Genomic DNA, 135,878 nt, shown 5'->3' with positions numbered 1-135,878 from the left:
GTTATATTTACTCTATAGTTGGGTCATATTGACTCAATTTCAAGTTAATACGGTTTACTTAATTTTAGCTTATTGAACGAAACTATCGCTGTTGGGTGGTTTTTGCTCTTTGTATTTTGACAACAATTGAAGGAGCGAATGAAAGGAAGTACTCAAAATTAAGTAAAAAGAAGTCAAATAATAGGTAGTTTTTATTTTCCGTGATACACGCTCTTTGAACATAACTCATGGTCTGAGTTGCGAATACTCAAATTCATAAACTGGAACACTATGTCAAAATTTGAGTATGGATTTGAGTAAAATAAACTCGTTGCCATGAGTTCTCTCGCATTTATTCATACATTAGAGTAAGCGTTGAGTTTTTAAACATTTGAGTGAAAAAAATACTTCTTGCAGTTCAGTGCGTTTTCATTCTCGGAATATTCTTATCGAAATAAAGAATGCAAGAATACGTCGTTTTCCATTGCCGTTTCTAGATCCGGATTTGAAAACATGAATCAACGTCAATCATAGATGTTTTGTGGTTTCAATTGCGGCCCTTACACGAGACAATATTATTGTCAATACAAGGAGTATTGACAATACTGTTGATCGTGTAATGGAAACTTCATTGGATTGACAAAAATATTGTCAAAAAATCAAAACTGCTCATCAATCCGACAATACTTTCTCTCCAGAGAAGAAACTGTCAAATATGTGCAATGAACTCTTCTCTCAATGTTTCAATGTTCAGTTGCAATATTTGAAGGTTCAAACGCTTGATTTGTTCGAAAAATGCGGACTCAATTGGATTGTTACCAAGTCAATTGGATTGACGGTATTGACAATACTTTGGATTGACAATAATATTGGCACGTGTAAGGGCCGCTAATTATGCTTAGTGAAAAGCGCAACATAAGGATATCAAAACAATTCAATTTGTACTCCAAACCGTTCAAAAGAAAACGGCTTTGAATCACTACTTTGCGCATTCAAAAGCAAGAAGAATAACTTTGTATATGAAAATTAACGAAGAAAAGTTTCTTCATTTTGAGAGCAAGGAACTCAAATTTTGAGTTGAACTTACTCAAATTTTGAACAAAATATTTTTTTCTTATTTTGAGTAAAAATTACTCAAGTTTTGACAGTTTCGTCCCTTAAAGCAGCCCTTACACGAGACAATATTATTGTCAATACAAGGAGTATTGACAATACTTTTGATCGTATAATGGAAACTTCATTGGATTGACGATAATATTGTCAAAAAATCAAAACTGCTCATCAATCCGACAATACTTTCTCTCCAGAGAGAAACTGTTAAATATGTGTAATGGCCTCTTCTCTCAATATTTTAATATTCATTTGCAATATTTAAAGCACCAAACACTTGAATTTCTCGAAAAACTCGGACTCTAATTATCAAACCAATTGGATTGATGGTATTGACAATACTTTGGATTGACAATAATATTGTCACGTGTAAGGGCAGCTAATCTGCCCATCAATCTGACAATACTTTCTCTCCAGAGAGAAACCGACGACACGACCAGACACTCCGAATAAAAAACGGAATAAAAAGTGTTCGTGAGCGATTTACCGCCAGTTACCACAAATATAGCAACCCCTTGAAAATGGCAATAATAATCTTCTTGCGCAACACTGTTTGAGTTGCTAAAAACTAGTTACCAAGGAGCCCCATAGTAAATAAACAAACAATAGTGTCGAATAAAATCAAAACCGATTTTCCCTAGTGATTTCAAACTTCTACAAGACCAAATGTATGTTAGTGATTGATTTTAAATGAAATTATCCTGAGTCTCAACTAGATCTTGCTGGATTACTCTGCGGAGGACGATTCAACAAGGCAGAATATGTATTGGATCAGTTTCACTTTGGCATTTCATTATGACGGATCGTTTCAGAACACCAAATATGACACCTGGACCACGCAATTGGGTAATAAGTATCACGCCATAATAAAACATGTCTAGCAGAAATATGGCTGTTTGAGGACTGCAATGTGGTCAAGAATTCCAGAAATATGTACGCCGGACTAAAATACATTAGAGTGACCAAAATACCTCAGCTACCCTACATGGTCAACTGTTGAACTTGACTCTGGTGCAGGATAGCTCTGTAATTCGAAATAAATAAAAATATTTAATACGATCGGAAAGATTACTTTCAAACTACTTGCAGTATCGTAAAATTCTCAACTCTTCTGGAAGATCGTTCAACTCGCATTTGCATAGACAGCTAATTACGTCCCCTTCAATTATATTTAGATATTCAATTTATTTGATGAAAGCAGGTGGAATAGTTACTTACCTTACCTTACCTAACAGCTATAGGCCTGGGGTGTCCTTTGCTGTATCAAGCATACGTTTCCACATAACTCGGTCCATGGCTGCTCGTCGCCAGCCACTCAAGGCACGGATGCTTCTGAGATCACCCTCCACTTGATCGATCCACCTTGCTCGCTCCGCTCCTCTTCTTCTTGTAACAGTCGGATTAGATTCAAGAACCATTTTCACTGGGCTGTCGTCCGACATCCTTATGACATGCCCAGCCCATCGTAGACGTCCGATTTTAGCTGTTCGTACGATAGGTGGTTCTCCTAGCAGCTGTTGCAATTCGTAATTAATACGCCGTCTCCACGTTCCGTCTTCCATCTGCACTACGCCATAGATGGTCCTCAGTACCTTTCTTTCGAAAACACTGAGGGCGCGTTGGTACTCTGCCAACATAGTCCAGGTCTCGTAGCCATAGAGAACAACCGGTCTAATTAGCGTTTTGTAGATGGTCAATTTCGTGCGGTGGTGTACTTTTCTCGATCGGAGGGTTTTTCTGAGTCCAAAGTACGCACGATTCCCTGCCAAAATACGCCTATGAATTTCTCTGCTGGTGTCATTATCGGCGGTCACCAGTGAGCCCAAATACACGAACTCGTCAACCACCTCGATATTGTCACCGTCTATCAATATTCGTGGTGGAAGGGGTAGTGTTTCTTCTCTAGAGCATCTTACTCTCATGTATTTTGTTTTCGACGCATTTATGGCCAGTCCGATACGCCTAGCTTCGGCTTTCAGTCCGATGTAGGTTTCCGTCATCTTTTCAAGGTTACGTGTCACAATATCAATATTGTCAGCGAAGGCAAAAAGTTGTACGGACTTTCGGAAGATCGTGCCACTCGTGTCGATCCTCGCTCTTCGAATCACACCTTCCAGGGCAATATTGGACAAGATACAGGAAAGTCCATCACCTTGACGTAGCCCTCTCCGAGATTCGAAGGGACTCGAGAGCGTCCCAGATACTCGGACGTAGCACCACAGACTAACAGACATGACAGTATGAGTAAATTCTTATAAAAATAATTTTTCGTGATGCACTAGTTCCACCTATATTGTACTGCGCGAAATATTTACTATCTGTACACCCCTTGTGTTATGTAAAAGTTATTTTACTAGTTGGTTTCCCCTCGTTTGTCAACATCGATTAGCTGCTTGCAGGGATGCCTGATTTCATCAAAATAGTTGAAAATGAATCGTCACAATAAATTATTGGATTACGTTGATAATATATTTAACTTTTTCGCTATGTTGAAAGCTAACCATTTATTTGACTCAACGTTGTTCATGTAGACTATTTTTCATTGTGTTGGTAGTTTTCACCCAAAATTAAGTGGCGGCAGACCAGAAGCAAGTAAATATTGTAACAAAACGGGATCGATTTTGTATTGCGTTGGAGGATGAGAAGTAGGCACAATTATGTATATAGTTTTGGCAATATGTATTAAATCTGTATCCTGCATAAAATTCGCATGGACGTATACAAATCAATACATTACAGGTAATTCTGTATGAATGGCAACTCTGTTGGTAAATGTAAAAAATAAACACAGTCTAGATGACAGACAGGATGTTTTTGATAGGGTAACGTGGCGCCATCATGACAGATGTGATGCGTGGGTACGTTGTATTCACGACACTTCTGGAGTACTTGTCTTATCGCGAATATGTGATCCGTAGTGGCGCGGGCTCCAGTAAATCCCGCTTGGTACGGCCCTACGAATTCCTTAGCTATTGGTGATAGACGACGGCAAAAAATTTGGGAGAGTACCTTGTAGGCGGCGTTCAGCAATGTGATTGCGCGGTAATTGCAACAGTCTAGCTTATGGTCCTTTTTGTAGACGGGACATACCACTCCATCCGTCCATTCCTGCGGTAGATTCTCCTCCTCCCAAATCTTTGTTGTTCCTCAGCTTGCCGATCCCCTCACTTATCTCCGACAGATCAGGGGCTGGGAATCTGTCGTCGACTGAACGTGCACCCAGATTGAGATACCGTATCTTGTGCTTCGACATTCAGATGCTCGTCATAGTACTGCTTCCACCTGTCGATCACCTCACGTTCGTTCGTGAGAAGGTTACCACTGTTATCTCTGCACATTTCGGCCTGTGGCGTGTAGCCTCTACGTGAGCGGTTCACCTTCTCATAGAACCTCCGTGTGTCATTTGCGCGGTACAGCCAAATACAAATAATAATACCCCTAAGTCCCATACATTCGGAGCGCTAATGTTTGGTTCACAGAATGATCAATTTAGCCTAGCATGTTTTACTTTTTCGTCATGACAGCTTAGAAAAGTTGAAAAAGAAAATCTCTGGCAACACTACGACATCGAAGCATGCTAGTAATTATCATGAAAACAATGCGTCGCTATCGAATAGCGGATGAAAACATTTATGAATGAAATGACTTATATTTCAAAACGAAAACTTCGGTGATTTGAGGTATTTTATTTATTCCATTACCAAGTTTCATATTGTTTTTTTTTAATGGAAGAACCATATTCATAACTGACGCCAGTGTGATATTCTTCTGGACCACAAGTGATCGACAAATATCCAACAAGTTGTTGTAGCATATCTGGAATTGTGTATTTATTGACGTTTTAATATGTTAAATAATAAACGATTGAATCAGAGATCAGAGTGCGCTCGCATTCCTCGGTAATATCAATGTTGAAACATTTGCTCTGTTGAACTGCCGTTGTTGTAGTCATATGCGAGGGAACGGCTACCTTTTTTAGTAGCTTCCTCGAACGTCCTCAAATATTGTGCATCATTCTTTCTAATCACACATAGATCAATGTTAGAACCGGATCCTAAATCGTTGAAAATTCCGGCAGAAATTGCCTCACGAACCAACTTTTTGCTCTCCTCTTCATCCATATCTGGTTTCCAGCGAGACTCGAACACGGACTGCAAGTCTGCCCGATCCCATTGTAGCATAAGGCAGCTTATCTGTCGATCCGTGAGGATAAATACAATAAATATACGATCCCGTATGATCCACACCCCCTAAAACCAAAGCAGCGCTAATATGACCTTGATAGCGAAACAAAAACTGTTTCAACATCGTATTAGCAATAACTACCGAGACTGTTCATCCAGTATTTAACCGGTGTAATTCTAAATTTGACGATATCATATGAGTGGTTATTTCCGTGTCAGCAGCTGTTCCGGCACCACAGTAGTTCATGTTTTTAGTCAAGTAGTGAATATTTTCGCAGTTTTTATCCTCCACGATTGGTCTCTCAGTAGCACGAGTTTTAATAGCTTTCGGCGGAACAAATCGTTGGTGCATTGTTGAGCATTTCTATAAAACATCAAGGTTAGAAATTCAAGTCTTGCGTTTCCTCTGACGACACTAACCTGCGACAGTTTTCAAAACTGAATCCGGGTGCTTCCAGATGTCGATAGTCATATCGGTTCTTAGTCAAACAATGGTAATCACAAAAACCAGCTTCAATTACATTCAAATTCTTTCGGATTTTCCACGATCTCGAAAAATTAAACATCTTTGTTTATGAGCATAATAAACAGTCACTATGGTGAATCATTTTCCAGTCATCAGAGTTGCCAGTTTTATATAAAATTCAATAAGGTACACCGTCACTCTGACAGTGTATCATGACAGTGTACCGCACGATGCAAAATGTGTCCTTGAAAATTTGTCGGAGTACTCCGTATTATAATTTGTATTTGGTACAGCTGTTCTATCGCTTCGCGATCTTGGTCTTCCTGGTAGCACTTTTTCTTCCGGAAAACCGTGTTCTGATCGTTCCGCGCCTGTCTGTATCGTTCCTCGGTCGCTCTAGAGCGGTGTTGTAGCATCCTCGCCCTTGCTGCATTCTTTTCTTCGACCAACTGCTGACATTCGCCTTCAAACCAGTCATTTCCTCGATTCGATAACCTCGTACCTAGAACGGTTGCAGCAGTGCTACTCACGGCGGACCTTATGTTCCTCCAGCAGCCTTCAAGAGTCGCCGCGCCAAGCATGCTACGTAGCTGCTCGAAATTTAGTCCCGGCGTTTCTGTGCGACGAGTATTTGGCACCGTCGATAGTTTTGAGCGCATACAAACCGCGACAAGGTAGTGGTCAGAATCAATGTTGGCACTGCGGTAAGTGAGGACATTGTTGACGTCGGAGAAAAATCGCCCGTCGATGAGAACGTGGTTGATTTGATTTTCCGTATGTTAATCAGGTGATCTCCAGGTGTCTTTGTGGATATCTTTGCGGGGGAAGAAAGAGCTTCGAACTACCATTCCTCGGGAGGCTGCAAAGTTTACGCATCGTTGACCGTTGTGGTTTGTTACCGCGTGCAGGCTCTCCAGCCCGATCACGGGTCTTTACATTGTCTCCCGGCCTACCTGAGCATTCATGTCGCCGATGACGAGTTTTACATCCCGCCGTGGGCAGCTGTCGTAGGTTTGTTCCAGCTGCGCGTAGAATGCTTCCATCTCGTCATCGGGTCTCGTCTCATGTGGGCAGTGCACGTTGATGACACGACGTAAAATACACTGGTGGCGTAGTAAGACAGGTTTGGTTGTGTTGGTAATTTTCTCACGAAATTAAGTATGGCGCGCCGGGATTCAAGCATGTAAACATAAACAAATGACCATTTCAGATCGGGATTTCACTTCTAAGTTACTTCAGTTGTCGCTCAGCCTAGCGAATCTTTGGCACTAATTGAAAATCTGGACATTTTTTCTTCAAGGGCTTGCAAGGTAACGTCGAAATATAGAAAATTTTACACACATCCGATTCTGTTCATTTCGTTGGAGGAAGGATTTGGCGGATCGCACTGTGGTATCTATTACAGTTATTATAAATAATGGAGTGATTGTGCTGTGGGTGGCATTTCAAATGCAGGTGATGAAAACGATTGAAACATCCCGGAACAAAACACCGCATTTCACTGCTAATATTTTCGCAAACAGAACCAACTCTAAATATTTTCATAAAAGCAACTCCCGAAACGTCATTTGTTTATGTTTTTTCTTCTTCACGTCTCTCTGTTATTCCAAAATAAAATGACAACCGCACTAACACATAGAAAAAAGTGATCACCAGGTATTTTACATCGTGCGTTGATGATGCTGTAATTGAAGAAACGGCCCTTGATCTCCAATACGCACATTCTATCAATGATTGGCTGCCACCCAATCACGCGCTGGTGCATCTTGCTCAACACTACGAAGTGTTCTCATATGATCGAAATGATATCTTTTGACAATCAAGTTGTCATATAGAATGTTCCCATTAGAAGTAAGATAAATAATATTGCTTTTCTCTCCTAAAATTCAATCAATAATTGATGTCTCGCATTTATCGGTCTCCGAACGCCAATATTCGTTGATAAAATCAAAATTATAATGATTGTTTATTGTCACTCTCAAAGTGACGTTCATAAATGAGTGCGTTCAATGCCATTATCCGTGTTGCTAGTTGCGATTTTTGACAACTCGACATGATATCGTACATGATATCCCGGATATCATGCTAAAATGGTGTTACACGTTGACATCAAATTCTATGGGATATCAAGTGATATCGCACATGATATCGGATATCAAGTATATCCCAATATCACTTGATATCAGCGTCAATGTGAACATACTATTACGTTGTTGAGGAGTGGAACTGATTGTTTTGTTTTTTTCTCTTTCTAGTTAATTTTGAATGTTATTTATTCGATTAAAAGGTAGGAAAACAACAAATCGATTGGCTTAAAAAGCTCCCAGATTTTGTATTAGTGACATAAAATTGTGCTAACTAAGTTCTTCAAATTCTGCGTGTAAGAAAATGACATGACGGACACGGATAGGAAACCGGATCGTGTGAATCAGAATGACGGTGAGATGTTGACGTTCCGGTGACGGTGACGGAAGAAGCCGGACCATCTGAATCGTACTTAAAATCAGTCTCCTGCTATGACGTCATGAAACTGTGGCCAGCATCATTTTGCAAAAACCAAAACAATGAAGAAGAATGGCTAACAAAAAATTGGATATTACAAACTATTTGTTTATTCAGTAGCCTTTACCCGACGACACGACCTGCCACTCGTCTATCAAAACTGTATCGTAAATTTAACTACCCCTCAGTAACTGGAAATGTCAAATCGGAAACGCTAGTGAATTTTTTTAAACTGGCAGCACAAGTTGATATATTTATTGATTTTGAATAACAGTCACCATAACCTTGGTTACTGCATACCGAAGGCAAGATGAATGTAAACAAAATAAATTTCAGATCGGGTATTATATTACGGAACATTTTAATGAATTTACATGACGGAATGTAAAAATTGAGGAATATGAGTTATGTCTTTTATAAAGCCAAGTTCAAAATTCAGGTCTTGACTTGAAACCGTTGTGTGAGAAGGAAGACATGGAAATGATCGACAACGAGCTGAGCGAGGCAAGTGCTCTGCGGTACCTGCATAACGTACGGTAAAATGATTTCTTTGTGGAATTCCACTAGTAATCCTCGAATAGTGGCCAACAAGGTGAAATACTGTTTCCACTGTCGCGCAATCAACCGACACAAAATAATTTTGACACCGGCATATTACACCGAATCCTACTGCCCAGAAAAGCTAGCAGTTGAAGTGTACGGATGAATCGCTGGAAGCAGATCATTGTCCTCGTTCGTTGGTTTCATCCATAGTTTCGATTAAATTCCGAAAATCGAGTTCATTTAAATGCATTTCTGCTCAATTTGGACAAAGTTTAACACTAATAGAACTATTCCACCGCTTTCAAAACATGTTTATTTGTTTTGGGGTTCCTTGGTAACTAGTCCCTAGCAACTTAAACAGTGTTGCTCGAGAAGATTATTTTTATCATTTACAAGGGGTCGCTAGATTTGTGGTAACTGACGGTGAATCGTTAGCGAACAGTTTTAATGCTGATTTTTCTTCGGAGTGCCTGGTCGTGTCGTCGCTTTACCGCACTTCCCCGCAAATTATCGATCAGAATATCATCACTACGATAAGGAAATTAAGTTTTTACTCGATTTGAAATGCTCGAATGTTTGTTTACCATACTCTGAGCGCTCTGATTGCCCACCAAATGCTTCAGATGTTGGCTGCGATAGCACTTGCTGTAGCGCCCTATCCTTGCGAACGGGCTGGTTAAAATCTGTACTCTGTATTTAATCTGTATGCGCTAGTGAAAATATGTATAATACAGATAAATCTGTATAAACGGCATCTTTGATCGAGTCCAAAATTCGGTATAAATCGGTATTAGGTTTTTTACCGTCACTGCTAACCTCAATCGGATGAACACTTTTTGACAGTCCAGCAGTACTGTTTGTTAACAGAAATTTCTTTTGTTTGTTTATTGACAAATTGGATTAGACCATTTACGGTCCGTATCGCCTAAATAAAGTTTTAAAACATTTGTTCACGATTGAATACGGTTCGTTTTTGATATTTATTAAATAAAAGTGACTAGTTGCAAAGTGTAAAGATGATTGTTTTAGATGTGCTCTTCGATTTTTGTTCAAGCTTGTTTGTAAACAGTACCGCTGAACTGTCAAGGATGAATACTTGTTCATTCATGTCGTCACTGTCGTCACCAGAGATGCCAGATATTGTGTGGGTGCAAACGAGTTTATAATAACTAATGTATAGTATGCCATGACAAATTGCGGTAGACATCATTGCACCAGGTCAAGCGAGCTGTAACAGAATTGCTTTGGACATTTCACCACGAACAACCTTACAGGTAAGAAGTGTACCGCTCTGGGTGATTCCGTTTCCGATTAATAGTTATAAAATGCACAATGGCGATCCTGCCAGGAGTTGCAATTCAAATAGCATAGTTATTCAAAACGGAAACGGAATCACCTAAAGCAACAGAAAATTATTCAAATATTTGGCACAAAGGTTTTCATTTTCAAATGAAAAAAAAAAGAAGCGTCGGTGGAGATTACGTAACGTTGAAAATAACTGGAACAAGCGGATCATTATGGTCGCGCATCATAAGCGGACCAGGAAGGTCGCGCATCATAAGCGGACCAAGAAGGTCGCGCATCAAAGCGGACCAGGAAGGTCGCGCATCATAAGCGGACCAGGAAGGTCGCGCATCATAAGCGGACCAAGAAGGTCGCGCATCAAAGCGGACCAGGAAGGTCGCGCATCAAAGCGGACCAAGAAGGTCGCGCATTAAAATACATTTAAAAAAATGTTGACGATTTTTTTTAATTGAAAAAGGTGGATTCATAAAATCGCGCATCACATAGCGGATCTGGAAGGTCACGCAAATATTTAAATATAAACGAGCGAACCGAAAACGTCGCGCATAAACGGAGCATGCAACGTGGCCGTGCAAATGAAAAAAAAAAGAAAATTAATGAGCGGATTTTCAATAATCGCGCATCGTAAAGCGGATCGTTAGATCGCGTACATTTCAGTTATAAGTTATCTCACGCATATATTTTTGTGTATAATTCCAGACCACAAAAAGGCGTTAAACTAAAGTAATATGGCAAACGACGGAAAATATGTCCGATTGGGCAACTCAAAATATATACCAATATTCGGCTACAATCGTACTATCTGGTACGCAGATTTTCTCGTTCAATTGTGAAACGAAAATGGCCGAAGAGAAAATGAAATGAATGAAAAAGCGGATCACTATGGTCGCGCATTATAAGCGGACCAGGAAGGTCGCGCAATTTTAATAAAAATGGCGGATTCTCGAAATCGCGCATCACAGAGCGGACCAGGAAGGTCGCGCAAATATTTAAATTTAAATAAGCGGACCGGAAACGTCGCGCACAAAAGGAAGCAGGCAACGTGGCCGTGCAAATAAAAAAAAGCGGATTTGAATAATCGTGCATTGCAAAGCGGATTTTGAGATCGCGCACATTTGCTTCGTAAGTAATCTTACGCGCATATTTTTGCGTGCAATTCCAGACCACAAAAAAAAGTGTTAAAAGCAAGATATATGGAGAATAACGGAAAATATGTCCGATGGGTCAGCGGTACGAGCAATGCAGAGAATCAGACGACATTTGACGCATCTGTTGATCAGACTGACGAGGAGTCAACGATTTCAGTAACGCCGTGCAATTTGAGCATGTTATGCTTCAGGTAGTGAAATCGAACTCGAAAACATGTTGACAATGATTTAGAAAATGTACAAACAAATAATGTAGGAGTTTCGCTTCGCCATCATGATACACCACACACAAAAAAAAAATTGTATTTTACAGGTGTACTCATAAAGACCTGGAAAATTTCATTTGTAATGGCTTAATTTTTTTTTCCATAAGTACGTTTATTTAATAGGCAATATGCTTAAGTTTTTCTTCGCCTTGGCATCCACAATATATAGTACTTTAAACGTAATACATTTCGAATATCATATTAGTATGTTTTTATCAAGCGATTTACTATTACTGGGACATTGGATAGTCTACCTTGGGTACGCAAGAAACTTATTAGTTGAGATCTGACATCACGATACTCCACGCATGTCCAAACGACATGATCAATATCGCGATAACCTTCGCCATAAGCACAATGATTAGTCTAGGAAAGTCCAATTCGAAGGAGATGTGTAGTGATTGGACATGAGTCTGGATATCACACGAATGAAGTCCCTACTCACATTCAGTCCCCTGAACCATGCCTTTGTCGATATTTTAGGAATAATTGAGTGCATCCACCGACCCAGATAATCTAACTCTGCTATATAAACAGATGCTGCTAACTCTGCTATATAAACAGATGCAGGTTCTTGAAGCCTAAATGAGGCCGAAACATTATTGTTGAACATACCAAACCCTGTCGCTTTTTCAATTCGCGATCCGTCCGTGTAAAACATTTTCTCAGAGTCAATAGGACTGAACTTACTTGAACATGTTTTTGGGATTTCCATCGAGCGTAGGTGTTCCGGAATTCCACGCTGCATGGATGTGTCGAAAAATTAAGTTGAGTCAGGGACATTTAGGAGGCTGTGACGGATAGGAATATATCTTGAAGAGTCGATTTCCTGTAACATATGGATAAAATATACTGTCATGAATCTTGTTTGAGATTGAAACTCAACTAGCCTTTCGAAGTTATTAATAACTAAGGGATTCAGTACCTCACATGCTATTAGCAGTCGCGATGAAAGCTCCTAAAAACGATCTTTCAATGGAAGAACTCCTGCCAGAACTTCAAGACTCATTGTATGTGTCGAATGCATCCAGCCTAAGGCAATTCGCAAACAACGGTACTGAATTCGCTCAAGTTTGATAATATGAGAGTTTGCAGGGGAACGAAAACAAACGCATCCACAATCCATCACTGAAAGTATCGTTGTTTGATACAATTTTATTAGATCTTGCGGATGAGCACCCCACCAAAATCCTGTTTTATTTTTCGAAGAAAATTTACTTTTTGTTGGCATTTTGTTATCACATACCTAATGTGTCCTCCCCACGTGCATTTGGAATCAAACCACACTCCGAGGTATTTGAAAGTCAAAACCTGTTGGATAATTCTTCCCATCATATGAAGCTGAAGCTGCGCGGGATCATGCTTTCTTGAAAATACGACCAGCTCCGTTTTTTCCGCAGAGAATTCGATACCCAGATGAACAGCCCAAACGGACAAGTGATCTAAGGTATCTTGCAATGGTTTTTGCAGTTGTCTTAGTGTACATGGGGTTAGCTGTCAATGTCATTTACGTAACAATTATAGAGGAGCGGACAGAAGCAAAATCAAATATCCATCTGTTCGAGTATTCCTCACTCTCATGTCCTACGTAACGATTCCTCATTCGACTGGTCGTATTGACAAACCTTCGACAAAATGTCTCTAATAGCTGCATTTCTTGGCTCGAAGTATGTTCTTGTACTTGGTTTCTAAAACAAGAATTTTTCAAAGTTCTGAAGAGTTCCTCATCCTCGTTTTAAAAACGTTTTGAAAGCATTTTTTTTCGCGTGTTTAGCACCTGAGCACTCTTTGTCCCACCAAGGGCTTGGAGGCCTTCTGTTAGACGATGGACCAAGAAATCGTTTGGTTTGGGCTTGTTCTGCGGCCTCCAAATAATGGCTTAATATTTTACTAGTTTGATTGTAGTGCATGAATTTTACTAGTTTGATTGTAGTGTGCATTCGGCTAGCGGGTTAGACTGTATGAATACAGATGTGTTCTTCTGTTGCTCAGTCGATCAATGGACGTACTTTGTAATCCGATTATTCTCAGTTCAAGTCACAGCGGTCGCAATCATAACCTTCTTTTTATTTCAATGAATTTCATGTCATGGAATTTTAGCTATAATATTGAATGTTCTTGCACGTAAAATTGCTCCATTTATGTGCATTTGATAAAATATAAAATCACAGGATTTTTTCGAAGTGTGCAGTGTTAATTCTACATCGTGGATCCGAGCGATATACCACTCGATACACCCAGGGATGCCAAAGGTTAAAAAAAAATCTGAGCATTGCGAAAAATCTGAAAACTTGAGTGAAACTGTATGATTACACTGAAACGTTATTCCTTCTCTGACATAAGTTCTCGTATATCGACCTATAAGATTATTTTATTTGTTTTTATTTTGATTTATTAGAAGTAAAGCTAAGAGAACTAGTATTTCATTTTTTTTTTGAGAAGAGGGTGGATGTGTGGGTGCAAACGAGTTTATAATAACTAATGTATAGTATGCCATGACAAATTGCGGTAGACATCATTGCACCAGGTCAAGCGCGCTGTAACAGAATTGCTTTGGACATTTCACCACGAACAACCTTACAGGTAAGAAGTGTACCGCTCTGGGTGATTCCGTTTCCGATTAATAGTTATAAAATGCACAAATACGTCGTTATTCAGAATAAGGGCGATTGATAGACGGTGACGATATCGAGGTGGTTGACGAGTTCGTGTATTTGGGCTCACTAGTGACCGCCGATAATGACACCAGCAGAGAAATTCATAGAAGTATTTTGGCAGGGAATCGTGCGTACTTTGGACTCAGAAAAACCCTCCGATCGAGAAAAGTACGCAACCGCACGAAATTGATCATCTACAAAACGCTCATTAGACCGGTTGTTCTCTATGGCCACGAGACCTGGACTATGCTGGCAGAGGATATTTTCATAGAAAATCTGTATTGATTAGTATAAAATATCTGTATTTATCTGTATTCGCTAATAAAATGTAATTTTTACAGTACAATTATGTTAAAAGGTGTTATTCCAATAGATTATGGGTATAGATAGAGTGGTAGATTAAATTTCATATCTTATATTATATTCATCGACGAAATTTTATAGTTTTTTTTCTTATCAACAACAATTGAATTATGGTGCCATATACTTGTCTAATTTGAAAATGTTCACTTCATAAGTCAGGTAATACAACTGTCAGTCTGGCAATAATGTTTCATGATGCCAAGATTTGTCTAACTTTTAAGTTCAATTTAGTTACAATTTTTAATATAAATGGATTTCAGTGTTCTTCATTAAATATCTGCACAAAAAATATATATATAAAAAAGTGATTTGTACGTTGATTCCTGAACGTTTATCTCGTCATTGCAATCAAATACTAATAGATAGCTCAAATACTAATAGATAGTTTAATTTTTTCCTTAATACTTTTGGTGAAATCTGTATAAATCTGTATTAAATTTAAGAAATCTGTACTCTGTATTAAATCTGTATGCGCATGTAAAAATCTGTATAATACAGATAAATCTGTATAAATGGCATCTCTGGTCGTCACGATAAAAAACCTAATAGTTGGCAGCGCTGATTACGACATCCTTAGCTGCAGCGATGCCAACCCTACGGATTTATCCGTATATCTACGGATTTTTGTGTTTTCTACGGATCTACGGATAGACCATTCAAAATCTACGGATTTAATATAATTTCTTCAAAAAATTATTGAGTTTTCATTTTTTATTATTTCTCTAGATATCTAAGAAAAATAATTGAATATTGTCACATCGTTGTTCCTCATGTCTAATTATCAAACATCCATCGTCACCGATTACTCATTTTTAGAAGTTTGTCTTTATCGCTTAGAATTTCAAACTGTTAATTTGTCGTACCTTTTGATTTATTTTTCTCGTATTTGGTAATTACTAATTTTCATTCTAAGAATTTAGACGCATTTAGCGAATTGTTTTGTCGTTATTGGGAAGGATGATATGTCAGCCGAAAGAGTTTCGCTCGAAAAGTTCGTCTCAATGGACATACGTATACGAGCATACTTGCGAGCATAAGTAGATTTGAAGCCAAATCTACGGATTTGATTTCAGGAAAAAGTGGCATCACTGCGTAGCTGTGTGGCTAAAGCCGGTGGTGGTGGCCCATCTTGCTTAAATTGCATTTTTCTTGCTAATGTACCGGTAGAAACCTTAATGATAACAGCCTAAATTGCTCATAAATTTTCAATCATGAGTCAACGTGACGAAATCGTTAAAGTTATTGGAGCAGTAATGTTACCGCAATTGGGTGGATGGGTTAACGGGTACCTGACTCGTCAAGAAATCAAAGGTTGGTATCAGAAACTAAATTTTCCGTCATGTCGTCCACCAAATTGGATTTTTGGTCCGGTGTGGACTTCTTTGTATGCCGGAATGGGTTTTGCGTCGTATCTTGTGTGGAGAGACGGTAATGGCTTTGATGGTGTCGCACGAGGACCATTGATATTGTATGGGGTACAGTTGGCATTGAACTGGGGATGGACACCAATTTTTTTCAAACTACATAACTTAAAATGGGTATAAGCTCTTGTTTAATAGTTTAATATATAACAATATAATCCGTTTATTATTACAGAGTTTGGTAGAGCTAGGTGCACTAAGCTCTGCAGTTGCGATAACAGGATTTGCATTTTTCAATGTGAACAAAGTTGCTGGTTATTTATTCATTCCGTATTTCGCATGGTGTTCATTTGCGACATGGTTGAATTACAAATTTTTTGAATTAAATCCAGAATCCACTGCCACCATCGAGGAGATAAAGGAGAACAAGAAAAAATGATTTTATCATTAGAACGTGTAAATTTTATCAGATACAAAACACATTTTTATGATAACGTGCTATGATCTGTCAACATTCACCTCGAAGAGGAATTGTAGTGTGACTCATAGAGTATTAATTTGATCACGTGACGAAAACATGAACATTTCAATTTTCTCTTACGACAAACCAACGGGTTACGAATACTTCGGAATTTTCACTAAAAGTGGATGTTGACAGAATGTCTGTAGTATGTTATATAAAAACCACTAAATATATCCATATAGATTTATTAGGTTTAACGATATTCTAATAGGGTAAAGGCCAATAGGGATCCATTATTAACGTGAAAAACGAAATAAAATTAATTCGAGGTGATTCCTATGATTTTTTGTTAATGCTTGTTAATTTTTACGTTTTGTTTTCCTCACATAGAAATGCCGTCACTATAGAATCTGACTCATGAACTAACATCCGGGTCTGAAACTTAGATTCAAATACATTCTTAACTTAGATTCAGAACTCTCCCATAGAAAATTTTGGATTTTCATCCAGATCCAACTTCCCATTTACCAAGATCGATGTAAACTGATTGACCTCGATATCAAGGATGGCTCTGATCGTTTTAAATCATCGAGCATTATGGGTTAGCATGTAGCTGTGGGGATTCGCTCTGAAGTAACAAACGGTCGCTCATTCTGTTTTGCGATCCGACTCTATACGGGCAGTGGATAATTGGGATAAAATCATTTTACTATTCCCGCCTATTCTATCTATGTGCATATAACTTTTGTATAAGTTGTGTCTGAAAATCACAGTGAATGCTCCACACGAGGGTTTTGAAATATTGCAACCTAGTATGAGAATCATCTAGTCGCTAACCTTTGATTCTCAGACAGGTCATCGAGAGAAATTCGCTCTCGCACTGGTGTATATTCTATGTTAAATGAACCATGCCGTTTTTTTGTTGCTGTGATGATATCCGTCACTCTTTGATGGCACTAATTGAATCGTGTGAAGAGTTGCTAGTGAGCGTTCTATGATACGATAAAAGCCATCCTTGCCGACTTGAATAAAATTGGTCCTGAGTACGATATGTATATATTATGTAGCATTCATCACTTTATTGATGCTTGCAATCTTTCTAAAAAAAACTACCTGCGCTGCCAATCCTTCTTTTGCACAGGAATCGCGTTCGTACACATTCTAGTGAAAACAGGAATGGCTTGTTCGCATTCGTTCCAAAGTAGGTGTTCGTCGAACAGTCGATACGGACGTAAGCAAGCATGATGATACAATATCAGCGAAAAAACAATTCAAATAACAAATGATATTAAACATTTTTGATTTCAACTCAAGTCTGTACCAGAAAACAAAGTCTTGGCATTACATTCCTTTTGTAGAATTTGGTCTGTCTGTTTCAACATACTTCGCAGCCGATTCTTAGTGTACAGAATCATTGCATGGCTAGTACTATGGATCCTACTGACACTAAGAATCTTTCCGGGGCTCGAACATACGACAACTGGCTTGTAAGACCAGCGTCCTATGCATTGAACTGCCAACCTGGGACATGTCTGTACCAGAACTGATAGTTTAAAATTGGATGGGCGTTGTTTTTATGCATGTACGATGTTGAAAAGTGTGATATTCGAACGTAAACGGGAATACGATTTGGATATACTTTCGAACGTATCGCATACGGCCGTAAACAATGATGAGGGTGATTAATTTCGCGGAACAAAGTAGGGCAGTTAATCCAATTCAAAACATCTGTTATTTATAAAGCACCTGAAACTTCTCGTCGAACTTGTAGTGTATCGAGACCAATTAGTAATACGCGACTTATATAGCTAGGTAATTGGTGAGGATTGTTCCAGGATTGAAGTACAGTAAAAATATAAAAAAAACCCGAGATGGCTACCCTGCGGAATTCTGGACGTAGCGATAAACTCATTGGAAACGTGTTCGATGATTCTCACTGCTGAACGACGATTCATAAGATATGATTGCAACCATCGAAGGATTTTAGAACCGAATCCAAGTCTTTCCAATTTAGCAATTGTTATATCGTGGTTAATTATATCAAAGGCAGAGGAAAGATCAGTGTAAAGTCTGTTTTTAAAACTTGTTCTGGAGTGCTTAAACATGAAGCCATACATTAGGCATAAATTGTATTGACAATATATTGCTTGCAGTGGTTGAAAATCGGTGCCTTCGTGCAAGCGATTGCCGTCCGAATAGAATCCTCGTCAATAATAATGATATTTAATGAATTATTAAATCCAGGAACGTTAAACGCAGCGAGTGTAATTTGTTGCTGGCTTAAGGCTTCCTTTCTAAAGCCACGAGAAAATTTTTTTCCGAAAAAAGCTGGCAGATTTTTCTACGATACAGTAGTCTCCAAATTTCTTTATAGAAAATAACGCAGATTCTTTCCTTTGTTCGTACACCCTTCAGATTGGATCTCAATTCCCGTTGTACATTTTTCAAGTAGTTGACAACCTGGTTTTTTCTGTATAATTGATTGATCTGCACCCGTAGTGATTGAGCAGGGCATATCTTCCAAATTTAGAATACCGTTTGAAAAAATCATTTTTAGGCCGTGGACCGTCTCGCGAAAAAAATTTACTTTTAGTTAAAATTTGACAGTTGAGCAGTTATTTTTGGTCGAGCAGTCAAGTTTAACTAATACTTCGGCTAATTCAAAATGTAACGGATTGAATGTTATTTGGGTTCACTTTTAACTGAAAATAAAATGATATCAAGTGGTATAATAATTGCACAACAACGAACATAAGAAGAACTTCGAAATAAATTTACTTTGTTTGTCAAATTTGTATGGAAAATTTATCATTACTGCCCTTAGATTATTAACAATGCTGTGATAGATATCTGTTCTAAAATGACAGGCTGTCGTATAATTTGAAATTGTCAAGAATAAAACTCGAGCTTGATGGTCTCAACGTGAAGATGTGAAATCTGTTTTATATTTTTCTGTAAATGTATTGGTGTTGTGTTTATTCACTGTGATGTTTCAAATCAGAAACAAACAAACAAAATAAATGATTTCGAAAACGATATGAATTTTTGACACAAACTTCCAGGAGAATTTCTAGTTGATAGTAAGATAGAGTACTTCTAAATGAAGCTGTGCAAAATATTGACAATTTCTGAAATGTAATTCGACGCTATGACATTTCGTCTGTCACGACATTTCGACGCTATGACATTTTTTTCGTGTCACACACACTCACACAAAAAAATAGGCTATTCGCAACGCTGTGATGGATATCTGTTATAAAATGGCAGGCTGTCGTATAATTTAAAACTGTCAAAATAAAACTCGAGCTTGATGATCACAACGCGAAGATTTAAAACCCATTCTACATTTGTCTGTCAAACAGAATAAATGATTTCGAAAACGATATAAAGTTTTGTCACGAATTTCTAGAGAAAATTTCTTGATGATAGTGAGCTCCAGTACTTTTAAATGATACTGTATTATTCAGTGCAAAACATTTCCTGCTTATATGTACAATTTCTGATATCTCATTCAACGCTTCGACATTTCGCTTGTCAGATCTCGCTAGCCACACTCACGTAAGAAAATTTATAACAGTGTTCTATTCGTGTTTCAAAATTTCATTTACTTGAAATATATTCGTCGAGCAGTTTTAAATCTGTTTCAAATTTGTGCTTGAAAAATAGATCTCAGTGTTGTGATTGACATGGTTTAGTCGTAGATCTAAAATAGATCAACCCATACGTTATCAAACAGCGTTGCGAACAACCTTAAAACAGTATTCTGTTCGTGTTTCAAGTATTCATTAATGTAAAACAAATTCGTCGACATTCGTAACCGAATGTTCGAAGTGAGCACACGCGTTTTTTTAACAATCGACATCGGTAAGACGAAGGTGCCTATCACAGCAGAGGCTGTAGTATAGGCATTAAATAAAAGTGATAAAAAGTAGCATCCCCGCAAGTGAGTTCTGTCTGTGCACCGGTTTTGTATCGGTATCAACAGTAGACGCTATTGTGCTATCCTCGGGCAGCAGTTATTTCTATTGTTTGCTACCCGCATCGCAGCAGCCAAATCCTGAGTCAAGGTCACGCTGAAGCACAACGAAGGAGTGAAGGAGCAACTCACCTAACAGCTTACCGTGACATACTGTTAAGTATTTTCTCAAACTTTTTCTTTCAACTTTTACTATTCATATATTTTCTTTTCATTTTATTTCTTTCTTTCTCATTTCAAGTGCGGGAGACTTCTTTACTCCCGCACTTTAAATATGAATATTGATGACAGTGGGGGTGTCTCGGAGGAGGGCGAAGCTGAACGAATGAACGAAGAACATTTAGAGGCTGAGTTTGCTTCCGAGATGCCATCTACCCCTCCTATACCATCTCCCCCTCCGATACCATCTCCCTCTCCGATGCCATCTCCCTCTCCGATGCCTCCATCTCCCTCTAAGATTTTGCCTGCCCGCCAAAAAGTTTACCAAGACGATGGCTCGGGGGGTCCGTGGGTGGTATACTTCCGGCCCAAATTAAAGTCTCTCAGAGTTTTAAATATTGCTCGGGACCTGGAAAAACATTACTCGGCAATAAAAACAATAGATAAGGTTTCGCCAAACAAGTTACGCGTTGTTGTGTCCGACCTGAAGCAAGCAAACGCGATTGCTACCAGCGAGTTGTTCACGAAGGAGTACCGCGTGTACGTCCCGTCTCATGTGGTGGAGATCGACGGTGTGGTCCGTGACGAAAGTCTGACAATCGAAGATCTGATGAAGGACGGGGTAGGCCGTTTCAAAAACCCCGACCTTCATCCAGTGAAAATTTTGGAGTGCAAGCAATTGCACTCCAAATCGATAGATGGTAAATTTTACCAATCGGACTCATTTCGCGTGACTTTTGCCGGATCTGCACTTCCAAATTACTTGGTAGTGAGTGGAGTTCGTCTACCTGTTCGGCTGTATGTACCGCGGGTAATGCATTGTACAAGCTGCAAACAGTTAGGTCATACGGCAACCTATTGTTGCAACAAACTGCGATGCGGCAAATGCGGAGAGGCCCATGAGGACGATCTCTGCAGAAGAGCAGTGGAAAAGTGTTGCTACTGCGGGGAGAATCCTCATGATCTTTCGGTGTGCCCTACGTACATACAGCGTGCGGAGAAATTGAAGCGATCCGTGAAAGAACGTTCCAAACGTTCTTATGCGGAAATCTTAAAAAGAACCACTCCATCGACCCCTGAGAACCCGTTTGCAATCTTGCCAGTTGAAGAGGATACCTCTGACGACCCAGGCGAAGGACCTTCCTACACACAGGTTGAAGGAAGCAGGAAAAGACAAAATCTGGCTTCTCCCAAGCTTCCTCGTAAAGGCCTCAGACTGTCCTCTTCGTCACAAAAGAACCAAACGGAAACAAAAAGTGCTGACTCAAAACCGAAGCAAACACCTCCTGGGTTCAAAAAACTTAGGGATGATAAGGAGTACCCAGCACTTCCTGGGGCATCAAAAAACCCGAATGACCCCAAAGCACAACCAGAAAATCCAACAAACGCTGGATTATTGAAATTTTCTGATATCGTGGACTGGATATTAACAGCCTTCAATATTACTGATCCTCTGAAAAGCTTCCTAACTGCTCTACTGCCAACAGTAAGGACATTTTTAAAACAGTTGACTGAACAATGGCCCCTCCTTGCAGCGATCGTATCTTTTGATGGATAATTTACCACTGAGAATCGAAGATATGATCATTGTGCTTCAGTGGAATTGCAGAAGTATCATCCCAAAACTTGATTCTTTCAAACACTTAATACATACTCATAATTGCGATGTATTCTCCTTGAGTGAAACTTGGCTTACTTCTAACATCAACCTCGACTTCCATAATTTTAACATAATCCGCCTGGACCGAGAAGACTCTTATGGAGGGGTACTTTTAGGGATTAGAAAGTGCTATTCATTTTATCGTATTAACCTCCCCTCGACACCGGGAATTGAAGTTGTTGCTTGCCAAATTAATATTAAAGGCAAAGATCTATGTATAGCTTCTATCTACATTCCTCCCAGAGTCTCGATAGGGCATCGTCGGCTTGCAGACATCATAGAACTTCTTCCTTCACCGCGGCTGGTTTTAGGGGACTTTAACTCGCATGGTACAGGATGGGGCTGCTTATATGATGATAATCGTTCTTCGTTAATCCAAGATCTGTGTGACAACTTCAATTTGACAATTCTAAACACGGGAGAAATGACACGGAACCCTAGACCTCCAGCACAACCAAGTGCGCTGGATTTATCCCTTTGCTCGACTTCGCTACAGTTAGATTGCAAGTGGAAGGTAATCTGTGATCCTCACGGTAGCGATCACTTGCCGATCATAGTTTCTATCACCAACCGTGGAAGACCATCGGAAACAATCAATGTTTCGTACGATTTCACACGAAACATTGATTGGAAACGTTACGCGAGCTCGATATCTGAGAAACTAGAAACATCACAGGAGCTTCCTCCGGAGGAAGAGTATACATTTTTGGCTGGCTTGATTCTTGACACCGCAATTCAAGCTCAGACGAAACGAGTACCTAGCGCGCAAACTAGTATGCGTTCTCCCAACCCATGGTGGGACAAAGAGTGCTCAGAGCTGAAAACGAAAAAAGCTTCAGCCTTCATCTCGTTTAGAAGGAACGGAACTCCAGATAATTATCGGAAATACGCGGCGTTAGAATTTCAAATGAAAAGTCTGATTAAAGCTAAGAAACGCGGTTACTGGCGAAGGTTTGTTGACGGATTAACGAGAGAAACAGCAATGAGCACTCTTTGGAATACGGCCCGTCGCATGCGCAATCGAAATCACGCGAACGAAAGCGAGGAATATTCTAACCGCTGGATATTTGATTTCGCTAAGAAAGTATGTCCTGATTCTGTTCCGGAACAGAAGATATCCCGCGTCGCGACATTGAATACAAACGAAACACCGTTTTCGATGGTAGAGTTCTCACTTGCGCTCTTGTCGTGTAACAATAGAGCCCCGGGGTTAGACAGAATTAAATTCAACTTGTTGAAAAATCTGCCCGACTCTGCCAAAAGGCGCTTGCTGAATTTATTCAACAAGTTCCTCGAGGGTAATATTGTCCCACACGAATGGAGAGAAGTGAGAGTTATTACTATTCAAAAACCTGGAAAACCAGCCTCCGATCACAATTCGTATCGGCCGATTGCTATGCTTTCCTGTATCCGGAAATTGTTGGAGAAAATGATTCTCTTCCGTCTAGACAATTGGGTCGAAACAAATGGATTGCTTTCAGGTACACAATTTGGGTTCCGCAGGGGCAAAGGAACGAACGATTGTCTAGCGTTGCTCTCAACAGAAATTCAAATGGCATTTGCTCGTAAAGAACAAATGGCATCAGTTTTCCTCGACATCAAGGGGGCATTCGATTCAGTTTCCATTAACGTTCTATCTGAGAAGTTGCATCAGCATGGTCTTTCACCAGTTTTGAACAACTTTTTATATAATCTATTGTCCGAGAAACACATGCATTTTGAGCATGGTGATTTGACGACAAAGCGATTCAGTTACATGGGTCTTCCTCAGGGCTCATGCTTAAGCCCCCTTTTATACAACTTTTACGTAAATAACATTGATGAATGTATCAACACATCTTGCACGCTAAGACAACTTGCCGACGACAGTGTTGTGTCTATTATAGGACCCAAAGCTGCCGATCTCCAAGGACCATTGCAAGATACCCTCGACAACTTGTCGACATGGGCTTTTCAAATGGGTATCGAGTTCTCTACGGAGAAAACTGAGCTGGTTGTATTTTCAAGGAAGCGAGAACCTGCGCAATTACAGCTTCAACTAGGGGGTGAAACCATAGCTCAGGTTTTCACATTTAAATATCTCGGGGTCTGGTTCGATTCCAAAGGTACCTGGGGATGTCACATTAGGTATTTGAAACGAAAATGCCTACAGAGAATCAATTTCCTTCGTACAATAACCGGAACTTGGTGGGGCTCTCACCCAGGAGACCTGATCAGGTTGTACAAAACGACGATATTGTCAGTAATGGAATATGGATGTTTCTGTTTCCGCTCCGCTACGAATATTCATTTCATTAAACTGGAAAGAATTCAGTATCGTTGTTTACGTATTGCCTTGGGTTGCATGCAATCAACCCATACGATGAGTCTTGAAGTGCTGGCGGGCGTCTTACCGTTGAAAAACAGGTTCTGGGATCTCTCATATCGACTGCTAATCCGATGCGACATTTTGAATCCGATGGTGATAGAAAACTTTGAAAAGCTCGTCGAGCTTAATTCACAAACCCGTTTTATGTCCTTGTATTTTGACTACATGGCTCAGAATATAAATCCTTCTTCGTTTGTTCCCAATCGTGTTCATTTTGTGGATACTTCTAATTCTACTGTGTTTTTCGACACATCCATGAAAGAGGAAATTCGTGGAATCCCGGATCCTGTACGCCCTCAAGAGATCCCAAAAATTTTTAATAATAAATTTAAAGAAGTCGACTGTAATAAAATGTTTTACACTGACGGATCATATCTAGACGGGTCCACTGGCTTCGGTATATTCAATGTAAATTTCACCGCTTCCTATAAACTCAGTGATCCAGCTTCAGTTTACGTCGCAGAACTAGCTGCAATTCAGTATACCCTTGAGATCATTGACACTCTGCCCACAGATCACTACTTCATTGTATCGGACAGTCTCAGTTCCATTGAGGCTCTCCGTTCAGTGAAGCCTGGAAAGCACTCACCGTATTTCCTGGGGAAAATACGGGAACAATTGAGTGCTTTATCTGCAAAATCATACCAGATTACCTTGGTTTGGGTCCCCTCACATTGTTCCATACGGGGCAATGAGAGGGCGGACTCGTTAGCCAAGGTGGGCGCACTAGAAGGTGATATCTATGAAAGACCAATCTGCTTCAATGAATTTTTCAGTTGCTGTCGTCAGAAAACTCTAGCCAGCTGGCAGAATACATGGAATAGTGGAACTCTGGGACGATGGTTACACTCAATAGTCCCACAGGTATCGACGAAAGCTTGGTTCCGGGGGTTAGACGTGAGCCGAGACTTTATTCGTGTAATGTCAAGGCTCATGTCTAATCATTATATGTTCAGCGCGCATCTTCGTCGTGTGGGGCTCGCTGAGAGTGGTGTCTGCGTTTGCGGTGAGGGTTATCATGACATCGAACATGTTGTTTGGACATGTGTCGAGTATTGTGATGCCAGGTCCCAACTCATAGGTTCCCTTCGGGCCCGAGGTATACCACCCTTCGTACCAGTCCGCGACGTCTTGGCAACTCGAAATCTTCCTTATATGACTCTCATCTATAACTTCTTGAAAACTATCAATGCTCAAATTTAGTGCTCTCCCTATCTCTTTCTCGTCTACAGCTCTACCGCACTCTTCTTTACGTTGCTGGAAGTATGGCCTGTGTAAACGATGCTTCGGAGCATGCACCTGCCTTGAACTGACTGAGTTGCTGGAAGCTACCCAAAAACGTCACATCAACGTCAGAACACACCAACGAAGCATCCCAATCCAGAATAATCTCTTCATTGCTACAAGCTGAAAAACATGAAGATTCATCGAACGCAAAATGTGTCTAAAAGATGTATGCCACAAACCAATGATGTATTCAAATTTCAATTCAATACTGTGTAGGTCCCACCCTCCCTATGTCCCCTTACTAACTGGGGAGTATGCCGCCCCGTAATACGGCATCCCTTTCTCTCCCCCTAACAACAAGACAATCGGCCACGTTAAGCTAAAGCAAATGAGCCTAATAAAAATTTTATTTGAAAAAAAAAAAAAAAAAAAATTCGTCGAGCAGTTTCGAATTTGTGCTCGAAAAATAGAACTAGATCTCAGCATTGCGCTTGACATGGTTTAGCCGTAGATCTTAAATAGATCAGTCCAAATGAAATAAAACAGTGTTTCGAACAACCTTACACGTTCATCAACAATGACATTACTTTTTAGTACTGACACTTTTAATTAGGCTCTCTGACAGCTCACTTACAACCACAAATGCAAATGAGATTGGTTTGTTTTTATCAGGAAAAGCATGCATTAAACACGATTCAGACGATCAATCAACTTCGTTCGACGTCCAGATTAATTTATTATTTTTTTAGCCGAATATTGCTCACGTATCCGACGTTAAAATGTTCCGTGAACTTGACGTAGTGTCCTTTCCTATGAATTGCTTACAATTAATGTTGTTGTTCCGTAATCGTTCCCTGCAGGTGATAGTCACTTGATGCTGCGTGTGAATCGCTTTTACATATTGTTTTCATCAGAAAACGTGTTGGCCACCCATTTTTCAGCAGGGCCGCCGATCAATTTTCTTCGGGCATAGAAACCTCAATGATCGTATGAGGGCCACTTTAGACTGAATGTATAAAAAGAAATCACACAGAAGAGTTTACTTTTGACATAGGACTACGTATTTCCTTACTATGTTCCCGGTCAACGGCATCATACATTGCGTAAGCCACAGGACGTTTCGGATAGAAAATGGGATGAACATTTTCCTTCAGTTCCAGCTTGATTTTTGTTTTACAGCATAAAACCAACATCATTGAAAACCATAGGAAACATGGTTTTGAGTGTGCTAGTTGATGTTGGAGAGCTAAACACATGACAGCAAAAAGTGTCCATGAGTACGGACCAAAGGTTGAAATTGTCGACTATATCAGTGCCAAGTAAATGAAGTTGTGTTTCGGTGACACGGATTAGTTCACGTCGAGTGCACTTTCCAATAGTGACATCAGATTCGAATTTACCGTCGAGCTTCAAGATGCTACCAGATGCTGTTCTTGCCTTCACTGTCGCAGGAGATAACCCAAGTAACAATTCGAATGCCTTATGGTTTTGATTATAATTTATAGGAGTTTTGTAATTGATTTTTCAATCACTACCTGTTTTATGACAACTATAATAAGTGTCTCTTTTAACCAGTAATATCATGGTTTTCAAAGCTTCTATAAAACCCTTTACCTACACTAACAACAGAACTAAAAATAAAACAATTTGTACTAGGATAAAACCATGCAAACACTCTTAATATTGCTTTCAAACATTTTCTTTAAAACATTATTGTCAGTTAAATTCTTTCATAAATCTAGTTTTGTGTGTGTGCGTGTTCATTGGATGACAATTTCACTGAAAGCAAATTTGAGGGTTCTAAAGTACATTTATGACACATTAGTTGTAGGCTATTTGATTTATTGCTTCTTAGGTTAAGTTTAATTTGCATTAAAGGAAATTTCATGGCCGCCATTATGATGTTCTATACCGTAGCATTTATTGACATCAAATAAACTTCGAAATGCAAAAACGAAGAAATATGATGGACTTTCATAATTCGGTTTCAGAATGTATGCATGAGTTTTAACGCCACGAAATAGTTTTATACAAAAATGACGATGAATCACAAAAAATAATTTTCATAAATCATGAAGACTTTCGCAAAAACCGCATTTATTTCAAGGCTTCGCAAAAACCGCATTTATTTTATAATTCTTATTTTTATCCTTACATTCACGATAAAAATAAAAGCGCATGAAGTTTTTACGTTCGGAAACAGCCTCAAACTCGTAAAAAAATCTAATATATTCTTACTGATTGCATTCAAAGTAGACATGACACACACATAGTCAAGAAAAATATTATCAAAACGTCAGTTTGTTCATAGCGGAATTCATTCCATCCAAAAAATTTAATGTTGATCGTAAAGCTGGTTTCAAAATTTTCATTAATTTGGAGTTTTAAAGCAGGTTTATACTGATTCTTCATTTTGATTTATAAACCTTATGAAGAATGGTCCACTTGGCAGGAACATGCTCTTATATAGGTTTTCAGTAGGTTTTCGTGGAGTTTAAAGTTTTATTGCAAGATTTATTATGTAGCATTGAAGACAGCTTCAAGTATTTATTAATATTAAAAATGTTACTTGGGAAGGCAGGGCTGCCAAGTTTCTTCTAAATGTCCCTGCTGATTACTGTGATGTCAGAAGCGGCTCCGAGTTGTAGTCGAACGTCTATTCCGGACACGGCAACGGAAACAAATCGGCGTCGTTGCTGCACACTACAAACATCATCTATTACTACCTTCGCTGATACATCACGTTTCTTACGCGTGCTTCTGGGTTTCCTGTATTTGGAACTTTTGAAGTACCCTTCACGATGTCCAATCCTGACTGTAGTGTAACGAACCCCAAAGCCAACACGGGTAACCACGTGATGTCCTCAACAACGTGTACCACCAGTAACGCCATTGGACCCAGTGAATTTCCCCAATCTGAATAATCTACTGGATCGAAACCACCCGTCGCCTGCTTCCAAATCTACTGATGACTGTAAACTGTACTCTGTTATTCACTTCTGTGGAGTTAATAAAAATTTTCGTCGACTTGAGCTCTGCGCTCTGTGGTTGCAAGACAAAAAGTGAGCAGATTCAAGTGCTCGATACCTCATCGTATCACTAGCCGTAGAACCGAAAACCAACTGTTGGTAACATCAGTATCATTGCAGCATACTATCCCAAGCAAACCACCGGTCTAGATGGTAGCTCTGCAATGTTGAAACGGGATCTGACCATACTCACATGAGGACAGTTGAAATATATCATTGGAGGCTCCCCGGTCGTCTACAGTGCGCTATCGTCTGACCACTATCCGGTGGTGTTGGTGATAGGCTCTTCGACCGAGACAACACCAGCATCACAACTTAAGAATTATCATTGGGTCGACTGGGAGCAGTTCCAACACATCGTCGACGACCACATCGATGTCGACTCAGCGCTTTCATCAGTTCAACATGCGACAGGGACAGAACAGAATTCTGATGGAAAGTAGAGTGAGTACCTCTCCAAACAGATAGTGTAACCAAAAATGTCATCCGTCTCCGAAAGTTTTTTCGGGGACGATATCAAAGAACAGGTAGAAGCAAAGTCTTGGTATCACATTCCTTTTGTGGAGTTTGGCCTTTCTGTTTCAACAGACTTCGCAGCCGATTCTTAGTGTACAGAAACATTGCATGACTAGTACTATGGCTCCTACTGACACTAAGAATCCTTCAAGGTCGGGACTCGAACATACGACAATTTTCTTGTAAAACCAGCGACCTATTCATTGAACCGCCAACCCGACCCAAGGAACAGGTGGTCCTTATAAAAAGATCACCTTTAATCATCTAACTAGGGTAATCCAGGGGAGTAAGGCTAGAGTCACTGCCGAAAAGCTATTAGCTTATGTGAAATAATAAAAAAATATGATAACAACGAAGGGGAACATTAGGCAAAATCAACCCTTCTAATGGCTCTAAATGTTATCTAAAGAACAATAGAGATTGCTTCTTTACAAATTGGAAATATAAATCATCAGTTTAGTGTAAATCTGAAATAATTTGATTAGCTTTGTGCACGAAATTCGCACCAAACGAGCGCAAACAAAGCTAGAATTTAGCTGCTTTGCGTTCGAGAAAAAATGTTCGAAAAGTGTTTAATATCGTAGGGAATTCCACAATTTGGCCCTTCTAAATGCCAGAAATGAAATCACGTAAACAGACTTAACTTAACTTAAAAATGACTCAGTTTGGAATCAACCGGCACTGTGAGCAGTTCGAGTCATTCTGCAGCTGGTCGTTTGCATTGAAGGAAAAGAAATTAATATGGAACATCATACAAAATCAGCTAAGTTAAGGGCTCTAAATGTTAACTATTAAACATTAAAATCGTCAGTTTAGGGCAAATCACTTTTTGCAGTGCGAAATTCACACCAAACGAGCTCAAATAAAACCAACATTTGGCTGCTTCGCATTCAATAAAAATGCTCCACGATTACATCATTCAGCTGCTGGTCGTTTGCGTGCGAGTAAAATTCTTCGCCAAGTGAACGGCAACAGAAAAAATACATTGAATCGGCCCCAAAAATAACAATCCGAAATGAAGTGATTGATCTCAAAATTCTATATGTTATTATTTTTGTAGCCGTTAGAACGCTTTTTTTTGGAAAAATGTTCAAACGAAATCATGTAAAAAAAAACCCTTCACAAAAATTATTTTATTATTGAATTGATCCGCACTGTGTGCAGTTTTGCTGCAGGACCGACGAAAAAAGTGAAGCTTTCTGCAACAGAAAAAAAATAACGATTTTGATTTTTTGATCTACTATGTTCATCGTTCGTTCCGTTCGTAGTGCGTCTTTCGCTTTAAATAAGTGCGGAAAATTCATCAAAGTATGAACACAACAGAGTGAGTACTTATACAAATCGACAGTTCTAAGGACCATAAATGATACTGTTATAATCCGCAATTACGGTCAAATCATTTAGTTCCTAACCATTTTCAGTGTCTCCACATAGATTCAAGCAACGAGTTAATTGGTTTTTCTTATTTCCTTATAGTATATGTATATTGTACATACACACAAAAACACATACATACATACATACAGGCACACACACATACTCACATGCATACATACCTACATGTATTCCACACGCAAGTATTACACCATTGAGCTACTATTTCTACTCTAATAGATCCTAACTAAAATTAGTGTAACAATAGTCATCTCATTAGTAGAGTCACCATGTTATTTTAGCAATCACTCGACTTTCAATATATTAATTGTGATAAAATCGAATACAAAGTCTTTGCCTCGTCTTCAAGAAGCAATAACGCATAGCAGTAGTTCGGAAGTGGTTCAATACTGCTGTTTTAGCGAAGCAAAATGCTCCAAATTTCATGTTACTTCTGAAATTAATCTATCAAATAGAAATAACAGATCTCACTATAACTAATGGTTCTCGTATATGAAATGACTAATGGATTTGAGATGAAGGGGGGTACCGTTACCCAATTTCTATCTCTTCTAATGGTCGATCGTTAGTCCTGAGCTGAAACGGTGGCCTTTACTACCATTCTTGCATGCACTTACTCTTACATTTCACTCACACATCATCTCACCCATCAGGTCCCAAGCGATACACCCTCACAATACAAACTGGATTAACATCGTTTGACAGCTATCAGTGGTTTGCTCATTGGTTAAGTCATTATTATTTCGTTCTATTCTAAAATATTCTATCTCATTCCACAGTAATCCATTGTACACAAACCACCAATAAACGTCAAATATGGACTCGATTTACCGCTCATTTATTGTCATCGTGTGAAACCCAATTGGGATACGTTCACTCCACTTAATTTCCACTTCACGTTGGTAATAAGGGCCGGTAGTATGAAAATAAAACATACAGGGTCCGGCACTCGAAGTGTAACCAATTAAAAAGGCCATAAATTCAGCTTGGATAATTACTTTTCCTCAATTCAAAGTACAAAATGTGAAAAAATAATACAAAATTCAGAATCAATTCACTTTTGCTCGATATGACCACTTTTTGCCTTGACTATGGCCAGACCCTGTCAGCTTGGAGCGAAATCAATCTTCAGTTCAACAACGCCATCGCACGGCATCACATTCAAGATATCTTGTCAATTGTATGGGTGCGCAGCCCTGCTATTTTGGCGCGCACGATTCTGACATTTCTCTCCCCTACTTCTATGTATGAGATTCGATGCGGCCTCACCTGAGGGCGACATGCTCGCAAAAAAGGATGTTGCCAATGATTTGTTCGGGAAATGTGAGAGCTGGCTATCTTGTTAATATGATGTCTTTGCTATGGCCTTGAGACGGTTAAAAAACGAATCGCAAGTTGCCGAATGTGACTTGCAGGTATTTAGGCCCACTCGCGGACAATAACTTTTTTCAGCGCCTCGAGACTGGTGTATCTTTTAGTTCGGACTTTGCTCTCCAAAATGGTCCAAAGAGAATAATCCATTGGATTCGCATCTGGTGAATTCGAGAGCCATTGTGTGGACGTGATGAAGTTCGGAACGTTGTTTTTCAGCCATTCTTGGTTCACTCGAGCTTTGTGAGACGGTGCCGAGTCCTGCTGAAACGTCCATGGTCTGCCACCGAAATGTTTGTCTGCCCACGGCTTCAAAGCAACCTTCAGAATACTTTCCCGATAATATGTCGCATTTACCTTGACGCCAGGCTCGATGAAAACGATTGGAGAGCGCCCATCTGCGGTTACAGCGGCCCAAACCATTATCTGTTGCGGGTGCTGCCTCCTGGTGGCCAATCGATGACTCAAATTCTCGTATGAACGGTCGGTCAAGTAAACCCTATCGTTTCGAGAGTTTACGAATTGCTCAATTGGAAAAATTTTCTCGTAAGAAAATACAATGTTCGGAAATTGACCGCTTTCGGCCAAACGAAGCAACTCCTCCGCTCTCTCAAGTCAAGATTTTTTTTTCGCGTTCACTTTTGGCAAAATGCTTTCTTGCGCTTGTAAACAATACAACTCCGAACTGTCATTTAGCAAATTTCTAGAGAGCTGATGCCCGTGCGTCAGCTGCGCGAGCGGTCTGAAGTTGGTTACACTTCGAGTGCCGGACCCTGTAAAAAAGAGCTCAGTTAAGCCCTACCGACCTGACCAACCCCGGATGTTGGAGCGTAATTCAATCATCATCTTATTCATTTAATTCGTTCCATATCTTATTCATTTAATTCAATTATGGAACTAATGTTGAGCGTGCATTGTTACACTGCTTCTATCAGTGCGTCCCTCGTTTGGGCAATCAAATACAGTGAGAGTGATGAACGTGCATTCTTCATTCGAGTTGTTGTTCTTACCGCGTTAGAACGCGTTATTTTCTTTGTTCACTAAATAAAGTTACAATCGTATGTTTCTCGCGTGTTCACTTCGTATTCACTATCCCGAAATTCCGATACGCTGTTTTTCACTGCCGATGCTAACCTGAAAAGCCATCAGGTTATGGGCCCAGTCGCGGAACGGAATAGGAAGTGCGAAAAGTATTTCGGCCAAGTGAGCCTACGTGGTTTTTGGTGCCAGTGATTTTCCACTCCATACAAAGATTGTATTGTGAGAGTGAGGTTACGTTATCGCGAAAGAACGAACAAAGTGAACGTTTGAATTGTTAGAAACAATGAGTGATGCCAAGTTTATGATCCCGAAATGGAATGGGACAAATTGGCAAACATGGTGTGTACGAGTGGAAATGCTGCTCAGCCGAGAGGATTTATGGCACGTCATCGAGAACGAGCCCCCAGAGGAAGATGCAGTTGATCCTGATATTTTCGCCGAGTGGAAAGCTGCCGACCGGAAGGCTCGTGCTACGTTAGTGTTGCTGTTGGAGGACAGTCAATTACCACTGGTGAAAGGAAGTATATCGTGCACTCCGATGCTACCATCAGAAAACTTCCAGATCAGTACGTGTAAGTTTGCTAAAGAAACTTTGCGCGTTCAATTTGCTGGAAAGCGGTGATCTAGAACAGCATTTGATGGTTATATATGAAACATTCGATCGCCTCAGCGCTGCTGGTATGGATCTGGACAAAGATACAAAAATTTGCATGCTGCTTCGTAGTTTGCCACCGTCATTTGACACTATCGTTTCTGCACTCGATTCAAGATCAGACGACGACATATCTCTAGATATTGTAAAGGCAAAGCTAATGGACGAATTTTAACGTCGAATCGAGCGAGGAGATGTGAAGATAAAATCCGAGAAGCCGATGCGAACAGCGGAATATAAAACAAAAAATGGTAAAGAGACCAGAGTTTACCATCACTGCAAGAAGCCCGGTCGTTTGCGCCGTAACTGTCGGAAATTGCTTGCAGCCAAAAAGGAGGATGACTGTAACTCGAAAAGTGAACCGAAAACGAAGGGGCCAAAGCTGCATTTACTGTTGGAGAAAAGTGTTCGTCTTGGGTAATCGATAGTGGAGCAAGTGCCCACATGACCAACGACAAGTCGTTTTTTAAGCAATTACGTGAATTTCCCGGTGGCTGGATCCCAGTGGCTGATGGCAAGAAAGTGCAGATTCAAGGAGAAGGAAATGGTATGTTGATTGGTTTTAATGCTGATAATAAAACTGTCCGGATTACTATGACAGATATGAAATATGTACCAGGGCTCTCTACTAGTTTGATTTCTGTTGGCAAACTGGTGCAGAAACAACTGTCAGTCTGCATTCGTAACCGAATGTTCGAAGTGAGCACACGCGTTTTGTTAACAATCGACATCGGTAAGACGAAGGTGTCTATCACAGCAGAGGCTGTAGTATAGGCATTAAATAAAAGTGATAAAAAGTAGCATCCCCGCAAGTGAGTTCTGTCTGTGCACCGGTTTTGTATCGGTATCGACAGTAGACGCTATTGTGCTATCCTCGGGCAGCAGTTATTTCTATTGTTTGCTACCCGCATCGCAGCAGCCAAATCCTGAGTCAAGGTCACGCTGAAGCACAACGAAGGAGTGAAGGAGCAACTCACCTAACAGCTTACCGTGACATACTGTTAAGTATTTTCTCAAACTTTTTCTTTCAACTTTTACTATTCATATATTTTCTTTTCATTTTATTTCTTTCTTTCTCATTTCAAGTGCGGGAGACTTCTTTACTCCCGCACTTTAAATATGAATATTGATGACAGTGGGGGTGTCTCGAAGGAGGGCGAAGCTGAACGAATGAACGAAGAACATTTAGAGGCTGAGTTTGCTTCCGAGATGCCATCTACCCCTCCTATACCATCTCCCCCTCCGACACCATCTCCCCCTCCGATACCATCTCCCTCTCCGATGCCATCTCCCTCTCCGATGCCTCCATCTCCCTCTAAGATATTGCCTGCTCGCCAAAAAGTTTACCAAGACGATGGCTCGGGGGGTCCGTGGGTGGTATACTTCCGGCCCAAATTAAAGTCTCTCAGAGTTTTAAATATTGCTCGGGACCTGGAAAAACATTACTCGGCAATAAAAACAATAGATAAGGTTTCGCCAAACAAGTTACGCGTTGTTGTGTCCGACCTGAAGCAAGCAAACGGGATTGCTACCAACGAGTTGTTCACGAAGGAGTACCGCGTGTACGTCCCGTCTCATGTGGTGGAGATCGACGGTGTGGTCCGTGACGAAAGTCTGACAATCGAAGATCTGATGAAGGACGGGGTAGGCCGTTTCAAAAACCCCGACCTTCAACCAGTGAAAATTTTGGAGTGCAAGCAATTGCACTCTAAATCGATAGATGGTAAATTTTACCAATCGGACTCATTTCGCGTGACTTTTGCCGGATCTGCACTTCCAAATTATTTGGTAGTGAGTGGAGTTCGTCTACCTGTTCGGCTGTATGTACCGCGGGTAATGCATTGTACAAGCTGCAAACAGCTAGGTCATACGGCAACCTATTGTTGCAACAAACTGCGATGCGGCAAATGCGGAGAGGCCCATGAGGACGATCTCTGCAGAAGAGCAGTGGAAAAGTGTTGCTACTGCGGGGAGAATCCTCATGATCTTTCGGTGTGCCCTGCGTACATACAGCGTGCGGAGAAATTGAAGCGATCCGTGAAAGAACGTTCCAAACGTTCTTATGCGGAAATCTTAAAAAGAACCACTCCATCGACCCCTGAGAACCCGTTTGCAATCTTGCCAGTTGAAGAGGATACCTCTGACGACCCAGGCGAAGGACCTTCCTACACACAGGTTGAAGGAAGCAGGAAAAGACAAAATCTGGCTTCTCCCAAGCTTCCTCGTAAAGGCCTCAGACTGTCCTCTTCGTCACAAAAGAACCAAACGGAAACAAAAAGTGCTGACTCAAAACCGAAGCAAACACCTCCTGGGTTCAAAAAACTTAGGGATGATAAGGAGTACCCAGCACTTCCTGGGGCATCAAAAAACCCGAATGACCCCAAAGCACAACCAGAAAATCCAACAAACGCTGGATTATTGAAATTTTCTGATATCGTGGACTGGATATTAACAGCCTTCAATATTACTGATCCTCTGAAAAGCTTCCTAACTGCTCTACTGCCAACAGTAAGGACATTTTTAAAACAGTTGACAGAACAATGGCCCCTCCTTGCAGCGATCGTATCTTTTGATGGATAATTTACCACTGAGAATCGAAGATGTGATCATTGTGCTTCAGTGGAATTGCAGAAGTATCATCCCAAAACTTGATTCTTTCAAACACTTAATACATACTCATAATTGCGATGTATTCTCCTTGAGTGAAACTTGGCTTACTTTTAACATCAACCTAGACTTCCATAATTTTAACATAATCCGCCTGGACCGAGAAGACTCTTATGGAGGGGTACTTTTAGGGATTAAAAAGTGCTATTCATTTTATCGTATTAACCTCCCCTCGACACCGGGAATTGAAGTTGTTGCTTGCCAAATTAATATTAAAGGCAAAGATCTATGTATAGCTTCTATCTACATTCCTCCCAGAGTCTCGATAGGGCATCGTCGGCTTGCAGACATCATAGAACTTCTTCCTTCACCGCGGCTGGTTTTAGGGGACTTTAACTCGCATGGTACAGGATGGGGCTGCTTATATGATGATAATCGTTCTTCGTTAATCCAAGATCTGTGTGACAACTTCAATTTGACAATTCTAAACACGGGAGAAATGACACGGAACCCTAGACCGCCAGCACAACCAAGTGCGCTGGATTTATCCCTTTGCTCGACTTCGCTACAGTTAGATTGCAAGTGGAAGGTAATCTGTGATCCTCACGGTAGCGATCACTTGCCGATCATAGTTTCTATCACCAACCGTGGAAGACCATCGGAAACAATCAATGTTTCGTACGATTTCACACGAAACATTGATTGGAAACGTTACGCGAGCTCGATATCTGAGAAACTAGAAACATCACAGGAGCTTCCTCCGGAGGAAGAGTATACATTTTTGGCTGGCTTGATTCTTGACGCCGCAATTCAAGCTCAGACGAAACGAGTACCTAGCGCGCAAACTAGTATGCGTTCTCCCAACCCATGGTGGGACAAAGAGTGCTCAGAGCTGAAAACGAAAAAAGCTTCAGCCTTCATCTCGTTTAGAAGGAACGGAACTCCAGATAATTATCGGAAATACGCGGCGTTAGAATTTCAAATGAAAAGTCTGATTAAAGCTAAGAAACGCGGTTACTGGCGAAGGTTTGTTGACGGATTAACGAGAGAAACAGCAATGAGCACTCTTTGGAATACGGCCCGTCGCATGCGCAATCGAAATCACGCGAACGAAAGCGAGGAATATTCTAACCGCTGGATATTTGATTTCGCTAAGAAAGTATGTCCTGATTCTGTTCCGGAACAGAAGATATCCCGCGTCGCGACATTGAATTCAAACGAAACACCGTTTTCGATGGTAGAGTTCTCACTTGCGCTCTTGTCGTGTAACAATAGAGCCCCGGGGTTAGACAGAATTAAATTCAACTTGTTGAAAAATCTGCCCGACTCTGCCAAAAGGCGCTTGTTGAATTTATTCAACAAGTTCCTCGAGGGTAATATTGTCCCACACGAATGGAGGGAAGTGAGAGTTATTACTATTCAAAAACCTGGAAAACCAGCCTCCGATCACAATTCGTATCGGCCGATTTCTATGCTTTCCTGTATTCGGAAATTGTTGAAGAAAATGATTCTCTTCCGTCTAGACAATTGGGTCGAAACAAATGGATTGCTTTCAGGTACACAATTTGGGTTCCGCAGGGGCAAAGGAACGAACGATTGTCTAGCGTTGCTCTCAACAGAAATTAAAATGGCATTTGCTCGTAAAGAACAAATGGCATCAGTTTTCCTCGACATCAAGGGGGCATTCGATTCAGTTTCCATTAACGTTCTATCTGAGAAGTTGCATCAGCATGGTCTTTCACCAGTTTTGAACAACTTTTTATATAATCTATTGTCCGAGAAACACATGCATTTTGAGCATGGAGATTTGACGACAAAGCGATTCAGTTACATGGGTCTTCCTCAGGGCTCATGCTTAAGCCCCCTTTTATACAACTTTTACGTAAATAACATTGATGAATGTATCAACGCATCTTGCACGCTAAGACAACTTGCCGACGACAGTGTTGTGTCTATTATAGGACCCAAAGCTGCCGATCTCCAAGGACCATTGCAAGATACCCTCGACAACTTGTCGACATGGGCTTTTCAAATGGGTATCGAGTTCTCTACGGAGAAAACTGAGCTGGTTGTATTTTCAAGGAAGCGAGAACCTGCGCAATTACAGCTTCAACTAGGGGGTGAAACCATAGCTCAGGTTTTCACATTTAAATATCTCGGGGTCTGGTTCGATTCCAAAGGTACCTGGGGATGTCACATTAGGTATTTGAAACGAAAATGCCTACAGAGAATCAATTTCCTTCGTACAATAACCGGAACTTGGTGGGGCTCTCACCCAGGAGACCTGATCAGGTTGTACAAAACGACGATATTGTCAGTAATGGAATATGGATGTTTCTGTTTCCGCTCCGCTACGAATATTCATTTCATTAAACTGGAAAGAATTCAGTATCGTTGTTTACGTATTGCCTTGGGTTGCATGCAATCAACCCATACGATGAGTCTTGAAGTGCTGGCGGGCGTCTTACCGTTGAAAAACAGGTTCTGGGATCTCTCATATCGACTGCTAATCCGATGCGACATTTTGAATCCGATGGTGATAGAAAACTTTGAAAAGCTCGTCGAGCTTAATTCACAAACCCGTTTTATGTCCTTGTATTTTGACTACATGGCTCAGAATATAAATCCTTCTTCGTTTGTTCCCAATCGTGTTCATTTTGTGGATACTTCTAATTCTACTGTGTTTTTCGACACATCCATGAAAGAAGAAATTCGTGGAATCCCGGATCCTGTACGCCCTCAAGAGATCCCAAAAATTTTTAATAATAAATTTAAAGAAGTCGACTGTAATAAAATGTTTTACACTGACGGATCATATCTAGACGGGTCCACTGGCTTCGGTATATTCAATGTAAATTTCACCGCTTCCTATAAACTCAGTGATCCAGCTTCAGTTTACGTCGCAGAACTAGCTGCAATTCAGTATACCCTTGAGATCATTGACACTCTGCCCACAGATCACTACTTCATTGTATCGGACAGTCTCAGTTCCATTGAGGCTCTCCGTTCAGTGAAGCCTGGAAAGCACTCACCGTATTTCCTGGGGAAAATACGGGAACAATTGAGTGCTTTATCTGCAAAATCATACCAGATTACCTTGGTTTGGGTCCCCTCACATTGTTCCATACGGGGCAATGAGAGGGCGGACTCGTTAGCCAAGGTGGGCGCACTAGAAGGTGATATCTATGAAAGACCAATCTGCTTCAATGAATTTTTCAGTTGCTGTCGTCAGAAAACTCTAGCTAGCTGGCAGAATACATGGAATAGTGGAACTCTGGGACGATGGTTACACTCAATAATCCCACAGGTATCGACGAAAGCTTGGTTCCGGGGGTTAGACGTGAGCCGAGACTTTATTCGTGTAATGTCAAGGCTCATGTCTAATCATTATATGTTCAGCGCGCATCTCCGGTGTGTGGGGCTCGCTGAGAGTGGTGTCTGCGTTTGCGGTGAGGGTTATCATGACATCGAGCATGTTGTTTGGATGTGTGTCGAGTATAGTGATGCCAGGTCCCAACTCATAGGTTCCCTTCGGGCCCGAGGTATACCACCCTTCGTACCAGTCCGCGACGTCTTGGCAACTCGAAATCTTTCTTATATGACTCTCATCTATAACTTCTTGAAAACTATCAATGCTCAAATTTAGTGCTCTCCCTATCTCTTTCTCGTCTACAGCTCTACCGCACTCTTCTTTACGTTGCTGGAAGTATGGCCTGTGTAAACGATGCTTCGGAGCATGCACCTGCCTTGAACTGACTGAGTTGCTGGAAGCTACCCAAAAACGTCACATCAACGTCAGAACACACCAACGAAGCATTCCAATCCAGAATAATCTCTTCATTGCTACAAGCTGAAAAACATGAAGATTCATCGAACGCAAAATGTGTCTAAAAGATGTATGCCACAAACCAATGATGTATTCAAATTTCAATTCAATACTGTGTAGGTCCCACCCTCCCTATGTCCCCTTACTAACTGGGGAGTATGCCGCCCCGTAATACGGCATCCCTTTCTCTCTCCCTAACAACAAGACAATCGGCCACGTTAAGCTAAAGCAAATGAGCCTAATAAAAATTTTATTTGAAAAAAAAAAACTGTCAGTCTGCTTTGATGATACGAGTAGGAAGTCGATGTGGAAACTTATAGTATTTGCGATGCGGAGAATCATCCTTGAAGGTGAGTGAAGGACATCATCAAGTAAACTGCCAACATCAATGGCACCGTCGGTTGGGCCACCGTGATTGGGCAGCAATCGAACGAATCAGTAAAGAGCAATTGGCAAGCGGCATGAAGGTGAGTGATTGCAATTTGAAACTGATATGTGAGTGTTGTTTGGAGGGTAAAATTTCTCGTGATCCATTCCCTCCGAAGAACGATTGGTAATCTTCTGCTGTGTTAGACATTGTGCACACAGACCTGTGTGGCCCAATGAAACACACAACCCCGAGTGGAAATCGGTATGTAATGCATATCATCGATGATTTTAGAAAATTCGCCGTGACCTATCTGCTGCAAAATAAAAGCGATGCCGCACAAAATCTAAAAGATTATGTACGCTGGACAGAGAATATTTTTGGTCGCAAACCGAAGGTCATTCGCTCAGACAGTGGTGGTGAATTCGACAACGGAGAACTACGTAAATTTTATAAGAAGGAAGGTATCAAACCGCAATTCACTACACCTTACTCACCCCAGCAGAATGGAGTGGCCGAACGAAAGAATCGTTCAATTACCGAAATGGCAACATGTATGTTGTTGGATGCTGGTTTAGACAAACGGTATTGGGGCGAAGCAGTGATGACAGCGACATACCTGCAGAATCGATTACCTTCTAGAACTATATCCAAGACACCGCACGAACATTGGTGGGGACATAAACCAGATTTGAGTCATCTGAAAGTGTTTGGTTCCCAAGCTTACATGCATGTTCCGGACGTTAAGCGTAGCAAATTGGTTTCAAAAGCTACGAAGTTAGTATTCGTTGGATATTCACTCGAGCACAAGGGTACTTCTTCCATCGAAATACCGATGGATGATTCTGCTCAACGCAAATCACCAGATATAAAGTTGATACCCTTTAAGGTGGAGTTTGAGGAGAAACGGGAAACTGATAATTCCGATGACAAATATTTTGAAGCAGCAAATCCTGAAATCGAGACTACCGAAAACGTTCGAACACGAGGAAAAGTTCCTCAACACTTTGATGATTTTGTGCTGGATTACGATGTTGGTATTGCTGCGTGTGCTATAGAAGAACAGATAAACTTTCAAGAAGCTGTGAAAAGTCCACAATGGCGTCAAGCAATGGACGAAGAAATCTAATCTCACAAACTATGTGGAACTTGGGACCTTGTATCAATGCCACCTGCAAAAAGGGCTGTAGGTTCTAAGTGGGTTTTCCGTTTGAAACGAAACGAGTTCGGCGAAGTAGTCAAACACAAGGCAAGAGTTGTTGCGCAAGGGTTTTCTCAGCGTGCAGGAATAGACTTTGAGCAGACTTTTGCGCCAATTGCGTGCCAAGCAACGCTTCGTATTTTCCTTGCTATAGCGATGAAAAGAGGATTATCCGTACAACATTTCGACGTAAAAACCACCTACCTCCATGGTACGCTGGAAGAGGAAGTGTTCATGAAACAACCTATTGGTTATGAAGCAAAAGGAAACAAGGAGATGGTTTGCAGGCTTAAACGTAGCATATACGGCCTACGACAATCGGCCAGATGTTGGCATCAAAAGTTAAATAACATCTTGATGAAATACGGATTCATAGCAGCAGGCTCTGATCCCTGTTTGTACATAAAGCAAAATGATGAAACTACCATTTTCTTAATGGTTTATGTGGATGATATCCTGATAGGATCGTCAAAGGACAATGAGATCTTAAAGTTATTTGATTATCTACAGCTGAAATTCCAAATAACTAGTTTGGGTCAAGTGCGTCATTTTCTTGGCTTGGAAATAACACGATACGGCGATTGTTTCACAGTATGTTTGAAAACATATATTGACAACCTAATCAAAAGGTATGGTATGGAAGACGCTAAGCCTGCGAAATCTCCAATGGATGTTGGTTACCTGAAAATGAATGATGAAAGCAATACTTCGAATGACTCAACAAAATATCGAAGCCTTGTAGGAGCGCTTCTTTATTTGGGTGAAGTTGCCAGGCCGGACATAATTTGAAGTACGGCTATTTTGGGACGAAAGTTTCATTTGCCCACGAAAGCTGATTGGAATGCGGCTAAGCGACTACTTCGCTATCTAAAAGGGACACGAGACTACGCTCTACAGCTGAAAGGAGATGTGAATCAACCTTTGATCGGTTACTCTGATTCGGATTGGGCAGGAGATGTGAGTAGGAGACGATCGTCCTCGGGATACGTGTTTTTATTCGCTGTAAGAATTATTTCATGGGCTAGCAGGAGACAATCGAGCGTAACCTTATTAACTATGGAGGCCGAGTACGTTGTGCTTAGTGAGGCTTGTCAAGAGGCCATTTGGCTTAGGCATTTGTTACAAGAGTTTGGAGAGAAATAAATTGATCCCACAATTATTCTAGAGGATAACCAATCCTGCTTAACCTTCGTGCAAAATGAAAAACAGAGTCGACGATCTAAACACATAGACACGAAACAACGTTTTGTCTCGGAGCTTCGTGTTGCGAAGAAGATAGCTTTGAAATATTGCCCGACAGAGAAGATGCTGGCGGATATATTCACGAAACCATTAGGACCCCAGAAGCATAAACGGTGTTGTGAGCTGTTAGGATTGAATGAAGCAGTTCACATTGAGGAGGAGTGTTGAGCGTGCATTATTACACTGCTTCTATCAGTGTGCCCCTCGTTTGGGCTGTCAAATACAGTGAGACTGATGAACGTGCATTCTTCATTCGAGTTGTTGTTCTTACCGCGTTAGAACGCGTTATTTTCTTTGTTCACTAAATAAAGTTACAATCGTATGTTTCTCGCGTGTTTACTTCGTATTTACCATCCCAAAATTCCGATACGCTGTTTTTCACTGCCGATGCAAACCTGAAAAGCCATCAACTAAAAGCTGTAACGCGTATCTTTATCAAATTGTAACGCTAATTGATTGTATGTGATGATGTTTGCAATACCGGCAAGCCCACCAACCAATGGAAGTGAATTGGTTTTTCTTATTTATATTAATTTGTTTTTATAATATCGATTTTCAATCACATATCAATACATACAACGTCCAACTTCATCGGTGTCGCGACTTAATGCGGAACGTTAGCGCTTTAGTTAAGGGCACATAAGCAAGTGGCAGATTTACTTTGTGCGCCGTTCGCCAAACGAAAGGTGCCGATTGACTCGCTTGTGTTTTCCAAACCGAGCTTCGGTGCTAGTTTTCGTGTACGAAATCGACTGGTACCGCGTGTACGAAATCGAACACAGCACACCGTGTGCATCGTTCGTAGAGGCGGTGTTGTGTTTTCTTCTTCTATACCAGCGCATGTACGTACCGGCGCGATCGATTGGAACTTATTTGAGTTTTGAAGTATATCTTCGTGTTTTGCATCACCGCTCTGTATAACTGTTTCAAATTTTCACAGTTTAGTTAGTTAGTGCACTAATTTTAATTTTTTTTTTGCACATTTTACCCCATAATTCCGGAACCGGGATTCAGATCCGAATAAAACTCAGAAACTTTGTATGGGATCACAAGACGTTTAAATCTATGTTTGGTAAAATCGGTTCAGACATTATCGAGGAAATTAGGCGCACAAGAACGTTACATACACACATACACACAGATATTTTGGATACTCAACGAACTGAGTTAAATGTTATGACACTCGGACCTCCGAGCCTCGGTTCAAAAGTCGGGTTTCACGGTGATAACGTAACCTTTTTATATGAGAAAGGCAAAAATTAACCACTGATATTTTTTATTTTAGCATAACCGACAACATTTATTGTAATTGATCTAGAGATTTTACAGTTATCTTTTCCCCCGTGGAAGACCATGTAACCGGCTCACTAGAATGAATTTTGTAGTGCTTCTTGAGTGACTCCTTCTTAGCGAATGATTTATCGCATACATCACAGTTAAATACCTATAAAACAAAATTTTGTTCAAAAATTAAGAATAATAAAACACTACAGAGCTCAACTACCTTAACGCCTGTATGCACATGTGAGTGTTGAACCAAAAGTAACTTGGTTCTAAAAGATTTTTCGCATACATTGCACGAAAACGGTCTAATGTTAAGATGACTTTGATTGTGTGACCGAAGTGCCTTATGAGAGGTGTATGATTTTCCACACGTGTCGCAAAGTAAATTCAGAATTTTACTATGTGTAGCAATATGCTCATTTAACTCACGCCGTGTTGGAAACGTTTGTTCGCAACATTTATATACATAGCCTAATTCTTCTACTTCTGCCCCATGCACTTGACTTTTGTGGTTCTCCAAGTTGAAGGAGTTTGTGTAAACTTTACCACATTGATCGCAGATCAATTGTGGCTTTGGATTGTGTGAAAGTCGATGTTGATATAGCGCACGACGAGTTTCGCAAAACTTTCCGCATTGCTCGCATGTGCAACTAACTTTCTTGCAAGCTATGTTTTGATTAATATGAGTTTGTAATTCCTCAAAGCTACAAAACTTTGATTTACATGTTACGCAAACATAATGACAAGGATCTGTAAGGTTGATAACAATTCCTTTTGGATTTGATTGACGAACTTTGTACATAGACAAATTTTTTGGCGGTGGTAGCGATTTGATTCTTTGGTGGCATACCTGTTTATCCGTGGTCTACAAAAATATCACGATTGTTACCATAAGAAACCATAAGAATATGAAATGAGCGTTACCCGTTTACTTCGTGAGCTAAGGTTACTGGGGACATAATCCTCATCATCATTATCTTGAACAAAGTCCGAGTCATCAGTCAAACCAATATCCTTTATATTAACAGATAAAATATTATGGAAGTTAGAATTATATTCTTCATCGTCGGTATCATTGTATTGAACAAAATCTTCCGCGGGCAAATTCTCGATTTCTTCATCTAATACTTCCATTTTCATTTTTATGAATGGTTCATCTTCCAACTGTCCGACTCCCTCCAAAGGATCTATTAGAGGTTTTTGTATTTTTTTTACAATAACTGACGTTGTATTGAGTTTTTGTAGCACTTCTTTAACGCTTTGAGTTGGTTGCTTGATGTTTTGAGCTGACACGGAATTAGCCAACGAACGAATCTGTGCTACCGACATAATATTACTTCGAAAGCGACTGGAATGCTCTAACATATCTTTTTCTACCTCAAGTGCTTTCTGTACAAAACTTTCCATTTGTTCTATTGTACTGGCGCAATCTGTACATGATAACTTTGGAAGCGAATCTGATGGTTCGAACTGTAAATAAAATCAATGGCTAAGAGCGCAAACTTGAGTCATACAGGATTTTACCTTTAGCGGGAAATATTTCACCAGTTTTTCACCTAATAACGTTTCAATTAGATCAATAATCACGTCCTTTTTACTTCCACAAAAGCGACATACTTCAGCCAAATCCCAAGATGCCATTGAAAATAACACATCAAATAACAACTAACAGTTCGCTTGATGAAATATAATAATATAATATAATACTGATTCTATTTGACAGCAGGGATGCCAGGTAATTTTTTCAAAAATCTGTGATCAAACCCAAAACCAGTCTGTGAAAATGTGTGACCGTTTTTCCAGTTCAAAATCAATTTGGAGAGCAAAAAACAAAAAAAAAAGGTCTCACAAACCAACACGCTCTGTACCTTTTGCCTCTACCACTCGTCTGTGAAAATCTGTGATCATTTTCAGAAATCTGTGAAAATCTGTGTCATTTTTAAAATCTGTGCAGAAAATACAAAATCTGTGACACACAGATTAATCTGTGAACCTGACATCCCTGTTTGACAGTTCAGAGATGCCAGATATTTTCATAGACAATCTGCATTACCTAGAGTGACTATAATCAGAGTGGCGACTGCTGTTCGTTTGGAATGACAGCTACCAGTTCCAAACGAGCAAACGACCTGTCAATTCAATGTAAAGCCAATGGAATGTTTTTAATTGTTGCCAGCATTACGGATGAGATGTGGTCACTCTGGTTATAGGCACTCTAGCATTACCCATCTATATAAATTAACTATTATATCTATATTTATATTGAAACGATGTTGAGAGAATATTATTCTTTTTATTACATTTTATTATTTTAGGATAAAAAAAACAAAGAGCGAAATTGGCAAGGTTTGGTTTTTTCGGATCAATGTTTTTTTAAACAGAAACCAGTGTAATGTTGATTTCTTGAGTACTACAATGTATAGCCAAAGATAAATAATGAAGACATGTACGTGCTTATATTATTGCGTGCTAATATTTTTGAAATATGTGGTTCGTTCCCGGTACTTTCTGAAATGACCGCACTCACCGCTTGGTGGAGCGCGAGATTAATTGCATTGTTATCATTTCAACCAAAGTGTGCCATAAAATCTCAATATATACAAATGAGCTACCGAATCGAAAGGGTTCTCACGGTTTGACATTTGCATTATGAATGTATGATGGGAACTCAGCAGTGCAACCAATTTATCACCATTGGTGCCAGTTTCACGGAGGACCGTAGATGTGCGCCAAAAAAAGATCGTGACTGTCATGTCTGGAAATTCGTTTGTGGTATAGCGATCGAGTACCCTTTTTTTTGATACTTTACTGTTATTCCCAGGCATTTGAAAAATTGTATTGAACCAAGTTTTATGCTCCATTCTAAATAAATATTAGTTTTCGCACAATGAATTAAGATCAACATTATTACCTCAGAGTAAACACTTTTTCTTCAACTTCTACTATGATTTTTCAAATGAATTAGCCAGTTTTTAGAAAAAAAAAACGTTGAATAGGTGAAATAAATAAAAATTGTCCTACCGATTTGATAGCTCTTTCTAAAAGTACCATCTCTAAACAATCAGTGCCTCTACATTTTATTGCAACGTCATTGTGCCAATTATTCCAGTACAGAGTCAACAAGCAAAATCAACATTTCCAATCTGTAGGCCATCCCGAATGCGAAAAAATAATTTTTTATCTGGAGCGAAATATTTAAATAAAATAATTGAAAACCTAATCAAAATAAATTAATGTTTTAATTAATTAAATGTTTCAACACCGATAATTTTGGCAATTTGTTCCCAAAATTACGGTGAAAGCAAAATACCGAGAATTTCAATTTATTCGCGTTTCGCCTTCGGCTCATCAGTACTTAAAGCAGTTCAAATTGAACAACCATCTCGTGCCTAGCAGTTCAACTTAAACCGCTAAGCAGACGCAATCCATTCTAAGTACAGTTTACATTCAATCCCAAACCAAATACGACATTTCCACGTATTTGGATATCCCGGTCATACACCTTACAGAAATGCGCGTTCGCATTCACCTCGACCTAAGTCCACCGCGCAGGTAGCTAGCTTGCTTGCCCTGCATAAAGCGGAGGTCGATAACCAAATCTATGACATCACAGCTGGGCCACAGCTGTGAACGTTTTTACCAGTCCTTCTCCATTAGCATGACATTCTCTCCCTCTCTAGGGTTTTTTCCGATTTCTCCCGCTCCAGGTACGTCCGGTAGGAAACGATAAGTTATGGTAAGAATAATTGTACGGCTAGAGATAAGTAGAAATGAAAATACACATTCATCATTGAAAAACCAGTCAACCACTCTGGTTCTTAATCCGAAAGCACTACATGGCGAACCGTTGACATGTGTCACGGGCCAAAGTTATCAGTCAAAAAAAAAACAGTTCAAATAATTGTGCGAAAACAAGTGACACTTCGAAAAAGCATATACAGAAAAGCAGATAGATCCAGCAGCAGACGGAGGTGTCGAGATTGATAAGGGTGTAATAAGAAAAATGGGAAAGTCCAGCTCGAAGCACGTAACGCAAAGTGGGGACGCACAGGTAAACATCCTGAATGAGCTAGAAACTCACACAGAGTTTCATGAAGCGAATGAGCTAAAAATTACAATCATACTAATACTAGTGGCAGTGAATCTGTCAATAAAAATTTACATGGTAGTCAAAAGACACGCCCGAGACCAGGCGTTAAAAGCTGCAAGGTCAATCGCGCAGCTACCAGTTTAAAGTGTGGAACAGTGGTCCTACGGGACGAGAACAATAAAACATTACCCAGTAGGGAACAGTGGTCCTACGGGACGAAAACAATAAAACATTACCCAGTAGGGAACAGTGGTCCTTCGGGACAAAAGAAAAAAAAAACTTTCTACCCATAAGGGAACAGTGGTCCTACGGGACAAAATACAAAAAAAAATCTTACCCAATGAGGGAACAGTGGTCCTACGGGACGAAAACAATAAAGAAAAATTTTCCAGCCTTCAGAGCATCTTTCCAACTATTAAAGAAGGTAGGAAGTAACGGGCGATGTCAACCAGGTGAGACAAGTGCTTAAAATAGATATGAAAATAAGTTAGATTTAAGTGCTATGGCAAGCAGTTATTCAGATGCTTAAAACCATTTGTTAGTAGCACACAAAAAAAAAATTTTAAAATGCATTTACGCGTACTTTAGTGCGTTTTAAATTAGCTGGGTGATGAATTACTATGAAATATTAAAAAGTCTTTATACCTACTGCAAAAAGGCAGTAAACACAGAATTGTTAGAGTCAAAAAGAAAGAAGTGCGCTGAGGCGTTTACAGGGTTTGAGCTGTTTTTGATAGAAAAGGAAGACGAAATACCGAGCGAAGAATTTCATATACTTGTAAAAAACTCCCGGTCGTGGAATTACGAAGTAAATAAAATAATTAACCAAAAATTAAGTAGTCTAGGATAGAATCAAACAAAGAGAAGACAATGACCGACGCAATATTTGACGTGAAGCAGGCGACTGCCATCGTACCCATGTACGATGGCTCTGCAGACTCATTATCATCGTTTACAGACGCCGTAAGTTTACTGGCTGAACTGACACCAGCAAACCAACTAGCAACGGCCTTAAAATTCGTTAAAACTTGACTAACCGGTAAAGCCCGGCTAGGACTAGGAAACTGCGATACGCTACAAGCGTTAGCAGACGACGTCGAAAGACGCTGTAAAGTAAGTGAGTCCCCGGACTCCAAAGTAGCTAAATTGAATCAGGTGAAAAGCACTAAAACCAGTGAATTATGCGAAGAAATTGAAAACCTTACATTACGGCTAAAATGTACCTATCTAGCTCAGGGAGTCCCTGAGCAGACGGCTAATTCGTTAGCAACCAAAAGCGGACTGAACTCTTATTAAAGGAGTAACGTCCCAAGAAATAAAAATCATACTAAAAGCGGGCAATTTTGCTGACATTAATGCAGCAACCCAAAAGGTAAGAGAGAACACTACAGAAACGAGCAACGCTGCTCAAATTTTTACCACACGACACACTAGTCGCGGGCGTGGAAGACCAAATACGTCTGGTGGACAATACTCACATCGCAATGGGCACCCCGGACATTACAATAACTATAATAATAGCAGAACTAATTCCAGAGGACACCAAAACTACCGCAACACATACCGAAACAATTTTAATTCAAACAGACAAAACTGGCATAATTACAATAACAGAGGTTACAGTCGCGGAACTTATAATAATCGAAACCCTCGAATGCTCCTCGTACAACCAGAACAACCGAATAATCAACATGCAGCCCCGAATGCACAACCTAACGGTAATATTACTGTTATTCCGAATAATTCTAACAATGCTCAAACACCACCACAAAATTTTTTAGGAAGATTTATTCAATGAACATCTGTGCATCAAATTTTGTAAAAATTTATGTACAAATGGCTAATTCATTGTGCAACTTTTTATTAGATTCCGGAGCGGACATTTCCGTCATAAAAATCAACAAAGTAAATAATAACCACCCACTAGACGCTAATAATAAAATAAAAATTACTGGCATAACAAACATTTCAACCGAAACTTTGGCAACAACCACAACAGAATTAAATTTTGACAATGGACTTGTTACCAACCACACTTTCCACATAGTAGATAACAACTTTCCAATCCTAACTGATGGCATTTTAGGAAGAGATTTCCTCTCTTCTCATAAGTGCATCATTGATTACGAATGTTGGATGCTAAATTTCAAAATTTATAATAATATTATTTCATTACCAATTGAAGATACAATTTACCAAAAATATATTATACCACCAAGGTGCGAAGTAATAAGACAACTTCACAATCTCAAAATTAACAAAGATATGATAATAGTTTCACAGGAATTGACCCCTGGTGTGTTCTGTGGAAGTACTATCATATCACTAGAAAACACTTTTATTAAAATTTTGAACACCACAGACTCAACCGTTAATTTAAGCACCAATAATCTCAACCTAAAACTAGAACCTTTAGAAAATTATACACACTTGAAAACAAATTTAGGCGATAACAACAAAGAGCAACGTACAAATGAAATTTTGAAAAGCATAGAAAAGTCGGATGTACCATTCTACGCAGCAAACGATTTTAAAAAACTTATAAGCAATTACAACGACATTTTCTGTCTACAAAATGAGCCACTTACTACCAACAATTTTTATACCCAGGATATAGAGCTGACTGATAACGTACCAGTCTATATCCCTAACTATAAAATGATTCATTCGCAGAAAAACGAAATCGATGGGCAGGTATATGAAATGCTAAACGAAAAGAATATCGAACCTTCCATATCTTCTTATAATAATCCCATCCTACTAGTACCAAAGAAAGGTGAGGATAACTCAAAAAAATGGCGTTTAGTTGTTGACTTCAGACAGCTAAACAAAAAACTTCTTGCAGATAAATTTCCACTACCAAGAATTGATACTATTCTAGATCAACTTAGCAGAGCAAAATTTTTTAGCACACTGGATCTGATGTCCGGATTTCATCAGATACCACTAAGCGAAAATGCAAGAAAATACACTGCATTCTCGACCCAGACAGTTCATTTTCAATTTACAAGATTGCCATTTGGACTAAATGTCAGCCCGAATAGCTTTCAAAGGATGATGACAATCGCTATGGCTGGTCTGACACCAGAAATGGCTTTCGTCTACATTGATGATATCATTGTAACAGGATGCTCAATTAAACATCATTTATCGAATTTAATAAAGGTATTTGAACGACTTAGAAAATATAACTTAAAATTGAATGCAAGTAAATGCAAATTTTTTAGAAGTGAAGTAATATACTTGGGACATAAAATAACCGATAAAGGCATTTTGCCAGACGATTCAAAATTTGAAGCAATAAAAAATTACCCAGTACCAACAAATAGTGACAAAGTGCGACGATTCGTAGCATTTTGCAACTACTATCGTAAATTTGTTCCGAATTTTTCGATCATAGCTCATCCATTACACCAGTTACTGAAAAAGAACCATCAATTCATTTGGTCACCACAATGCCAAAACGCATTTTATACTCTAAAACAATATTTATTGTCTCCAATTATATTGCAATTCCCAGACTTCACGAAAACTTTTATTCTAACCACTGATGCTTCAGACATTGGTTGTGGAGCAGTTTTATCTCAAAACATAGATGGAGATGAACTTCCAATTGCATTCGCGAGTAAAAGTTTTACCCCAGGCGACAAAAATAAAGCCGTAATTCTAAAGGAGTTAACAGCTATTCATTGGGCTATTAACTACTTCAAATCATACTTGTACGGTACAAAATTTATTGTAAAAACGGATCATAGACCACTAGTATACCTTTTCGGCATGAAAGACCCAACGTCGAAGCTGACTAGAATGCGACTAGATCTAAGTGAATTCGATTTTGAAATACAGTATATTAAGGGTAAGGATAACGTGGGAGCGGACGCGTTGTCACGTGTTGTCGTTACCTCTGATGAACTTAAACAAAAGTCAATTCTAATGGTGAATACGCGATCAATGACACGAAGTCAAAAATCCAAACCGATTGGGAAAAATGAGGAGTGTGAAACCAAGCCTGATCAACTTGCGATGTACACCACCGAAAACCAATCAGAAACAAAAAAATTAGCCAAAATCAGCACAATAATCGAAAAAAATTGCATAACATTTTCAATTTATATTAAAGCAAAGGAAATAATAAACAATAAACTATAGAAAGGCATACTGAAGTATGAATTTAAAATAAATAATGAAAGTCAAATTAGCTTTGCTCTTTCAGACATTGAAGAAGATATGAAAAAACTTCAAATAAATAAAATTGCGCTGTCTCAAGAAGACGAAATATTTAAACTAATTCCCATGGAAGTACTCAAACAAGTGAGTAATAAAACATTAAAAGCCATGCAAATTATAATTTTCAAACCAGCAATTTTCATTAGTGATCTTTGCAAGGTAAATGAAATATTGAAAAGGCACCATGAAACACCAACAGGTGGACATATAGGACAGCATAGACTATACCTCAAACTAAGAGAAATTTATGTCTGGAGAAAAATGAAACAGACAATTTCACAATTCATCAAGGCCTGTGAATTGTGCAAATTGAATAAGATAACTAAAAATACTAAAGAGAACACACTAATTACAGCTACACCATCAAAACCGTTTGAAATAGTGGCAATCGATACAATCGGACCACTACCAAAGACAAACAAAAATAACCGGTACGCATTAACAATGCAATGCGAACTAACGAAATACGTAGTTTATGCACCAATACCTACTAAAGAAGCTAACATAATAGCAAAAATTTTGGTGGAAAATTTTATACTAATATATGGTAAATTTTTAGAATTAAAAACAGATCAAGGTACAGTGTACAAAAACGAAGTATTAGATCAAATCTGTAAATATTTAAACATCAAACAAACTTTCTCAACAGCCTATCATCCGCAGACAATTGGCTCATTGGAGAGGAATCACAGATGTCTAAACGAATATCTGCGATCCTTTGTCAACCAGCACCAATCTGACTGGGATGAATGGTTACAATTTTATGCTTTTACTTATAATTCTACACCACATACAGATCATGGCTATACACCGTATGAACTAGTGTTTGGTGTAAAACCGAAACTCCCACAGGAGATATACAGCAAAAACAAAATAGATCCAATTTATAATTTTGAGCAGTACAGTAAAGAAATGAGATATAAAATGCAATTATCCCACGAAACAGCAAAGCAAAGATTACTAGCAAAAAAGGAATTTAGACAGGATATCCTCAACAAAAATATAAATCCATTATCAATAAACAAAAATGACACAGTATACCTCAAAAATGAAAACAGGCGTAAGTTAGATTCTTTCTATTCTGGACCTTATAGAGTTAAAAATATTTTGGAGCCAAATTGTGAAATAGAACATACAATCTCAAAACAATCATATTTAGTACATAAAAATAGACTAATTAAACAATAAACATTGTATACTTAGGCAGTAACTAATCATCATTATAACAAAATGACGTACTTGGAGGAAAGTTTTAGATGAATTCCACTTCGTTACATTCATCTCCCGAAGGGTGAAGGTGTAATATAACAAATTATCCCATCCTAGCATGATCCATTCTAAGTACAGTTTACATTCAATCCCAAACCAAATACGACATTTCCACGTATTTGGATATCCCGGTCATACACCTTACAGAAATGCGCGTTCGCATTTACCTCGACCTAAGTCCACCGCGCTGCATAAAGCGGAGGTCGATAACCAAATCTATGACATCACAGCTGGGCCACAGCTGTGAACGTTTTTACCAGTCCTTCTCCATTAGCATGACATTCTCTCCCTCTCCAGGGTTTTTTTCCGATTTCTCCCGCTCCAGGTACGTCCGGTAGGAAACGATAAGTTATGGTAAGAATAATTGTACGGCTAGAGATAAGTAGAAATGAAAATACACATTCATTATTGAAAAACCAGTCAACCACTCTGGTTCTTAATCCGAAAGCACTACACACTATTTATGCAACCCTTAAATAATATAACACAGGTGTTATTTTATTTCTGACGTCTCAGGCGTAAACGAATGACGGCTTATTACTGACCGTCGCAAAACGTCAACATTTAGGGGTTTTGTTTGTTTGTGCAAAAAGCACATATTTTGTTTCTATTTCTTCGCGTTTCGCCTTCGGCTCATCAGTGCTTAAGGGGCGGGTAGGGTCTAACACTTTTGAAAAATCATTTATTATTTTCTTATAGTAAAACATTTGAGAGTTTTCTGTGAAATTTTCAAGCCTATTGGAACGAAATTCTGGAAGTTATGGACCTTTATTTATGGCTATCTCATTCTACGAAGAAGCAAGACCTCGTCGCACAGGCCCAAGATTTTTACTTCGATTGACTTGAAAACTTGACAAAATATTCTTGAAATGTTTCGTTATAATAAATTATAAATAAACATATGATTTTTTGAAAATATTAGACCCTATGGGTTCCCTTGAGTAATAAATTCGGTCCATTGATTTTATAGACGAAAATCTTTGAACGCGTTTTTCTCGAAAGCAGGTTTGGAAACTCCGTGTTCATCGTCATTCAAAAACTACTGCACCAATTTTTTTCAAATTTTGCACACACTTCTCAAGCAACCAGACGTTTCACAATCACTTAAAAAGTTCACTTTCTTGCTGCTTAAAAGTACACGCGGAACTTTAGAGAACTTGAAAGTACATATCAAGTTCCGCGTGAACTTTCTAGCTGCTTAAGAAAACACGTGGCAATTTTTGACAGTTCGAAGTACAGAACAAGTTCCGCGTGAACTTATTCGCTGCATAGAAGCTGAACAATGTATTCTAGAAGCAGCTTAGAAGTTCGTTCCGCTGCGTCGCGCGAACTTTCAAGTGTGGATTATTACTTAAAAAATGGGCTGCTTAGAAGGCTATTGATTAACTTTGAGAGCTGCTTAAGCCAAATCAGTCCCTTTTATCCGAACTTTTGGTTAGTTGGATTTCTAAATATAAAAAACTAGACGATAACGTTTTCCTTTTCGTTGTTTGTTACTTTGGGGAGGTGTAAGAGCTACATGGTGAATTTTTTCGTGAAAAATCGTAGTTTTCAAATTGAACAACCACCAAAAATTAAAAAAAATCAAACAGAAACGTTGGGGTTCAGAAAAATTTCTACTCTAATTATGCTGCGTTCATTTGTTCCCTTCTGATTAATCTGCGCTGAGATACAGTGGACACCGCAAATCACGATTTTTAAGAAGCGTTCTCAGAAATACCTCTTCACCGACTTATTTCTCACAATTTTTCCACGAAAAAATTACAAAATGTTGTTCGAGAGATGCTTTTTATCATGCAAAACACTTCAATTTATTTTGTTGAACGATAATTCTGGACAAAAATGATGATATTTTTTCGTCCTAATCCTTTCTATCAGAGATGCCATTTACAAAGATTTATCTGTATTATACAGATTTTTACATTCACATACAGACTTAATACAGAGTACAGATTTTATACAGATTTCGCAAAAAGTAAGAAAGAAAAAATCAAGCTTTTCCGTCTGAGCTATCTATTAGTATTTGATTGACGTTGCATATTGGACGTTGGAACTCCACAACATTTTCAAACTAGATAAAGTATGGAATTACAATTCAATTGTTTTTGTTGGAATAATGATTACATTTCGTCGTTCAATATTTCTGTGAGCGCGACAATCACTTACGAAGAGGGGACGGGTATAGCGTGATTTGTAAGTCGATGCCTTGCACGCTGCCCACCGGGGTTCGATTCTCAACCCCGCACATAGAGTCAGAAAGTTTTTCTGGCCCGACACTAAGGTTAAAACCTCTATAATTGAAACAAAAAAATCTTCGTAATTTGAAGAATAAATGCTCATTGAATTTACCATTCTATAACTATAACCTATTGAAATCATAATCATTTTATTGTAGAAATTTCATATATGAATACACCATTTTAATAGTGAGAAATACAGATTTTCAATAGAAAAATCTGGCATCTCTGCTTGCTATGCTTGGTTCTTACCTGGAAAGAGAGGTTTGGTAGAAAAAAAAACTTTAACCATTGGCACATTGTCGCAAAGTTGATTTACCGGTAGTTAGTTTTTTTCGGATCAACATTTTTTAAACAGAAACCAGTGTAATGTTGATTTCTCGAATACTAGAATGTATAGCGATCGAGTACTATTTATTTTGGATACTTTATTTGTTATTTCCAGGCATTTGAAAAATGGTATCAAGTTTAATAGTATGTTCACATTAGCGCTGATATCAAGTGATATACGGATATACTTGATATCCGATGATATCATGTGCGATATCACTTGATATCCCATACAATTTTATGTCAACGCGTATCACCATTTTGGCATGATATCCGGGATATCATGTACGATATCATGTCGAGTTGTCAAAAATCGCTACTAGCAACACGGATAATGGCATTGAACGTACTCATTTATAAACGTCACTTTGAGAGTGACAGTAAACAATCATTATAATTTTTAATTTTTCAACGAAAAATGGGGTTCGGAAACCATTAATTGCAAGACTTCAATTATTGATTGAATTGTAGGAGAGAAAAGCAATATTATTGATCTTATTCCTAATGGGAACATTCAATATGACAACTTGATTGTCAAACGATATCATTTCGATCATATGTGAACACTTCGACATGATATGCATATCATCTCGGTATATCAAGTGATATCAGCGCTAATGTGAACATGGTATAATGCTCTATTCTGAATAACCGGTAGATTTGGCACAATGAACTAAGATCAACCACCTTAGAGTAAAAACTTTTTCTTCAACTTCTACTATGATTTTTCAAATGAATTTGCCCGTTTTCATAAGAAATCGTTGAAAAGGTGGAGTAATTAGAAATTGTCCTACCGATTTGACAGCTCGGTAGGATAATTTCTAATTACTCCACCTTTTCAACGATTTCTTATGAAAACGGGCAAATTCATTTCAAAAATCATAGTAGAAGTTGAAGAAAAAGTTTTTACTCTGAGGTGGTAATGTTGAACTTAGTTCATTGTGCGAAATCTACCGGTTATTCAGAATAGAGCATTAAACTTGGTTTGATAGCATTTTTCAAATGTCTGGAAATAATAAATAAAGTATCCAAAATAAATAGTACTGATTGCTATACATTCTAGTACTCGAAAAATCAACATTACACTGGTTTCTGTTTAAAAAAATGTTGATCCGAAAAAATCTAACCTTACCCAATTTCACACATTTCTGAAGATTTTCCATGTTTAATCGTAGTTTACACTAAAAGAAGTAGTAGTAATCACTTTGAAATCGATTTTCTTCTACTCCGAGTGTACTTTTATTGCTGATATCTATTTGTACTCTTCAATAAACGATAAAAATGTTGCAAATGACTACTGCCGATATGAAAATTTCCGAAAGAATCCTCCTTTTCTTGGTTCCATTTTTCCTTGGCAGGTGTCGCTACCGGTAAATCAGCTTTGTGACAATGTGCCAATTGAACACGACGCAGTTGAACCAAAGCACCGTTGCCAGGTATACCGATTTCTCGATATTTATACAGATATTTGACCTCTATACTATGCAATACAGATATGCACTCCCAAAATACCGATAATTCACGGATCGTACAGATAAATACCGATATTCGGTTTTAGCTTGGCTAGACATGAGAAAAGGTTGCTGTGGGACCTTTTTTTGCTCGCCAAAATGAGCTTTGGTGACATTTTGCTGGTACTTATGTTACGGGATTCTGATACCGATATGGTACAGAAAGATTTTTGCGCCAAATACAGATTTTTGGAAAAATTACCTGGCAACGCTGAACCAAAGATTATTTCGATCTAAACTTTTTATTCCATTCCTATCACTCAAAATAATAATCATATTATAGTTACGTGAAAAGTTAAGTGAATATTTTCTACCCTACTTTTCACGTAGGTTTTAATGGACTGGCATTTAAAAGCTGTTTAATGCATAATCCAGTAAAAGTTACGTGTTTCATAGGTAAAATGTAATGTACTGTTCATATCACATTTACCTATCAGTTCATATCAAATTTGGATACCAGAGAATTACTATTTTATATATTGGTTGAAGTCATAAGGGAGATTTCAGATTTTTATAAAAATCTATGAAATGAAAAATGCCATGAAATATAAAACATTTATTTTAGAAAATTATCATATAATTCTTATAAAGCAACTAATAACGTCGTGGTATCTCAAATCGACAAGCCTCCAGAAATCGTTTTTGTTGTCACTGCCATCCAACCGAAGCCGAAGTCGAGATCCAAGAACTGACACAACACTATATCGATGCAGGTTGAAGTCGCATTACATGGTTCCAGTGTCTCTAGCTTCATACCGACGGCCTGTTTGAAGCATTCGGCAGGAGCGGGCAATCTTCCGGACTCACGCAGGCACTCCAGTCCAGTTGAACACATGGAAACTTTCAAACTGAAATAGTCCGGTCGATGGAGTAAAAAATTATAATTAAATAACTTTTCTCGCAAATATTTACACTACTTACACTTCGAGGGTCACTGCTCGCAATTTTCAAATCGATTTTTTCACACTGGAAATTCACGTAGATTGTTTGACGTTTGGTCAATTCACGTAACCCTTATGTGATGACTCTATACATTTTAGGGGATGTTCGTATAACATTCATTTTCGTCACGTAAAATATTCAATTTGACATTTGAAACCATTTTACGTGAATTTTCGAGTGAATCGAACGTGAATTTTTATTTGAGTGATAAGTTTCCTGCTTTGATCATCATTTTTAGTTCGAGGCAAAGGCTTTAGTTTCTTGGATCGGTGCTACCCAAACCCGAGTTAAAGCACCTTTTTGAAAAACTCGGAGGTGGTGAATGAGTGAAGACTGCAGGGATGCCAGGTTCACAGATTAATCTTTGTTGGTCAGATTTTTAACTTTCTGTACAAATTTTAAAAATGACATAGATTTTTGAAAATGATCACAGATTTTCACAAATGATCAAAGATTTTCACAAAGATTTTTGAAATAGATCACAGTTTAGCACCAAAACGTACAGAGCGGTTGGTAATAGTGAGACTGTTTTTTTTGCTCGCCAAAATGATTCCGATCAGCAATTATGGTACGGGAAACGTTCACAAATTTTCACAGACAGGTTTTTGACTTGATCAAATTTTTGAAAAAAATGACCTGGCATCCCTGGAAGACTATAGTCTGCAGAGATGCCAGATCTTCAGATTTGTTTGTAAATTTGCAGATTTCGCACATAGTGGCGCAGACAGACATTTTTTGTAGTCTTTTGCAGACTTTTGAAAATCGGGTTATTCGCAGACTTTCGTCAAAATTTACAGACTTTGGAATTCACACGACCTTTTCTTTTTTTGCTCGCCAAGTCAGTTTGACGTATACTCAGGCAAAAAATATATGGAATTTCATAGTGATTTCGTATGATTTCAAGCCTCAAGAATATCGTAAACGAATCATAAGACCGCCTTATGAAATCCCGAAAACAGGAATTCCCATAAAACGACGAAATTTTTAGGAACATTGTGCGAAATTTCTATGACAAACATAACTTCTCTCGTATATTGTGAAGTTCATAAGTTGTTCGTATGAAAGCTATAGGGTAACAGAGGTATTTTGGCCACTTCATATATTTTGGCCCACCTAACAAACTATATGGATTCAATCGATCTTAGGTAACCCATGTTGCATCAGTTTGAAGCTAATCACATTAAAGTACCTATTGCGGAAGGATTTTTCAAAGATATTAAATCATTTGGTGGATATTTTTACAAAGTGGGCCGAAATAAAATCGATCCTAAAGCGGGCCAAAATAGCTCTGTTACCTTGATAGTGATAGATGAGATGTATATTGCAGAGGTATATTTTTCATATTTATCTTATGAAATTATGATTTTGGTGATTTTTGATGCATCGTAAGATTTGCCTTATGATTTTCACTACTCAATTTGCTTGAGTGTATCATACTTTATAGAGAAATTGCTGCTAGCAAGACATACTATAATTTTTATCGCACGGAGAAAAATCTATGGTACTATCAACCATATTGAAGGTTACTTCAATCAAATTCCTACATTGAAATTTGCACAACCATGTTTTTGATTTACTTTGACTGACTATGAACTTCGAAATAAACTGGAGTACAAGGTTGTTTTTAGCTCCAATTTTAACGTATTTTCAACAAATATTCGTTTGGAACAACTATAATTATGATTGTTCCAGTTTGACAGCTGAAAACTCTTAGGTAAATTCAACCATACTTCACAAGTTATTTCAAACAAAGTTTGGATTACACATACCGTGATTTATTTTTAAAATGAGCAACAAAATAGTGAATGCAATCATTACTTCTTGTTGATTCAAAGAAAAAGTTTGTTCGAACGAAATGAGAAGTTTTGAGTTAGAACGCTATATTTTTGTTGAGGGAAATTAAATGAATTTTATTTTTTCGTTTGTATTTTCCTCATAAGTACATTGCTTCAAGTTTTGTAGTTACATAGTCGTAAATAAGTAGTCCTACTTACTACTACTGGTCTAGCTGTAGTGTTTATTTCATACGATTGCAAGTGTTCGTTACATTTGTTTATTTTATATTTCTCGCAGAGCAGCAAAAGCGCATTATCGTTATTGAAAAATATTTCTGTTATTTTGAAAATATCAATGGTATCACTGCATATTGTACTATAAAACGACCCTCTTTTATATAGTATTCCACATTTATGAAATTTAGTCAACAAATTATGTATTTTTCATTAACATTAACTGAATTAAAGTTATTATATTTCTCTTGTTCAGACCAGAATTGATTAAAATATATTTGACTTTCATCGTATGTAATTTTCGAGGTTGAGAAATTATTTCTGATACAATCATATGCAAATTTAAAACCGGATTTTATGGCTATGGTTGAGCGCATATCTATACGATTATTATTAATTCTACAATACGCTTTGAATTCTTTATGCTTCGATTCAAACCTCATTGACCAATGTGTGTACCATACACTGTCATGTTGCGATGTTTCGGTTTGAGAGTATTGTGGAATAGTTTTACATATTGATTATGATGAAATGTTATAAGTGATTTTAGCTCTTTGACCAACGGTAATAGATTTTCTCTCAAAAGTAAGATGTGAACTATTTTTACCAAAGCACATGCAAGCTACCATACAGCATCTGTTTCGGTCCTATAGGACCTATAATCAACGGAAGAAATATTATTAATGTCTTCGACTCGTTGGCAGTACATTTGATTCTTTTCATTTTAATATGGTGCTCTTGAATATCCTGTGTAATGTTACTTGAATGCACATTTGCACAGTTCAGGTCACACTTTTTACAATATAAAATCACTTCAAAAACAATGGAAACTGGGATGAAACGAAAACTAAACACAGCCGAGAAGAAGCGAGCTAACGATGAAAGCAACCGAAGCAAACTGAAAAACTATTTTGTTTTGACTTAATCGTCAGGTTGGTATTTACCTAACCAAAATTTCAGGTTATTGCTACTCAACATATATGTTGATTCAAAGTGATATTTTAGATTGAACTGAATTGAAATGTGTATCATCCAACAAGCTCAATTTTGATTGGTACAACTTTGAATATGATTTAAAATAACCATTTCTTTTTTATGTAATCAAACATTTTAAATCTTACAACAATAATATTAAATGATTGGAAACTGATTGAATTAATAATTTGGATTAATATAAATCATTGGTTTGAAACAGACAATTTTCAATTTTGATTCAATAAATATTTGACTTTGAATTTCAACAATACAATTAGTTGTTTCAAACTAGGCCAATTCCTCTCTGTGGCGGATATACAGACTTTTGCAACCCTGTCTGAAGATATTTAAAATTATACCTGGCATCAGAGTTGCCATTTTAAAATTTGTGCTGCACATTTATGATCATAATCTGTAAAAATCATTTTGCAAATCTGTCATTTTTATGAAATAATCACAAAATTCTGTAGAAATCAGTGAATTTTAATTAAATCTGTGTTCTGTGACACAGAATCTGTGTGGCAAAATAGGCAAAAAAATATGTGGTTCTACATAAAAATCTGTGAATATGGTAACTTTGCCTGGCATCTCTGATTGTCTGTCACATTAATAACAAACGTGACAAACCAAGAGGAATAAAAGTGGCCGTTTTCTTGAACCTCGTTTTAAGTGATTAGTTGAATAATTTCTACAATGAATGATGTCGGAGAGGGTGTTTTAACACACACAGTTCAAGCACGATTTGTGTCCGACACCGGTGAAACAGCAGGACCGCCTTTAGATCTACCAATCAATGTTACCAAGCAACAACTGAAACTCATACTAAATTCTCTTCTCAAAAATGTATGGTGTGAGCATGTATCGAATACTATATTTTTAAAGCTTTTTATATATATTAGGAAGAACAAACACCGTTTCTATTCTTCATCAATGACGACGAGATTCGTGATACAATACAGCAAACACTTATTACAAAACAGTTGGATACGGAAGATGTGCTGGAGATCATTTATCAACCACAAGCAGTTTTCCACGTGCGACCTGTTACACGGTGTACTAGTTCTTTGCCAGGTCATGCTGAAGCAATCATTTCATTGTCATTCAGTCCCAACAGTTTGCATTTAGCCAGCGGATCAGGTGATACTACAGTTCGGCTTTGGGATCTAACGACAGAAACACCTCGCTTCACATGTACGGGACACAAACATTGGGTTCTTTGCGTAGCCTGGTCACCAGACTCTCTTAAAATTGCTTCTGCAGACAGAGTCGGTGAAATAAGAGTGTGGTGCCCTGAAAGTGGAAAGCTGCTTGGAAAACCATTGACAGGACATAAAAAGTCTGTTAGTTGTCTCAGTTGGGAACCATATCACAAAAATACCGAATGTCGTAATATAGCCAGTTCAAGCCATGATAATGACGTTCGAATATGGGATACGGTCTTAGGCACATGCATACATGTTATATCTGGTCACTCAGCTCCCGTTACTACAGTTCGATGGGGTGGTGCTGGTATACTTTACACTTCATCGAGAGATCGTACTATCAAAATGTGGAGAGCTGAGGATGGTGCTTTATGTAGAACGTTCATGGGACATGCTCATTGGGTAAACAATCTTGCTCTTAGTACTGACTACATCCTTCGAACCGGCCCATTTCACCCAATCAAAGACAAAAATAAATGTTATTCAATCTCTGATAGTAAGTATTCTGAATATTAACGAAACTTATCATAAACATTTTATTTAACAGAAAAAGAACTGCAGCGATTAGCTTTAGAGCGGTATGAAAGTGTATGTCCCGATTACATCGAGTCGTTTGTATCGTGTTCCGACGATTTTACGCTGTATCTATGGAAATCCAATCAAAAACAGTTCATCACGAGAATGACTGGCCATCAAAATGTAGTAAACGATGTCAAGTATTCACCGGATATAAAACTTTTCGCTTCTGCCTCTTTCGATAAATCTATCAGAATTTGGCGTGCCAGTGATGGAGCGTTCATTCGCGCACTACGGGGACATGTGCAAGCTGTCTACACACTTGCATGGTCTGCAGATTCACGGCTATTAACCAGTGGTAGCAAGGACTCTACGTTGAAAGTGTGGAGTGTGAAGGAGTATAAGTTAGCTCAGGAATTGCCAGGGCATGCCGATGAAGTGTACGGAGTCGATTGGGCGCCAGATGGCTCCCGGGTAGCCTCTGGGGGTAAAGATAAACAGCTTAAATTGTGAGTAACAATTCATTGTTTTTTTATTGTTTATTGAATTTGTTTCATTTTTTACCAGGTGGTCACACTAATCTGCGACAATATTGTTTACTGGATCAAATGCTATGAATGTTAGTGGTTTAACATTCATAGGATGTTCATAACGAACCATAGAGTACGAAAAATTTACTTATTCCGTGTTTCTGGGCAATTTAATGTTGAATTAAAACTCTGTAAATTGAATTTACATTTTTATTTCCAAAGAAAATGTTTTTTTTTTCATTTTATGTAATAAAATGACTATTACCACTGAAAAATGTCCTTTCATGTGACAGTTTACGATGAAATTCTGAATTTTTTGTTTTTTATTCTGTAAGTAGTCACAGCGGCAGCAAGGAACTCAGTCAGTTCAGTTCCCTTGATAAGATTTATTTCCATGTGCTTCTATTTAAATTTTAATGCACGAAATTTAATTTCATTCAATACGCGCGCATTTCTTCAAATTTCCATTCTGCATTCCGTTCGAGTTGGGTATGAACTCGAATATCATTCGTTCTAGTTGATCAATTTTCGAACATTACTCGATTGATTTGAGTACGTGTTACTTCTGTTCGGTTTAGAATCGTTCTAATTTGTTTATACAAGTGTGACGGTTTCGTTTATTAGGAAATGAATAATATAAATAATATAGAACGTGCAAGTAGTGTTGAGAGCTTTGATGGTTAGTGTTTGAAATTTCCAATGTTCCCGAATGAGAGTCGATCGAATCATACGAGTCGAACGGAATAAAGAATGCAAAATTCGATCTCGAACGAAATTGTAGATTAGTTCGTATCACAAATCCGTCGGATCGCAGATTCGGGGTGTATAACAGAGATAACATATATCGGTGTATTGAATAGTAACTTTTCTCGGCAGACGGCTGCCCAGATCAACCAATATAACTAATTAATAATTTTAATAAATAATTGAAATAATAACGCGAAAATATTAAACAATCAAGTTGCGCGTGAATTTTGTTGACCTTTGTGTGATGATTTAAAATGACACTTGTGGAGTGCGCAGTAGTATATACGGCCTATAGTAACATCAATTATTACTTCTATCTCTACCGTTGATCGATCGTTAGCAGTGAGCTGAAACAGTGGACTTAATGCCGTTTTTGCGTTCTCTTTCACATACACTTCACTCACACACCATACCTCATTCATTAAGCCGCACACGAAAACAACACAATCTCAATAGTGGTTTATTGCTCAATCTATATTATTTTATTCTATTCCACAAAATTCCATCTCATTCCACAGTATCTCATCGTACACAAACCACCAATAAAGGTCAAAGATGAACATGATTCGCCGTTCATCTGTTCTGTCATCGTATGAAACCTAGTTGGGGTAAGTTTACTTCACTTGGTTTTCAGTTCATACTAGTAATAAAGGCTGGTAGTATGAAAATTAAGCATAAAGCAGAGCTCGGTTAAACCCTAATGGCCTCTCCAACCACGTTGTATTTATTTTGAATTGTAACGCAAATTGATTATATCCGATGATGTTTGCAATACCATTGATATCTAAATCTGTCGATATTTACTATAACATATGGGCTGAAAAGTCCCGGGCCTAACACATAGATGGCGCTAGTTTTATTGCAGTCACATTTTTTTCAGTTAAGGTAGCGCTTCGCCGTGGTCAAGTCGAAGCGAGACAACTCACTGCTTCCTCTTGCTTTGTCGCCGAAATTTCACTCTAAATTGCAAATTTCTCCAATACTAACCCGATTCACGAAAAATCAAAAACATACGATTGTAGGTAAATGATTTTACTATGCATTTGGCGAAAAATATTAGTTAGAAAGCTTTTCTTTCGCGAGATTTCGTGCGATTTTGCATGCGTTGACATTGTGTGCGTGCGAAAGAATAAGGAAAAACTCATTTATTTTTAAAACTCGCACGAAATCTTTCGATAAAAACGTTTATCAGGCACAGTTTATATACGAATCGATAGAAAAATTAATTATCTAGAATCGTATGTTCTTGGAATTCCCGTTTTCTTTACCGTTTTCAAACAATTTTGGGTAAAGTGCGTGAAACCCCGGGATAGACAGCGAACTCCCGTGACCACGGCGAAGCGCTACCTTAATGGTGACTCCGCTCCATCAGGAACAATAAAACATTGTTTGGCTGACTTTAAACGTTGTCGTGGTCTTCGGATTTCTGCTTTCTCTACGTATCTACTTCTTAGAACCTATGTATTTTAGTTTATTTTTTTAGTAAACTACAGAAAATTGAGAATTATTCGATTAGAACCATATAATTTTTGAACGCCAAATTAAATAAAAATATTTCTCCTTTCTTCTTTTGACGTGAATAGTCTCACTTTATTATGGAGGGTGATAAGTGTGATAAGTTGTTTTTCGTCTCTTGTATCTAATGTATAAACATTAATGTATAAACATAAACACGACAATGACGAACATCGCACGGAAAGCTAAAATTGGACGACTACGATAGACTGGGCATGTCATTAGGATTTCAGACTATAGTCCAGTGAAAAAGGTTCCTGAGTTTAATCCGGCTGGGATAAGAAGAAAACCGCAGCGAGCAAGGCGGATCGATCAAGTGGAGGGCGATCTACAAAGCATTCGTACTTCGAAGAGCTGGCGACGAGCAACCATGGACCGAGTTAGGTGGCGACGTATGCTTGATACAGCAAAGGCACCCCATAACTATAGCTGCTACGTAAAGACAAGGAAACACTGCTGCCTGGTTTTCAAAAAATCAGTATACGGTAGTGATGTCATCGACTAAAGGTAAATACGTTGCCTTGACTTCCTGTGTAAGTGACACTATTTGGTTGACTCGTTTGATGACCGATCTTCGTCAAGGCGTTCGACTGTTTCTCGTTTCAATTTATGAAGACAACCAAGAAACGATTGCATTAACTGAACAAGAAACGATTGCATTAACTGAACAAGAAGATACAAAGCGAATCAAAGACGTGAAGTGTCATTTCATTCCAAATGCAGTAACTGATAGAAAATTCAAATTATTATATATATCAGAAACAGCAAGCAGACATTCTTACAAAGTCATTATCCGTTTCAATGACTGTAATTATTATTAATAAATCAACTAGGCTTAAAAGAGAAACAAAAATAAAAACCGTTGTTTATACCTATTCTAGAGTGCCTATAACCTATTCAATAAAAGCAGTTGCAACGGTTGCCATCACTAACCAGATGATAAAGCAATTGTCAGTCGTTGGAAACAGTCTGCCGTTAAATAAACTTTACTCTTGACGTTCAATCCGCATTTTTCTAAACCTGTATGTGACTGCTAAAAATAAGTGTGATAATCCCGAGAACCTCCGAACACAGAAAATGTCGAAGTTCATCAAGAAGTTCCTAACTTGGTAAGCGATTTGTACTTGGGGAAAGCGAAGCACACATTTTTGTTACATCAAGCACCATGAATGCATTGGTATATTTAAAAGAGTACCTCCAAAAGCATATTCTTACTCTTCTGAAAGCTCATGACGGTCAGACGACCTACTGGGCGAATTTGACATCATGCCACTACACGAAGGACGTACTAGAGTGGTATAAGGCAAATGATGTCAATTTCGTGCCAAAAGATCTAAACCACTCAAACACTCCGGAACTCTACCCAATAGATAAATACTCATGCCATTAAGTTATGTATGGAAAACATACCGCACTGTTCTGCACTGTATGACTTTTCACACACCGGTAGGAGCACGCTGTCCTTTTGATGAGATTACAACATTTTACTTGAAATCATTCATTTTTCGTTTCATTGTTGTATTTTGTTGCTTGCCGAAAAATATCCTAAAACTGTTATGAATAAGACATATGCATAGTAAATGTAGTTTTAACAGGAGAAATATTTTTTATATTTATATTAGATTGAACAATTTCATTCCATTTATCGATTTCACAAACATTGCTGAAGGGAAAATAACTCTGGCCATTTTCGGAATTGTATATTTAACAACATAACAAAGAATTTCGTACTTCTCTACTCTTTTGTTTTAATGCATCTGTCAATGTATTAAACTACTTATTACCCACTTCGTTGGAAGCGTTTGCTTTCTCACGTAAAAGCTGAATTCGATTCAGGTTAACACAATCAGTAAAAGCCTTCACGTCTGCCGAACAGTTTAGAGTCTCTAACTGATTTTTTTGATAGCATTCAATAACTTTTGCTTTTAGTTCCTGGCACGGGGGTATTTGATGACTTGCTGACACATTTTCGAAACGTTTTTTCACATTTATAATCTGAAAAATTGTGTCATCGGACGTTCAAAATCTTAGTAAAAAACTACTTACCGCATCGTTATATTCTTTCTCCAATATTTGGTTCGACTTTTGTAAATTGGCTTCCAGATTTTGTAGGCGTTTCGCCCAGTAAATGTCGTTTGCTCTCAATTCTTGTTCCTTCTCCCGGCGAATCTGAAGAGAAGTTAATGAAGGCTCGCCGTATCCGGTTGAGAACTGTGGCGGATTAGGATACGAGCTTGGTACATTGTTACCGTCTACTCGGGCAGCACTTTGTTTTTGAAGACCACCTTGTAGAAAACAAAAATAAAGTTATTTACAAAATCGTCGCGATTTACTTATTGCATAATTCAAAAAAGACATTTGCGTGATCAAAACATATAGTTACCCTTTTACGGATAATTACCTTCTTTCGGAGGCATTCCAGTTTTGAGACGCTGTACCACACCATCCGAAATATCGATTACACCAACCGGTGAATCGTTGTCCACCGTGACAGTTCTAGGAGTGCTAGCTGAAGCTCCCATGATAAGGAGTATTTTCAATAATCTTCCCTATTACTTATCGCTCACATTCGAACTTAAGACATTCGACATCCGAACCACTGACACAATTCACTGCAACAATCAGTGTGGCCAGGTTGCCAGATTTTTTTCGCTTCGCCAGGCTCTGAAACTAACCACATCTTTTGCCAGGTTTTCCAAATTTTCCTAGATTTTGTCAGATCTCACCAGATCTTTACGGTTTTGGCCTCGATACGATAGGTGGTGAGACTTTTTTTTGCTCACTGAAAACGAAGCCCGCTCAAAATTTCCTTGTATATTGGCCTTCTAACGACAGTTCGACATGTATATGGTGCTGTTGTACAAACGATGATGTTTTCGAATCTGAAATAATTGGTCTGGCCGTTTATTCTACCCAGTAGTTGTTTAAACCTTTAATTTAGATTACGAAAATTGATGACATAAGCTCACTTAGCATCAATATCTAAATATAGTTTAGTATTGAAGAAAATAAAGGTTTACTTTTTATGCAAAAATTGAATGAAAGCAAAAGATTCAACCATTCCGTAGGTTTGTTTAAGGAAAAATACTATGTTAGTAACTATTTCCGCATTTAATACTCGATTCCTATATTACTCTATTGGCACATTGTCGCAAAGTTAATTAACCGGCAGCGACACCTGCCAATGAAAAATGGAACCAAGAAAAGGAGGACTCTTTCGGAAATTTTCATATCGGCAGTAGTGATTTGCAACAATTTTATCATTTATTCAAGAGTACAAATAGATAGCAGCAATAAAAGTACACTCGTAGTAGAAGAAAATCGATTTCAAAGTGATTACTACTACTTTTTTCAGTGTAAACTACGATTAAACATGGAACATCTTCAGAAATGGGTGAAATTGGGTAAGGTTATTTTTTTTCGGATCAACATTTTTAAACAGAAACCATAGTAATGTTGATTTCTCGAGTACTAGAATGTATAGCGATCGAGTACTATTAATTTTAGATACTTTATTTGTTATTTCCAGGCATTTGAAAAATGCTATCAAACCAAGTTTAGTGCTCTATTCTGAATAACCGGTAGATTTGGCACAATGAACTAAGATCAACATTACCACCTCAGAGAAAAAACTTTTTCTTCAACTTCTACTATGATTTTTCAAATGAATTTGCCCGTTTTCATAAGAAATCGTTGAAAAGGTGGAATAATTAGAAATTGTCCTATCGATTTGACAGCTCTTGCTGGAAGTATCATCTGTAAACAAGCAGCGCCTCTACATTTCAGTTTTGCGACAATATGCCAATTGGCACATTGTCGCAAAGCTGATTTACCGGTAGCGACACCTGCCAATGAAAAATGGAACCATGAAATTTTCACATCGGCAGTAGTAATTTGCACAATTTTTATCGTTTATTCAATAGTACAAATAGATATCAGCAATAAAAGTACACTCGGAGTAGAATAAAATCGATTTCAAAGTGATTACTACTTTTGTTTAGTGTAAACTATGATTAAACATGGAAAATCTTCAGAAATGTGTGAATTTGGTTAATATTAGGATTCGATATCCGGTACGAGAAAGAAAAACTTGAAGAACTTGACTAAGGTTTATTAAATTATATCTGGATCATACGGCTTACAAGTTTGGAATGAATATTTAATTTTCCTAACAACTAGGTCGTTGCTATTAGAAACTGTTGTTATCAATAGCGATCAGAATAGCCGATTGCTACTTCAATAACACCCCCTCTCAATCTGATATTCCAAGACGTTCCAGTTTTTGCAAGCGACATATCTCCATTGGTTTGGTAAAAAGATCAGCCAGCTGTTCCTCAGTCCTCACGTACTCAATTTTCACCTTTCCACTTGAAACATGTTATCGAACAAAATGATGCTTCACATCGATGTGCTTTGACCGTTTGGATTCGCAATTTTTGGCCATTCCAATACAACCCTTATTATCTTCGTAGATAGTAACTGGGTTACTGGAGCTCAGGTTTCAATCATCAAGGATTCCAGATAGCCAAACGGTTTCTGAAACGGCTGAGCTAAGAGCAATGAATTCAGCTTCACTAGACGATGTCGCAACTGTACTTTGTTTCTTGCTCGACCGGGTGACAAGATTGACGAATACGATTAATACGTATCCACTTACAGACTTGCGATCCTCTGTATCAGATGCATCAACATAACCTATTAATGGTTCTGCTGAATCATTTCTCTTGTATTCTAAGTATTTCGATCTTGTGCCCTTTATATAACGAACCACACGCCTTAGGCATTGTCAGTGTTGAGTTGTTGGATTTTGTTGAAAACGTCCTAGAAATCCAATCGGGTAGCATATATCCGGTCTATTAGACAGTATCAAGTACATCAAACACCCAAGAAGTTCACTGAAGTTGTTGGTTCTCCCTCTTTTGTAAGCTGTATTCCTTTTTCCATTGAACACTTTTATCTATATTCGCCGTCTGCGATAGCCGCATGTATCCTTGTTTAGTATTGTAATCTACATCAATACCCAAGAAATGGGCAACTGGTCCACAGTCTGACATCGCGACAATAGTCGTCAACTTTTGTTTTAGTTCCAGGATGTTTTTCAATTTCCTTCCGCATATCAACAGATCGTCCACATATAGGACTAAGTATATTTCATCTCCAGACTGTAGTCATGTGTAAAGACAATAATCATGTCTAGAACGTTTGAAACCCAAATTCAATAGTTTCTCATTTAGCTTTTCATTCCAGCATCTTGGTGACTGTTTCAATCCATAGAGTGATTACAGTAGTTTACATACAGTGTCGTGGTGCTTGAACTCCATCAGGTACCTCCATGTAAATTTGTTATTTAAGTTCACCGTACAGGAACGCTGTCTTCACATTGGTGAACACCTACAGCGAGAATAATCCTTATTGTGGCTAGCTTTGCCACTGGAGCAAATGTTTCTTCATAATCCAGACCGGCTTTTTGGAGGAACCCTTTTGCCACTAATCGCGCCTTATATCTCATCGTCTTCCTATTGCCGCCATCCATTTGACATCATTTGGACACTTTACGAAGCACCAAACATTATTAGATCTTATTGATTCTAGTTCTTCTTGCACTGCACTCAGCCAATTCTGTTGGTCTTCACGTCTTAAAATGTCGTGATAGTTCATCGGGACATCTGAGAAAGTAGAGAGCCCAGTAGTTGCTCCATAATTTACAAAATAATCGAACAACTTACCGGGAAGTCTGCGCTCCTGTTCGCTACGCCTAGACAAAGACTCATCAGAGTTCATTTGTCCTTCTATTTGCAAAGGGAGCGCATCTGCTGCCTCCACAAACTGATTTCCGTGGTTTTCATTATCAGCTTCTATTAAAGTAACATCATCATCCTCCATTATACGATTTTCAGAATCGTTTCCGAGAAAATCAAGACCAATTTCTGTCTTATTTTCCCCCTCTTGCTCGAACGGAAAATCTACGTACGTAACGTCTTTCGGTAATCTTTTTTGTGCATACGGGAATGAGCATTCATCAAATTTAACGTCTCGAGCAATTGTTACTTTATACGTTTGAAGATCCCAACGTCGGTAACGATTCGGTGCGTAACCAATCATGACCATCTCACGGCTTTTTGGATCTAGCTTTTTCCGTCGTTGATTCGGTATCCATTCAAAACATCTACAACCGAACACTAGATCGGGCTTGCTTCCATACCATTTCTCTGCAGGCGTCTCACCATCAGATAACGTAACTGTGGGGCTTCGGTTCAGCACATAAACACATGCCAAAGCTGCTTCACACCAGAGATTCTTCGGTACATTAGAGTCAATCAGCATAGCTCGAAATCTTTCTTGCAGAGTTTGGTTGAATCTTTCTGCAACACCGTTTTGTTGCTGAGTATATGCAACAGTCACTTATAATTGGATACCTTTCTTCTAGTAAAACTGTTTTTGTGCGTTTGAACAGTATTCTGTTCCTTGATCAACAGTTACCTTGGAAATTGACAAGCCGAAGGCTGCCGATACTGACACATCATATTCACAGAACTTCTCGAAAACTTCAGATTTCTTTTTCAGTAAATAAATCATGGCAAAATGGCAGTAGTCATCTATAAATGAAACTATGTATTTTGAACCATTCCAGGCAGGAGGATGTATTGGCCTACACACTTAAATTTTTTAGCTGAGTCTCGGCAAAAAAATGCCGAGATTTGCACAGCCGAGTAATCAGCAATCATCTCGGCAAAAATAAAATAACTGAGCGTCTCGGCACCCTCAAATTTGACAAACGTCAAATATTGCCGAAATCGCCAGCATAAGATTTACTGTTTGCTCAGTGAAACGTTCGCTGAATATTCGGCATTCCAATAAAACGAAAAAATGAAAAAAAATACAAATTACCGAATCATCAGTAATTAAAAATCTAGTCAATTAATGTTGTTTGTAATTTCTTAACATTATAAACACACCATTCAGGATCAAAATTCATTTTATTAACACTTAAAGGAGGCTTACAAATTTGTTGCCAGTAGTGCTTAAAGCCTCTACCTTCGAGTTTTTCGTCATTCATGAGAGCTTTCCAAAAATCTAAGAAAATCCTCAATAATTCCATCAAATCCAGAATTTCCAATCTATCTTTGCTCGAATTCTCATAATACTGATTCTTTAATATGACAATCATTATTTATTTAGATTTGGCAACAATGCTTACGTGTTGTTTTTATTCTACACGGAACCGCAAATCAACCGAATTTTAAGTACATTCCACCCAATTTGGGGGTTTCGTTCAATAACCTAATTTTAGGTAAAGTGGCTCTAGGTAGTTTTCGTAAGACACGTGCAAAAAAATACTCAAAGATGAGTTATATTTACTCTATAGTTGAGTCATATTGACTCAATTTCAAGTTAATACGGTTTACTTAATTTTAGCTTATTGAACGAAACTCTCGCTGTTGGGTGGTTTTGCTCTTTGTATTTTGACAACAATTGAAGGAGCGAATGAAAGGAAGTACTCAAAATTAAGTAAAAAGAAGTCAAATAATAGGTAGTTTTTATTTTCCGTGTATCAAGCACTTACCAGAGCTGCCATTTTAAAATCTGTTTTTCAATTCGAAAAATATGCATAATATCTGCGACGGATATTTTCGTTTCAAATCAGTAAAAATATGTGAGAAACGTTTGAAAAACATGCCAGTTTCATGAGATATCCCTATAAATTTGCGAATTCCTTAAAATTCCGAGATTTGAAACGCAAAATCTGTTCAGTGAAATAGATAAAAAAATCTTTTGCTGTTAAGGGAAAATCTGTGAATATAGTAACCCTGGCACTCACTACTCAAACAGGATTAAGTTTATATGGTTTATATAGATTTTTTTTGTTATTATTATGTTTATATTCATGTTTATTTTGATCATAGTAGTATGTGGACTACCTGTGAAGCTCTCAACGTGTGAGCATATTGCTTCGCGAAGAAATTTTTGTGTATTTCTCGGGATAGAACGATTTTTCTCGTTCTGGAGTGAATCAGTGTAGCGACGCCGTGAAACTATCATCGGGAATCTATATAAATAAAAATGAACAATACATGTAAAAAAATCACTATCGAAAAGATTTAAATACGAAATAAAACAATAATCAAACAATACACGGGCAAGACGGGTTATCACTGGCCTGAATGTAGTGGATTATTCTAAAACTGAACACGTAAGTATTTCAAATGAAAGTTAACATGATACAACAAAGTAATAAAAGTTAGAAACTGAAATGAGTTTGCGGAGAATCAATGGAATTATATCAAACTCTGATCCATACTTACTAGATTTCTCCTTTTCGTCTTTTTGGTTTCTCGCAGACTAATTTCAACTTCCAGTTTGGATTAATTTCTCACTTTTTATCTCTGTCCTAGCAATGTCCAAAAACTACATTTGACTCCTCGACGACAATTTTTTACAATATTCTACAACGATTTAGCTGTTTTGAAGATGAAGTGTTCGGAAGTAATTCATTCTATATCAACCGATCTGGTGAATTCTTTCTTCAAACGAAATCCTTCGGTAAGTACTAGTTCATTGATCTATAATCATTGAGTGAATATTCCTAAAGATTCAACTGTACAGATATACTGAATTAGCACTACAGTGAGAAATAAATGAATTTTTATCAATGCTTTATACATACATTTCGAAAGCATTCACATTGCCATTTTTACTAAGTTTATTAAACAGCCATAGCGGCAGTTGTTTTTCTATTTTATCTGGTGCATCTCTTATAAAAATAACTCTTATTTCAGGACATCAGGTCACAGTACTATTTTTACCTTGACGCGCATTGTTTCGTGGAGCTTACCATGTTGGCACTCTCCTGGATTAATTTTCGAGAGCGAAACGAACAAAGCAGGTGTATCAGCAGACGATGAATGCAATATTCCAATAGAAAAGGAATAATTATGTTACAAGAAGAACAATATAGGTTTCATTCAAATCATATTTTTATTTATTGTATTTCGATGTGTTTAATTTATAAAATATGCCATAAGTGTCAGTTTTTGGCTTTTCCAAATGAGAGATATAGTATTTTGTGTCTAGAGTACGTTCGTTGGATTCTTCATCTAATTCTAATACAATATCCTTTTTACAACAAACAATTGTAAAGTAACTTCCAATTACCCCAACACCTTTTGCGGTGGTACCTGTAGGTACATGTATTGGAGCTTCAGTTAAAGTATACGACGTTCGGTCTCCACTCAAATATTTGAAACCATAATATTTTTACTATTAACACTTCTTCGTTTGCTTTCATCGCTATCCATTCTCCGCAGCGGATTGAAGTAAATACTTTATTAACCTCACGCACAACTGCTTCATTGACTGCCGATGTTTCTCGAAATCGATAAGAGCGATTGCTGTACAAAAATATTACAAACAAGTGCAGTTTTTTGTTTTAACGGCTGAGCCATAGTAACCACAACATTACGTCCTATGGGATATTGATGAACATCAGCAATGAGTTTTCGAGGGTTAGTAATTTCAAATAAATCACATTGTGGCATTCCGTTGTTGTCTAAAGGAGCTACCAATCCGCAAACTTTATTTCTAGTAGAATCTTATTCGAGAGCTTCGTTGATCTTCGTTGCATCTTCACTCATTATTACAATCATTGGTAGATTATTTCTTATTATATATACCTTAAGCTCCTCAACTCTAACAATGCCTTCTTCGATAGATTATGATCTTTTCTGTAAGTCACGTTGCAATGTTCTAATGTTTGGGCATGGTGTATTCGCATATAAGAAATTGTAACCCTCCGGGCCTTGTTGCATGAATTCATATAAAAAAATTTCCCTTTCGACGTTACTGTAACGAATGCCGCAGCTGCGTGTCATGTTTCTCCGGCGATTTTGTACTGACTGCAACAGAGATATAAATGGTGAAGGCTGGCCAAGTTCTAGTGCATCAGCAGAGGCCACAGGCTGATGCACTATGCATTTAAATTTTCGGTAGTAGTTCCTTCCCCGTCGCTAGCACGAAGAGCCTCTCTCTCTGGTAACTCCAAGTAAGATGATTGCGAATGTTCTGAACGAATAGTGTTATTATCAATACTTTCAATTTGTTCGTATTCTGCTTGTTCGCTTAGCACGTGGTCGCCATCTAAGTAACTGTTATTCTCTTCATTGATGTTGAAATCAAGAGCTTCCCGCGCACTATTTTCCTCAGACATAATGTCATATGACCGCTCAGCTTGATTTGGTTCGATTTCCAATATATAAGAATTTTCTTCACGCACAGCCATTTCGTTCCAGCTAGCTGAAATCTTTTGGCCCACAAATCTATGCACATTTCTTACATGCGATGTAAAATTTGAAATCTTCCATACACCCTTACAATCCGCATTACAGGTTACAAGATGTTGGCAAATAGGACACTGAACTTTCGCCCTGACCGTATTCTCCGTTTTTTCAAGCGAAACATGAATATTAGAGAGCATTAAGCAAAACTGTTTTATCACACTAGATCCACTATTCCTATGAGAGAAATAAAAACAATGTTGGGAAAATAAAGGTTTGTCATTTTATACCTACGATCATAGTAAATTACATAAATTACCTACGATCATAGTAATCTCTAATTTTAGCGATGATTGAGACTACAACTGACTCATCTGTCGTCCGTGTGTTTAAAGAATGATTTTTTTTATACTTCGCGAAGTATATCCAACCTTTTTGTTGAACACTATCAGCAATTTTTTTTATTAATGTTCGTTCTCCAGCCATAAACCGAAATTTGCTTGGATTGGAGTTATATGTTCCCCAATTTTATTGTAGCTGTGGATGATTCGCTGGTAGATTCATCGTCTCCGGCAAGAGACGAATATCGGTTTCGATGTCATTAATTTGTTCATCTGTCAAACTTACAATCGCAGGGTTAATGAAACCAGATATTTCTAAAGCATTCTTGAGATGCTTCGGGATGGAGCATGCCAAAAATTTTTCGATTTTCTCCCAGAACAAATCCTAGACGTGAAATTAGGGTACGTAGTGAATAGCTCTATATATATATATATATATATATATATATATATATATATATATATATATATATATATATATATATATATATATATATATATATATATATATATATATATATATATATATATATATATATATATATATATATATATATATATATATATATATATATATATATATATATATATATATATATATATATATATATGTATAACTCTACCATTGTATTCTTTTAGTTGGACAATATTTGTTTTTCTATATAATAAGGCCATTCAACCATGTTCAAATTATTTTTTATTTTGGGTTGTCAAATACTGCTTGTAATATTGATAGTAAATCAGTCGTATGCATTTCGAGCAGTTTCAATTTTTCAATCGCACTTATTCTACACTATTCCAAATCATTCTTCTGCTTTTTTCAAAACATTCGAATTTAATCCGAATTATTCGAACAACATTTCAAAAAATCCAATAACTAAACTTCAAACTAATGGCGTTTTCGTTTTTAACTTGCACTACACCGGTGCAGTGCTACACTGAGGCTTGAATAAACGAACAAAAATGACGAAAACATAAACAGTAACCATTGACTACAATACATGATTACATTGCACAGAGCTACACCAAACTTTTGATGAGTGCTACACCAGTGGTATCGGTGCAGAAAAAGTGTAGCACTGGTGTAGTGCAATTGGCAAAAACGAACGGTTTCAGTGCAGCTTTCGCTACACCAGTGTAGTGCAATTTAAAAACGAAAACGACATAAAACTATTCTTACATACAATCACGGAGTGTCGTCCCCCTCGCGTTTCCGTATGCGGCCACTTTGAGTAGAGCTGGAAATATGAAAATATACAAAAATTTTCAATATTTAATGATGCATATACGGTATTGTTAAAAAAATAAACTTACTTTGATCTATTGAATTTGTCCATGCATTGGGTTATTTTTTCGCATATCCCCCAAAGTTTTGTCTCGAGGACTCTTTGAGCCCCGTGTTGGGTGTTTTTCCCTTATAATGTGATCTGATAAAGTCGCTTTTTATAAAGCGAAACATGTCACTATATTTATTCAATATTTTTACTTGCAAGTGGTTCCACCGACGACACGACCAGGCACTTCGAAGCAAAATCGAAATGAAAAGTGTTCGTGAGCGATTTACCGCCAGTTACCACAAATATAGCAACCCCTTGATGACGATCAAAATAATCTTCTTGAGCAACACTGTTTAAGTTGCTACGAACTTGTTACCAAGGAGCCCCATAATAAATAAACAAACCAGTCGAGAATGTTTTGAAATAGTTTTTTTAATTTAAATTTTGTGCCATCAGCTTAAAATTAAAAGAACTCAGAAAACAAGATTGTGAAAGTTGCACGAGGAGGCACCGCTAGCTTTCGGCCGGGGACTGGTACCCCTGAAAAATTTAATTATTAAATACCAAAAAGTTAAACGATTTCACAATACGCTAGGTACGAGGAATAAATTAATAATAAATCAAAATAATTAATAAATTAATAAATAATTTATCATGAATTAGAGAATTTTCCTGCATCAGAGCTCACGTTCAATAGTTGATCATGAACGAATTTTAATATTAAAAGATAGTATTCGCGCCGACCGGAACAATATCCAAATCTGACACTAAATGTAGTGCTGCGATAGACAGGCGTCATTCAATATAATCATCAAGTTACGGCCTATATTCTGCTTGAGAACCAATTATAAAATTATATTTAGTAAATTTGTTTTCACAGGTCATAATTCTGATCAGATCCCATATCCTAAAAAACTGGTTTCCCGTGCTTTTTAAGAGACTTTCATGTTCATCAGATTTTACACACGCTTTGCGATGTAAAGGAGTTTCTCGAATGTCCAAAATATGACGGAGTATTGTTTTACATATACGCTGATTAGAAACTTGGGTTGAATGATTTGGAAGAAATTCAGAAGTGACGAATATACATAAATACGATGAATGCTTTAGAAATTCATTAGAAAATAACAAACATGAATTCTATTTATAAGTGTATTCGCATCTGCATATGAAGTGCGATTGCATCTCGTAGAATAGTACTGATATACCGTATTGACTCAGCTTTGTCGTTCATATTCGATACTAGATCATCAGATTGATAATAAGATTCATTATGACGGATTCAATGATTCTTGCAGTTTGCTAACATTTTATAACTCATTTACATAGCAGACAATAGTCATAGATTTGATCTGAAGCCTGATTAGGTTGAATTATTTAACAAGTATCAACGGATATTGAAATGTTATGTGAAACCCGTGGCAGCTTATTTTGTTTACATTCCTCAAGTCTTCAATATGCAGTAACCAAGGTTTTGGTAACTGTTATTCAAAATCAACAATTCATCAACTTGTGTTGCCAGTTTGAATAGTTTTTCAGGAGAATTCATTTTGACATTACCAGTTACTGAGGGGTAGTTAAATTTGCGATACAGTTTTGATAACCGAGTGGCAGGTCGTGTCGTCGGTTCCACGTTTCTCGAAGATTATCCATTTTTTCACTCGAGAAATTCATCAGAAAATAATTTCGCAATGCGTAGCGAAAATGTAACGCGGCAATAAATGACAGCTGTCGTGCTGAATCTCGGCAACAGCTAGCACATATTCCGAAACCTCGGCAAACGTCTCTGCTGATGTCGGCATATCTGTTGTTTACCGATAAATTCAGCAAGCAATTATGCCAAATTCCGGCAAAGTGAAGCATTTTACCGAAATATCAGTGAATGCATTTAACGAAGCTCAGAAACATGCGTATTGATTACTGAGCAATCAGCAAATTTGGGTGTTGCTGATCAGTTTCGGCATTTGATTATGCCGAGCTCAAGAAATGGTTTTAAGTGTGTACATACATCAGAATGAACACGTTCCAAAAGTCGACTAGCACGATGACGCGTTCCTTTGAACGGCTCACGGCACTGTTTTCATTGAACGCAAGGTTCACAAAAACCAATTACAGACGATTTCTTGATACCCGCTATAATTCTTTCACGAATCATAATGTCCATACCATGTTGGCTAATATGCCCCAACCTTTTCTGCCATAATTTTACCGATTCCTTCTCACAACTGTTGGCACAAGCTTTGTCCAACGTTAGTTCGATTTCATATAAACTGCCAATCATTTTTCCGGTTGCAAAAACGTTTTTATCTCTCTTCAAGACTACCGATTTTCCAGAAAAAATAACATTGATTCCCGTAAGCGCCATTTTCTTAACTGACATTAAGTTCTCCCTTAAATTTGGGACTAGAAGAACATCCTTCATGTAAAACATAACATCTTTATTACTGATAGCATTAATGTTCCCAATCGTTTCAGCTATTGGCATATTATCGCTAAACTGAAATGTAGAGGCGCTTGATTAGAGATGATACTTTCAGCAAGAGCTATCAAATCGATAGGAAAATTTCTAATTACTCCACCTTTTCAACGATTTCTTTTGAAAACGGGCAAATTCATTTGAAAAATCATAGTAGAAGTTGAAGAAAAAGTTTTTACTCTGAGGTGGTAATGTTGATCTTAGTTCATTGGGCGAAATCTACCGTTTATTCAGAATAGAGCATTAAACTTGGTTTGATACCATTTTTCAAATGCTTGGGAATAACAAATAAAGTATCCAAAATAAATAGTACTCGATCGCTATACATTCTAGTACTCGAGAAATCAACATTACACTGGTTTCTGTTTAAAAAAATGTTGATCCGAAAAAACCTAACTTTACCCAATTTCACACATTTCTGAAGATGTTTCATGTTTAATCGTAGTTTACACTAAAAAAAGTAGTAGTAATCATTTTTAAATCGATTTTCTTCTACTCCGAATGTACTTTTATTGCTGATATATATCTGTACTATTGAATAAACGATAGAAATGTTGCAAATCACTACTGCCAATATGAAAATTTCCGAAAGAATCGTCCTTTTCTTTATTCCATTTTTCATTGGCAGGTGTCGCTGCCGGTAAATGATCTAAGACACGACCTGTCAACTGGGGGGCTGCTTTTGTTCCAAAATTGACCAGTTTCTGATTGACTGATTTTGATGTTGCTACCCGCACATTATTAAAAGAAAAAACTTTTGCAGGGTACGCGAGCAATGATGCCAAGTGTAAAGAAAATCAGAAAATATGTTTATTAAAATGTATAATTTTAGCTCACCAATGAAAAATTTCAGAGGATGTTTCACTTTTTTTCCAATTTCATTTGTAATAAATGTTTATAATGCAGCACTTTGTACTTAAAATCAGCATCCAGCCGTTTTTCTTTCTCGTTAATTAAAAAAGATTTGTTAAATTAGTGTAAACTCGAAAGTGTGTTTAGTTTTGCGAGAAGAATGAACTGTTGTATTCCACACTGTGGTTGCACTAAGCATTTCTATCCAACTTGACTTTTTCCGGTTTCCAAAACATCCGGTAATACGTCACCAATGGAATCGAATTTGAGTTCAACATGAGATATTTCGTGTTTTGTCATCAAAGCTCAATTAATTGTTTTTAAGTATTAACATATAATAAATTAATGCATTCACCAAAACATTTTTATGTTTATTGCAACTCCACAGGCGTTGATAATTGCCAAGTTGATTAACAGAAAGATTGATGCTCCTGAATTGCTTTATGACCTTAATTTTCGAATACCGAATAGATCACTGCGTAACACAAACCTGCTTCAGAACAGATTCCATAGGACTGTATTCGGATACAACGAGTCAATTACTGCATGCATAAGAACATTCACTGCAGTAGAAGAGTTGTTTGAGTTTGGAGAGCCTTCCCGTGGTCGCACTAAGCATTTCTATCCAACTTGACTTTTTCCGGTTTCCAAAACATCCGGTAATACGTCGCCAATGGAATCGATTTTGAGTTCAACATGAGATATTTCGTGTTTTGTCATCAAAGCTCAATTAATTGTTTTTAAGCATTAACATATAATAAATAAATGCATTCACCAAAATATTTTTATGTTTATTGCAACTCCACAGGCGTTGATAATTGCTAAGTTGATCAACGGAGGGATTGATGCTCCTGAATTGCTTTATGACCTTAATTTTCGAATACCGAATAGATCACTGCGTAACACAAACCTGCTTCAGAACAGATTCCATAGGACTGTATTCGGATACAACGAGTAAATTACTGCATGCATAAGAACATTCACTGCAGTAGAAGAGTTGTTTGTGTTTGGAGAGCCTTCCCGCCGCTTCGTTGAAAAAATCAAGCGATCTGGCATAATCTGACTATGGATAATATAAATCAAAAACCGAGTAATATAAATAAATAAATCAAAAACTGAGTATAAAAATTTGAAATTACATATTTTTTTTCTTAGCATAAAATTATTAAAAAATCTGTAAATAAACTGTAGCCGATACGTTGGTATTTATCTAAGACGAGACCTAACAACTGTGGGGGGGGGGCTGCTTTTGTTCCAAAAATGGACCAGTTTCTGATTGGCTGATTTTGATGTTGCTTCCCGCACAATGTGAAAAGAAAAAACTTTTGCAGGGCACGCGAGCAATGATGCCAAGTATAAAGAAAATTAGAAAACAAGTTTATTAAAATGTATAATTTTAGCTCACCTATGCGAATGAAAATTTTCAGGGAATGTTTCACTATTTTTCAATCTCATTTGTAATAAATGTTTATAGTGGAAGCACTATGTAATTAAAATCGTTTTTCTTTTTAGTGAATTAAAGTGTAACCAAAAAAGATTTGTTAAATTAGTGTAAACTCGGAAGTGCATTTAGTTTTACGAGAAGAATGAACTGTTGTGTTCCACACTGTGGTCGCACTAAGCATTTCTATCCAAACTTGACTTTTTCCGGTTCCCAAAAGATCCGGTAATACGTCAAAAATGGATTCGATCTTGCATTCAACATGAGATATTCCGTGTTTTGTCATCAAAGCCCAACTAATTGTTTTAAGCATTAATATATAATAAAAGAATGCATCCACAAACCATTTTCCATGCTTATTTCAAATCAAAAACCGAGTTTAAAAATTTAAATTTAATAACAAATTTTCTCTTACCATAGAGTTATTAAAAAATCAGTAAATATGGCTACACTGTAGCCGATACGTTTGTATTTATTCCACAGGGCGAAAATGACGAGAAGGATAATTCGGAAGGAAGAATAAGAAGCCAGTTATCAGGTCTTGTCTTAGGTATTTATTCCACAGGGCGAAAATGACGAGAAGAATGATTCGAAAGGAAGAATAAGAAGCCAGTTGTCAGGTCTTGTCTTAGAGCAAATTCAGCAGCTAGAAGTTCTGCATGGAAGATCTATAATAGAGCAGAAACTGAAACAAACGTATCACCAGCAAGCCGTTCTAGTTTTATTTAGAGTGCCTATAACCAGAGTGAAGACTTCTCATCCGTAATGTTGGCAACAATTCAAAACATTCCATTAGCTTTACATTGAATTGAATTGACAGGTCGTTTGCTAGTACTAGTTACTCATTTTCAAATGATACATGGAAACGTCAAAAATTGAGTAGTTATCATCAATGATATTGAGAAACTCCTACTCTAAATTTGAGTTTAACGCAAAATCTCGTTTTATAGTTACTATTCGCATTCGCGATAAGTCTAAAAGTTGTAATAACCATTTGTAGCAACAGGTTGTATTTTTTGTTAGTGAGAAGCGTATTTCGAGAGTGAGTCGATCAACACAAACGGTGTTGTGTCTGCAAAAACCGGAATGATCAGCTTCGTGTTGTGCTTTAGAATGGAAACGAATATGCTCAAATGTCATTTATGAGGAATAAGTGTATGAGCATAACACACTACTCCAAGCGACCACCACTTGATATAGTATTGAGTTCAATTATTAAACATTTTAATACAATACACTCGGAAAAGGAGCAATTTTTTTTGCAAATTTGGTATATGTGAAATAAAATTTATATACATATAATACATGTACGAATACAGTATTACTCAGTAAATGAGTAGATTTTACCCAAATATCGTTTCCAGTGGAAGAACTCAAATTTGAGTAACTTCGGAGTTACTCTAAATTAGAGTTGTTCCACTTTTTCTGTAGATGAGTGAGATCTTACTCATTTTTGAGTAACTATTTTTAAGCGTGTTGGAACTGGTACACTGAAAATAATTTTCTGGTAGATACGTTAACAAAGCTCTTCTCCAAGTTACTATTCTGATGAATAGTAAATTTTACAAAATTTTTCTTCGATTAAACAAAACAATATTTGAAAATACTATGAACACCTTTCGATATGCATAGTCGATTTTAGTAGAATATACATTTAACCTAAATCCAGTGTCTAATTAAAACAACAAGAATATTTCTGTTAATTCTACTACATAAAACTAGCCTTGTTCTAAGTTTTACCATAATTATGGTTAAATTGTAATCATAATAATCACAATTTTAAAATAACAATTCTTGGTTCTTAAGTTTACCACAAGTGTAGTATTTTTAAACATCGTGTTGCAGTGGCAATAACCATAAAACTGTTTCTGCTTTGCAAAAAAATAAAACAATTTTTCATTAGTCGCCATCTTCGCGTGTGGTTTGAATTTGGTTTTATTCAATCGTGTTTCTCGTGAAATGGATAGTGAGAAAGTTGAAATAATTATTGACGATATCATTGCTGATGAAGGTTTAATCTCAGGTATTAGTATTTCTAAAAAAATTAATAAAAAGCATTATCCGAAAGTTAAACGATTTTACACTAGATGCTGACGAAATTCCGGAGCTCCGTGATATGATTGATTCTTGGATACTAAGCCCCGCTATATATGCTATTCTAGTAGGTGAGTGAATCACGACTGTTATATAATTTCTTTTCAGAGTAATTTTAATGATGCTGAGAATGATATAACTTTATAGGCCATGGTATCACACTAGAATATTTGAAAATTCTAGACGAAAAGGCACTGAATGACATTTCCTCGGTGTCGAAATGGACAGGGCATAAACACGCTCTTCGCAGAAAACTCATGATTTGGCCTGATAGTGTATTATTCCACGAGTCAACAATTCGCAACGATGAAGAGGTTGAGTCGTGCAGCTCCGCGGTACCTGCATATTTAAAACTGGCAAACTCTGTTTCCGTAACTACTGGTTTATTGGAAGACATTCTTGTAAGGAACGAAAAAGGGAAGATTGTTTGTAAATACTACAAATCGCACCAGTATCTGGATAACGTGAACAGAAGAGCACTGTCTCACACTGTGGTTGATTATTATATAGCCAATCAACTGCATTTCACACTACCGGACATGGCGAAATTCGCTAAATTAATTTCTTTACGTTTTCCTCCGGAAATTGCAGTAATGTTACACCGATTTTACTATAGCGATTATGGTAATACATTGTGTATATTTCATTTCAGGAAACCTACTATAATCCGAGGGATATTTCGGCCAATAAAAAGCACCCATCCGGCTTGTTGTATGACCGGTTTCATAATCGTAGTAAAAAAGACCTCGGCAAGCGCATTCGAGACAAAGTAGCTGATCATATCAGCAATGTCAAGTCTTCTGCTCTAGAACTACCTGACAAAGGTAACATTTGATTTCATTATATAATACTTTCTTAGCATTTAACATGAAATTTTCCTTTCTCTCAGAGATTGAAAGATTGTCAACTGTTAAAAACTGGTTACGCAATAACATTGCACCAGAAGAGCGCATTCGCCAACACTGGGCGGAATCGTTTTTGCTGCGTTTTCGTAATATTCAGCAGGATAAAAACAGTGACAAGCGCACTATATTGAACGATTGGCCAAGAATAACAGATGAAAATGGATACTTGCTGGTAAGTATTCGTACTAGACAAAGTATGAAATGTGAGATGAAAAGGTTTTTTTAAAATTCAGATTGACACGGATTTCAATCATTTATACAATACCTCTGAGCGATTGGAGACAGTTTTTGACTGTTGGGAGAGATTCGCTGTTGATTTCATCGATTACGCACGAATAAGTAACATTAAAGATCATTATTCAATCCAGCTGTTAGATACACTATCCGAGTCATACATATTGATTTCACAAGGTAACATTTTTTCTTATTCGAGAACAATTATGAAAATTTTATTTTCAGATACTCGTGATTACATATTATGTACCATTTTCCACGCAATCGTTAAGCCCTCAAGAACATCAGCCAGGAAATTGCCAACAATAGTACAAGCACAAAACGACGTCTGTTGTATCATTGACACGTACGAAGAATATCGAGAAGCATTGATTTCAATTCGAAAAGAACACGAATCTGCTAACATACAGTTATCTCCTCGCATCTATGCTATTGGACATACACAGAGTCTGGACTCATTTTACGTGGTGACTCAATTCCTAGAATATAAGTTACCAACTTTCCTACGCTGTTTGGATGTCGTCGTCAAATTGAAATTCGTGTTAGATTTCGAATTTCCTGAGAGCTGCGAACTATTCTGGTGTTTTATATGCCAATTCTTTTACGATATCAACTCAAGCCGAAAATCGAAAAATAGTCAATTGTTGCAATTGTTAGCATTTCTGAAAGCGCGTCAAAAATGAATTGCTTCATTTGTAAAGACACGATATGTTCGTTACCAATATTAATGCATCATTTAACTGTATTCCATGGAACTCCAATTAATTTTAAATACGAATGTACTAACTGCGTTCCGAAAATGGCTTTCCAAGACAAGCATCGTTTCAAACGTCACGTTGTGAATGCTCATTCAATTCTTTTTGAACCACAAATATTGAAAGAAAAACCTATTGAAGACCGTGCCAGTTATATTCATTTAAACAATATACTCGCAGCACCAGATAATTACCAATGCAAAGAACCTCGTAAGTCCGTAGATAACATAATTGACTCGAAAAATGATAATGGTTTGGTTGAAAGTGATATAATCGATATAATAAATAAACTCAGAGAAAGCTTTTTAAATTTTACTTTAACACTTTATAGTAAAAAAAACTTTGCCAGAAAAGACGTAGTTGAACTTCAAAAAAATATATCAGCACAGATTGTTAGACCCATTTGCGACGCGCTTACAAAAGTTAGTTACATTCCGAAAGAAAACATTTATGAAGAACTATTACAGGAAATTTCTAACCCTTTTCAATTCGTGGCAACAGAACATAAATTTAATAATGAACTGAAAAATCTTAATCTGATAGAAAATCCGCAGACAATAGAATTTAAGGATAAAAATGAAAATGTAATTTCTAGAGGCTGTCTTATGCCTATAAAATATCAAATTCGAAAGTTTTTCGAAAACGGTAACGTCTTTCATGAATCGATTCATAACATGCAGTTACTAGAACACGATAATAATATCAAAAATTTTGTGAACGGAAGTCTGTGGTGCGATATCAAACAAGAATTCAAAGATAAGATTGTTGTTCCATACTTTTTATTCTCAGACGAAGCAGAATTGAATGATGCAATCGGCGCCCACTCGGGAACTCATAAAGTGTGTGGATTATACTATACGTTTCCAATCATTCCTGCTCATTTTTTAGCAAAATTATGTAATATTTTTGTGGCTGGATTCATTAAGGCTAAAGACATCAACGAATTTGGTCCATCTTGCGCATTCAAGGAACTGATCGATGTTTTGGTTGATCTGGAAAAGAATGGAATATGTCTTGAGATTAGAGGAGTTACAACAAAAGTTCATTTCGTGCTAGCAGGATTACTCGGTGATAATTTGGGCATCAATACAATTATGGGTTATGCTACATCGTTCAACTCCATGTTTTACTGCAGATTTTGTAGAATAAGTAAAAATCAAGCTCAAATACAGACTCAACTTGATCCTGGTTTAAATAGAAACAAACAAAATTATAACGAAGATGCATTAAAAGCTTTCAATGAGTCCGGGATAAAAGATTATTCTGATTTTAACCGACTTCAACACTATCATGTGGGTAAGTTTACAATAGTCGATCCAATGCACGATCTGTATTCGCATGGTATTTGCCATTATGATTTAGCTTTAGTTTTAAAATACATGATAGAGACAATGAAAATCTCTCTGCACACTATAAACTATCGAATATTAATGTTCAAATATGGGGAAATAGAAAAACGGAACACATTCAGGAAAATTACTCGGGAGCACATAAAAACATCATCATTCAAAATGACCGCAAGAGAAATGATGCATTTCTTGCATTTTTTTCCATTAATTTTTGGAGATATAATTCCTGAAAATGACAAAGTATGGAACTTTGTATTGTCCCTGATAGAGCTAGCAGATTTGATTTTACTTCCAAGATTTAATGATGAATTATTAATTACTCTACAAAAACAAATAAGTCTCCACCACACGTTATATAAAGAACTATTTAACGAAAAATTAAAACCTAAATATCATATACTTCTCCATTACGTAAGCACAATAAAAAAAGTTGGACCTCCGCGTTATACTTGGAGTTTCCGTTTTGAAGCTTTTCATCAATCTTTTAAACAATATTGTAGAACCATAACATCAAGACGCAACATTTGTTTGACACTCTGTATAAAAGCTGGCCTAATTTTTTCACAAGATTTAAATAATTCGAGATTCTTCCAACAAGATTTAAACTATAAAAAAGTAGCTACAGTTCATCTCGCAAATATGCCTTATTTTTCGTTATTAGAAATTAATAGTACATTATTATCTTCAAGCTTTCATGCATCGAGCACAGTTTCTTATAAAGGCACCGAATACAAACGAGGATATTTCTTAACTAAATCAGATATTGATATAAGCAACTTAAAATTATTTGAAATTCGAGACTTACTCGTTAAAAAAGACGTTCTGTACGCTGTATGTCAGGTATGGATTGTATCCAATTATTCAACACATTTCGCAGCTTTTGAAGTTATTGGACCTAGTTCTAACTATTCGATGACGATGATTGATCAATGTGATGGACCACCAATCCATATGTATGAAATAGGAGATAAAAAATATATCAGGTTAAAAAAATACTTCTTGTAAATACACTTTTTATATGTAATTTTTGTAATAAATAATGTTAATCAATAATATACTTACACTTGAACACCAACTGTAAACATTTCACCATCACTGAACGCTAGAGATGGGCAATTCGCTCCTGAGCTGTTCCAGTGAATCGAATCATTGAAGTGAGCTGACAGCTCACAGCTCTTTTCAAAAGAACCGCAGCTCATCAGCTCACTCATTTGCTACCCAGTTCACTGCATTATGACGAAAGGAACACGCTACGAGCTGATCGGATCTTCGGCTCTTTAAGAGATTCAATTTAGTCGACATCAATTAAAGATAAATTAATTCGCATTGCATTCATTGCATCATTGCGAATCAATGAGTCAATTCCGATCATGCATATGAAAGAAAACCGGTGCATAAGAAAAACGGCGCACAAAATGAAATTTAAGTTCAAACTAAAAGAGCTGATGAGCTGATACATCGAATCGATTCACTTTGGTGAGCTGATCGGTTCGGAGCTGTTCACTAAAATGAGCTGTTTTGCACGCCTCTACTGAACGCTGTTGCAGATTGGTTTTACCGGTATCGGACCATTTGACCCATTGATGCATTTGGGCGTTGATATACACAATCAATTCGTTTGTAATATATTAACATTATAATTAAATTTTAAAGTTACAATCTGTGATACATTATCAATGTACTGTTTTAATAATATGTATCAATTTAATCAAATTAATAAATATATCATGAACTAAACATAGGCATAAAAATTATAACAGTTTGTGACAGTAGAATGTCGAATTCTACGAACTATGCAGCATACCGCGAAAAAACTGTATTATAATTTTTAGAATAAATATTGCAATTGACTAAATACATGCCATAGCGTTTTACTACACATAGTGTTTTCAACCATGATGTATTACCATATACAGTAAATTTTATTTGGATGAATAATTATTTGCAGTAAAAATAACTATATCTATTTTAACTTCGATATGGTATATGTTACTATTATCACCGATAATATTACTAGAACAGTAAAATGGTTAAACATACTATTGAAATTTATTGTTAAAAATACTAGATGTACCTTCAAATAAGCATAGTAAATCGTACTATATAAACAGATATTCTACTTGAATATACCAGAGCATAGAAATGGTAAAATATACGATAAATTGATTTCAAATTAATCAAAATGTATGTTCAGCAAGATTTATATGGTGCATTGTTTTTAATTTTACCCTCAAAATGGTACATTCTACTATTATCTTTCTTTCAGTGTAGCTGTCATTCCAAACGAACAGCTGTCGTCACTCTAATTATAGTCACTTTAGTTTTATTTATTCGACCAGTTCTTCTGTCAAATTTTAAACTGGTATACACTGCCGTTCTATTTTTTCTATATTAAGGGCATATTCAGTAGTGTTTTAGTTCTAGATGTATAATTTATGTCAGTTATAAAATTTAAATCTGAATTTTATAACATGAAAAACTGGCAGCCGCAGCAGCGTTTTCCTCGTGCTTCAAACATACAAAAAATAGAACAGCATCGTAGACCAGTTTTGAATTTGACAGAAGAACTGGTCGAATAAATAAAACTAGAACGGCTTGCTGGGGATACGTTTGTTCCAGTTTCTGCTCTATTATAGATCTTCCATATAGAACTTCTACCCACATTATCGAAATGAGCAATGAATTCTTACTCGACTGCATGATTTTTCAGTGCTCGATCGGTTCAGTGCTAGAATTTTCGTCTGACACCACTGTATTAAACGTCATTAACTACATGTGAAAAACGTGAAAAAAGTAAAAAAAAAGTTTGTGTTCGTTCAGCTTCGAAGGTAAATTTTGATTTTTATTATTATTATGATTATAAAACTCTATATTAGTTATAAAAATGTCGAGAAGCACCCGATATAGAAGAGTGCAACGTGAAATCGATAGAGCCGTACGTTTACAGGAAAGTGGGGTTCCACTAATAAGACAACGTAATGACGAAAGATCTGTGCTAATGGACGACATTGTTGTCTACGATGAAAATTTCGGTGATTCTATGGATTTTCGGAACGAAACAGTGGAATTGTACGAGACTGGACCGTTAGAAGATGATAATAATGTTATGGATCAATTATTGGATCGGGATGAAGAGAATGAATACGTAATGGACAGTGATTCGGATGATGAATCTGCTACTGTAGAAGTGTATGATGTAGCCAACAAACTCATATCGTGGTCTTCACATTACAATATATCAACAATAGCAGTAAATGATCTATTGAAATGGTTTCACCAAGGTATTTTCCCTTCTTTACATAACTCGATCAACGTAGAGCCGTGTTAAATAAAAATATAAATGGGAAGATGAACTCAACATGTTATTTTGCAGTTATTATGAATTTATGTATAAATAAATATCGTTGAAATACAACCTCTATTTGCTCTATTTGTATTATATACACACACATATATATATATATATATATATATATATATATATATATATATATATATATATATATATATATATATATATATATATATATATATATATATATATATATATATATATATATATATATATATATATATATATATATATATATATATATATATATATATATATATATATATATATATATATATATATATATATATATATATATATATATATATATATATATATATATATATATATATATATATATATATATATATATATATATATATATATATATATATATATATATATATATATATATATATATATATATATCAAAACAAAAAGAAAAGAAAGAAGAAGAATCTTAAACGTCAATTCATTTAGCTTTTCTTATTCGATTCTGAATGATTTCCAAACGAACCGGTTGTTGGAGATATTTCATTCGGAATCGGTTGTTGCACTGGAGTTGGAATTGATTCGGAATTCATTATGATTTCCACATGAAATTCCGAATGAAAATTTCTCGCCGATTCGGAATTGATTCGGAATCCATTTGGATCTGATAATGTGGGTAGCTGCTGAATTCGCTCTAAGGGCATATTCAGTAGTGTTCTAGTTAAAGATGCATAATTTATGTCAGTTAGGGCATATTCAGGAGTGTTCTAGTTCTAGATGCATAATTTATGTCAGTTTTAAAATTTAAATCTAGAAATTATAACAAAATAAACTGGCAGCCCCAGCAGCGTTTTATCTGTGTTTCAAATATAGAAAAAATAGAAGGATGATTCGAAAGGAAGTGTATACCAGTTTTAAATTTGACAGTAGAACTGGTCGAATAAATAAAACTGAAACGGATTGCTGGGGATACGTTTGTTTCAGTTTCATTTACATTATAGACCACTCATATGAATCTTGCAGCTGCTGAATTTGCTCTTACAAAATTTTAATCTGAATTTTATAACAAGAAAAACTGGCAGCTCCAGCAGTGTTTTAATCGTGTTTCAAAAGCGGCCCTTACACGAGCATTAAAAATGTCATTTTAAATGATGACTAAGTAATGATGTATTTCAAATTTGTTAGAAATCTCGTCATTAGTGTACCATTACACGTTCATTAAAATGATATTATTTTTTAGTAATGACATTTTTAATGACTCGTGTAAGAGCAAATTCAGCAGCTGCAAGATTCATATGGGTGGTATATAATGTAAATGAAACTGAAACAAACGTATCCCCAGCAATCCGTTTTAGTTTTATTTATTCGACCAGTTTTACTGTCAAATTTAAAACTGGTATACATAACCGTTCTATTTTTTTCTATATTTGAAACACAGATAAAACGCTGCTGGGGCTGCCAGTTTATTTTGTTATAATTTCTAGATTTAAATTTTAAAACTGACATAAATTATGCATCTAGAACTAGAGCACTGCTGAATATGCCCTTAGAGCAAATTCAGCAGCTGCAAGATTCATATGAGTGGTCTATAATGTAAATGAAACTGAAACAAATGTATCCCCAGCAATCCGTTTTAGTTTTATTTATTCGACCAGTTCTACTGTCAAATTTAAAACTGGTCTACGATGCCGTTTTAAAAATGACAGTATAATTGGTCGAATAAATGAAACAAAACCGGATTGCTGGGGATAATTTTGTTTCAGTTTCATTTACATTATAGACCACCCATATGAATCTTGCAGCTGCTGAATGTGCTCTAAGGGCATGCTCAGGAGTGGTTTACGACCTGCCACTCGACTATCAAAACTGTATTGCAAATCTAACTACCCCTCAGCAACTGGTAATGTCAAAACGAAATCGCTTGAAAAAATGTTGGAACTGGCAACACAAGTTGGAAAATTATTGATTTTGAAAAAACAGTTACCAGCCTTGGTAACTACATATGGAATGTAAACAAAAACAAGAGATTCTCACTTAAAACGAAACCACTGAACGTAGTTGGCCCGCTGGCAGGTATTAAATTTATTCTTTCAGAGAGTTTTGAGTCATTTTTGCTTAATTTTGATTTAACTTGTTTTCTTCGTTTCCAGTTTTGTCCATAAGATATAATTGTTTGTAATCAACTGTGAAAAAGAATCACCCACTGATTAACTTGTTGGTGTCATCTGGATTTGGATGCGATAAAAAACAGTTTGTACATTAAAACAGAAAATGAGATTGACCTATATATTGGCAATCATTCAAAGCTGTTTTGTGCCTCTACAGTAATCAAAATGAGGGTGGCGCGTGGTTGTTTATGAAGATTGATGGGGTTATACTTTGCATGTAGTTTTTTAACACATAATTTTCATATACATATTCAACAGATTGAACAATTTTTCGAATGTCTAAATAAAGTTTATGAATGAATAGATGACAGAAAAAATGTTCAAGTATAATTTTCGACTTTAATTATTCCATCATTATTATAAAATACGATGACTGTAATAAATCAGTTGAAAAAAAATTAAAAATAAATTAAAATAAAAGTATTGAATAAATTTTTTATGTATATCTAAACTATTTATATACCCTCTGGTTTAAATTTACATATAACTGTTCGTAGGAAACGAATAGAAAGATACTGTAACCCCTTCCTCAGAAGCATTTTCGAAGGCGGCGAAAGAATTTTAACTGCAATAGAAAAATAATATTTAACAATAAAATTCAAGCACTCACCTGCACTCAGCTTTATCACAATTTGCATTGATGATGATCCACATTATTTAATAGCTCTCCGGAATTCACTAAATAAGAGAAGAAGACACAAAAATTCAAAACGGTGGAATTATTCCACAACTATTTCAAACTGTTTGTTTATTTATTCTGGTGCTTAAACTTAAACAGTGTTGCTCGAATAGTTAGTTTTTGTCATTTTCAAGGGGTCGCTATATTTATGGTAACTGGTGGTAAATCACTCACGAACACTTTTTATTCCGATTATCTGGTCGTGTCGTCGGTTTAGTTCTAGATGCATAATTTATGTCAGTTACACAATTTAAATCTGAGTTTTATAACAAGAAAAACTGGCAGCCCCAGCAGTGTTTTACTCGTGTTTCAATTATAGTGGTTTTCAGCTTGACATAGAATGCGACGGAATCGTCGCAGGATAGCGAAATAATGAGCGTCAGAACCACTGATGCCAGGTTTGCAGATTGGTATGTAAATTTGAAATTTCGTTTGTTAGCAGACTTCGCAATTAAGCCGACTTTTTTGCAGATTTTCGAAATTTTTATAAACAATCGTCCATTTTAATGACTTTTGCTATTACTGTAGGGTTTTCGTTTGGTTTTTTCGTCATACTTCTAAATATTGAGGTCGCATAGGACCATTTCTAATACGCAGACGCCTAAAATTTCACCTGGCATCGCTGCCAGAAAATTGGACAGTTTTTTTAACCCCTTCGCTGTCTGTTGTATTGAAATTAACTAGCATTAGAGCCAAAAGAAAAATTAATCGGCTGTTGGATTGAGGCCAATTACATTTTCAACTGGTAAAATTCCTTAGCGACAATTGTTATTTCATCGAAAGCATCAACAAATGTATATCTGTCAAAGACGACCAAATTTTTAGAGTAGACAAATAGCACAATCGATTAAAGCACGAGGTTTTGAAAACCAAGGCGTCGATTAATACAAAATATAAATGAAAAGGGTACATACTAAGCACAATATAATAATTACGTACGATTCAGACGATCCGTCTTCTTTTGTCACAGTCAATCTCCGTCACTGGCACCGTCAACATTAATTACATGCATTCTTATGGAACCATTCACACGTAACGTCACCGTCACGGAACGTCTTGACGGACGGAGCGTGTGAACGTTCCGGTAAAGAAAGTATTAAACTAATTTTGACGGAAGCTGACGTTTCGGTGACAGTGACGGAAGGAGGCGGATCGTCTGAATCGTACATTATGTCAAATAAATAGCACACGCTTAAAAAATCCGTGCAAGTTAAAGCCGTAATCATACGCATTATCAATATGAATTAATTATGACTGCAGTTTTCTTAATAATTAGTTGTTGTAACGGTCAATTTAAAAAATATTTTTTTCTGGCTTGTGGTCTCGAAGGGGTTGAATCGATGCGAATGACAGTTTCGCTATCTTTGCGGCATTTTGTCGCTATCTTATCGCATCGCAATCTTTTCTAGCCGACAGTGAAAATCACTATAAATATACAAAAAAATAGAACGGCATCGTAGACCCGTTTTAAATTTGACAGAAGGACTGGTCAAATAAATAAAACTAGAACGGCTTGCCGGGGGTACATTTGTTCCAGTTTCTACTCTATTATAGTTCTTCCATATAGAACTTGTTCCAGTTTCTACTCTATTATAGTTCTTCCATATAGAACTTCTAGCTGCTGAATTTGCTCTAAATATTAAAAAATATCTTTTCTATATTAAATATACAAATTTGAAACACAGATAAAACGCTGCTGGGGCTGTTAGTTTATTTTGTTATAATTTCTAGATTTAAATTTTAAAACTGACTTAAATTATGCATCTAGAACTAGAACCACAGACTAACAGACAGGACACTCGAATTAGATTCTTCAATCATTTCAACGGTCATTTCGAATATTCCTTTATTTGGGACAGTACTCACATCTGTCATCTATACTGTGTTTGTTTTTTTCATTTACCATCAGAGTTGCCATTCATGCAGAATTACCTGTAATGTATTGATTTGTATACGTCCATGCGAATATCATGCAGGATACAGATTTAATACATATTGCCAAAACTATATACAGAATTATGCCTACTTCTCATCCTCCAAGGCAATACAAAATCGAACCCGTTTTGTTACAATATTTACTTGCTTCTGGTCTGCCGCCACTTAATTTCGGGTGAAAACTACCAACACAATAAAAAATAGTCTAGATGAACAACGTTGAGTCAAATAAATGGTTACCTTCCAACATCGCGAAATAGTTAAATTTATTATCAACGTAATCCAATAATTTATTGTGACGATTCATTTTCAAATATTTTGATGAAATCAGGCATCCCTGCAAGCAGCTGATCGGTGTTGACAAACGAGGGGAAACCAACTAGTAAAAAAACTTTTACATAACACAAGGGGCGTACAGATAGTAAATATTTCGCGCAGTACAATATAGGTGGAACTAGTGCATCACGAAAAATTATTTTTATAAGAATTTACTCATACTGTCATGTCTGTTAGTCTGTGCTAGAACACTCATGAATATGCCCTTAGCGTTTGATAGACAATTGAGCAATTTAACGTCTCTGTTACTCACACCGATGCAGAGCACGATGTAAAATGCGTTTTTCCTATAGGAATTTAAAGACTTTGAGAGGTGCTTTGGAAGAATCTTTATCATTTTTTAAAACTGTGCAGCGTATTGAGAATCTGTTAAATACAGATTAATCTGTGGACCTGGCATCTCTGCTCGTGAGCCGGCCGCTAAAAAAATCCTTCTTTTTTTTTGCTTTGCTGTCTGTCTTCTCGGGAAGACTGGCTAATGTCGTTTTCGCTTGATACCAAACCTAACCCAGTTTCCACCCTAACTGCTGTCAAACCGTTTGTTTGAAGCTAGTTTCGAACCTAGTTTTAACGTTGTTGAACTGAAAATCGAGTCAGTTTCGAACCTGGTTGTTATATCAGGTTTGCTCAAACCGCCGTTGCTAAGCGCGAAAACAACACAGTTTCGTGAAAAGTGTTTGTTTGAAGAAACTACCCTGGGTCAGTTTCAGTGTTCTCAAGCGAAAACGACATAAGACAAAAAATCCTTCTTTGATGTTTTGCATCACCTTTTAGTGATTTTAGCATTTACGAAAACTTTTCTCTTATACTGTTATGTATAAATTTGAATTGCATAAACAAATTTAGCAAATCTGGATGTGTTTAGTGAAACAATGATTACCGCCTCGGAACCTTTGGTAAATTTCACATTGTTGACACATTTGTAACAACTAACAGTATTGTTGACAGGAATTTATTCCTCGGGGTCGTCAGGCGGTGGACGAGCATCCTGGCCCCTTGGTATTGAAAAAAACCGTATCGGTTCCGTCTGACTTCATGTTGCTACAACGAATGCAAGATGTAAATATTTCGTTTGACGATAGTCCATCTGAATTTTACGTTCTTCGAGAAGTGTACAAAGAATTAGAATATGCCACAGGATATCCAGGCTTTCTATTGGAAGCTAATGTTAACACCGAGGAAGAATTGTACGTGAAAGGTAATACCGCAGTTTGGACGAAAGCAGTCAATGATGAGCAAGCGGCTCCGCAGACTAGTTTAACTTGTGAAAATGCAATCAAGTTTGCATTTTTTGGACCGACTAATTTTTTTTGTTTCGAAGAGCTAGGCGATCAACGACCAAAAATGTATGTTTTATTTGATTTCAATATCCAGTTTTGTTATTAGTATCCAGTGTTATAATTCTAGTGATCAACCTACTAAAACTGGAGTATGCTTATTGGACGGTAGTACCTTAAAAGTCTACTGCAGTAATGGCGAAAATTTTATTACTAGTGTTGAATGTCCCATTTCAAACGTCTGGGTGACAAGAAGTGGTATTTTGCTGGAGAAGGAATCTTCTAATTCAATGCTAGAAACACACTCAGTACCGATGCCACGACTGTTCTCATTAACACATCCGTTAGATGAGATGTGCCCAGTTCTCATTAAAATCAGTAACACAACTATTTATTTAACAGAAGCTGAATACCGTTTGGTTTGTTGCTGTGAAGAAAACGATCTTATATTGATGTATGATGAAAAAGGTGGTAAACATTTTGTTTGTCTTCTTCGAAAGGCCACCGATGATGAGAAAAACTCTGTTGGATGTGGAAATGACAGTGTGTACTATTCAAACAGCGCCTTCAATAACACAAATAGTATATACCAACAAACCATTCCAACGCCTCTTGTCACTACACCACAACCGTTACACAAAAGCTCTCGTAAGTAAATTGGCCTTGCATGCAGCGCTCAATAATTAATATCTGTTAGTTTTAGTACGCAATAGTACCTCAACTGCTGGACGCTACAGCTTGGGAGCAACTTTTAGTAGTCCCTATATTAGCAATATGCAAACCGGGATATCCAACTCATTCAATTTGAATGTCACCGGACTTGGTTTAACAAATCGTAGCCACCTACCGTCCCATTCTCACATCAGCGGTGCAACACCCTTATCAAAATTGCAGTCTACTTTGGGAGCATCAGTTTCATTACTAGATGTTAGGAAAATGGGACAAGCTGAACCATCAAAGCCAATTATTCCCGAGTATTGCTTAGAACATTTGTGGACTGATTATTCCATCAAGTATGATATTTGACCATCTTTAGAAAAGATATTCCATTTGGATGGAAAATTGAATCCAAGTATTTACTTTTTCAGAGATGAAGTGGCTTCTACTGGATTTTTACACGTGGATATGGTTGATGATTGCTATTTGTGCTATCTCCTACCTCGGTCAGAAATTTTGATAATGGTACGAATCCATAGGAATATTTCGGACGCCAACTTGATACCACCAAACACCGTACCTGTACAAATTCCAGCCAAAAATGCAGTTTCTTTGCAACGTCTGAACATGATTGTAATACTAGCACCTTGTGGTACTCTGATGTTGTATACAGGACCAGTTCAAGTCGGCAAAGTACATGTAGCTGGAATTTTGAGTAGCTTTGTTACATCCAGTGCATTAAGTAATTCTTTTGGAAGTTTACAAGGTTTTCCAAGACGCAGCAGCTTGCTGCCTTCGGCTGTCCCTCAAGTGGAGTCCCGGTTTGATGAAGAATTACACATGCTTTCTCCTGTGCAGCCTTTGCAATCAACATCAAACGTGTTATCCCAAACGCGGTTGAATAATTGTCAAAGTATAAGGGATGGGGCAGGCAACCGATTGACTTTAGTGTTTTCAAGCGAAAAAATGTTTCGCATATCGTTGCCGGTAATGAGTGAATCCTATTTGGTATCACGCTGTCTATTAGCTTTGCGTGAAGTACTCCCTAAGAAATTGGCTCTAGAGTTTCTGATTCGATGGTATGGAACGAGAAATGCCCCAGGTTCGAAGAATTTTAGTTGTAACCGTGAATGGGATATATTTCGGGCCATGCTCTTTCAGCACATGGGTAAGCCATGTTTTCAAAATGCAGATGATCAGTCCCATAAAACTCATTCTAAATCGTCCCTTGATGAGCCTAAGAAAAGACGCAAAAGTGATAATTGCCTTGGTAATGATAATGATTGGGAGATTCTATTGAAACATAAAGGTAGAGAAGGGAACAAACGAAAGGAAATAGAATCTACCGAAATGGTGGCATACAATTCAGACAAGTTCTTGTTTGAATATGTTCCCAGAATCATCAAAACGCTCCATTTAGTTTACGAAGATATGAAATTAGATCATTTACTAAGAAACGAGCTAAAACTGCTTGGAGAATTTTTGTATGAGCTTTCAGTTGATCTTAAAGTTGAAAAATTCCAACTGCACTATTATCTCGACTTTCAACATCTAATTGATATTCATTCTAATTGTTATGTTGGAAAGCAAGATATTTTGAAATTTGTCGAAGTGATAGACTACGAATATGGAGGCATCCCCAACATATTCCAATATATTCATGGATTAATTGCAGCCAACCAATGCTCAACACCGTTTCCATGTTTCAATAACATTAATGATCGCACACGAGACATTATACTAATTATCGCTTACTTGTATCGCGCTAAAGGGCTTGCGACGTGGTTAACAGAGCAGCTAGAAAAAAGTCTCGAAAATTCTAAGCTGGTTGTTAAAAATGATGTGGACATGTTGATGACTAACGTCGTAATGCAAATATTGATCAAACGTGGATACAACCGGATGAACATTGAGAAACTGCCTATAAGTATTCACTATCTGATCGCCCAGTTCCTAGAGACGAACCGTAACAAACCGTTGAATACCAATGAATCGAAGATTTTTGAGCTGCTACTCAGGCCAGAGCTACTAGCACATGTCACTTTTGATGCTCGAAATCAATCAACACGAACGAAAAAAAATGCAGGTGGTTTAAAAGAACATACGTTATCACTTCGACGTAAACTACAACCTGAGGTTATTTCAAAAAATGAATCAAAACAAGAGGAAAGTGGATTAGAAAATATGGATACAAAATTATTGAGGTTGAGATTTCCAGATGATTTAAGAATTAATGATGTGAAGTTGTTCCTCAACAGCTCACAATCTGTTACGATAGATATTGTCCAGGCGCCTAATGTTTCAGACCATGAATTTATTGAAGAACAGGAGAAGCAACTGTACGCTCTTTGCATACGTACGATGGCCTTACCAACGGGCCGCGGCATGTTCACACTGAGAACAAGTCGTCCAACCGCAACGCAAATCCTACCTATTCCAAAGCTTTGTCTTACCGGAAAAGAAATTCATCGCGGAGCCACCATAGAAATCCAGCAACTGGAAGTACCTCCAAACATGAATTTATGGCCAATGTTTCATAATGGTGTAGCTGCTGGATTACGAATTTGTTCGGATACTCCCGACATAGATTCGACTTGGATAACATACAACAAACCTAAAGGATCTGCCGAGATTCCAACAGAGCACGCTGGATTCTTGATGGCACTCGGTTTGAACGGTCACCTGAAAACGCTTTCATTCATGAGCATTTACGAATATCTGGTAAAATGCGATGAAATGACCAGCTTAGGATTGTTGCTTGGAATTTCTGCAACTCATCGTGGTACAATGGATACAAAAACAACAAAATTGTTGAGTGTTCATATCGAAGCTTTATTGCCACCGACAGCAGTAGAGCTGGACATTTCCCAAAACATTCAAGTAGCTTCACTAATGGGTATTGGCCTTGTGTATCAAGGAACAGCAAAACGGCACATAGCGGAGGTATTACTACAAGAAATCGGTCGACCACCGGGACCAGAAATGGAAAACTACGTGGAACGTGAATCCTATGCATTAACAGCAGGATTAGCTTTAGGTTTGGTTACATTACAACAAGGCGAGAAATCATCTGCACTGCGAGATTTAGACATTCCCGACACTTTACATTACTATATGGTAGGTGGTAATAAGCGTCCTCTAATCGGTGCTCAGAAGGAGAAATATAAATTATCATCATTTCAAATTAAAGAAGGAGATACTGTTAACATTGATGTGACCGCTCCTGGTGCCACTTTGGCTCTCGGTTTAATGTACTTCAGCACAAGTAACGAAGCTATTGCAAATTGGATGAAACCACCGGATACAACTTATCTTCTTGATTTCATTCGTCCTGATTTGCTTTTGCTCAGAATTGTTGCAAGAAATCTAATCTTGTGGAATAGCATAAACGGCTCTACCGAATGGGTTTACAGTCAAATTCCACAAACCCTTGCCGATCTTATTAAGAATCGTCTCCATACTGACGAGCATCAACAGCCCACGGATTATGAAGCGCAATGTCAAGCGTACTGCAATATTGTTTGTGGAGCTGCTATATGCATAGGACTGAAATATGCTGGAACCGCTGACGAGCTTCCTGTTAGTACATTGTATTCTTTACTAAAATATTTTTTGGAAATCCATGGTCGGCCTTTTGGAGAATATGCCGGAAAACAAACCATAGAAAATTGTACTATTATGATTCTTCTGTCAGTTTCCATGGTGTTGGCTGGAACCGGCGATATAAGAGTATTACGAACTATTCGAATGCTTCGTTCCCGTGTTGGTCAGTGTCACGTAACTTATGGATCTCATATGGCTATTCATATGGCACTGGGTTTCCTGTTTCTTGGTGCAGGAAGATTTACACTGTCTCGTTCTCCGGAATCCGTCGCAGCATTGATTTGTTCAATTTTTCCCAAATTCCCAACACATAGTAATGACAACCGATATCATCTGCAGGCATTCCGTCATTTATACGTTTTAGCTATTGAACCTCGATTGTTTCTTCCACGAGATATAGACAGCGGAAAGTTATGTCTTTGCGAGATTCATTATCTGGAGAAAGGACATACTGAGCCCGTGAAGCTACTAGCTCCCTGTATGTTACCGGAATTGCATACACTTAGTAAGGTGTATGTGAATGATCCTAATTACTGGCATGTGTATTTTGACCAGGAGAACTGGACTAACTTAGAGTAAGTACCCAAATAGCTAACAAGATAAATGCTAATAATGGATGATTAGATGATTGAAATATGATATAACTATAATCATACTGTGGCGTAAAAAATGTGTATTACGATTTTTTGCAGCATTCTTTGGAACTTTGAAAAAAAGATTCTGTAATTTTGATTGTACCAATATTTGTACACTTATGCATCTCGTGCCTAAATCGATTACACATTCTTTTAAATGCATTTCAAGAACCAAAAAAAAACAAAAACTTAAGACGTAGCAACTTTAGTCCTGGAGTGTCCTTTGCTGTATCAAACACACATAACTCTGTCCATGGCTGCTCATCGCCAGCCACTCAAGGCACGAATGCTTTATAGATCGCTCTCTACTTGATCGATTCACCTTGTTCGCTGCGCTTCTCTTCTTCTTGTCCAATCCGAATTAGATTCAAGTACTAATTTTACTGGACTGTCGAATAGTCATCTCGTTATTGGAGTCATCATGTTTTTTTACCGATTACTCGACTTCCAATCAATGAATTGTGATAAAATCGAATGCAATATATTTGCTTCGGCTCTGAAAAGCAATACTGCATAAAAAATTGTTCAACACTACTCTTATAGCGACGCGAAAACTCGAAGCGAATGCTCCTAATTTCATCTTACACTAGAAGTCAATCTATCGAACAGAGATCATACTAACTAATGGCTTTCGTATATGAGATGACTGATGGATCTAGGATGAATGGCGAATACCGTAAACCTATCGAACTCAAATGTTACTGGGTACATTATTTTAATATTAAATTTTAGCAATGATTGCTGTTTCCCCAATCTTTTATGATTTTTTTATCTCGAAGATAGAGCTCACGAGCTTCTGCAATTTATCAATTGTAAGTCTTTTTCAATGGCAATGTTTTGCTTTTTATTATTATTTATGTCATTCATTTCACCTCGGTTTGAACCTTTGGTCGTTCGCCAAAGGGTTTATTTTGCGGTGTAGTCGTTTACTATTCCCCATAGAACGCCATGAACAAAAAATCCTACCTTATTCAGCATCATCCATTCCACTAGCTGGAGTGTAATAAAATGGCGTAAGTCACCTAACTTTTACACTAACACATTCGTAAAATAAGCGAAAACTCAATGACATTTATAATGTCACTGTCAATCGAGTTGATCAAGCTCCCAACTCAGACGAAAATTCTTGCACTGAATCGATCGAGCACTGAAAAATCGAGCAGTCGAGTAAGAATTCATTACTCATTCATTCGTCATTTCGATAATGTGGGTACTAAAGCGTTCAATATTCGAGAAAATAATATAAATAAATATTAAATAGAAATTCGGTAGCACCACAGATAACAGACATCCAAAGCTGTGTAAAGCATAGAAGTAAAAATCCGTTCAAAACCATCGTTGCGCACGAGTTTGCACGCATGAATAACCATTGTATGAAAGCTCGAACGCAAGAGCCCATAAGGAATTGCTGGGCTGTTCGAAGTGTCTCTACAGGAGATTTTCTATTTGGTGATTGCTTCTTAAAACAAATTTCTTACACAAATTGAAATCTCTACTTGGATGTCTGTGCTCTGTTTTAGTACCATCGAAGTCACCTCTATTGACATTTCTGACAGTTCACTTACAGCCACAAATGCATATCCGCTATTTTGGAATTAGTCATTGTGCATTTGTGGTTGTAAGTCAGAAAGGTCAATGAAAATTATATGACACATGCCAAGCTATTCACATCTAGCACAATACAATAATGTAAATATTTGTAACGTATAACTAATGCTCGTATGTATTTTACAGAATTTCTGTATTTTCCCATTAAAAAGTACTGTATTTTTTATATCAGATAATTAATACAGAATTTTGAATCTTTAATGCATCGAATTTCGATATAAATACATGTTAACAATAAATGTATTCATCTCTTTCTCTTCTTTTCATTAGGGTTGTTTCTTTATTCATCCATATTCAGTGCGCGTACCAACAATTTCACTAAATTTTGTTGAATTAAAACAAAAGAGAATTGTCACCAAATTGGACTGTTTTCAAAGTCGATGTACTGTATTTTTTTATTTTTATGCTAAATGTACTGTTTTTCGTCAAATATAACATACAAGTGTTACGTTTAACTAACATGCGAAACATAAAGATTTCATTTGCATTTAAATATGAGCAACATGGAAATACAACGAAAGGTCGAATTGCAAAACATGTTTCATTGTTGAATTGCGAAATACTATCATTAAACTATAAACTAATGTATTCTTTATTGTAGGAACATACTGAAATCCAGCGGATGCATTGATATCAAACAGCGTGCTGGATGTTTGTCATATCTAGAAGATCCTAAACGACTTAAATCAATGCTCAGTCACACTCTGACTAGAGACAAATATAATTCGTGGAGAATTGATGTTAATAGCTTACTTGCATTTTCGACGGACCAGCGTATCTCCAATATTGTGACAAAGTTTCTGCAGCAACCGAGACATAATGAAGTAGATGAAATCGCTATGATTTCGTCTTCCGAACGAAATATCATCCAAATATTGGTTCTTCAGACTTATTACTGTGTAACACATGACAAAATGCACGGTTTATCGATATTCATAAATTTGATGAAAGTAAGTTTTCTGGTTCGTTTAACTATATAAGTATTATCAGTAATGCTAATTGACTTCTTTTCAGCTAATAATTAACTTTAATACTAGTTGCAATAGCACTGAGCTGTGGCAATTCCGTATTTTGGCTGCTATCATAGCCCGTCGGAAAGCTATTTCCGAAAGTGATTTACTATTATCTCAGGATATGCTTCAATCGTTGGTCGACCGTATTAAACTGATAATGGAAAATATGATGAAAGAAAATTTACAATTGATTCGCAGATGTATTGTAGAGCAACCTGTGGGACATAAACTTTTCGAAATGTTATCTCAGCTTAGTTCGGATGAACGGCTTCGGGTTTCGAAGTTAATAACGTTTTACGACCTGCCCATTAACATTTTCAACAATGGTATATTGAAGACTTTGATTAAAACGGATTACTTACAAATTGTTTTTGGATTAAAAGAACACTACCCAACAATTTCTGTTCCAACAATTTGTTGTATAGCTGATATTCTTGGGCTAATAAATGGCAATTAACACGCTCAATTGAAGTATACACACACACACACACACATATATATATATATATATATATATATATATATATATATATATATATATATATATATATATATATATATATATATATATATATATATATATATATATATATATATATATATATATATATATATATATATATATATATATATATATATATAAAAATGCAGAGATTCTTTGTAATCGCATCACGTAAGAACGGATGGACGGATTGAGATGCTTTTTTTTTTGTTTGATCAGTTTTTACCCCCACCGGGTTCGTACATCAAAAAAATTAGGAAAACTTACCGGAAAAGTGGGAAAAACCAGTAAAGTTATTTTGTATGGACAATGGAATTTTCCACTGAAAACGTTGCCAATGATTGCTAGATCTACAATTGATGTTTGGCGCGCAAGGAGATGCTCAGTATTTCGCCGTTGAAGAAAAGAATACTAGATCTTTGTAAAATCGTTTGGCGCGCAACGAGTAGATTTGGGTGGAGATTTTACATGCATGATTGATTCGTCATTTGGAAACACGTGGGTATCAAAATCATTACTTGCCAAATGACTGTTTTAGCTATACCGTAAACAGAAACACAATGAAATTCAGATGAAAATATTTTCCTTGCATTTAGCATGCTGACGTTTGTTCAGCCGATTCGAGTGAGTTTTCAAGAGTGGTTTACTTCAAAACGGTTTGCTTAGGATGCTATTCATGACATTTGTAAGCTGCTTAAGCCAAATCATTTCATTTTCCGAACTTTGGAGAACTTGACGAATTACCATATGCGAATCGTGAATATCATATCTGAAGGAGAAATCGTGGCATGTAAGAACCATTAATTGTGAGATCTGCTGTGTTATACATTGGCTTTAACGATAAGAAGAATACTGGTATAATCACTCCTCATGTTCACTCCGCTAGAACAGAATATTGATTCTCAGGACTGAATACTAAGCAAACCGATGTGGTGGCTCGACGAATGAGAGGGCTTTTGATACAATTCTTGAACGAATATAGCGTTCATGTCAAAGTTAATGGACACAATATTTAATAAAAGGGTAATTTGAACTTTCGAATGTCCAAGTATTTTTCATTTTATCGCTAATTCGTTAATCGAAAATTGATCCTGTCATTATCCTGCTACGAACATTCATTAAACACGGCTATGTAATATCACTAGCGGTGAAGTAGGTTGTGGACAACCGTTCAAAATTAGTTTATTACTTTCGATAATCCCTAAGGATTTGCTATTAAATTTTAAACGTCTTCAGTACAAAAAAGTCTTAATATTCAATGATAAACAACAATCGCCGAGGGCTGCTTTTGGAAATTTGTGAGGTCAATTTAAAGTATTTATCTTGGTCATCTCTTTTTCATCCATCTGTTAATTTATTTATTTGTTTATTTAGGAGCAAGGGAAAAGCCTGCTGGAGCTGAGATTTTGGTTCTCCTTCTCCAGCAGGCATAAAACATTCTCATCTTTTGTATCAACAGATAACATTTGACCAAATGATACATAACGAAATCTTTAATTACCCTCATTTAAACTACAAAGCTAATTAACAACTATTCATATTGACTAATTATCCTAATAAAACTAACGGGAAAAGATTTGGAGAAAACGGGTTTTAATGGTGTTACGAGATAAATTGAAATTAAATCCATCAGAGCAAGTATTGAATACGCGACACATACTCGAAAACGGTTCATTAAAGCCATAGTTAGTTCTAGCACGAGAAATTCTGAGAAAGGGATTAAACCGCAAATTACGCTGATGAAATGTCAAAACTTAGCTGTTGTAGGAGATCTGAACAATCAATTCGAGATTGAATGAGTTCCGCGACGAAAACAGCTTATCACGGCGGACAGTTAGCAAATCGAGGTGTACGAGCCTACATCGATTTTCGTAGCTTGGGAGATTCAATGGATCTCTCCAGGGCAGGCGACGCAAAGCAAAACGAATAAACTTGCGCTGAACAGTTTCAATGCGCAGCTTATCAGTTTTGTAATATGGTGCCCAAACAACAGCAGCATACTCGCGAACTAGAGCGCAATATAACGATTTCAGGCAGTATATGTTAATGAAATTTTTTGAGATGCGAAAGATGAATCCTAGCCTCTTTAATGCTTTAGAGAGGGTATATTCTATGTGATCTTTGAATCCAATAACACTCCTAGATCCTTAATTGATGTCTCCCGTTTTAGTACAGCTTGCGAAATAGTGTAATCATACATGATCGTGGTTCGTTTACGAGAAAAGGAGATAACGAAGCATTTGAAGGCGTTAATAACCATTCTGTTGACGTTGCACCAGTTAGAAAATACATCCAACTGTGACTGCAAGAAGTTTGAGTCTTTCAGATATTTGATGAGATGAAAGAGTTTGAAATCGTCGGCGAATGATAGCTTCATGCATTGCAATGCGAAATTCAGATCATTTAGATATAGCAGAAATATGAATGGTCCTAGATGGCTTCCCTGAGGAACGTCAGAGCTCACGATGAATGATGGAGTAACGCAGTCGCCAATTCTCACGGTCATACTACGACCAGTCAGATATGATTCAATCCAATCCATCATTCCACATGTCAAATCTTTAGTTTGAGAGAGATCTACAATTTCTGTTTAATACACTGACTCGAAGGATGAGATGGCAAACGGTGCATTTGTTTAGTTTTTGCGTAACAAAAGCACTGAATATATCCACAATAATTCTTGATGATATTTTTTCTTCGGGACGAAGTTAATGTGTTGGATATGAATTTGTCGTAATTCGTTTATTGTAAGCCAAGTAATCAGTAAAATAATGGAAAGAAATATTACCGTTTGACAACTCTGCTGTCCGAAAACATAAATTTAAAAAAATAATTTCAGGCGAGACGAAGTTCGACGGGTCAGCTAGTATATATATATATATATATATATATATATATATATATATATATATATACACTGAGGTCTTTTTTTATGCGGTCTTTTTTTATGCGGTTTTTTTACGCGACTTTTTTTATGCGAATTTTCAGAGTTATGCGGTTTTTTTTATGCGAAGTTTCTGAGTTGGGGGGTTTTTTTTTATGCGAATTTTCAGAGTTATGCGGTTTGCCCTTCTGCGGTCTTTTTTTATGCGAAGTTTCAGAGTTATGCGGTTTTGTTTTTATGCGAATTTTCAGAGTTATGCGGTTTTTTTTATGCGAATTTTCAGAGTTATGCGGTTTTTTTTTATGCGGTTTTTTTTATGCGGTACGTAAATTCGCATAAAAAAAGACTTCACTGTATATATATATATATATATATATATATATATATATATATATATATATATATATATATATATATATATATATATATATATATATATATATATATATATATATATATATATATATATATATATATATATATATATATATATATATATATATATATATCAAGGATTTTATATTAAACATTGTCATGATCAACACAGTGCACCTCGTTGTTAACCGAAGCGAATGCAATTGCATCTATTTTTCTTTTAAACATAGTGTACAGACAGTTAGACGCCTTGATAAATTGAATCGCATTTACATCATTAATATAATATGCGCTTCATAAATTATTTCAATGTATGTTGTGTGGATATCTAGTAATGGTTATAGGGCGTGCCAATAAATTTGACTCAGACTGGAAATTTTATTCGTTATAAGAAAATCTTATAAAAATAACGCTACGAAGAGTTTTACGTTTCATAGATTATCTTATATTTTTGACATGATGTTTAATACACTGTAGCTATCATTGGAAATGCTAATAATGAAAAATCATCAAAATATCATGTAATGTGAAAATGAAAATTTAGTCCAGTGTATATATATATATTTATATATATAGATATATAGATATATAGATGCAACCGAAATTGAAATCTTGCTTAAGGGGTGGGGGGGGGGGGTTTAATCCAGGGGTAACTTAGGCCTCAGATCCCAATTAACACCCCCATAGTCGTCGACCCCCATAGTCAGTTTTCGTTAACGTCGACCCCCGCAAAAAAAGAAATTGACCCCAAGAGGATAGATAGAGTACAAGTTTTTCCAGACCCCAACGTTACAGTTTGATTTTTTTTTAATTTTGTGAATTTTTGGTGGTAGGTTAAAGTGAAAACTACGATTTTTCTCGAAAAAATCCGCCATTTTGTAGCTGTAAAACCTACCCAAAGTAACAAACAACGAAAAGGAAAACGTTGGGGTCTGTTTTTTTATATATAAAAAGTATGTGCAAAATTTGAAAAAGATTGGTGCAGTAGTTTTTAAATGACTATGGACACGGACTTTCAAAACTCCTTTCGAGAAAAATGCGTTTAAAGTTTTTGATTTATAAAATCGACGGAAACAATTTATTACTCTAGGGTGTCCGTAGGGTCTAACATTTTCAAAAAGTCCATTTTTTTCTTTTATAAGTAATTATAATGAAACATTTTAAGAATGTTTTGTCAAGTTTTGAATTCAATCGAAGTAGAAATCTTGGGCCTGTGCGCCGAGCTCTTGCTTCTTCGTAGAATGAGATAAAGGACTGCTGGAGTTTTGTTCCAATAGGCATGAAAATTTCACAGAATATACTTGAAATGTTTTACTATAAGAAAATATAAAGAAAATAATTAATGATTTTTCAAAAGTGTTAGACCCCCCGCTCTTTAAGGAACGAATGCATCTAGATGTTAATGATGTAAATGCGATTCAATTTATCAAGGCCTCTAACTGTCTGTACAATGTTTAAAAGAAAAATAGATGCAATTGCATTCGCTTCGGTTAACAACGAGGTGCACAGTGTTGATCATGTCAATGTTTAATATAAAATCCCTGATATATATATATATATATATATATATATATATATATATATATATATATATATATATATATATATATATATATATATATATATATAAACTTCTATATTAATTCGAAATTTCGAATTTATATAGATAGGTTTATCTATACCATATGACTAGTTTTATAAAATTTATATATAACTTTTAATTGAGGCCATCCCAGTTCTATATAGCAGTTAAATATAGATCAAATGATTGCTATTTTATTGTACAACTTACCTTACCTAACAGCTACAGGCCTGGGGTGTCCTTTGCTGTATCAAGCATACGTCTCCACATGACTCGGTCCATGGCTGCTCATCGCCAGCCACTCAAGGCACGGATGCTTCTGAGATCACCCTCCACTTGATCGATCCACCTTGCTCGCTGCGCTGATTCAAGAACCATTTTCACCGGGCTGTAGTCCGACATCCTTATGACATGCCCAGCTCATCGTAGACGTCCGATTTTAGCTGACCGTACGAAGGATGATTCTCCTAGCAGCTGTTGCAATTCGTGATTCATACGACGTCTCCACGTTCCGTCTTCCATCTGCACTCCGCCATAGATGGTCCTCAGTACCTTTCTTTCGAAAACACTGAGGGCGCGTTGGTCCTCTGCCAGCATAGTCCAGGTCTCGTGGCCATAGAGAACAACCGGTCTAATGAGCGTTTTGTAGATGATCAATTTCGTGCGGTTGCGTACTTTTCTCGATCGGAGGGTTTTTCTGAGTCCAAAGTACGCACGATTCCCTGCCAAAATACTTCTATGAATTTCTCTGCTGGTGTCATTATCGGCGGTCACTAGTGAGCCCAAATACACGAACTCGTCAACCACCTCGATATCGTCACCGTCTATCAATCGCCCTTATTCTGAATAACGACGTATTTGTGCATTTTATAACTATTAATCGGAAACGGAATCACCCAGAGCGGTACACTTCTTACCTGTAAGGTTGTTCGTGGTGAAATGTGCAAAGCAATTCCGTTACAGCTCGCTTGACCTGGTGCAATGATGTCTACCGCAATTTGTCATGGCATACTATACATTAGTTATTATAAACTCGTTTGCACCCACACATCCACCCTCTTCAAAAAAAAAATGAAATACTAGTTCTCTTAGCTTTACTTCTAATAAATCAAAATAAAAACAAATAAAATAATCTTATAGGTCGATATACGAGAACTTATGTCAGAGAAGGAATAACGTTTCAGTGTAATCATACAGTTTCACTCAAGTTTTCAGATTTTTCGCAATGCACAGATTTTTTTTTAACCTTTGGCATTCCTGGGTGTATCGAGTGGTATATCGCTCGGATCCACGATGTAGAATTAACACTGCACACTTCGAAAAAATCCTGTAATTTTATATTTTATCAAATGCACATAAATGAAGCAATTTTACGTGCAAGAACATTCAATATTATACCTAAAATTCCATGACATGAAATTCATTGAAATAAAAAGAAGGTTATGATTGCGACCGCTGTGACTTGAACTGAGAATAATCGGATTACAAAGTACGTCCATTGATCGACTGAGCAACAGAAGAACACATCTGTATTCATACAGTCTAACCCGCTAGCCGAATGCACACTACAATCAAACTAGTTAAATATTAAGCCATTATTTGGAGGCCGCAGAACAAGCCCAAACCAAACGATTTCTTGGTCCATCGTCTAACAGAAGGCCTCCGAGCTCTTGGTGGGACAAAGAGTGCTCAGGTGCTAAACACGCGAAAAAAAAAATGCTTTCAAAACGTTTTTAAAACGAGGATGAGGAACTCTTCAGAACTTTGAAAAATTCTTGTTTTAGAAACTAAGTACAAGAACATACTTCGAGCCAAGAAATGCAGCTATTGGAGATATTTTGTCGAAGGTTTGTCAATACGACCAGTCGAATGAGGAATCGTTACGTAGGACATGAGAGTGAGGAATACTCGAACAGATGGATATTTGATTTTGCTTCTGTCCGCTCCTCTATAATTGTTACGTAAATGACATTGACAGCTAACCCCATGTACACTAAGACAACTGCAAAAACCATTGCAAGATACCTTAGATCACTTGTCCGTTTGGGCTGTTCATCTGGGTATCGAATTCTCTGCGGAAAAAACGGAGCTGGTCGTATTTTCAAGAAAGCATGATCCCGCGCAGCTTCAGCTTCATATGATGGGAAGAATTATCCAGGTTTTGACTTTCAAATACCTCGGAGTGTGGTTTGATTCCAAATGCACGTGGGGAGGACACATTAGGTATCTGATAACAAAATGCCAACAAAAAGTAAATTTTCTTCGAAAAAAAAACAGGATTTTGGTGGGGTGCTCATCCGCAAGATCTAATAAAATTGTATCAAACAACGATACTTTCAGTGATGGAATATGGATGCGTTTGTTTTCGTTCCCCTGCAAACTCTCATATTATCAAACTTGAGCGAATTCAGTACCGTTGTTTGCGAATTGCCTTAGGCTGGATGCATTCGACACATACAATGAGTCTTGAAGTTCTGGCGGGAGTTCTTCCATTGAAAGATCGTTTTTAGGAGCTTTCATCGCGACTGCTAATAGCATGTGAGGTACTGAATCCCTTAGTTATTAATAACTTCGAAAGGCTAGTTGAGTTTCAATCTCAAACAAGATTCATGACAGTATATTTTATCCATATGTTACAGGAAATCGACTCTTCAAGATATATTCCTATCCGTCACAGCCTCCTAAATGTCCCTGACTCAACTTAATTTTTCGACACATCCATGCAGCGTGGAATTCCGGAACACCTACGCTCGACGGAAATCCCAAAAATATTTTCAAGTAAGTTCAGTCCTATTGACTCTGAGAAAATGTTTTACACGGATGGATCGCGAATTGAAGAAGCGACAGGGTTTGGTATGTTCAACAATAATGTTTCGGCCTCATTTAGGCTTCAAGAACCTGCATCTGTTTATATAGCAGAGTTAGCAGCAGTTCATTATAGTTTGAGTGTAATCGTCACATTATCTCCAAACCATTATTTTCTTTTCACAAATAGTCTGAGTGCAATTGAAGCCATTCGCTCAAACGCTGCTGGCAAAAATAAATCATTTTTCTTGGGCAAAATAAAACAGTGTCTGAACGACATATTGAATAATAATTATCAAATCACTTTAGTTTTGGCTCCCGGTTCATTGTTCCATTCTAGGCAATGAAAGAGTTTGTCCAAACGTGGTGCTTTTGAGGGTGAAACTCATGAGAGACCAATTGCTTTCAACGAATTATATAGCGCGTCCCGCCAAAGAAAACTTGCCAGCAAGCTTCTTGGGATATAGATTATCTGGGTCGGTGGATGCACTCAATTATTCCTAAAATATCGACAAAGGCATGGTTCAGGGGACTGAATGTGAGTAGGGACTTCATTCGTGTGATATCCAGACTCATGTCCAATCACTACACATCTCCTTCGAATTGGACTTTCCTAGACTAATCATTGTGCTTATGGCGAAGGTTATCGCGATATTGATCATGTCGTTTGGACATGCGTGGAGTATCGTGATGTCAGATCTCAACTAATAAATTTCTTGCGTACCCAAGGTAGACTATCCAATGTCCCAGTAATAGTAAATCGCTTGATAAAAACATACTAATATGATATTCGAAATGTATTACGTTTAAAGTACTATGTATTGTGGATGCCACGGCGGAGAAAAACTTAAGCATATTGCCTATTAAATAAACGTACTTATGGAAAAAAAATTAAGCCATTACAAATGAAATTTCCCAGGTCTTTATGAGTACACCTGTAAAATACAATTTTTTTTTTGTGTGTGGTGTATCATGATGGCGAAGCGAAACTCCTACATTATTTGTTTGTACATCTTCTAAATCATTGTCAACATGTTTTCGAGTTCGATTTCACTACCTGAAGCATAACATGCTCAAATTGCACGGCGTTACTGAAATCGTTGACTCCTCGTCAGTCTGATCAACAGATGCGTCAAATGTCGTCTGATTCTCTGCATTGCTCGTACCGCTGACCCATCGGACATATTTTCCGTTATTCTCCATATATCTTGCTTTTAACACTTTTTTTTGTGGTCTGGAATTGCACGCAAAAATATGCGCGTAAGATTACTTACGAAGCAAATGTGCGCGATCTCAAAATCCGCTTTGCAATGCACGCTTTTTTTTTATTTGCACGGCCGAGTTGCCTGCTTCCTTTTGTGCGCGACGTTTCCGGTCCGCTTATTTAAATCTAAATATTTGCGCGACCTTCCTGGTCCGCTCTGTGATGCGCGATTTCGAGAATCCGCCATTTTTATTAAAATTGCGCGACCTTCCTGGTCCGCTTATAATGCGCGACCATAGTGATCCGCTTTTTCATTCATTTCATTTTCTCTTCGGCCATTTTCGTTTCACAATTGAATGAGAAAATCTGCGTACCAGATAGTACGATTGTAGCCGAATATTGGTATATATTTTGAGTTGCCCAATCGGACATATTTTCCGTCGTTTGCCATATTACTTTAGTTTAACGCCTTTTTGTGGTCTGGAATTATACACAAAAATATATGCGTGAGATAACTTATAACTGAAATGTACGCGATCTAACGATCCGCTTTACGATGCGCGATTATTGAAAATCCGCTCATTAATTTTCCTTTTTTTTCATTTGCACGGCCACGTTGCCTGCTCCCTTTATGCGCGACGTTTTCGGTTCGCTCGTTTATATTTAAATATTTGCGCGACCTTCCAGATCCGCTATGTGATGCGCGATTTTATGAATCCGCCTTTTTCAATTAAAAAAAATCGTCAACATTTTTTTTAAATGTATTTTAATGCGCGACCTTCTTGGTCCGCTTTGATGCGCGACCTTCCTGGTCCGCTTTGATGCGCGACCTTCCTGGTCCGCTTTGATGCGCGACCTTCTTGGTCCGCTTATGATGCGCGACCTTCCTGGTCCGCTTATGATGCGCGACCATAATGATCCGCTTGTTCCAGTTATTTTCAACGTTACGTAATCTCCACCGACGCTTCTTTTTTTTTCATTTGAAAATGAAAATCTTTGTGCCAAATATTTGAATAATTTTCTGTTGCTTTAGGTGATTCCGTTTCCGTTTTGAATAACTATGCTATTTGAATTGCAACTCCTGGTAGGATCGCCATTGTGCATTTTATAACTATTAATCGGAAACGGAATCACCCAGAGCGGTACACTTCTTACCTGTAAGGTTGTTCGTGGTGAAATGTGCAAAGCAATTCCGTTACAGCTCGCTTGACCTGGTGCAATGATGTCTACCGCAATTTGTCATGGCATACTATACATTAGTTATTATAAACTCGTTTGCACCCACACAGTATTGATTTTTCGATCGAATGTGGTTCGATCGAATCCTAGCTACCTTTGATTTTGCTAGCGTTATTAGGAATACAAATGAAATACAATCGTAAAATCGATACGACGTTATTCAGAATAAGGGCGAATATTCGTGGTGGGAGGCGTAGTGTTTCTTCTCTAGAGCCTCTTCCTCTCATGTATTTTGTTTTCGACGCATTTATGGCCAGTCCGATACGCCTAGCTTCAGCTTTCAGTTCGATGTAGGTTTCCATCAGCTTCTCAAGGTTACGTGTCACAACATCAATATCGTCAGCGAAGAGAAAAAGTTGTACGGACCTTCGGAAGATCGTGCCACTCGTGTCGATCCTCGCTCTTCGAATCACACCTTCCAGGGCAATATTGAACAAGATACAAGAAAGTCTATCACCTTGACGTAGCCCTCTCCGAGATTCGAAGGGACTTGAGAGCGTCCCAGATACTCGGACGTAGCACATCACTCTATCCATCGTTGCTTTGACCAATCGCGTCAGTTTATCCGGGAAACCGTATTCGTGCATTATCTGCCATAGCTGTTCTCGATCGAATCAATATTGCCACTGCGGTAGGCGCGGACATTGATGACGTCGGAGAAGAATCGCCCGTCGATGAGAACGTGGTCGATTTGATTTTCCGTATGTTGATCAGGTGATCTCCAGGTGGCTTTGTGGATATCTTTGAGGGGGAAGAAGGTGCTTCGAACTACCATTCCTCGGGAGGCTGCAAAGTTTACGCATCGTTGACCGTTGTCGTTTGTTACCGCGTGCAGGCTCTCCAGCCCGATCACGGGTCTGTACATTGCCTCCCGGCCTACCTGAGCATTCATGTCGCCGATGACGAGTTTTACATCCCGCCGTGGGCAGCTGTCGTAGGTTTGTTCCAGCTGCGCGTAGAATGCTTCCTTCTCGTCATCTGGTCTCGTCTCATGTGGGCAGTGCACGTTGATGATGCTGTAATTGAAGAAACGGCCCTTAATCTTCAATACTCACATTCTATCACTGATTGGCTGCCACCCAATCACGCGCTGGTGCATCTTGCCCAACACTACAAATTCCGTTCCTAGAACGTTGGTTGTGCCGCAGCTCTGGTAGAAGGTAGCCGCTCGATGCCCACTTTTCCACACCTTCTGTCCCGTCCAACAAAGTTCCTGCAGTGCTACGACATCGAAGCCGCGGATTTGAAGCTCATCATGCAGCATTCGGTCGTATCCTGGGAAGCCAAGCGATTTGCAGTTCCATGAGCCAAGCTTCCAATCGTAGTCCTTATTTCGTCGCGTAGGTCGTAGGTCGATTATTCCGAGTCGTATTTGTATCCTGATTATTCGTAACAAGTGTTTTCCGGGCGGCTTGTTAGGCCTGCACCAACCTCCTGTCTCTCTGGAGGGTTATCGTGTCAGCATTGTTTAGAGTCCCACACTGACACAAGGACGGTAATCAGCCGCTCCTAACATGAAGAATAGACGCTGTTTCAAGCCGCCCCAACATAGGGAACAGACGCTCGGGTAGGCTCGCTCTCTGTAAAGAGAAGGCAAGCCCCCCCTCCCTATCAGCATACGACCAAGGTCCCACCGGGGTTGGTTACCCGATCTTTCCTATGGTTACTCGTACCCCAGCCGGCACCGCGGGGAGGTAGGGACAGGAGATACTGAACAAGAGGCTAAGAACCACATTGGGTCCTGAATTGCGCATTGTCCAGTCGTTTACCAATTTTATTGTACAAGTGATACGTATATCATTCAAATGAAATAAAAAATACTGGGATTATGGTGCTTAAGGGAATCAAAAACTACAATAAAAATAATTGTCTTAACCTTGTTATATTTATCGTTTATAAAGCGTTTCATAATATAAATTTATTTTAATATTTCAACTACACTTACTTCTTTGAGACTGGCTGATATTTACTGTTACCAGACGATTCAGATGCACTGCGAATAGCAGATAATCGCAAACTACTACGTTTTTCTAGGATTTAAGCAACACTAGTGGTCAGTTCTGTAAAGGAGCACCTCCTGATATTTGCGGAGGAGAAGTGGGATCCCGAATCTAGAAATAAAAATTAACGGCGTGTAATGTCAGAGACATAACTGGATGTCGTGAACACCAACAAAATTGACATTCAATTAATTGATCGATTGTGTGAATTGTGCAAGCTTCCCCCCTGTTCACTTATACTTATATTCACTTTATTTGAAACGATACACCTAAACCAATGTGCAGATTAGTTACATGAAACATTTTGACATTTTGAAGCACGATCTGAGCGTTTCAAGCTTTATACTTGGGGTGTTCTTGCTGATGTTGGTAGGAGAACTATGAATCACTAGAAGAAATCTAAGACAAGACCTGACAACTGGCTTCTTATTCTTCCTTCCGAATCATCCTTCTCGTCATTTTCGCCCTGTGGAATAAATACCAACGTATCGGCTACAGTGCAGCCATATTTACAGATTTTTTAATAACTATGCTAGGAAAAAAATTATATTTAAATTTTTAGACTTTAGGTTTTTGATTTGAAATAAACATGAAAAATGTTTTGGTGAATGCATTTCTTTATTATATATTAATGCTTAAAAACAATTAATTGAGCTTTGATGACAAAACATGAAATATCTCATGTTGAACGCAAAATCGAATCCATTGTTGACGTATTACCGGATCTGTTGGAAACCGGAAAAAGTCAGGTTTGGATAGAAATGCTTAATGCGACCACAGTGTGGAACACAACAGTTCATTCTTCTCGTAAAACTAAACACACTTTCAAGTTTACACTATTTTAACAAATCTTTTTTGGTTACACTTTAATTCACTAAAAAGAAAAAAGGCTTGATGCCTATTTTAATTACACAGTCCTGCCACTTTAAACATTTATTACCAATGAGATTGAAAAAAAGTGAAACATTCTCCGAAAATTTTCATTTTCATTGGTGAGCTAAAATTATACATTTTAATAAATTTGTTTTCTGATTTTCTTTATACTTGGCATCATTGCTCGCGTACCCTGCAAAAGTTTTTTCTTTTCACAATGTGCAGGTGGTAACATCAAAATCAGCCAATCAGAAACTGGTCCATTTTGGAACAAAAGCAGCCCCCCCAGATGTCAGGTCTTGTCTTAGGAAGAAATTAACGATTTTCGATCAAAGTTTACCTTCTATTGGCCCGTTTACCCTTCTGCTGGCTGCCAGCATGCTGGTGTCAGTGTACTGCCCTCTTAGGAAAAAACGTTCAACGGTGGTCCTTCGTTGGTCTAATACTTTGGATCATTGAACAACAGTTGAACGTTTTTTCCTAAGAGGGCAGTACACTGACACCAGCATGCTGGCAGCCAGCAGAAGTGTAAACGGGGCATATACGCGTCCAGTAGATAATCGGAACTGATATGTGAACTCAAAATAATAATCATGTTATAGTTACGTGACAGTGCGGATTGAAACTTCGACGGAAGAGGATAGACGGAGATATAATCCACTTTTTCGCTTTAAAATCAAATCTGAAATATAACCAAAAGATTATTATCTGACATAAAAGTTAGCTATATCTGTATTATTCCAACACTTTATATTGTAGTGGTTTATTTTTTTGCAAAATACCCTAAACAAGAAGAATCGAAAGCAACCCACGCGGTACAAACATAACCTCAAAAATGGGGGACCCCCCGGAAAATCCGGGAGAAGAACAATCAAAGGTTGACAAAGGACAAAGAACCTATCAAATATATGAATATGATCAACAGGATACAGCTCCATATCGTGTCATCGTACAACTGCAGAACAACAAAGACGACAAAGAACGCATAAATAAATTGTCCCTGGGCAAACTACTTTCAAAAGACACTTTTTTTGCACAAAACATCACGAATATGCGTGCTTTTGGAAGGAATAAGATTTTGGTATTTCTCAAAACACATCAAGCAGCCAATAAACTGCAAAATTACAACAATCTAATAACGAACAACTACAAGGCATACATCCCTCGGAACTTTATCTCTGTCACGGGAGTTATCACAGGAGTACCAATAGATATGACAATAGACGAAATTGAGGAAAACATCTCAAGTGAACTGAAAATCTTAAACATTTCCCGTCTACACCGATACGAAAACAATCAAAAACTAGAGACACATCGAATCAGCATAACTTTTCGTTCCAGTAAGCTTCCACCAGAAGTACGGCTGTTCTGCTGTATAAACAAAGTAAGACCGTTAATCAATAAGCCAGTTTTATGCTCAAACTGTCTTCGATATAATCACCGAGCTGACAATTGTCGGTCAAAAAAACGCTGCCTAAATTGCACACAACAACACGAAGAAACGGAAAACTATGAATGTCCAAATAAACTCAAGTGTCTATATTGCAAGTCTGAATCGGAGCACCGTACATTGGATACAATGTGCCCAGAATGGATCAGACAACGGAATATAAAAACAATTATGGCCAAAACGACACTAACATACATGGAGGCACGAGAGCAAAATCCGATATTGACCCAAAATCGCTACGATATGCTCGAGCAGGTCTCGGAATTTCCAACACTCCCGGAAAGCTATGCAAACATGGCCGCCGGAAAATTTTCAGTCAAAAATGATCACCAGTATAAAACACAAACAATCAAACGAGGGCTACAAGATAGTAATATTGCTGACCGCCTCGTGGTATTTGCGGATAAGAAAAAGAAAACGGAGAAAGATGAAAATGGGGTTGCACTTTTTAATAAGTTTAGAGTATCAGACTACGAGCGCTGGGCACAACGTGTCGAAGAACAACGATCAGAGGAATTGCAACAAGAGTTTGGAAAAAAGCCCAGTTTCTCTAACACTGGAGCACTGAATAAGAGATCCGGTAATATGTACAAAATGAGAAATGGTTCAATAAACGGGTTACAGTCACGAACACCAAAAGAGTACAACAAAACAAATCAAACGCCGATAGAACGTCGTATGATGGACGGCGAAATGGAGTTATAAATAACGGAAATATGCTACTAGAACACAACATAAAGATATATCAAAACAACATACAGAGCTTAGAAAAGCATAAAGACGAACTTTCTAAGGTGTTAATAACAGAAAAATATGATCTAGCATTAGTATCAGAAACTTGGAGTAAGCCACATCTAGAACATACAAAATATAAAATAGCTGGATACTTCACTTTCCTGGCATCGAGGGCCGACGGGTATGGCGGTGCAGGAATCATAATCTCTAAAAACATTAAAACACGAGCAATAGAATTACCATGCACCGATAAAATCCAAGCAATAGCTCGACATATGGTGTTAGCAAACATCATAGTAGTTTCCCTATATATAGCACCAAACATATCACATTATGAACTAAAAAGCAGTTTAAAAGCCATACTCACTAAAACGACTGGATTTAGAAAAATTATTATTGGTGGCGATTTTAATGCGCACCACATTGCCTGGGATCCAATGCATTCCGACAACAAAGGAGCGGCTCTATTTGATCTGATTAATGAAGAAAATCTTATATTAATGAATGACGGACGTCCCACGTACATACCCGCTGAAATGAACAAAACACCATCCGCAATAGATCTAGTTCTTGTGTCAGCACAGCTCTTCCATAACACAAGCATGCACGTATTAGAATTTGGGGTTGGTAGTCGCCACCTAGGAATTGAAGTGAAAATCGAGTTTGCAAAACAGAAAAAAGCTAAATACTTCATCAACAAATCAAGCTTAGCAAATCACACAAGTAAAATCGACAGCAGCTGCATAGCATCGGTTGCGGACCTGCAAAACACTGCCAGAAAAATACTTAAAGACGCAAAGCAGAAAGTGAAACATACCCCAAAGTTCTGGTGGTCGAAAGAAATAGAACTAGCATGGCAAGAGAAATTGGCGGCAAGAGCAAACTTCAACCGAATAGGAGGAATTCACGAACTAATAGATTTTAAGAAAAAAGAGGCGAATTTCATTAAGAAGAAAAAAGAAGCAGCGAAGCGACGATTCAAAGAGTTTGTCACTAGTTTTGACCCACGAACACCGTCTAAAATGATATGAAAAGGCCTTTCAAGACTGATGGGTAAGAATGTTACCATTGGAAACATACTAATTCACGACGATCTGAATATGGCAAACAAATTTATGGATAAGCAAGGCAAAGATGGTATCAGATACCATCCGACTTATGATGTACTAACCGTCGATCTATGGCAAAGCTTTTTATCCAAAAAGATCAAAAACTCATCTCCCGGACCAGATGGCATAACATACAATATGCTAAAACTCCTACAGCCAGAAGTAAGAGACACTGTAATTCGTGACCTAAACTTGATCTGGAAAACCAACAACATACCCAATGGCTTGAAAACAATAAAAGTTATAGCGATTCCAAAACCAGGACGTAACCCTGAGAGCGTAGATGGCACTCGACCGATATCATTGGTAAATACCTTACTCAAACTACTCAATGCGGCTGTTCTAGACAAGCTGCAACAAGAACTTAGAAATAAAAACGTTTTATATCCCCTCTCCTTCGGATTTCAAAGACAAAAATCGACAGTCTCTTGCTTAGAGTTTGTTACAAACAGAATAACACAGATAAAACGGCAAGACAGAGTAGCAGCAGTTATTTTCATCGACCTCTCGAATGCATTTAACGCAGTTAAACCAGAAATACTAGAACAGATCATGTTAAACCTACACTTATCCCCAGAACTTATTAGTTGGTGTATGGCATTCCTCAACAATAGAACAGTTCAGCTACAGGTTGCAAACCAGCAGGTAACAAGGCAAGTTAGTCAAGGACTACCCCAAGGGGATGTACTGTCGCCGACATTGTTCAACGTGTACACAACAAAATTACACGGCATCCAGGTCAAAGGAGTGGTACTGATACAATACGCCGATGATTTCGCAGTTCTCGTAGAAGGAAAATCAATAGACGAAATCAATGAACGAGGAAACATCTTCATGAAGAATTTTCAGGAAACAGCGAAAAATCTAAATTTATCGATCAATACACAAAAAAATGAAGGCGATTCTTTTTCGAAATAGCTCAAAACACATGGACATCCGCGTCGATAATATTCCAATGGAAAATGTAAACGTTCATCCGTATCTGGGAATTCTATTTGACCGATCACTAAAATTTGGTGCACATATCAGGAATCTTACACGAAAATTGGCAGATCGCCTTAACATGCTGAAGGTTATCAGTGGAACACAACATGGAAGCCATCCACAGACGCTAAGAATGGCATATAATGCATTCTTTAGAGGTTTTGTAGAATATGGCTGCAGTGTATACGGTTCTGCAAATAAAACTAATCTTGAAAAAATCAACGTCATAAATAACGAATGTCTGAGAAGAATAACGGGCTGTACGAAAACAACGCCAAAAAACACTCTCCATGCAATAGCTGCTCAACTTCCATTAAATTTTCGAAGAACACAAACAGTGGGAAAACAAATAGTGAAACACCATTACTACAACACGCCGGTGAAAGAGCAAATCAACATAAAGTACCTGGATGATAATAAACAATACACGATCCTTGAGAGAACCGCTCACCAACATAGTGATATTCTACAACGCATGTCAACAATAGAAACAACTGAACATCTATGGAAAGAAGTAGTAATAGAGACGGAACTTACCGAAGGAGATTGGAAAAAGAAAGCGACGAATGAAAAAGTGCTTAAACAGCTGACTTTATCTCTAATTCACGGTAAATACAAAGGACGTCCAATCATATATACAGATGCATCTAGCGATCTGATCTCATCATGTGGAGTAGGCATTTTTCACGAAGCTTGTAACACCAGAATGAGCATGAAGCTGGAGGCTCACGTATGTATTATGTCCGCAGAAATCGAAGCCATTTATGTGGCCCTACAGTATCTCACTCGCAACAACATTACCAACGCGGTAATAATGACAGACTCAAAGTCAGGATGTAAATACATCAAAAGCTTTATTGGAAAAAAAGAGAAAGACGGCGTAATAAACACGATTTTAAAATTAGCAGCAGATTCACAAACATCAATCCAATGGATTCCGGGCCACGTCAATATATCCGGCAATGATGTAGCTGACCAATTGGCGAAGGCCGCTCTCACACAAACGGTCATGTGCAGCAACAAAGTTCTATTCCATGATGCAATGAACTACTTCAAATCCGTCAGCGAAGAAACGGCTCAACAGTGGTATCTCGAGTATTCAGCAGTGTTTGGAAAGGGTCGGAAATTCTTCCAAATTCAAAACGCAATACCGCAAACGGCGTGGTACCATAATCTGAAACTAAATAACAGAGAAGTAAAAACGTTGAACCGTCTTTTAGCGGGGCATGATTACTCTCGATACTGGCTACACAAAATGAAGATATGCAATGACTGCATATGTGATATTTGCGACACGATAGAAAATTCTGAACATATACTATTCTATTGCTTAAAATATGTACAAGAACGAAAAAAACACAAGTTGGATAGTTTTTCAAACATATACGAACTATTTGGAAAAAAAGACGTCGCCATACTAAGGAGTGTTGTAAGATTTTTGGAGGAAATCGAAATACAAATTTAAAAGGTTCCTTGCATATAATATCATAACGAAAAAAAAGTCTAAAAGACTTTAAACAGTTATCGCTGGCAATATAGCAACACTGCTGTGCCATTTTGACATTTTATCGGCTGATACGCAGCTGATAAACGAAGAAAAAAAAAATAGTTACGTGAAAAGTTATGTGAATATTTTCCATCCTACTTTTCACGTAGATTTTAATGGACTGGCATTTAAAAGCTCATTTAGGGGTTAACCTTATTTTGTGCTAGGGCACATAACCAATTTCACTATCTTTACGTTTCGTCTTAGACTCGTCAGTGCAGAGCAGTTTAAATTGAACTGCTTACTGCGAACTTAAACAGTTCAATTTGAACCGCTAAGCAGACGTAAAGTTATTGCTATTTGCAACACACTTGTAATAAGCACCGAAGTGCTAAGTCTTTCCTGACGTGCCGAACGAAAACAAGTTTCGACTAATACTGGCCGATTCAGATGGTCATTTAGGGGTTAACCTTATTTTGTGCTAGGGCACATAACCAATTTCACTATCTTTACGTTTCGTCTTAGACTCGTCAGTGCAGAGCAGTTTAAATTGAACTGCTTACTGCGAACTTAAACAGTTCAATTTGAACCGCTAAGCAGACGTAAAGTTATTGCTATTTGCAACACACTTGTAATAAGCACCGAAGTGCTAAGTCTTTCCTGACGTGCCGAACGAAAACAAGTTTCGACTAATACTGGCCGATTCAGATGGTCATTTAGGGGTTAACCTTGTTTTCGTTCGGCACGTCAGGAAAGACTTAGCACTTCGGTGCTTATTACAAGTGTGTTGCAAATAGCAATAACTTTACGTCTGCTTAGCGGTTCAAATTGAACTGTTTAAGTTCGCAGTAAGCAGTTCAATTTAAACTGCTCTGCACTGACGAGTCTAAGACGAAACGTAAAGATAGTGAAATTGGTTATGTGCCCTAGCACAAAATAAGGTTAACCCCTAAATGACCATCTGAATCGGCCAGTATTAGTCGAAACTTGTTTTCGTTCGGCACGTCAGGAAAGACTTAGCACTTCGGTGCTTATTACAAGTGTGTTGCAAATAGCAATAACTTTACGTCTGCTTAGCGGTTCAAATTGAACTGTTTAAGTTCGCAGTAAGCAGTTCAATTTAAACTGCTCTGCACTGACGAGTCTAAGACGAAACGTAAAGATAGTGAAATTGGTTATGTGCCCTAGCACAAAATAAGGTTAACCCCTAAATGACCATCTGAATCGGCCAGTATTAGTCGAAACTTGTTTTCGTTCGGCACGTCAGGAAAGACTTAGCACTTCGGTGCTTATTACAAGTGTGTTGCAAATAGCAATAACTTTACGTCTGCTTAGCGGTTCAAATTGAACTGTTTAAGTTCGCAGTAAGCAGTTCAATTTAAACTGCTCTGCACTGACGAGTCTAAGACGAAACGTAAAGATAGTGATTTAAAAGCTGTTTAATGCATAATCTAGTAAAAGTTACGTGTTTCATAGGTAGAATGTAATGTATTGTTCATATCCCATTTACCTATCAGTTCATATCAAATTTAGACACCAGAGAATTACTATTTTATATATTGGTTGAAGTCATAAGGAAGATTTCAGATGATTATATAAATCTATGAAATGAAAAACACCATGAAAAATAAAACATTTATTTCAGAAAATTATCATATAATTTCAACAGCTTAAAAAGAAACTAATTACGTCGTGGTATCTCGTGGATTTGAGATACCACGACGTAATTAGTTTCTTTTTAGCCTCCAAAATCGTTTTTGTTGTCACTGCCATCCAACCGAAGCCGCAGTCGAGAGTCGAGAACTCCCACAACACAACCGATGCAGGTTAAAGTCGCCTTACATGGTTCCAGTGTCTCTAGCTTCATACACTGAGCCCAAACGACACATTAATTCTATGTTAAAAAGCATATACTTATTAAAAACTACCATTCACATTATGTTTATATGCATCATATGACATTTATGTATTTATATGTAAATTTCAACGGAAACCCGATAGCTCTTAAGTGTACAGCACATACATCTTATGTGAAAAACACATGAATATTATGTGATAGTAAACTGTAAGAAATAAGAATTTCAAAATTGCGTCAAGTAACGAGACGTTAGTAGATACGTTGCTCGCGGATTTAGGATTCCCGAAAGGTTTACTGGAAGTTTTTGAACGTAAATATATCCTACTGATCATAAAGAATAGTACAATCATTTAGCTTTAAATTTTTCAGAGTCCGGAATTGGAGTATTTGAGTTGCTTACAATCACAGTCGAACAACTACAAACTTATTTAGAACCGACGGAAACTGCATTTAAGTATGACGATTTGTTTAATAATATCACAATCTGGAGACAACGAAATGTAATTAACACATATTTTTGAAGCCATATTTCTGTCAACCTTCACAGCCTATTTCATTTATTTATTTTCAGAAACACAAAATATTAAGAGCACTGAATGCACCAGAAATCGAAAACGCAGATCAACCGTGTGCAGATAACGATCAAGTTCCTGAGGACAGTATTGCATTTATTGATTGATTCTTGAAAGAGAAAATAAACAAATAGAAACTGTCACTTGTATTTATGCCCTTTTGTCGTGGGACAATAGATCTGATAATTATTATAACAACACAAAAGTTGCTTGAAAATTAAATAAAAGCTATACCAATTTCAGGTAAACTCCATGTGATTTTCCTATGATAGGTTAGTGAAGTTCACATGAAACATACATATTATTCAAATAGAAGATGTACAGTTTTCAAATGATATGTATGTGACATTCCCATAATAAATAAGTGTGGCACATATATAATGCATATGTTTTCAACAATAATTTTTATTGTATGGAAAAAATGAATGCTATGTGTGAGAATAGTATCATTTACGTGTAAAACATTATGGAAAATATTTATATGGTTTTTCATCTGAAAAGTAAGTGACATATTTTTTGAGTGTACCGATTTCGAACTCGTTTTTCGGTGGACCAACGGCCTGTTTCGGCAGGAGCGGGCAAACTTCCGGACTCACGCAGGTACTCGATCCAGTTGAACACATGAAAACTTTTATACTGGATTGGTCCGGACGATGTAGTCAAAAACTGTAACTAATTAACATTTTTCTCAAATATTTACACTACTTACACTTTAGCCCTGTTCGCCATTTTCAAAATCGAGTTTTTCACACTGGAAATGCAGGTAGATTGTTGGACGTTTGGTCAATTTACGTAAACCTAATGTGATGACTCTTTTCATTTTAGGGGATGTTTGTATAACATTCATTTTCGTCACGTAAAATATTCAATTTGACATTTGAAACAATTATACGTGATTTTTCAAATAAACCGAACGTGAATTTTTATTTGAGTGTGTCTGACTACCTCAAAACCGTCGTCCGGGGGCGAAAAAGGCAAGCAAGCGTGATGAATTTTCCTCATTCCAAAAGTCTTAGAAAACTTTGATTTTCAGTTATTTATTTTTATCTCACGCTGTTGAAAATTTAATCACAAATTCCTGATCATATTTCCGATAGCTTGTAGAAAAAATTATGTTGTTGTTTTAAGTACATCAAGAGATATTCGCGATAAAGTTCTGCCCATTCTTGTACAGGGTAAGTTTTGAAAAGACGCCCCATAGTAAAGTAAGTCGTATTCACGACAAAGAATTTAAATCCGCTTACCAGACAGACAGAGTAATGAAACGTACCGGATAAATATTTCATGGTCCATTGGAGCATATCCTTGAACGAAGTTGAATGAGCTGTCTTGCCAGCGATTTAATATAGCATTGAGAACTTCTTAAAAAATTGTCTGGAGCAGTCGATGAATAACGAGGACACAACCAAATACAAATATTAATACCCCTAGGTCCTATACAAACGGATGATTATTTTTTTTGGTTCACTAAGTAAATTAGTTGGCCTAGCCCATTCTTCTGTTTCGTCGTGAAAATGTAAATATGTTAAAAACTAAATTATCTGGCAACGCAACATAGAAGTTGTTACTAGAGATGGGAAATATCGAATAAAATCTGTTATCGATAATATCGATATATCGCTATTCAATATCGATATTATCGATAAATATCGATATTTGTCACCAGTTAAAAAAAAGTTTATTGAAACAAGAAAGTATATTTGATCGCAACGATTAATTTTAGGTTCACAGCCGAACAAATTACATTTTCAAAAATTGAAATATCCCTGGACACAAACAAGCCGTGTTTTCCGCGTCAACTGCTGTTACTACACTGAAAATAATTTGCACGCTAGCAACATGTGCAAAGCATTTGATCTATCACTGCTTGTAGAACACATGAAATTCATGAAAATATACACTTAACTCATAAAATGAGTGTAAAAACTGTTGATATGTAGCGGAAATCAAGCTACGATTATATGAAATGCACTTAAAAACGATCAGATATATTGTTACCTTTAGATTTTATATGCATTTCATGTGAATGTCACATTGTTTTCCACATAGATTTCAATTGAAACAGAGTTGACCGATTCAAGTGTTTTGCACGTACATTTGTGCTGTAGTCATTCCCACTAGAAAATGAAGTGTTTAACACATGTAGTTCGATTCAATAGCAAAACACATCATATCCAAAGGAAAAACACATCAAAGCTAAGTGAAAAATAATCTAATCTCGCATCTTAGTGAAATTGCACATGAAATCTTGAAACAAATCGCTTTGGTTATGTATTGATATGAAAAAGCATGTGAAATTGAAGTGGTGTTTACATATGAATCGATCGTGCAAATTTTTATCAGTGTAGAATTATCAAATGACGCTGGGCAATAAATGTCTGTGTAATTTTCCCAATAAGAGAAAATATCTGTTTTCTCTGGTGCTTGCTCAATACCATAAATCAAATAAACATAGATTTCTCACTGTACGGTGACACTAACAGCACCTCTAGTGACAAACGGGTGTACTTTTTTCCATTAGCTACTGTGGTTGTGCAACTTTTTGCATGCATTTTAGGAGCATTTACGCACCCATTCTCCACCAGAAGGTGCTTTTGGTGCTTTTGTTTGGCATACACGCTGCCAACAAAATACTTAACATTAAGTACTGTTCGCCCTTTAGAAGAGTTGCGTGCATGAAGTCAATTTTAGCAGACTCTGTCAGCTCGGAGCGAAATTAATCTTCAGTCCAGTAACGCCATCGCACGGCATCACATTCAAGATATCATGTCAATTGTATGGGCGCGTATTATTCGAACAAAGTAATAATATGAAATTATAATTTTACTTAACTCCATAATTGCAATATCGAATATCGATATTTTTTGTCAATGCTCTGAATTATCGATATCGTTGATATCGTGGTAATATCGATATTATCGATAAGTATCGATAAGTTTCCCATCTCTAGTTGTTACGAAACAAGACTAGTTTGTTTGTTGTGTTTCCGATACCGCTTCACCGCAAGTTTATATGTTTGGCTGAAGAACTTAATGAACAACTTCATCACAAATCAGTTGTGAAAATAATAAAATTTACAGAAATTTGTTCCGACTAATTGAAGTCTCAAAAGTAAGGTTAGCATTTCAACACAAGGGAGTTCAGAATGAGTTAACCCATGATTACATTTTTTCAGTGAAACGGAAGAAAATTAACATTGGAGTTCGATGGTTGTGGTTGATGTTGAGATCTGAAACGAAAACCTCCAATACGCACCGTTGTTCTACGAAATCGGAATAAAGGGGAGAAAAACTTGTAGGTGCAATGTGCAATCCGTAATAACGGAAACAGTATCCGAAGAAAACTATGACCCAAATAACTCCCAACTCAGTCCAATCCGTGGAAGTGATGGTGGGTCTTTCGTCGGTCATACGGTGCTTGGAATATGTACAGGCCATGCGTAACCTGAAGCAAACGTTAACAAACAAAAGATTTGCCGAAAAACACAAGCAACTATCAATTTAATTGAAAATACCGCTATTGCGCCGTAAATCGAACAGAATATGTTTGTTCTTTAGTTTTAACCTGTTTTGCCCTAAATAATAATTTAGATTTTAATTTTTTTCGCGTTTCCTTGTAACCAAAAACCCCTAAAAAGATTTTAATTTGATCATTTTTAAATATATAGAGAATAAGGATGATTATAATTTGGATTGGAATAATTCAACGTTGTATTAATTGAAAACAGGTAAAGGAGCGATTTTGTTAGGCGCATAAAATGAATCTCAAATTATAATAAAGTAAGTTATTCATATTTACTGAACAATATTAAAAATAATATAAATAATAAACAAATGTATATGTGAAAATAGAATCAAAATTGGATTGACCATAAGTTATTTGGTCAAATTCTGATTGCCGTAGATTTGCACGGGTTGCCGCAAAGCCTCATAGGAATATTTCCTTACCACAAAAATGATCTGTTTTCCTCATTTTGAGCTGAGTATTTTGATCACTTGTTTTATCCTTTGTTGCATTTTACGGGACGTTCGGACGCTGGTTTTACATTAAACACGTTTTTTACTTTAATGTAGATAAAATACAGAACGAACTTTATTCTTTGGCGGTCTGGTCGAGAATGTTTTACACGTTTCGAAGGGAAGTGGTAACTATCTCTTCTTCGAGAAGTTTCCCGGATACACTCTAACGCTATATTAATAAAGTAACAGTTAACGCAAAATTTTATTGGAGGGGTAAAACCAGACCCTGTCAGCTTGGACCGAAATCAATCTTCAGTTCAACAACGCCATCGCACGGCATCACATTCAACATATCATGTCAGTTGTATGGGTGCGCAGCCCTGCTATTTTGGCGCGCACGAATTTGACATTTCTCTCCCCTACTTCTATGTATGAGACTCGATGCGGACTCACCTGAGGGCGACATGCTCGCAAAAAAGGATGTTGCCAATGATTTGTTCGGGAAATGTGAGAGCTGGATATCTTGTTAATATGATGTCTTTGGTAAAACTCTATTGAGGGATAGGATTTTTAACGTTGCTACACCTTAATGTTTTGTTTCCTTTTGGTCAGCATGTAAAAGGTGCACAGAATGGCATCAGCTTCGTTAACGCCGATAAGGCGTTCGTACTTGAATTTATTCGGGCTATAGCGAGACAAAAAGGCCAAATATTGACTCCTCCGTAGATAGGCGATCGGTGATGTTATTACCTCAGTATACTTCCATCTGAAATTACTAAAAAGCAAGGATTGGTTGAACATAAATCACTGGATGTTCCGTTCTTCCAAATGAGCTAAAAAGCAAAAAAATAACATCTTAGCCATCAAATACTACAAAGTTTGGCTTACCTAGTATGGAAGAATGCAGTAAGTGCACATTTTGCTGACAAACCGCTATTTATTAAAATAATAAAAAGTATCTATGGTAATTTTGGTGTTCGACTTTCAGCATTGCCAGTACTACAGAAAATTTGCAAAAGTACACTATCGTTCTGACAATGTACCCTTACAGTGTACCGCATAGCGAAAAACGTGTCCTCGAAAATTTGTCGGAGTATTCCGTATTTTAATTTGTATTTTACACAACTGTTTCTTCAACTTCAAGCAGTACGATTCACGAATATTCTTTCGTAAAAACAAGTTCCATTATATGTCTAAGTCAACATATTATCTCAATAAAACTTGCTATTTTTTGCAGCTTAAAAAAACAGTGTCTCTTTTTCTTCCTTGTTGCAGATTTTATGTACGCTTCTAATAAAGGTATAAGTTTTCACATGACTTTTATTAAATATAATCAGCATGCGATCTATAGAAAAATATTATGAATATTAAAATTATATTGGCTTAAGTTTTATAAAAGACCTCATATTGACAAGATATGGGATATTCTTATTAGGTTTTTTACCGTCACTGCTAACCTCAATCCGATGAACACATTTTGACAATTCAGCGGTACTGTTTTTAAACATACTTTTTTGTTTGTTTGTCTGCTGACAAACGGATGAGAACGTTCACGGTCCATATCGACCTAAATAGAGTTTTAAAACATTTGTTAACGTATTGTTTCCAAGATTTATTAAATAAAAGTGGCTAGCTGTGAAGTGTGAAGATGATTGTTTGAGATGTGTTCCTCGATTTTGTTTAAACTTGTTTGTAAACAGTACCGCTGAACTGTCAAGGATGAATTCTTGTTCATTTGTGACGTCAAGATAAAAAATCTAATAACTTTCATTATGGTAACGTCAATTTAGATTTAACGTACGCTTTAAATAAAGATTATAAGTATCACTCAGAAAAATAAGATGGTAACAGTTACCATATGGGAGGTTTGTTTAACCATACGAGTATAGTGGTTTTCAGCACACAATAAAATCAGATGATGTTAACAATATGCAAGCTCACTTTTACTATGAATGGTTTTGGCAACTGTTTTGAACTGTATATGGTATAAATAACATAATCGTGAAAGCAACTTTTTTTACATTGTACTTATTGTTTTAACTAGTGCCATGGTATTTTTGACATTTCACTTCTGGTTCTTTCGAAACACGGAAATCTGGTTAAATCGACAATGGCGAAGATCATTCGAACATGCAAAAATGTTCAAAAGTTATATTTATTGAAATTTCGATGCAAAAATAACAAGAGAACATTAAAACCATTTAATTATAGTATTGCTGATTCTGAGCCATTTTTCAGCAATGAAACGAGCGACTTTTAGCAATAGATTTTGATTTTGATTATTCGTTACTTTCAACTTTTCTATGATGATAAATTTAACTTCACTAGTTAGCGAAAGAGCTTGTTTTTTTTAACGCTTGTAAGCATTCAAACCCATCAACTCGATGCACTCTTCAACATCTTAATGTTTGTGTTATGAAATCGTTCGGGTTTTTTTTTCACCAGCGATTTTTCTTCGAATTGATTGACAATTTGTATAGTCGCACTAAGAAAATACATAGTCGGTTGAAAAACACCATACGACGATGTTTTTTCTACATAAATTATGTTGATATGAACAATATGTATAGTGCTTTCAAACTTGACAATCTCTATCCAACTGTATGTTTATTCATGGTAACATTATTATATTCTGAAGAAGAACTTACTCACACGGTAGTCATAACTATATCACTTCTCAACTTTATGGTGACCGAAACAAATACAAATTATAATACGGAGTACTCCGACAAATTTTCAAGGACACATTTTGCATCGTGCGGTACACTGTCATGATACACTGTCAGAGTGACGGTGTACCTTATTGAATTTTATATAAAACTGGCAACTCTGATGACTGGAAAATGATTCACCATAGTGACTGTTTATTATGCTCATAAACAAAGATGTTTAATTTTTCGAGATCGTGGAAAATCCGAAAGAATTTGAATGTAATTGAAGCTGCTTTTTGTGATTACCATTGTTTGACTAAGAACCGATATGACTATCGACATCTGGAAGCACCCGGATTCAGTTTTGAAAACTGTCGCAGGTTAGTGTCGTCAGAGGAAACGCAAGACTTGAATTTCTAACCTTGATGTTTTATAGAAATGCTCAACAATGCACCAACGATTTGTTCCGCCGAAAGCTATTAAAACTCGTGCTACTGAGAGACCAATCGTGGAGGATAAAAACTGCGAAAATATTCACTACTTGACTAAAAACATGAACTACTGTGGTGCCGGAACAGCTGCTGACACGGAAATAACCACTCATATGATATCGTCAAATTTAGAATTACACCGGTTAAATACTGGATGAACAGTCTCGGTAGTTATTGCTAATACGATGTTGAAACAGTTTTTGTTTCGCTATCAAGGTCATATTAGCGCTGCTTTGGTTTTAGGGGGTGTGGATCATACGGGATCGTATATTTATTGTATTTATCCTCACGGATCGACAGATAAGCTGCCTTATGCTACAATGGGATCGGGCAGACTTGCAGTCCGTGTTCGAGTCTCGCTGGAAACCAGATATGGATGAAGAGGAGAGCAAAAAGTTGGTTCGTGAGGCAATTTCTGCCGGAATTTTCAACGATTTAGGATCCGGTTCTAACATTGATCTATGTGTGATTAGAAAGAATGATGCACAATATTTGAGGACGTTCGAGGAAGCTACTAAAAAAGGTAGCCGTTCCCTCGCATATGACTACAACAACGGCAGTTCAACAGAGCAAATGTTTCAACATTGATATTACCGAGGAATGCGAGCGCACTCTGATCTCTGATTCAATCGTTTATTATTTAACATATTAAAACGTCAATAAATACACAATTCCAGATATGCTACAACAACTTGTTGGATATTTGTCGATCACTTGTGGTCCAGAAGAATATCACACTGGCGTCAGTTATGAATATGGTTCTTCCATTAAAAAAAAAACAATATGAAACTTGGTAATGGAATAAATAAAATACCTCAAATCACCGAAGTTTTCGTTTTGAAATATAAGTCATTTCATTCATAAATGTTTTCATCCGCTATTCGATAGCGACGCATTGTTTTCATGATAATTACTAGCATGCTTCGATGTCGTAGTGTTGCCAGAGATTTTCTTTTTCAACTTTTCTAAGCTGTCATGACGAAAAAGTAAAACATGCTAGGCTAAATTGATCATTCTGTGAACCAAACATTAGCGCTCCGAATGTATGGGACTTAGGGGTATTATTATTTGTATTTGACCGAAAGCTCAACTCCAACTCACTTGTAATTGTCATTGGGACTTTTTCGTTCTTTTTTTAATGATTGTCAGCATTATCACGCCAGAAAAGTCATAAAGACAAATAGTATAGTCAAGTAGTAGATTTTTTGTTCTAGTGCTTATTACAATACAGATGGTAAAAAATCTGATATCATGGTCGTTACTATTATTTGAGTGCATAGTTGGAATGACCATGAGGAACAGCCCGCATTGGCTTGGCATCCAGACGACTGGCTAACGGCTGCCAGCGGGCAAAATATGGCTGGCAGCCTTTCTGGTATCCGGCTGCCTCAACGCTGCCAGATATACAACTCAAACGATACAACCGTTTCCACCAGGATTTCGTCTTATCGGTTCTGAGGGAGACATGGTTGCCATGTGTTTGTCATACTGCTGGCAGCCAGAGTGAAGATAACCGCAAGAAA

The 135,878-nt window shown here is 37.3% G+C and overlaps 6 protein-coding genes, 2 long non-coding RNA genes and 2 pseudogenes across 9 annotated transcripts; 7 read left to right on the top strand and 3 right to left on the bottom strand.

The window, feature by feature from the left end:
* Nucleotides 1–4,725: 4,725 nt before the first annotated feature.
* On the bottom strand, nucleotides 4,726–6,005 carry LOC131440182 (proteasome subunit beta type-7-like; annotated as a pseudogene).
* A 9,599-nt stretch (nucleotides 6,006–15,604) lies between these two features.
* LOC131425191 (translocator protein) lies at nucleotides 15,605–16,680 on the top strand. The gene is made up of 2 exons (XM_058586851.1): nucleotides 15,605–16,061; nucleotides 16,120–16,680. The coding sequence occupies exons 1-2, from the start codon at nucleotides 15,735–15,737 to the stop codon at nucleotides 16,321–16,323; spliced, it is 531 nt and encodes a 176-aa protein (XP_058442834.1). The 5' UTR covers nucleotides 15,605–15,734; the 3' UTR covers nucleotides 16,324–16,680.
* A 27,563-nt stretch (nucleotides 16,681–44,243) lies between these two features.
* LOC131425190 (zinc finger protein 624-like) lies at nucleotides 44,244–45,978 on the bottom strand. The gene is made up of 4 exons (XM_058586850.1): nucleotides 45,793–45,978; nucleotides 45,193–45,738; nucleotides 44,489–45,133; nucleotides 44,244–44,428 (listed from the first exon to the last, which is right to left on the bottom strand). Exons 1-4 carry the CDS (start codon nucleotides 45,907–45,909, stop codon nucleotides 44,285–44,287), a joined length of 1,452 nt encoding a protein of 483 aa, XP_058442833.1. The 5' UTR covers nucleotides 45,910–45,978; the 3' UTR covers nucleotides 44,244–44,284.
* A 16,479-nt stretch (nucleotides 45,979–62,457) lies between these two features.
* LOC131425188 (protein Notchless) lies at nucleotides 62,458–64,350 on the top strand. The gene is made up of 4 exons (XM_058586849.1): nucleotides 62,458–62,701; nucleotides 62,758–63,556; nucleotides 63,608–64,085; nucleotides 64,144–64,350. The coding sequence occupies exons 1-4, from the start codon at nucleotides 62,552–62,554 to the stop codon at nucleotides 64,154–64,156; spliced, it is 1,440 nt and encodes a 479-aa protein (XP_058442832.1). The 5' UTR covers nucleotides 62,458–62,551; the 3' UTR covers nucleotides 64,157–64,350.
* Nucleotides 64,351–68,091: 3,741 nt separating this feature from the next.
* On the bottom strand, nucleotides 68,092–68,956 carry LOC131425187 (MICOS complex subunit MIC19). The gene is made up of 3 exons (XM_058586848.1): nucleotides 68,770–68,956; nucleotides 68,415–68,653; nucleotides 68,092–68,363 (listed from the first exon to the last, which is right to left on the bottom strand). The coding sequence occupies exons 1-3, from the start codon at nucleotides 68,888–68,890 to the stop codon at nucleotides 68,142–68,144; spliced, it is 582 nt and encodes a 193-aa protein (XP_058442831.1). The 5' UTR covers nucleotides 68,891–68,956; the 3' UTR covers nucleotides 68,092–68,141.
* Nucleotides 68,957–74,200: 5,244 nt separating this feature from the next.
* Nucleotides 74,201–75,331, top strand: LOC131440175 (uncharacterized). The gene is made up of 3 exons (XR_009231350.1): nucleotides 74,201–74,559; nucleotides 74,762–74,909; nucleotides 75,146–75,331. It is a non-coding gene; the product is annotated as an uncharacterized LOC131440175 (long non-coding RNA).
* A 9,584-nt stretch (nucleotides 75,332–84,915) lies between these two features.
* Nucleotides 84,916–87,446, top strand: LOC131425185 (uncharacterized). The gene is made up of 7 exons (XM_058586847.1): nucleotides 84,916–85,049; nucleotides 85,114–85,191; nucleotides 85,268–85,710; nucleotides 85,773–85,944; nucleotides 86,010–86,197; nucleotides 86,259–86,436; nucleotides 86,485–87,446. Exons 1-7 carry the CDS (start codon nucleotides 84,986–84,988, stop codon nucleotides 86,940–86,942), a joined length of 1,581 nt encoding a protein of 526 aa, XP_058442830.1. The 5' UTR covers nucleotides 84,916–84,985; the 3' UTR covers nucleotides 86,943–87,446.
* A 9,839-nt stretch (nucleotides 87,447–97,285) lies between these two features.
* LOC131425184 (anaphase-promoting complex subunit 1) lies at nucleotides 97,286–106,062 on the top strand. Of its 2 annotated transcripts, none has more exons than XM_058586846.1 (7): nucleotides 97,286–97,699; nucleotides 97,752–98,149; nucleotides 98,211–98,728; nucleotides 98,784–99,093; nucleotides 99,169–102,915; nucleotides 105,185–105,533; nucleotides 105,598–106,062. In XM_058586846.1, the coding sequence occupies exons 1-7, from the start codon at nucleotides 97,676–97,678 to the stop codon at nucleotides 106,051–106,053; spliced, it is 5,802 nt and encodes a 1,933-aa protein (XP_058442829.1). In that variant the 5' UTR covers nucleotides 97,286–97,675; the 3' UTR covers nucleotides 106,054–106,062. The 2 variants fall into 2 exon arrangements, with proteins under 2 accessions (XP_058442829.1, XP_058442828.1); XM_058586845.1 differs by having other exon boundaries at nucleotides 98,778–99,093.
* Nucleotides 106,063–130,208: 24,146 nt separating this feature from the next.
* LOC131425186 (uncharacterized) lies at nucleotides 130,209–130,851 on the top strand. The gene is made up of 2 exons (XR_009228945.1): nucleotides 130,209–130,370; nucleotides 130,430–130,851. It is a non-coding gene; the product is annotated as an uncharacterized LOC131425186 (long non-coding RNA).
* A 3,091-nt stretch (nucleotides 130,852–133,942) lies between these two features.
* Nucleotides 133,943–135,161, top strand: LOC131440170 (proteasome subunit beta type-7-like; annotated as a pseudogene).
* The last annotated feature ends 717 nt before the right edge of the window (nucleotides 135,162–135,878 follow it).

This window comes from Malaya genurostris, chromosome 1 (genome assembly GCF_030247185.1).
Source record: "Malaya genurostris strain Urasoe2022 chromosome 1, Malgen_1.1, whole genome shotgun sequence".
Lineage (NCBI taxonomy): Eukaryota > Metazoa > Arthropoda > Insecta > Diptera > Culicidae > Malaya > Malaya genurostris.
Note: the sequence above shows the minus strand (reverse complement) of the source record. Positions and strands in the feature narration are given on the sequence as shown.

Coding starts and splice junctions, on each gene's coding strand:
- LOC131425191 (XM_058586851.1), top strand. CDS start 15,735: ATGAGTCAACGTGACGAAATCGTTAAAGTTATTGGAGCAGTAATGTTA. Junction 16,062..16,119: donor AACTACATAACTTAAAATGG/GTATAAGCTCTT, acceptor TTATTATTACAG/AGTTTGGTAGAGCTAGGTGC.
- LOC131425190 (XM_058586850.1), bottom strand. CDS start 45,909: ATGGCATCTTGGGATTTGGCTGAAGTATGTCGCTTTTGTGGAAGTAAA. Junction 45,739..45,792: donor TGAAATATTTCCCGCTAAAG/GTAAAATCCTGT, acceptor TTTTATTTACAG/TTCGAACCATCAGATTCGCT. Junction 44,429..44,488: donor ATGTGCATACAGGCGTTAAG/GTAGTTGAGCTC, acceptor TTTGTTTTATAG/GTATTTAACTGTGATGTATG.
- LOC131425188 (XM_058586849.1), top strand. CDS start 62,552: ATGAATGATGTCGGAGAGGGTGTTTTAACACACACAGTTCAAGCACGA. Junction 62,702..62,757: donor TAAATTCTCTTCTCAAAAAT/GTATGGTGTGAG, acceptor TATATATATTAG/GAAGAACAAACACCGTTTCT. Junction 63,557..63,607: donor ATGTTATTCAATCTCTGATA/GTAAGTATTCTG, acceptor TTTATTTAACAG/AAAAAGAACTGCAGCGATTA.
- LOC131425187 (XM_058586848.1), bottom strand. CDS start 68,890: ATGGGAGCTTCAGCTAGCACTCCTAGAACTGTCACGGTGGACAACGAT. Junction 68,654..68,769: donor TGGAATGCCTCCGAAAGAAG/GTAATTATCCGT, acceptor GTTTTCTACAAG/GTGGTCTTCAAAAACAAAGT. Junction 68,364..68,414: donor AGAAAGAATATAACGATGCG/GTAAGTAGTTTT, acceptor ACAATTTTTCAG/ATTATAAATGTGAAAAAACG.
- LOC131425185 (XM_058586847.1), top strand. CDS start 84,986: ATGGATAGTGAGAAAGTTGAAATAATTATTGACGATATCATTGCTGAT. Junction 85,711..85,772: donor GTTTTCCTCCGGAAATTGCA/GTAATGTTACAC, acceptor ATTTCATTTCAG/GAAACCTACTATAATCCGAG. Junction 86,198..86,258: donor ATGAAAATGGATACTTGCTG/GTAAGTATTCGT, acceptor TTTAAAATTCAG/ATTGACACGGATTTCAATCA.
- LOC131425184 (XM_058586845.1), top strand. CDS start 97,676: ATGATTACCGCCTCGGAACCTTTG. Junction 102,916..105,184: donor GAGAACTGGACTAACTTAGA/GTAAGTACCCAA, acceptor TCTTTATTGTAG/GAACATACTGAAATCCAGCG. Junction 105,534..105,597: donor TATTCATAAATTTGATGAAA/GTAAGTTTTCTG, acceptor ACTTCTTTTCAG/CTAATAATTAACTTTAATAC.